This window comes from Chenopodium quinoa, unplaced genomic scaffold, assembly GCF_001683475.1.
Source record: "Chenopodium quinoa cultivar QQ74 unplaced genomic scaffold, ASM168347v1, whole genome shotgun sequence".
NCBI lineage: Eukaryota > Viridiplantae > Streptophyta > Magnoliopsida > Caryophyllales > Amaranthaceae > Chenopodium > Chenopodium quinoa.
The window spans coordinates 3,097,034-3,224,403 of record NW_018743199.1 but is presented as its reverse complement, the minus strand read 5'-3'; the positions used below and the strand labels follow the sequence as shown (position 1 = coordinate 3,224,403).

At 34.6% G+C, this 127,370-nt stretch overlaps 15 protein-coding genes across 20 annotated transcripts; 10 read left to right on the top strand and 5 right to left on the bottom strand.

The window, feature by feature from the left end:
• Positions 1-12,134: 12,134 nt before the first annotated feature.
• On the bottom strand, positions 12,135-17,179 carry LOC110733536. The gene is made up of 5 exons (XM_021913599.1): positions 16,612-17,179; positions 14,374-15,069; positions 13,718-13,841; positions 13,199-13,271; positions 12,135-12,683 (listed from the first exon to the last, which is right to left on the bottom strand). The coding sequence occupies exons 1-5, from the start codon at positions 16,913-16,915 to the stop codon at positions 12,546-12,548; spliced, it is 1,335 nt and encodes a 444-aa protein (XP_021769291.1). The 5' UTR covers positions 16,916-17,179; the 3' UTR covers positions 12,135-12,545.
• Positions 17,180-25,117: 7,938 nt separating this feature from the next.
• LOC110733534 (BTB/POZ domain-containing protein At3g56230) lies at positions 25,118-28,430 on the top strand. Its single transcript, XM_021913598.1, has 3 exons — positions 25,118-25,415; positions 26,832-27,008; positions 27,742-28,430. The coding sequence occupies exons 1-3, from the start codon at positions 25,212-25,214 to the stop codon at positions 28,201-28,203; spliced, it is 843 nt and encodes a 280-aa protein (XP_021769290.1). The 5' UTR covers positions 25,118-25,211; the 3' UTR covers positions 28,204-28,430.
• Positions 28,431-31,690: 3,260 nt separating this feature from the next.
• LOC110733533 lies at positions 31,691-33,857 on the bottom strand. The gene is made up of 4 exons (XM_021913597.1): positions 33,204-33,857; positions 32,935-33,063; positions 32,484-32,654; positions 31,691-31,966 (listed from the first exon to the last, which is right to left on the bottom strand). Exons 1-4 carry the CDS (start codon positions 33,282-33,284, stop codon positions 31,859-31,861), a joined length of 489 nt encoding a protein of 162 aa, XP_021769289.1. The 5' UTR covers positions 33,285-33,857; the 3' UTR covers positions 31,691-31,858.
• Positions 33,858-49,071: 15,214 nt separating this feature from the next.
• On the top strand, positions 49,072-53,383 carry LOC110733532 (ribosome biogenesis protein NOP53-like). Its single transcript, XM_021913596.1, has 12 exons — positions 49,072-49,517; positions 50,090-50,262; positions 50,346-50,394; positions 50,491-50,516; positions 51,152-51,232; positions 51,321-51,431; positions 51,534-51,622; positions 52,008-52,127; positions 52,230-52,352; positions 52,601-52,667; positions 52,780-52,859; positions 52,957-53,383. The coding sequence occupies exons 1-12, from the start codon at positions 49,358-49,360 to the stop codon at positions 52,961-52,963; spliced, it is 1,086 nt and encodes a 361-aa protein (XP_021769288.1). The 5' UTR covers positions 49,072-49,357; the 3' UTR covers positions 52,964-53,383.
• A 411-nt stretch (positions 53,384-53,794) lies between these two features.
• On the top strand, positions 53,795-54,996 carry LOC110733266 (protein LURP-one-related 14-like). The gene is made up of 3 exons (XM_021913282.1): positions 53,795-54,091; positions 54,242-54,371; positions 54,713-54,996. The coding sequence occupies exons 1-2, from the start codon at positions 53,834-53,836 to the stop codon at positions 54,356-54,358; spliced, it is 375 nt and encodes a 124-aa protein (XP_021768974.1). The 5' UTR covers positions 53,795-53,833; the 3' UTR covers positions 54,359-54,371; positions 54,713-54,996.
• Positions 54,997-57,452: 2,456 nt separating this feature from the next.
• Positions 57,453-61,506, top strand: LOC110733531. Its single transcript, XM_021913595.1, has 6 exons — positions 57,453-57,867; positions 57,973-58,039; positions 58,145-58,261; positions 58,421-58,519; positions 59,264-59,389; positions 61,025-61,506. Exons 1-6 carry the CDS (start codon positions 57,838-57,840, stop codon positions 61,150-61,152), a joined length of 567 nt encoding a protein of 188 aa, XP_021769287.1. The 5' UTR covers positions 57,453-57,837; the 3' UTR covers positions 61,153-61,506.
• A 968-nt stretch (positions 61,507-62,474) lies between these two features.
• Positions 62,475-64,100, bottom strand: LOC110733530 (40S ribosomal protein S21-like). Its single transcript, XM_021913594.1, has 4 exons — positions 63,999-64,100; positions 63,096-63,186; positions 62,862-62,994; positions 62,475-62,769 (listed from the first exon to the last, which is right to left on the bottom strand). Exons 2-4 carry the CDS (start codon positions 63,143-63,145, stop codon positions 62,707-62,709), a joined length of 246 nt encoding a protein of 81 aa, XP_021769286.1. The 5' UTR covers positions 63,146-63,186; positions 63,999-64,100; the 3' UTR covers positions 62,475-62,706.
• A 1,002-nt stretch (positions 64,101-65,102) lies between these two features.
• LOC110733529 (amino acid transporter AVT6C-like) lies at positions 65,103-68,892 on the bottom strand. Its single transcript, XM_021913593.1, has 5 exons — positions 68,216-68,892; positions 67,039-67,191; positions 66,666-66,869; positions 65,692-66,148; positions 65,103-65,607 (listed from the first exon to the last, which is right to left on the bottom strand). Exons 1-5 carry the CDS (start codon positions 68,601-68,603, stop codon positions 65,487-65,489), a joined length of 1,323 nt encoding a protein of 440 aa, XP_021769285.1. The 5' UTR covers positions 68,604-68,892; the 3' UTR covers positions 65,103-65,486.
• A 1,753-nt stretch (positions 68,893-70,645) lies between these two features.
• Positions 70,646-74,946, bottom strand: LOC110733528 (amino acid transporter AVT6C-like). Its single transcript, XM_021913592.1, has 5 exons — positions 74,179-74,946; positions 72,842-72,994; positions 72,510-72,713; positions 71,631-72,099; positions 70,646-71,543 (listed from the first exon to the last, which is right to left on the bottom strand). The coding sequence occupies exons 1-5, from the start codon at positions 74,567-74,569 to the stop codon at positions 71,417-71,419; spliced, it is 1,344 nt and encodes a 447-aa protein (XP_021769284.1). The 5' UTR covers positions 74,570-74,946; the 3' UTR covers positions 70,646-71,416.
• Positions 74,947-78,427: 3,481 nt separating this feature from the next.
• On the top strand, positions 78,428-85,381 carry LOC110733527 (alpha-soluble NSF attachment protein 2-like). Its single transcript, XM_021913590.1, has 9 exons — positions 78,428-78,792; positions 79,357-79,406; positions 79,492-79,564; positions 80,729-80,808; positions 81,141-81,292; positions 82,592-82,751; positions 82,841-82,888; positions 83,732-83,812; positions 84,685-85,381. The coding sequence occupies exons 1-9, from the start codon at positions 78,648-78,650 to the stop codon at positions 84,763-84,765; spliced, it is 870 nt and encodes a 289-aa protein (XP_021769282.1). The 5' UTR covers positions 78,428-78,647; the 3' UTR covers positions 84,766-85,381.
• Positions 85,382-86,133: 752 nt separating this feature from the next.
• On the top strand, positions 86,134-97,434 carry LOC110733524. Of its 4 annotated transcripts, none has more exons than XM_021913587.1 (8): positions 86,134-87,434; positions 90,121-90,253; positions 90,538-90,980; positions 91,929-92,114; positions 93,008-93,115; positions 93,667-93,870; positions 93,957-95,797; positions 96,593-97,434. In XM_021913587.1, the coding sequence occupies exons 2-8, from the start codon at positions 90,178-90,180 to the stop codon at positions 97,110-97,112; spliced, it is 3,378 nt and encodes a 1,125-aa protein (XP_021769279.1). In that variant the 5' UTR covers positions 86,134-87,434; positions 90,121-90,177; the 3' UTR covers positions 97,113-97,434. The 4 variants fall into 4 exon arrangements, with proteins under 4 accessions (XP_021769279.1, XP_021769277.1, XP_021769280.1 ...); XM_021913585.1 differs by having other exon boundaries at positions 86,139-87,434; positions 96,560-97,434; XM_021913588.1 differs by having other exon boundaries at positions 86,140-87,434; positions 93,718-93,870; positions 96,560-97,434.
• On the top strand, positions 87,444-89,027 carry LOC110733526. The gene has a single exon (XM_021913589.1). It carries the CDS (start codon positions 87,881-87,883, stop codon positions 88,829-88,831), a length of 951 nt encoding a protein of 316 aa, XP_021769281.1. The 5' UTR covers positions 87,444-87,880; the 3' UTR covers positions 88,832-89,027.
• Positions 97,435-97,749: 315 nt separating the features above from the next.
• LOC110733523 (aminomethyltransferase, mitochondrial) lies at positions 97,750-101,122 on the top strand. Of its 3 annotated transcripts, none has more exons than XM_021913582.1 (4): positions 97,750-97,905; positions 98,854-99,429; positions 100,011-100,129; positions 100,368-101,122. In XM_021913582.1, exons 2-4 carry the CDS (start codon positions 98,872-98,874, stop codon positions 100,912-100,914), a joined length of 1,224 nt encoding a protein of 407 aa, XP_021769274.1. In that variant the 5' UTR covers positions 97,750-97,905; positions 98,854-98,871; the 3' UTR covers positions 100,915-101,122. The 3 variants fall into 3 exon arrangements, with proteins under 3 accessions (XP_021769274.1, XP_021769275.1, XP_021769276.1); XM_021913583.1 differs by having other exon boundaries at positions 97,791-97,905; positions 98,857-99,429; XM_021913584.1 differs by having other exon boundaries at positions 97,807-97,905; positions 98,833-99,429.
• Positions 101,123-103,362: 2,240 nt separating this feature from the next.
• LOC110733710 lies at positions 103,363-104,292 on the top strand. Its single transcript, XM_021913796.1, has 2 exons — positions 103,363-103,987; positions 104,090-104,292. The coding sequence occupies exons 1-2, from the start codon at positions 103,363-103,365 to the stop codon at positions 104,290-104,292; spliced, it is 828 nt and encodes a 275-aa protein (XP_021769488.1).
• A 4,246-nt stretch (positions 104,293-108,538) lies between these two features.
• LOC110733522 lies at positions 108,539-111,013 on the top strand. The gene is made up of 2 exons (XM_021913581.1): positions 108,539-108,912; positions 109,163-111,013. The coding sequence occupies exon 2, from the start codon at positions 109,254-109,256 to the stop codon at positions 110,865-110,867; it is 1,614 nt and encodes a 537-aa protein (XP_021769273.1). The 5' UTR covers positions 108,539-108,912; positions 109,163-109,253; the 3' UTR covers positions 110,868-111,013.
• Positions 111,014-127,370: the final 16,357 nt, after the last annotated feature.

Below are 127,370 nucleotides of genomic sequence, written 5' to 3'. Positions count from 1 at the left end.
GCTGAACTGAAATTAAACAAATGTAAACAGTCCCTTAGCTTCCTCCTCTAGCGGTTGTTCCACAAACCACATGGTGTCTAATTCATAGCTTTATTACTAATAATGAATAAACGAGATTGATTACTCATGTATTTTTGGAAAAAGTCATTTTAAATTAAACATACGAAATAAAAGGTTAATAATTATAAAGGTGGAAAAGGGAAGAAAAACAGCTTTCCTCTTCAATTAAAGGCTTTAGAACTTTCTTCAACAAAGTTGTATGTCTCAATAAGAATAGTGTATAAATTATAAGTTGTAGATAAATACGAGTAACATGATTTTTTTATAAAGAAGCTGAGTGAGAAGTAAGCTAAGAAATACCCTCATCTCACATGCTGTCCTCTCTTTTTATTTTAAGTATCTTTATTTTTATTGCCTTGAAACCATCAATTTACCAATTCGCAACTTGCACCGATTTTGTGAACTCAAAACTACCAAAGACATTTATGAGATCATTCAATGGTCATATATGGTTCCAAACAGCATTATATGACCCTAAAATGTATCCGTTAGGGTCTCAACACTTTTCGCCACCAGGCCCCGTAACCTCAAAAATTCCTCAAAAAGGGTAGATAACCTTCAATTTTGGAATTTTTAAACTTTTCTTTCGCCCGGAAATAAAAATTGCCGAGATGTTTAACATGGTCCCTAATACCCTCCGAATGTCCAATTAGGTGGGTGGAACCATCCAATTTGCCTTAAAACGATCAATTTACCAATTCGCAACTTGCACCGATTTTGTAAATTCAAGCCTACCACGGACATTTATGACATCAATTAATGGTCATATATGATTCCAAACGGCGTTACATGACCCAATGATGTATCCCATAGGGTCTCAAAACTTTTCGCCATCGGGCCCGTAACGTCAAAAATTCAACAAAAAAGTGGATAATAGCCTTCAATTTTGGAATTTTTTGACTTTTTTCGCCCGAAAACAAAAATTGCTAAGATGTTTACCATGGTCCCTAATACCCACCGGGAGTCCAATTAGATGGGTGGAACCATCCAACTTGCCTTAAAACAGTCAATTTACCAATTCGCAACATGCACCGATTTTGTGAACTCAAGCCTACCAAGGACATTTATGACATCATTTAATGGTCATATATGATTCCAAACGACATTATATGACCCTAAGATAATTCCCTAGAGTCTCAACACTTTTCGCCACCGGGCCCCGTAACCTCAAAAATTCCTCAAAAAGCGTGGATAATAGCCTTCAATTTTGGAATTTTTTGACCTTTTTTAGCCCGGAAATAAAAATTGTCGAGATGTTTACCATGGTCCCTAATACCCTCCGGGAGTCCAATTAGATGGGTGGAACCATCCAATTTGCCTTAAAACGGTCAATTTACCAATTCGCAACTTGCACCGATTTTGTGAACTGAAGCCTACCACGGACATTTATGACATCATTTAATGGTCATATATGGTTCCAAACGGCATAATATGACCCTAAGATGTAACCCCTAGGGTCTCAACACTTTTCGCCACCGGCCCCAATAACCTCAAAAATTCCTCAAAAAGCGTGGATAATAGCCTTCAATTTTGGAACTTTTTGAGCTTTTATCGCCCGGAAATAAAAATTGCTGAAATGTTTACTATGGTCCCTAATATCCTCCGGGAGTCCAATTGAGTGGGTGGAACCATCCAATTTGCCTTAAAACGATCAATTTACCAATTCGCAACTCTCACCGATTTTGTGAACTCAAGCCTACAACGGACATTTAAGACATCATATAATGGTCATATATGGTTCCAAACGGCGTTATATGACTCTAAGATGTATCCCCTAGGGTCTTAACAATTTTCTCCACCGGGCTCCTTAACCTCAAAAATTCCCTTCAATTTTGGAATTTTTTGACTTTTTTTCGCCCGGAAATAAAAATTGTCGAGATGTTTACCATGGTCCCTAATACCCTTCGGGAGTAAAATTAGGTGGGTGGAACCATCCAATTTGCCTTAAAACGGTCAATTTAACAATTCGCTACTTGCACCGATTTTGTGAACGGAAGCCTACCACGGACATTTATGACATCAATTAATGGTCATATATGGTTCCAAACGACGTTACATGACCCAATGATATATCCCATAGGGTCTCAAAAGTTTTCGCCACCGAGCCCGTAACGTGAAAAATTCAACCAAAAACGTGGATAATAGCCTTCAATTTTGGAATTTTTTGACTTTTTTCGCCCGGAATAAAAAATTGATGAGATGTTTACCATGGTCCCTAATACCCTCTGGGAGTCCAATTAGGTGGGTGGAACCATCCAATTTTCCTTAAAACAGTCAATTTACCAATTCGCAACTTGCACCGATTTTGTGAACTCAAGCCTACCAAGGACATTTATAACATCATTTAAAAGTCATATATGGTTCCAAACAACATTATATGACCCTAAGATTATTCCCTAGAGTCTCAACGCTTTTCGCCACCAGGCCCCGTAACCTCAAAAATTCCTAAAAAAGCGTGGATAATAGCCTTTAATTTCGGAATTTTTTGACTTTTTTCGCCCAGAAATAAAAATTGCCGAGATGTTTACCATGGTCCCTAATACCCTCCAGAAGTCCAATTAGGTGGGTGGAACCATCCAATTTGCCTTAAAACGATCAATTTACCAATTCGCAACTCTCACCAATTTTGTGAACTCAAGCCTACACGGACATTTAAGACATCATATAATGGTCATATATGGTTTCAAACGACATTATATGACCCTAAGATGTGTCCCCTAGGGTCTTAACACTTTTCGCCACCGAGCCCCTTAACCTCAAAAATTCCTCAAAAAGCGTGGATAATAGTCTTCAATTTCAGAATTTTTTGACTTTTTTTCGCCCGAAAATAAAAATTGGCGAGATGTTTACCATGGTCCCTAATACCCTCCGGGAGTCCAACTAGGTGGGTGAAACCATCCAATTTGCCTTAAAACGATCAATTTACCAATTCGCAATCTCACCGATTTTGTGAACTCAAGCCTACCACAGACATTTAAGACATCATATAATGGTCATATATGATTCTAAAAGGAATTATATGACCCTATGATGTAACCTATAGGGTCTTAACACTTATCGCCACTGGGCCCCTTAACCTCAAAAATTCCTCAAAAAGCGTGGATTTTTTTATACCTTCAATTTCGGAATTTTTTGACTTTTTCGCCCAGAAATAAAAATTGCCGAGATGTTTACCATGGTCCTTAGTACCCTCCGGGAGTCCAATTAGGTGGGTGGAACAATCCAATTTGCCTTAAAACGGTCAATTTACCAATTCGCAACTTGAACCGATTTTGTGAACTGAAGCCTACACCGGAAACTTATGACATCATTTATTGGTCATATATGGTTCCAAACGAAATTATATGACCCTAAGATGTATACCCTAGTGTCTCAACACTTTTCGCCACCGGCCCCAATAACATCAAAAATTCCTCAAAAAGCGTGGATAATAGCCTTCAATTTTGGAACTTTTTGACCTTTTTTCGCCCAAAAATAAAAATTGGCGAAATTTTTACTATGGTCCCTAATATCCTCGGGTAGTCCAATTGAGTGGGTAGAACCATCCAATTTCCCTTAAAACGATCAATTTACCAATTCGCAACTCTCACCGATTTTGTGAACTCAAGCCTACCACGGACATTTATGACATCAATTAATGGTCATATATGGTTCCAAACAGTGTTACATGACCCAATGATGTATCCTATAAGGTATCAAAACTTTTCACCACCGAGCCCGTAACGTCAAAAATTCAACAAAAAACGTGGATAATAGTCTTCAATTTTGGAATTTTTAGACTTTTCTTTCGCCCGAAAATAAAAATTGTCAAGATGTTTACCATGGTCCCTAATACCCTCCGAGAGTCCAATTAGGTGGGTGGAACCATCCAATTTGCCTTAAAACGATCAATTTACCAATTCGCAACTCTCACCGATTTTGTGAACTCAAGCCTACCACGGACATTTAAGACATCATATAATGGTCATATATGGTTCGAAACGGCATTATATGACCCTATGATGTATCCCATAGGGTCTTAACACTTATCGCCACCGGGCCCCTTAACCTCAAAAATACCTCAAAAAGCGTGGATAACCTTTAATTTCGGAATTTTTTTATTTTTTTCGCCCAGAAATAAAAATTGCTGAGATGTTTACCATGGTCCTTAAAACCCTCCGGGAGTCCAATTAGGTGGGTGGAACCATCCAATTTTCCTTAAAACGGTAAATTTACCAATTCGCAACTTGAACCGATTTTGTGAAGTGAAGCGTACCACGGAAATTTATGACATCATTTATTGGTCATATATGGTTCCAACGACATTATATGACCCTAAGATGTATCCCCTAGGGTCTCAACACTTTTCGCTACCGGCCCCAATAACATCAAAAATTCCTCAAAACCGTTAATAATAGCCTTCAATTTTGGAACTTTTTGACCTTTTTTCGCCCGGAAATAAAAATTGGCGAAATTTTCACTATGGTCCCTAATATCCTCGGGGAGTCCAATTGTGTGGGTGGAACCATCCAATTTCCCTTAAAACGATCAATTTACCAATTCGAAACTTTCACCGATTTTGTGAACTCAAGCCTACCACGGACATTTAAGACATCATATAATGGTCATATATGGTTCCAAACGGCATTATATGACCCTAAGATGTATCTACTAGGGTCTTAACACTTTTCGCCACCAGGCCCCTTAACCTCAAAAATTCCTTAATTTTGGAACTTTTTGACCTTTTTTCGCCAGGAAATAAAAATTGCCGAGATGTTTACTATGGTCCCTAATATCCCCCGGGAATCCAATTGAGTGGGTGGAACCATCCAATTTGCCTTAAAACGATCAACTTAATTACCAATTTGCAACTCTCACCGATTTTGTGAACTCAAGCCTATCACGGACATTTAAAACATCATATAATGGTCGTATATGGTTCCAAACGGCATTATATGACCCTAAGATGTATTCCCTAGGGTCTTAACACTTTTCGCCACCGGGCCCCTTAACCTCAAAAATTCCTTAAAAAGCGTGGATAATAGCCTTCAATTTTGGAATTTTTTGACTTTTTTCGCCCGAAAATAAAAATTTCCGAGATGTTTACCATGGTCCCTAATACCCCCCGGGAGTCCAATTAGGTGGGTGGAACCATCCAATTTTCCTTAAAACGGTCAACTTACCAATTCGCAACTTGCACCGATTTTGTGAAATGAAGCCTACCACAAACATTTATGACACCATTTAATGGTCATATATGGTTTCAAATGGCATTATATGACCCTAAGATGTATCCCCTAGGGTCTCAACACTTTTCGCCACCGGCTCCTATAACCTCAAAAATTCCTCAAAAAGTGTGGATAATAGCCTTTAATTTTGGAACTTTTTGAACTTTTTTCGCTCGGAAATAAGTATTCTCGAAATGTTTACTATGCTCCCTAATATCCTCCGGGAGTCCAATTGAGAGGGTGGAACCATCCAATTTTCCTTAAAACGATCAATTTACCAATTCGCAACTCTTACCGATTTTGTGAACTCAAGCCTACCACGGACATTTAAGACATCATATAATGGTCATATATGGTTCCAAACGGAATTATATGACCTTAAGATGTATCCCCTAGGGTCATAACACTTTTCGACACTGGCCCCAATAACCTCAAAAATTCCTCAAAAAGCGTGGATAATTAGCTTTCAATTTTGGAAATTTTTTACATTTTATCGCCCAAAAATAAAAATTGCCGAGATGTTTACCATGGTCTCTAATATTCTCCGGGAGTCCAATTGAGTGGGTGGAACCATCCAATTTTCCTTAAAACGATCAATTTACCAATTCGCAACTTGCACCAATTTTGTGAACTCAAGCCTACCATGGACTGTTATGACATTATATATTGTTCATATATGGTTCCAAACGGAATTATATGATCCTAAGATGTATCGCCTAGGGTCTTAATACTTTTCGCCACCGGGCACCGTAACCTCAAAAATTTCTAAAAAAGCGTGGACAATAGCCTTCAATTTTGGAATTGTTTGACCTTTTTTTGCTCGGAAATAAAAATTGCCGAGTTGTTTACCATGGTCCCTAATATCCTTCGGGAGTACAATTGAGTGGATGGAACCATCCAATTTGCCTTAAAACGATCTATTTATTAATTCGCAACTGGCACCGATTTTGTGAACTCAAGCCTAACACGGACATTTATGACATCATTTAATGGTTATATATGGTTCCAAACGGCATTATATGATCCTAAGGTGTATCCCCTAGGGTCTCAACACTTTTAAACACCGGGCCCCGTAACCTCAAAAATTCCTTAAAAAGCGTGGATAATAGCTTTCAATTTTGGAAATTTTTGACATTTTTTCGCCTAAAAATAAAAATTACCGAGATGTTTATAATGGTCTCTAATACCCTCCGGGAGTCCAATATAATTGGGGGGGTGGAACCATCCAATTTGTCTTAAAACGATCAATTTACACGTTTTCGTACACTCTTCCTGTATTGGATATAAGCTTTCACAGGGCTTGTACGTAGTCGAATAATGGTCTTATATGGGTCGAAACAATATTATATGTCCCCGGGATGCATCCCGTAATTTTCCGTGAAATTCCCACGCCAGGTCCTGACACATCCTAAATTGTTCCGATTTCGTGTTTTATAGTCTTCATATTTGGCTTCCGTATATCATTTTTTCACCCGGCGAGATTATGCATCTAAGTACTTCCTTGGGTTCCCAAAGGCCCTTGGGAGTCATAAACAGTGTTCGGAACCATCTAATTCATCCTTAAACTTCATGTCTTAAGGGCCTTGGGAATCGTAAATAGTGCTCGGAACCCGGTATGCCTTGTCCTTGGGTGCACATATCTTATGCACATGCCACACCGCCCCTTGCCTTCTTGTACCATCCAACATCCCAACACTTAGGCTTTGTGACACCTCTTAATCCCGTACTTAGCCTTTTTTAGCATACGAGATGCATCGCTAACCTCGTTTTCTAAAATATAGGTGTTTTTAGGGAATAGGGTGGGGGGAGGGACGAATTGAAGTGACATAGGGCTTAATCTCAGTATCCACCGCGCGAGCTTAGCCTATGACACGTGTCGAAACCCCTACTGTAGGACGGCATCGGGCGGTGGGCGCATAATCATAATCCATCACACGGTAGTTTCGCGCCACTGGCTTTTCAACCAGGCGACGCATGCGCCACACGGCCCCTTGCCCACGCCCAAGGAAGAAACCCCACGCCCTAGGAGAACCCACGCCGAAGCTCAAACCCCACGCCCAAGGAAGAAACCCAAGCCCATCATGAAACCCCACGCCCTAAGAGAAACCCCACGCCCAAGGAAGAACCCCACGCCCATCATGAAACCCCACGCCCTAGGAGAAACCCCCCGCCTAATGTATCAACCCTACGCCCAAAACTCAAACCCCACGCCTACTGTATCAACCTCACGCCCAATGAAGAACCCCACGCCCTAGAAAGAAACCCCATGCACAATGAAGAAACTCCACGCCCAAGGTTTAACTAACCCCACGCCCAAGATGAAACCCCACGCCCTAGGAGAAACCCCACGCCGAAGCTCAAACCCCACGCCCTAGGAGAAACCCCACGCCTAAGATGAAACCCCACGCCCAAGGAAGAACCCTACACCCAAGGAGAAACCCTAAACGAACCAACCCCACGCCCTAGGACCAACCCCACGCCAACAAACCAACCCCATGCCCAACCAACCGATCCACGCCCAACTAATAAGCCCCACGCCTTAGGGAGGACCCCATGCCCGAGGGACACCACGCTTATATAGGGGCGGGGCCAACGACCAAGGAAACCCCACACTTATAGAGGGACCCCACGCCTAAGGAAACCCCACGCTCATAGAGGGACCCTACGCAATACTTCTTTTGGGGTGCTCAAAGTTTCCGAGGATAGTAATCTTCATGCCCTAGATGAACAGAACAATATCTTTTGGTCATCAAATATATCTAATGATCAGGCAAATAATTCAGTAGCTCAGCTTTTAGTTATTCTGCTTTCAAATGCTATTGGGGAGACAATCTAGCAGAGCTTGGAACATCTTTCACACAGCTTTTAGAAATTCTGCTTTCAAATGTTATTGGGGAGACTATCTAGCAGAGATATGAACATCCTTCACACTCATTGTTGCCATCAATGCACGTTGATGTGCATAGTAGCTCAGCTTTTAGATATTGGGAATCTTATTCTTCTTCCAAATGCTACTGGGGAGACAATCTGGCAGAGTTTGGAACTTCAGCTTAGGTACTCTTCCTCAAAATCTTCCTGAATTTTTCACTTTAGATGGTGATCCCATCTATAAGATCAAACTCAATTTTCCTCCAATGTGTCTGCAAATTCCTGACTGACTATAAAATGTAATAACCCGGGTTATTACCTTGTCTCTAACAAGGTGATTCCTTACTGGTGGGAAAATCCTAACTGGAATAGCCAGTTGTGACCCAATTGATAATTTTTTCCTTCCTCAACTCTTTAATATCTTCCATTGTGCGCCAAGCGTCGGATGACGAGGACGGACACAACTTGTGGTACAATGTTGCTCGTTGGGCCTCTCAGGGGAGTGGGGAGGGGGGTTTCGAGCAAGCCCGATGTCCCCGTAAAAGCGTTTGAGGGCTAACGTTGGACAACAGGACTTGCTGAACCATTTTAATTAAGTCATTTTGGTCGATGAATCCTTTCGGGTGTACGGGTACTCGTTGAATGACAGAGACTCGGATTGGGGTTCTAAAGGTTCACTTTATGTAACAAAGTCAGACTTTCACAATTTACGGGACCGATTTCATTAACACAAGCCTACCACGAACATCTATGACAACATATAATGATCATATATGGTTCCAAACGGCATTATATGACCCTCATATGGATTCCCCAAAATCTCAAGACTTTTCGACACCGGGTCACGAAACCCTCAAAATTCCTCAAAAAGTGTGGATCTTATATGGTTCCAAACGTCATTATATGACCCTGAGATGTATTCCTAAAATCTCAAGGCTTTTCGATACCGGGCCCTGAACTCCAAAATTTCTCAAAAAACGTGGATATTAACCTTTATTTTTGGAATTTTTAGACTTTCTTCGCCCAGAAATAATAATTGCCGAATTGTTTACCATGGTCCCTAATACCCATCGGGAGTCCAATTGAGTGGATGGAACCATCCAATTTTCCTTTAAACGACTTATTTACCGGTTTATAACTTGCATCGATTTTATTAAACAAGCCTACCATGAACATTTATGACAATATATAATGATCATATATGGTTTCAAACGTCATTATATGACCCCGAGATGTATTCCCTAAAATCTCAAGGCTTTTCGAAACTATCGATTTTATTAAACAAGCCTACCATGAACATTTATGACAATATATAATGATCATATATGGTTTCAAACGTCATTATATGACCCCGAGATGTATTCCCTAAAATCTCAAGGCTTTTCGACACTGTGCCCCGAAACCTCCAAAATTTCTCAAAAAGCGTGGATATAAGCCTACAATTTTGGAATTTTATGACTTTTTTTCGCCCGAAAATAAAAATGGTAGAGTCCAAACGAGTGGGTTAAACTATCCAATTTGCCTTTAAACGGCTAATTTACCGGTTTACAACTTGTACCGACTTCATTAAATCAAGCTTACCACGAACATTTATGACAACATATAATGATAATAAATGGATCCAAACGACAATATATGACCCCGAGAAGTATCACATAGAATTTCAAGACTTTTCGACACCGGGCCCTGAATCCTCCAATATATGACACCGCGGATATTAGTCTTCAATTTTGGTATTTTTTGACTTTTTTTCGCCCGAAAATAAATGCCGAAATGTTTACCATGGTCCCTAATACCCTGCGGCAGTCTAATTGTGCTGCTGGAATCATCCAATTTGCCTTTAAACGGTCAATTTATAGGTTTACAACTTGCACGGATTTCATCAACTCATGCATATTACGAACATTTATGACAACATATAATGATCATATATGGTTCCAAACGACATTATATTACCCCGAGATGTATCCCCTTAAATATTAAGACTTTTCTACACTGGGCTCCGAAACCTCCAAAATTTTTCAAAAAAACGTTAATTTTGGATTTTTTTTACTTTTTTTTAATTTGCCCTGAAATAAAAATTGCCAAAATGTTTACCACGGTCCCTAATACATTTCGGGAGTCCAATTGGGTGTGTGGAACCATCCAATTTGCTGTTAAACGACCAATTTACCGGTTTATAACTTGCATCGATTTCATTAACTCAAGCCTACCACGAACATTTATGACAACATATAATAATCATATATGGTTTCAAACGGCATTATATGACTCCGAGATGTATCCCATAGAATTTCAAGACTTTTCGACACCGGGCTCCGAAACCTCCAAAACTTCTCAAAAAGCGTGGATATTAGCCTTCAATTTTGGAATTTTTTGACTTTTTTTTGCCCAGAAATAAAAATTGCCGAAATGTTTACCATGGTCCTTAAAATCTTACGGGAGTCCAATTGGGTGTGTGTAACCATCCTATTTGCTGTTAAATGGTCAATTTACCGGTTTACAAGTTGCACCGATTTACTAGTTTACAATGACCAATTTAATTAACTTGCACCGAACCCGACTAGAACATAAATTGACCCAAACCCGTTTTAACCCGTCAAAACCCGAATTTAACCCGACTTGTTACTAACCTAACCTGAAATCAACCCGACCCGTTCCTAACCCAACCCGAATTTAACCCAACTTGTTACAAACCCAACCTGAAATCAACCCGACTTGTTATTGACCTGACCCAAATTCAACCCGGCTTTTTATTGGCCCGATCTGAATTTTACCAGACCTATTACCAACCCGACCCAAAAATTCAACTCGATTTGTTACTAACCGGACTCGAAATTAACACTTGTTATTGACCCGACCTAAATTCAACCCAAATTGTTCCTAGTCCGATTTTAAATCACCTTAAATGTAATTTAGACCACCTTATTATTGTTGATCAAAGCATTTTTTCTAGGGAGACCAAGTCGGTCCAGGCCAACAAAAGAAAGAAGCATCTTCCTCAAATTTAAGAGTTAAATATAGTATATATTTGTTATATGGTCAAAGTCTTCCTAAATTATAGAATATAGTTCCCTAGTATATTGTCATATATATTATAGTTAAAGGAAATAATTAACTTGATAAAAATGATAATTATCTATTTATAGTTAGTTGAACCCGAATATGACCTGATTTGGAAATGACCCGACCTGATTGTAACTTGTAAATTATTGACTTGAACATAACCCAACTTGAATTCGAGAATAACCCGACTTGGAAATGACCCAACCTGATTATAACCCGCAAATTATTGACTTGAACCGAACCCGACTTGAACCCGAGAATGATCCGACTTGAAAATGACCCGACCTGATTATAATCCGCAAATTATTAACTTGAATCGAACCCGACTCAAACCCGAGAATGACTCGGCCTGATTCTAACTCGCAAATTATTGAATTAAACCGAACCCGACTCGAAACCGAGAATTACCCTAACCCGTTTAAACCCGTGAAAATCCGAATTAAACCCGACATATTGTTCACCCGACCCAAATGTAACCCGGCCTGTTATTAACCCGATCCAAACCCGATAAGAAGTATGACCTGACGTGCCCCGACTCAAGCATAACCCGACCCGCATAGGTTATGGAATTATTCCGAAATGACCCGACCCAACAACCCACTCTTATCCGACCCGTTTAGCCGAATTGACAGCTCTACAACCCCTCCCCCTTTTTTTTTTTGAGAAAGCTTATCATTTCCTTGAACACATTAAAACACCTTAAGCAAAAGGTATTAATACATAATCCCTCCGTTGTTGATTGTGATTTGTAAACCCAAGGTCGCAACAAAATAAGTGAATTGTCAGGGGCCTAGTGCTTAGCCCAATACAGAAGGTCAACCTGGTTTAATAAAAATGGGACGAATGAATAAGCAGGCCTACGACTCAGCCCGCAAATAATTGTTACTTGAAGGCTTGGAGGGGAAAAAAATACTCTGTTTTGTACTCCGTAACTAAACAACTTATACTAATTATAATGCAGCAAAAGTAACGGTTGCGGCCAGCCACAACCATCACCCTAAACAATCATATACTCTACTACTATCGGGACATGATTCTACTATCAACAAAATTAGAGGGCTGGGAGTGCTGGAGCATCAGTTAATGAGCACCTTAACTCTCATATTTGCTACCCACTGATGTTATCAGTAGCAATTTACAGCCTGTATGCCTTGCATTTTACTTCTTCTAAGGTTGATGACTTGATGTATACATCGACATGCTTTGATATTAACACTAATGAGGTTACACTGATCTACACTCTAAGTCATGATTTTTTCATGCAATTTGTATTATATCAGCATTAGCAGCTATACAAGAACTGGAGTGCCTCCTTTAAGAAACCAAAATGATGCTTACATCCTTTTACTCTAGCTCGCTTTCTGAAGCAACCTCTTCTGGCAACTCATAAGCATCTATATCTGCATACATTGCTCTAAGCCTTTCTACCTCTTCTTTTGGCAAAACATGCACTGAATCATCATACTTTTGACGAGACCGCTTCTGAAAATACATAAAGGAAGAAGACTTTTCAGCCCAGGTATATAGTATATTACCAATAGTTCACACAGAAATGCAGTTACTGATGAAAACAGAATTGACTTCTGAGTAATTGGTTAAGAGATCCTCAAATCATTGCAACACATTTTCCAAGCATTTATGAAAAGCCAATGATCACCCTGTCACCCCCCCCCCCCCCCCACAAAAAAAAAAAAAAAAAAAACAAAAATAAATAAATAAATAAATACTGTCACCCAAATAGGAAAAGTCTGAGTCAAGATGTTAGCAACATTCAGCAAACAAGATTATCTAGGACAGTTTACAAGGGCAAACAAAATGTTCATTTTAAAAGTGTGAGGATCAGCTTTCAAGGACAGCTCACAACAGAAAGAGAAATTTTAAATACATGCTCAAGTCGGACAAAGAAAACAATATCATAATATGGGAGCAACAAAAGCATAATATCATACATAAGTGGACGAATGAAATTTTCAATTGCTGCTTGTCCAAGTACTAACCTTTTTATGCACTGGAAGAGGGTCTGTATGTGATCCAGAATTGCTATCACCTTGATCAGAATCAAGTTCCAACCTGCAGTTTACAGAGTAATAAGAGCAGCACAAAATATGAATGAGGGTAAAAATCGGCATGAAATATCCAAACTGTATTTTTTTTTTTTTTTAAAAAAAAAATTGTTCAGGGAATAGGGAGCTGTCATAGCAGTAATAAAGCATTGAAACTTGCACTCTGTACACTATGAATTCATGGCATTTTAGTGCCACCAATATAGTTGCCAAATATCATTCAGAAGTTGAAAAAAGCACCATATCATCCAAGACACCAACAGAACATACAACAAGAGGAGCCTCTCATCTAAGAAGTATCTGAGTTAATTGACATGATAGAAATTAATCACAAGATTTCCATTCTCAGAGACAGGTTGATATTGTATGATTTATAAACAGGAAACATGGGGTTTGGGATGGGTGGAGAGTGGGAAGATACAGAAGTATGAATGAAGGGAGAGTTTTGATTACCCTTTCTTCTTTATCCTCTGGGCAGGAGGGCAAGTTAAAGGCTCACTGATCTTTCCAGCTGCATGCTTTTTTCCTTGTCGGGCTTTTCTATGAGTATAGACCGTTAGAGGTCTCTCGCGAGTACCTTAGCAACAGTAAGGCAAACCCCATAGATTAATACATTTCCAAGAAACAATAATTACAATATAGCATAAGGTATAATATATACATCTAAATATAATATGTATAGAAATTAGATAAAATTTATTTTTGTAAAAAATAAATGTAATTAAAATGTACTACGTATGCGTATTTAGTCACTACAAATTTTTATTATTGGCAAATGTTTCTAAAAGCCAACTATAACAATAAGATTATATTTCCTCGAAGAAACATATCTCAATTACAAACTAACTTCTAAAACAGTGCTAAATAAAATTAGTGGCAAATGGAATGGATATTTATATAAAAGGACACAATGACAGACTTGAGGCAAATTCATTGTGCAAATATGAAACATGATGTTAATAAAATATGAAAATTAGAATGTCCAAGTCAATCTTTACGATGTTCAAATAAACGAAGTATTTCATAAGGTTTATAAGAGACTGCTGCACATAGCTAATGTACTCATGAGAATTAAAATAAGAAACAGTAATTGATGCAGGAATATTTACCAGAAGCAGCTTGTGATGCATGGGGCGCATGTGGAGTTGATGGTTCAGATGCCTCAGTGGTAGGAGTCTCTAAGACCATTTTGCCTTTATCCTTCCTTGTTATTACATGGAGTTTCTGACTATAAACTGCAGACATCTTGGAGAGAGAATCATCGGAGGTGAATGATGATGATGGTGAATGTAAATACTTCGATGTCCATGGGGAAGGTGATTCGATAACGGTAGCGTCAACAATTGCCTTTCCCTTATCATTTATTGTTTGTGTGTGTAGGTTTTCATTCTGAACAGATTGATTCTCAGGGCGAACATCTACAATTGCCTTTCCCTTATCTTTTATTGTTTGAGTGTGTAGGTTTTCATTCTGAACAGATTGATTATCAGGGCGAGAACAATGAGCAGGAGCTGATGATGATGATACCTGTAAGGAATTAGATGTCAAAGATGTGGGTAACTGGATGATAGAAGCATCTGCAACCATCTTTCCCTTATCCTTTCTTGGTGCATCATGTCTTTGACTCTGATCAAGTGCAAGAACATCTGCAACCATCTTTCCCTTATCCTTTCTTGGTGCATCATGTCTTTGACTCTGATCAACTGCAAGATCATCTGCAACCATCTTTCCTTTATCCTTTCTGGATGCATCATGTCTTTGACTCTGATCAGCTGAAAGCCTAGATTTCTTACCATCTACGCCACCTTACAAAATCAGATTAAAAAGTCTCAGTAAATGTTGCACTATCAGGTAAGAAAATCAAATATAAGGCAAGCTTAATAACTACACCTTTTGATGGATTGAAATTACACTGATGATATGAAAGTACTGAAACTCATGTAGCTGTACCCCATGCAATCAAAATAATCAATAAAGGTGGGAAGTAGCACAACATAAGGCATAACTGAACTACCTAAGTCAAATAGTCAATAACCAAATGATAACATTATTGGCCTGTTTGGTGGTCCAAGAGCCCAAGATAAATGGTAGATTTTTATACATAAATGTCTCTTTTCACTCAATAGTCAATACCATCTTTAAAGTGGCAATAAAAACACATGCTAAAAAGAAATAATTGGGTAAGGAAAAAAATCAGGGATATTGGAATGAGACTTTCTATTAAATAGGAGTACATAATATAGACCATTACTAGTAAAACCATTACTTATTGCCTGCCAAACAAGCCAGAAACTAAAGTGATGACATCTACGAATAGAACAATTTCCATGCAAGGAGCATGTTCAATGGAAGTAAAGCAATAAGATGCCACTGTTCAACAGATCAATTTAAATTTTGTTTAGTAACTGCATTCCATATAATTCCGTGTATCCAAACTGAACCCAGTGGATCCCTCAATATCAAGTGTTACAAGATACAATTTAACTCGCAGACGTTTATCCAAGCATCAGGTGCCTTTCAACAAACCCACAACTATTCTCTGCATCTCACAACAGCAAATTGAACCTCGGGTCTCATAGCACCACTATCATAGTGGCAATCAAATTCATCATAATGTGCATGTCCAGTCTCATCGAAGCAAGTAAGCAACACCTCAAGAAGCACAATAAAAACGATTCTATAGCATTCAGCCCATGAACGCATCTAACGGAAACAGTGATTTCTCAGGATGATGAAAGTAGCATATTCATTCACAAGTTTACAACATGAACCCCACGTTACTCATCTTCCCATATCTTTCATCTAAACCCTTATACATCAGGTTTCGAGTTCAATCAAGTGCAGCGGTTATGTTACTCTAATAGTCTAATTCCTCATTTCACCTCAACTATCCGTGTCAGATACTCGACACTTAGACATGTGTAAGGCACATAGAGACTTCATTTCAGATCAAAATCACTCAAAATTCACTTGACATGTCGGACACTTCTCGAGTAAGCTAATAGAGGAACACTTCACAGTTTCACTTCGTAAGATATGCTATCCAATTGCCCCAGAAAAATCAAACTATATAAACCCAAATCAGCAAAACAGCTCATCAAACCCAGAAACTAAGTTCAATCCTCAAAAATCAATCATAAAACCCAGAAACTAAGTTCAATCCTCAAAAATCAATCATAAAACCCAGAAAAGCAGCTTCATCTCATTAACACAAACAAATCTACATCTTAAAACGATTCAATCAAAGAAACAGCACACATAACAACTCAAAAACCTAAAAAACAATTCAAACTAGGGTTTCAATCAAAATCAAAATTAACCAAAATTAGAGAGAGATAATCACATACCAGCATCCGAAAGAGGAGTAGCAGCTGCAGGAGGCTCAGGAGACCGAGGAATCGAAGAAATATTCTGAGAATTATTAGACCCAGTACTAGTATTCGATTTCGGCGAACTACAAATAGAAGAACTAGTATTAACCTGCTTGTTACTGACAATATTAGCAGATGAATTAAAGGGTTTAGGAGGTTTAATTAGGGTTTGCGATTTGGGTATTTTCGAAGAAATTGAAGGATTTTTCCTTCGATTTTGAAGGGTATTTGTGCAATCAGAAAGGGGTTTTCTCTTCGATCTTCGTTGCTCAGCTTCCATTGTTGAATTGTATTAGCTTGCTGTTGTTTACTGTGATTTGGTAATGGATTATTACTGCAAAATTGTTGATAAATTTGAGGAGAGAGAAAGAGTGAATTGGGTAGAAGAAGAAGTTTGAAATGGCGGGAAAATCTTCCGTGTTCGACAATTTTCTGGAATGAGAAAGAGGGAGAAAAGAGTAAAGGTGATGATTGTGGATTGATGGTTAAAAAGCCCAAATGCGCCAAAATTGCTTATCAATGCACTATTATTTGGGAAAAAGGTTGTTCCACATGAGTTGAGTTTAGTGTTGGCATGGCCCAAATGTTGTATAAGTGGATTGATAATTTGATAATCGACCTGTGTATGGACATTATTTTCAAATTTTTGTATTCGACATTTAAAGTAATCGGTTCATTTCGTGTTTAAAATTGAGGAAATTTGAATGTGAAGCATATTTTAAGCGACTGTTGTATTGAAATTATCAATCAGACATGACATGACATGAAATATGTAAATTGTGTGTACTCTAAGCATGATTTAACCCGTGCTTATCTTTATTTTTAGTATAAGATATTTCATAAAGTTTCATTGACTCAAACTTTAATAACCAAATAGTTTGATAATTAAGTCTAAATATATGGTGTTTCAGAAAAAAGAAAATAGTGTTTTAGAGAATTAACAAAGCTAAAAACAAGAGTGCGGGTCCATTCTAGAATCGACTATGACCAACATTAGTTGATCCATATACGGAGTAATCAATCAGTGAAGCCAACATATGATTAATAAAATCAATTGGTGAAATTGGATGCTACAAGTTTGCATCAAATCAAAACAATTGCCCAAATTTATTCATACTCTTAAATTTAACATGGTACTAGAGTTAAAAGATTGTGATTTTTTAAAACAAGCTAGTACTATTAATTGCATAAGGATTTGCCTTGACATAATATCCAACCCCTAAAAGTATTAAGGCGTATAATTGATTACCTAGCCTTTTTAGTTATCTCTGAAATGTTAAAGGCATTCACATGTGACATGAAATGTTAAAACCCCATTGTTAATGTATGAGTTGTCACACACATCTAAAAAAGAGAAAATATCACCTGACAAGGTAGAAAAATGCAATTACAACAATCAATTTTAATATAGAAACCCTTTTGAGCCTATAAGTGGTCTGAAATATCCTCATCGGCTTTGGCCAACTTAAGCCCATTTTGTGTTCTCTTAAATTTAACAAGGGTAAGAACCCTATTTAAAATTACTCTATTCCTTAAATATATACGAGTATATAACTATTAATCCCGAACAAAAGAATACTCATAGGATCCTACAATATTAGTGTATTATTAAAGCAAAAACTGATCCCTATGTCAACAACTTTTTGAGAAGAATCAAGACTAAATTCATGCACATAACCACTAATTAGACACTAACTGCAAAAATCTGACTATCTTTATCCGAGCTTTTTATCAGTCTACAACATAAAACCACCGGCCTTGCCCACAGCACGTGACCCATACTCTTCACTTTTTTCCTAGTCCTTTGCCTTATTTTGGCCTTAAAATTAAAAAACCAGGCAACTTGAGCCTCTAGTTTTCCACAAAACTAGCTAGAATAAATGAAAATAATTCTTAGAAATTAAAATAAAAATGATACTCTTAAAACATAATCCAAATCTAGGGGCCACACTTTATCCAACATTTATTTTGCTTACTAAATCATCAAATCTATAAATACCCACATTTTCCTTTCTTTGTTCATCATCAATTCTAAACTCATTACATCTTTCAACATTTGCAAATTAAGACTCATACACAATTCTAAATATGGATGCCATGCAATCCTGGGTTTCTGAGCACAAACTCACTAGCATTGGTGAGTATTAAATCTTTACTTTTTGTAAATGTCATCTTTTGATTTAATTTACGTATCTATACTATCCCTTTGTCCGAAATTAATTGTCATGTTGATATGTATTTCGAGCTAGTAATATGGCACTAAAATCCGAGCAATGGTAGTATTAATTATTAAAGTACATATATAAGTACTGAGTAGTATCTAGCTAATTACATTTTCAATGTAACAATTATTTTAGCAATGATTTAATTATATGCTCTCTATGTATTGTCATGCAGGAGCATTATGGGCTTCAGCAGTTGGAGGATCAATTGCTTACAATTCGCGTTCGAAATCATCATCTCTCAAGCCAAGCCTCAAGCTAATTCATGCTAGGTATGCCTCATTTTTATAAATTTAGTGATTTTTTAAATAAATTGGACAATATGATTTCTAATGGGATGTGTACTTTAAATTATATTGTCTAGACAAGATTTAAATTAATACTACTAACAAAGTATATTTTTGATCAATTGTTTTCAGCAAAACATAAAAATATCATGACCTCAACAAACTGAGTTTACCAAAGATCTAATTTATAAACAACACCCGTATATAAAATCTTAATAAACAAGCTAAGTGAACCAACCAATAAAAACTTTTAAACAACGAGTTACAATTTTGTCATAGCGACACATTATTGGGCTAGTGTAGATAAACTCTCGTAAGGTATTGATAAATTGTTATGAAAAAGAATTCCTAATAACATAAACCTAATTGGTAATTTTGTTTTGTTATTAATTGACAGGATGCATGCACAAGCCTTAACATTGGCAGTGTTATCAGGGGCAGCAGTGTACCATTATTATGAGAAGCGCACTGCTCAGGCTAATACCCAAAAATCGGTTTAATTAATGGAGAATGACGATAATTTTTGATGATTTATTCATACAAATTTTATTTCATGGAAGGCTAATTTTTTATGGCAAACAGATCCATCAAAAGTACTTGCTATTAGTAATTAAATTAATTAAGTATGATTAAAAAGCAAGAGCTTAATTTTATGCTTGGTTATATTATGCTCTATTATGTACTAGCTATGAGTTTTTCCTACTTTATTTTCGTATGTACATTTACAAACAAATCAATAAATAAATTTTTGATGTTTTTATCATGTAGTATGTTTATTATATACATTCGAGCAAGTTGAGCATATATAGAGCAATTTATTGTTGCAATGTGGTTTTTAATTTAATACTGATAAACTAACTTTTATCAAGTGAGTTAAAATCAATTTATAGACATATAAATGAAGCTTATACACACATTTACACATAAAATGTGTTCACAAAGGCCCCTACATATTATTTCCTACAAGTACAAATTTTTTTGGGAGCTCGATAGAAAAATGAGTTAATTAAGTACGACGGAGTAAAGGATAAATGATAATTATTACTCTATATGATACAACAATGAAAATGACCAATTAGTGTTTCTAAATAATGGATCATTTATCTGAGAACAACAAACCCAATTAACATTTTTATATTGGACTTAGCCCAAAAGTTGTACTTGAAAGTCCAAGTCAAGTAGCACACATAATGACAACCCTGTAAACAATAATTGTGCTTGGACATGAAGATTACTATTTCATGGGTTTGATAAAAGTTAATGTAAGTTTTCCAATTGTTTTTACGCGAAAACAAAAATTGCCGAAAAGTTTCGTAAGGACTTTAATATCCTCTGGGAGTCCAATTGGGTGGGTGGAACATCCAATCTGCGTTAAAGCATCCAATTTACCTGTTTTCATACACGCCTCTTGTATGGGCTATAAACTTTCACGAGACCTTTATGTGGCCGACTAATGTCGTATATGGCTTGAAATAACATTAAATTACCCCGAGATGCATCATGTAGAATTACGTGAATTTCTGACATCAGATCCTGATGCCTCCTACATTTCTTCGATTTCGTGTATTATAGCCTTCAAAGTTGGCTTTCATACGTCATTTTTTCACCTAGCGATATTATGCATCTAGGTACTTCCATTGTTTCCCAGAGGGCCTTGGGACTCATGAATAATGTCCGAAACCATCTCACTCATCCTTAATCATCATATCTTAAGGCAAAGACGACATACCCTCAAATGACAAACTCTGTTTGTATGTCTTGTCCTTGAGTCCACATGTCTTGTGCACATGCCACAAGCCCCCGTGCATCATCCAACACTTAGGCTTTATGACTTGTCTCAATCACGTACTTAGCATTTTTAAGCATAGAAGATGCACCGATAACCTCATTTTCCAAAATTTAGGTGATTTTAGGGAATAAGGTAGGGGGAGGGACGAAACGAATTGACATAGGGTTGAATATCAGTGGATCATGGCAGCAATATCACTCTTCCACTTACAATACCCCATCGTGTATTTAAATCGTTTGCAAAGGATTCAACCCATCGCTCGATAAGAATTGTACTTCAAGGTGGCATCCCGAAAAATACGAGAATAAAGGTGGTAATTGGAAAATAGGGAAAAGTTGCTAAAACAGACCTATAAGATGGTGGAAATGTTGGGAATAGTGGGGGGATGGGTTTTTGACACTTTGGTACATTCCATATTACCCTTATTGCGCGTTTTTTGAGGGATGGACCGGGAATAGTGGTAATTGACCTTAGAGGACAGTTTGTGTTAATTGATGATGGGATGAGGTAATTGATTGTGTTTGCATAAGATAAGATGTGATACTTACATTACAAGTATAAATGGTAGTATGATTATCCATAGTCTATCAATCAATACATCACATCACATCAATTAACACACATGAAAATAGATTATCCATAGTTATATTGTCAAGTCACATCACATCACTAGTATGGTCATATGTCATCGTTATATGTATATGACATTTTTGTACATTTATGACATCATTTTGTTAAGTCACATCATATTATGACGTCACATTACTATGAATATCACATCATATCGTTAAATTCATATTATATCATTATAGTCAAATCACATTACTTCATTATACTTTTATGACATCATTATTATCAAGCCACATCACATCATTATACTTATGACATCATTATATTTCATGAACTTCAAAATGAAAACAAAACTCATTCTTGTTACTTTATAGACATCTTTATAGGTGTCTTATGGTTTCAAACCACCTTATATGAGTCTAGGAGTCACCTTATGCATTTAGTTCACTTTTTGAAAAAAGTCAAAAATAGACCCAAAATCGGATATTATAGACTTCAATTTTGGACCATTTTCACTTTTTTGGACCCGGAATTAATATGCCGAGATGTTTCCCATGGACCTTAATACACCCTGGAATTCCGTTAGGGTGGGTAAAACCATCCAAATATGCCTTTAATCTGTCAATTTACCCGTTTACAACTTGCACCGATTTCACAAACTCAACCCTGCCACGGACATTTATGACAACAAATAATGATCATATATGTTTCCAAATGACATTATATGTCCTCGGGATGCATCCCCTAGGATATCGAGACTTTCCGACACCGGGTCAAAAAACCTCCAATATTGCCCAAAAAGAGTGAATTATAGCCTTTAATTTTGCAAATTTTTTACTTTTTTTTACCCGGAAACAAAAATTGCCGAGAAGCTTCCTATAGACCCTAATACTCTTCGGGAGACCAATTGGGCGAGTGTAACCATCCAATTTGTCTTAAAACATCCAATTTACGCATTTTCATACACGCCTCTTTTGTGGGCTCTAAGCTTTCACGAGGCCTTTATATAGCTAATTATAATGATCGTATATGGATCGAAATAACATTATAGGACCCCCGGGATGCATCTTGTAGAATTCCATGAATTTCTGACACCGGGTCCCGACACCTCCTAAATTTCTTCGATTTTGTGTATTATAGCCTTCGAATTTGGCTTCCATACATCATTTCTTCACCCGTCGAGATTGTGCATCTAGATCCTTTCATGGGTTCCAAAAGGGACTTATGACTCATGAATAGTGCCCGAAACCATCTCATTTATCCTTAATCATCATGTCTTAAGGAAAAGACGACACACCCTCAAATGACAAAACTATTTGTTTGTATGTCTTGTCCTTGGGTCCCCATGTCTTGTGCACATGCCATAAGCTCTCTTGCACCGTCCAACCCAATTCCTACCGAGCGGTGGGTTGAATCCTTGTGGTAATTGGAAAAATAGTGAAAGTTGCTAAAACATTCGCTTGCAAAGGATTTAAATATACTACCTTTGTTTTTGAAAATTTGACTTATTTACTATTTATAATTATATGGTCAAAACAAAATAAATTTGATATATAATTTGATATATGTTATTAATTAGTTATTATACAATAGAATTAAACTACGGCTTGGGCGATGCTGAATTGTTTTTAGGACACTACTATTCATGTGGACATAATTTTCACTAATACGGCTATGCATAAGTGAAGCTGTGAAGATATTCATGGTCAAAGAAGCTTATTGGAGACCGTGCAAATGTAAAGTGAATTGAACTTTTAGGAATAGAGAGACTGAAAGAGTACAATGTTTCACCTAGATTGTAGGAAATGCTAACTTGGCATTTTTGTAATATTGTGGAAGTTATAAGTTGTAACTACTAACTAGTACCATATTTGTCAAATAGTAGTATTATACGTATTTATTTTACACAAATTTTAATATATGGCTGACCACACCGTGTGGCTAGGGTTACTTAGCTTATTCATGGGTTATTACTTAGTCGCTCAAGGGTTATTTATTTAGGGGTTGCTCAATCGGTCGGTAAAGTCTTACTTGGTCAGGGGCTACTCGATCGATTGAGGATTAATCTCACACTGAAAACGTGTTACCTGAACGAGTAACCCCATAATAAGTAACCCTTACTTGTGGAAGTTGTAAGTTGTAACTACTAACTAGTACCATATTTGTCAAATAGTAGTATTATACGTATTTATTTTACACAAATTTTAATATATGGCTGACCACGCCGTGTGGCTAGGGTTACTTAGCTTATTCATGGGTTATTACTTAGTCGCTCAAGGGTTATTTATTTAGGGGTTGCTCAATCGGTCGGTAAGGTCTTACTTGGTCAGGGGCTACTCGATCGGTTGAGATTTCTGAAAACGTGTTACCTGAACGAGTAACCTCATAATAAGTAACCCTTGACCGGCTGTGTAACCCCTAAATAAGTAACCCGGCAAAAACGCGCAAACCGAATGAGTAACCTCAAAATAAATAACTCTTGATCGACTGAGTAACCTCTGAATGGATAAACCCAACCACATGATGTGATCAGCCGCACAAAAAAAAAACACCGTTTATTTTATTATTATGAAAATCAAGTTGAAAAAGAAAAAATGATGATGTCGATAGTGGAAAAGGAAGGAAAAAAAAAAGGAGAAGGTGTGAGTTTGAATTAGATGATTAGACCGTTAGACGTGCAAAGCTTAACTCATATCTGCTGTTAGTAAGGTTGGAAAGTCCCTTTCTTTTTCCAAACCTTCTTCATGATTCGTCTCTAAGCTATTAATTATTCTAGGCACCTTCTAATACTTGCCTACCAACTCTTAACTTACTTTGCTATTTGACCATTTTACCCTTATATTATGCCATAACTTTTGTAAATCACCTTGATTTTTTTTTTTTTTTAAAATGTATAGATAAACTTTTATTGACTATTATCATATCCATTAATATTTGTTATGACTCAATGAGGCTGGCTGAATTTCACCAAACCAATAATTAGAGAAATGAAATACATATATTTTCATTCTCATCTCCAAAAGACCTTGTATATATATTCCAATTTCGTATTATTTGATGCATGAATATATGTCTATTATTAATCACATAATTATTGGTGTTGATCTAAAAAATAGAAAGGATAAGGTTGCGGTTATGGTTTAATATTTAGACATTAACAAGTGTCTTTTAAATATCAATAATATTAGAAATAATTTTGACTTTTTGCCGATTACACTGTTGTATCAAAAATACGGAGTGCATCATATACTAGTTTCACTAAGTTAAGTTATTTTTATATATCATCTAATTAACCTTTAAATAATCCTTATCAATTTTCTAAGGAATTAGTTGAAAATGATCTAATTGTTTATCAACCTATTCATTGATCTACTTAATCAACAACCCTTAATTTAAACAGATAGTGTAAGGCCAATTTTGTCATTGTTCATACATGCATCTATAATTACATACCCTATAAAGAAAGCAATCATTAATCTCTCATATTATAATCAAGTAACAAATTAAATTATACTTCAACAAACTTTTAATTTAAAAAATGAAGGGTACGTAACTTAAAGTAGCTTGTACATATACTTGTCGTGAAGTTGACTTAGAGAATTACTCATCAACTTATACATAACTTTATTATAAATCTATATAAACATTCTTCTTTCTTCTTCCTCTTCTTTTCCAGGTTTTATTCTCAAATTCATCTCATAATAAGAAATGGATTGTTCAATTTGCACAACAATGCCTTTCATTCTAAGGCCACCGAGGAATACGATTTGTGCAGCTTGCTATGAAGGTGCAAGGAACTTAATCTCCTTGGTTAACAAATTCGACGGCGATATCAGTAGCAATCATAATCATAAATGTGGTGAGAAATCAGGAGGAACCAATGTGATTTCATCTTCTAATCTATCTTGTAAGGTAATTAGTATCGTCCCATGTTATTATTGTTTAAATGATCATGTTAACTATTATGCATGCTTTTATTTTAATTATGTTTTGAAGCCTCTTAAAAATATTTAAATTTATGATATTAATATATTTGAGTTGCTTCTTATTGGATTTAAGGTGTGCTTTAGTTGTGAATTGTGATAGGAAGAATACTTATATTATACTTCGTATAAAACTAAATAAAGGACCATCATATCACAATTTTTGTAAGGCTAATAATTAAGGATGTAGAATTTTTCATATGTAAAGTGTTGATGTTGATGACGTGATAATTAATTAATAATTAGGTAGGGGATTTTTGAAATGAAATAATATAAATAAGTACGTGGTTGATGATCGATAGGCCAGAAAACATTGTGTTAGCCATTATAGCTAGATCCCTTGGGCCGAAAATTTATTTTAGCAATAAATTCAACTTGAACAATCCTTATTAGTTATTACCGAGTATTTTTTTTAACGTATAGCTTCGAGGCAAGTCATGCAGCTAATTGATTTGTTAATTGTTTAGAAAAACAAAAGATAATTATGCAGAGGTGCTTTTCATTACTATTTTTCTAGGAAGGAGGAAATTTCACTAGCCATGCAGTTGAGTTCATTGGAAGATATTAAGTGTTATATTGACCTTCAAAAAATAATTTCATAGATAATAATAATATAATCGTTAGACCATTATTTAATAATCTAGTCATAAAATGATGGAATTTGCTAAATTAAGATTCCCCATCCTTAACCCAATAATTGCGTATAAAGCGGGTGATGTTGTAAATGTTCATCGATGGCAATATGGTAGGTCGAATTTCCTATTTATTTGTCTTTAATAAGTACAACTTTAGGTAATATATAACGCTCTACTATACAATATTTTTGGCCTTGATGCTAAGTTTCTAACTACTGTACTTAATTATACTCCATAACTATCACCATCTAATATAAGTAATAACGGTTACACGACTTAATAAAGTTGTTCATCTTTCAAATTCAACACGAGTATATCTGTATATGGTGTCTTGTGCACTAAATTGTCTTTACTACATTGCTTTATTTGTACAAGGAAATATTGTGTTACTATACATTAATCAATCTTTTTTTGGGAAGCTTTGATTATGACGATAAGATATCGATGTATATATATGAATTGACTTGGATTTATTTTAGGTGGCTCATATCTTGGTCGATCTATTCTGTTTATGTATTTTGAGAAAATATATTACTGGTAGCATTTTTGTGAAATTAGGTAACGCGTTATTAGTGAATCATATTGATCATTGTGAAATGGATAATAATTGAACATCACTTTCTAGTTAGAATCCTAATTATTATTGTTGTTGGGAGTATTTAGTTCAATTATTAAATACAAGTATTTATGCTATTTTAAATTGGCTTCAGGGTTTTGCCAATGTACTGAAATGGGTGAAGGAAATGAAAGACATGGAAGAGGAATTAAATGATAAAATAAGCTTTTTGGGTGAGTTTGAAGCTGCCTTCAAAGATGAAATTCATACTGATATCCTTGTAAAGCCTGGCAACAATGGACCTCCTATTCCTGCTCACAGAGCATTATTGGTATGTCACTTTATTTAATACGTACTCTTCAATATTGATTAATTACATTTCAATTAGTTTTGCCTAATTAAATTGTTCTTTATTTTTTCATATAGTGTCTTTAATCCACTTAATCATACAAGTTATTTAATCCTTAAAAATTAACAACCTTGGATGTAATTATTAACTACCCAATTAGTTTAGACAATGTTGAAACAATTAGGCCAGGGCTAATTAAAGATGGCTCTTAGTTGTGTCGGGTCGTGCCTCGTGCTAGGTCCACGTGCTTTGAGCTTAGTTAGGCTCGGTCCATGAGTTTTGTGTCGGACCGGGCCAAATTTTTCATAAGGTTGGGCCGTAAACGGCCCAGGTCCACGTGCCATCGTGACGGGCTTGCGTGCCTAAGCAAAATTGCATCAATTTTAGGATGTTTTGTCGTGACGAGCCCGATCGTGCCGCGGCTTATCGTGATGCTCTCAAATAAAAGCGGCCTAGGCTTGCCACAACCCACACGCACAGTCACACAGTACCGTGTCGTGCTTTTTTCATGTCCGTGTCATGCCGTGCATTTTACATGCTAGGTCATGCTGGGCTGGCCCGGCCCAGTACCATCTTTTGTCAGGGTGCAATAATTATTGCATGCTAGTGTAAGCTAGTGTAAGTATTGTGTGTCCCACGTTAAAAAAAAAAAGGGGGCGAACTTATTCTTAAAGGCCAAAGTGTGATAACAAATGTTTATGGTACATTATGACAGGCAGCAAAATCAGAGATCTTCAAAAACATGTTAGACTCAGATGATTGTAAAGAAGCACCAAATGAAGCCATAACTCTACCAGAACTCAACCACGACGAGCTAGAATCCCTCCTTAAGTTCCTCTACTCCGGGAGCTTGCCCATCGAAAAGGTCGAAAAGCACGTGTACTCGCTATCAGTAGCAGCTGATAAGTACGAAATACACTTCCTACAGAAATTTTGTGATCGACAAATGCTGAATTCTCTTAGTTCATCCAATGCCCTAGACATTCTAGAGATTTCAGATGTTTGTTCCAATTTAACGTTAAAAGATACTGCCTTGAATTTTATTGTGAGAAACATGGAGGATATAGTCTTTTCCTCTAAGTTTGAGTCTTTTGCTTTGAAGAATCCACATTTGAGTGTACAAATTACTAGGGCTTCTTTGATGGATATTAAAAATAGGAGAAATAATGCAATGTAAATTAGAATGGAGAAAAATTATTATTATTATTATTATTTAAAAGAAATGCAAAGAAAATTCTCAAATTTTTCCTCTCCAAAATTATATGGAGATTGGAGAGGATGCATGGTAGTAATATCAAACTTGTATATTTATCATTTCGAGATAAACTGTCATTGTGTAGTGGTATTATTGTAATAATTTATTAAGCTTCTAATAATTTTATTGAAACCAAATTGGTAACGGTGTTTTTTTGTGTGGTCGAAGTTACTTTATTCAAAGGTTATTTATTGGAACCAAATTAGTATTACTTCGTAATTAGGGAGCTGAGAGATATAATATAGAGTAGTTCATTTGTGTAATAGGGACATTTTACATGGTTTACTTGTTAACTTGCATCAACTAATATGCTTTAGACAACTGTCTAAAGGTGATTACTAAGGTTTAATTAAGCGAGCTAATATGATACTTATCTGGAATACTTATATCATTTTATAAATCTTATTGTACATCATCATGTTATGGTACAAGTACAATATAAGATTATTTAAGCCTAACTATCCTTTCAACAATCAAGATTAAAGTTGCCTTCCTAAAGCGTTTGTAAGGCAATCATCACTACCAATGAGTCAAATTAAATACTTCGTATATATATGTTTAATCACGTTATTAATATATAGTGTGAGAGTAAGGGATAAATCAAGTGGTTAAAACTTCCATTCTAATTTCAAGAGATTCATGGATCTATTCTCACCCTTGTTATTGTTGTGGCTCTCTAAACACCCAAAAATATTATATTTCAACGAATGAAACAGTCATAAAATCACCTAAGTAAATGCTTAAACTTATATAGTTCTTAAAATATAATATTTATATATTACACTTAAATCAACTAGCTTGCACTTTGCTAGTCATGAAACAGAAATAATAAAAAATAGGGAAGAAAGGCGGCGAAGTGAAATCTATCGATGTGGTACATTGAAAGTGGCATACAACTGGTGAAGTAAAAACAATAAAAGTATTAAAAACAATGTTAATTTATATAGTTGTAGTAAATCAAAACCTCACGAGCTTTGATCCCTGTTCTTTTCTGTTTATGACAAGATTCGGACAAGATTAATCCATTTGCCCCCTTGCTACCATACTGAATGTTTAGCCTCTCACTACTTGTAACTATTCATAGAGGATCGATTAGTATTAAGAGTCTGTTCTGATTTACTAAATTGAGTTGAATTGAACTGAACTGATTGAAGCTGAACTGAAGTGAACTGAATTGTTTATGAGAGAAGGAAATTAAAAATTGAACTGAACTGAATTAAGCTGAAGAGAACATGCCCTAAATTTAGCAGAGAAGCTTACCTAATGATGTACAGATGATATAAACGGGAATTAATCTAATTTTTGAGTACCATCTCAAAACTTTAACCATATAATCAATAAGTTTAAATATCAAGAAGACCATAGCTAAATATTTCACTCTAACACAATACCTACGTGACCTTCTTCCAACAAACATAATCTGTAGAACGTATGTATTAATTTTGGACAAAGAGAGTAGATTATTATTAAATTTTATCATAAATAGTCATTTGTGTTGTCGTAGAATTATTTTTTTAATGATATTCATGGAGATAGTTAAAAATGCTATCCTAAATAGACAAAAAGTTTTGGTCCAATTATACAAAAGAAATCGAGTACGTACAAAATAAGAACGGTTCTACACTTGTACCTTGAGAAATTCAGTAAAAATCTGTGTGTATAATTTGATAGTTCTATTGTACATTTTCATATGTAAGGAATTTTTGTTTACACGAATCCTTAAATTAATAATGTTGTTACTGGAAAGGTGAAGTCATTCTCATAATATAATCAAGTGAAACACACCTATGCTTGTTACTGATATATATATAGTTTTGTAAAATCTTTTTGATGCTTAGTTGCTTAAATTCAAAGAAAAGCAATAATACTAAATATTGTATTGGTATTATGAAGTGACAAATAAATATCATTATAAAGCAACAAATAATCAAAACAAAGTTTGTTCAAATTACAATTGACAAGCACTAAATTCTCATTTGTATGAAATTTTATTCGTTTAATTCTTTGATTAAGTTGATTGGTTAGTCAATAATTTTTCCGCGGCTCGAATTGCATGTATTATCCATGAAAAATATGGCATTTTATAATTTGTCGTCTTAGCTATAAGAATCTCCCTTTAAACACCATAAAATAAAGTGCCAATTTTTGAGGAATTAGTACTACATTTTGATCCTAATGCTCCAAGTTATTGATCGTGCTTGTGCATCACGAATTAATCATTTATATAATATAATTAAGGGAACATCTATATTCATGCCCTTCACATGTACACATAAATTTGTTCTTATTATTAGTCCTTTTCTATAAAGACAATGAATAAGAAATAAGACATCATGCAAAATCACTTTTCTAGTGAATTACAGAGCTAAATGAAGAACAATAATCTCAACTACTAGCAGTATGGTTGTTAATTGTTATCGTGAATTATTCAAATTTTGTATACTGATAGTATAACTTTCCTTTTCTACCTATAGAACCTTTAATACTTAAGTAGCAAAATTAAAGTCTTAAAATTTGTCTAATTGTTATGTATGTTTTGATAAAGTAGAAAAGACTGAGTTGATTTTTGAGTAATTTAGGTTACAAGGTATTCCGTATTTCATAGCCTTATTGTAAATACGGTATCGGTCTTTGTGTTGGATCATGAAAGGGAAAATTAGCAATGTACCATATATAATCCTAAGACTTTTTGGAGAACTAAAACACAATCAATAACTAGTGGATACAAATTCTTCCATAAAAGTTGAAAGTTTTTGATGATCATTCCACTTCTATTAATTTACAATGTATTTTATACGCATAACTCAATGAAGTAATAGGGACCTAGGGTACATATTTTTCAAGTTAAATGTCACAATCACAACCCATGGACCAGGAATGTACCCTTTCCAATCATGGAAACACAATGAACTGAGATTGAGTTATTAAAGGCTTTCAATAATAGGTTAGTTTGACAGTTCCTTTTGCCCCCCTTTCCCCTATCCATAAATTGCAATCCCACATCTTACATTGTGATAAAAGGATGAGATATCAAAGGATTTATACAATATTAATCTTAATTAATGACTAAGAGCAGACTAGACAAATTATCACGAATTCACGACCCATGCTAGAAACTTGATGACTCGAACCAAAATTGATAAGACCTAAAATTAAATATGGCTAACATTGATATATTTTCTAAAATAAACTAATTGGCATTACACTTATAAGTGTCCTGATCAAATTGACCCCGGCTCAAGCGCCAAAAGCACCATACTTAATTAATCCTAGTAAGGATCAATTAATCGAGACTCGACTTGAAGCTTTGTCAATTTTAGGTCGTAAATCATAACCCTGCACCATAAATAGCAATTAAAGGAGCCAAATGAGAGGATCATTATTCAAATTAAAGCTAAATTGTGCAGGATTGGAAAAGCTCACGTGAAATCTTCGATTTTTGATTGTGAGCATAATAGATTAATAGCTTCCGTACAAAATATTTAACCTACAAACTCGGTGCATGGTGGCATAAAAAGGGAGGGTAAAAAATAAAAACATAAGCTTGCAATTGATCAATAAGCTAACTGATGATGATTTACTCATCTTGCTGATCATCAGTACTTGTATTCCAATGCCTAATAGCCTTCAATACCGCCCGCCTTACCACCTGAGCATCAACAATTTTTCCTCCATTCGCGTCACCCTACAAAATAAATATAAACTGATCAATTTAGAGACATTTCTTTTATGCTTACTCAAGATTTTAAAATCGGTTCCAAAAAAAGAGGGAAAATTTAAAATCCTATAAATAAATTAAATATAAATCTTTTTGCAATTTTCTGCAAGATAAAATCCCAGCATCGGTGCATGATACATGTGAATAAAACAAAGAATATTCACATGTCATAACTTTATATCTCAGGACGAAAAGCTCATTTTGGCCTATGGTACTCACAACCAAAAAAACAAAGATCAAGTATGAATATGAATCCAATGATCGGAGGATTTAGCTAGCTGTCTTCTTGGAGTTTCCTTTGTTTTCGCTCTATAATTTTAAGTATCCAAACATCATACTTTTTAGAGGTATGAAAGGCTATACACACTTCGGGATGAAATGTCGAACATGGTTCACGAGTAACGAAATATGTTGCTGTATTGGTTATATGATCTACTACATGTTCAAGTAAGCAAAGAAAAGAGGGATCAAAAGCATGTCTTACTTCCACACTGACTGCTTCCAATTGAAAATTTTCTGTACAGGAAGCCCTAGCTTCAACTACAGTAAGATTCAGTTCTTCAAAAGCTTGGAGCACAGAAACCAGCAATCCTGAGCAATTCTTTTCTGAGTACACATTTATAAGGAATCCTTTCTCTAGGGTTTCAACTGTGACCTGCACAAATTATGCAGAACAATATACAATTAAATGACTGTAAATAAACATAATTCGCGGTGCAATGCCACAAAGAAAAATAGGTGATGAGTTTATACTCGATCAATCACTATTGAGAGGACAACTATAGTTGGTAGGACAACATCGATTGATCCTCAAATATTGGCAATAACAGTGAATATTACCTAGGGAAATTAACCTTCCAAGAAAAAGGGGAATGAACTTAAAGAGACGATAAGTATTATCAGAAGCTAAGGTTTTCATGAATCAAAATAGATACCGTGGGTTGTGAATCTTGGATAGTTGAACTTTGAGCATTATTTACGATATCTTGATTTAGCCGGTCCACCTTCTGTTTGAGGTCTTCTATATATTTTGATGCATCAACAACGATAGCAGTATCACTTTCCTGGCAGAAACATATGAACATAGAAAGAAATCATCAAATAAAATAAAAAAAAAACTTATATATGTAATATATTGTAGTTATATAGTGAATTAAACTAGCTAGTTAAGGATGATTATATATGAGCAGACAGAAAGAATTACTGCATGAGAGTTAGTGATGGAGCGAAGTAGTTGCAGCTTCTCATGCAGTGCTGCAGCTCTTTTGTGCTCCCTGGAAACCATTGACTCTCTCAGACTCTAGTTTTTTTTTTTTTCTTTCTTTCTCTTACGCTTTCGGAACTCCCTATCACACACTCTGCAAGCTGTTCTCTGAAGCTTATTTTTAAAGAAGAGGGAGGGAGGGAGAGGGAGGGGGATGTGCTCTCATATCAATATGATCATCCCTTGTTTGCTTCCCAAATGACTGCCCCAGTTTCATCACATCAAATTTTTTTAAATGCATACGTGCTACTGTGATTTGACATAAATGCCCCTCACTAATGTAAAAACAAAGTCATGACAATAAAATTTAAAAAATACCGAGATAATTTTCATGACTTAATACAAAATAATGTTCTTTGTGGATGCCAACTAGCTTAGCTAGGTTATACGTATTAGTTTTGGGGTAGAGCTAGAGGTCTAAATCCTAAGATAGGATCGGATACAACATCATTGCATGCATGACTTTCTCTACACTAAAAATAAAAAAATAAAAAAAAAAAAAATTAATTGTCAACCCAAAATTAATCATTTAATTCATTTTCATGAGAAATCCATCCCTTTAACATCTTGTACTTCCTCAATTCTTTTCTTTTTTTTTTACAGCATATATCAATGCATAACTTTGACAACTAACATTATTAATTTAAATTATGCACTGGAATATACATAATACAATAATTTTTACTTTGTTTTAACAAAAATGGTCAAAATTACTGTGTAAATAAATACAAAAGTCAAAATGTTACAATTGTAAAAGAGCACCTAGAGCGGGAGAAATATATACTCCATATAAAAGGAAGAGACTAAAAAAGAAGGATATTGAAATACGCAATACAAGTGCTTAGTTTTGAAGTTATTTAATCTAAAATAATCTCTCTTTTTTTAAACAAATGTAAAAAGAGCAATATTTGCAAATATCAGAACAAGATTTCAGCAAATTAACCACCATGATCAGAGCAATTGCCAACTTGCACATGTCTTGTTTTATAAAATTTAATCATAATTAATCTTCTAAGAATCAGGATCTTAGCTAAATCCGTAAATCATAATCCAAAGGTTATTCAAATAATGTAACTCGACCACATCATTTTCAATTGCCATTGTCACCGGCCACCGTCATACCAGCGTTTTTTTAACGTTAATGTAACAACAAAAACCACTTGAAATTCTAAAGGTTAAGGGAAACATATGCTCCTTAAATTCCACCCAAAATGAAAAAAATTTACTTGTATAAGTAGCAAGTGAATTATAACCAAGCTATTTTTAGCAAATTTGCCTCATGCAAATTAATTAAATACTTCTCAATATCCATGACACAATTATATACATAGTGCTATATTAGATCAAATATACTCATGCTAATCCACGGAAAATTAAAACATAAATTCCTATTTTACTTGTTATACAACTAAACAAAATTTCATGAATGATCAAATATTAGCTACATTTCTTGTAAAATAAGTAATGCAAAGTATAAATTATGAAGAATGAAGATATGTTTGATTCCAAATAAGCAAAAAAAAAGTCATGTGTGGTCAAACATTTTTACTTCATGAGATTTATAGAATGAACATTTCCTTAACTCTCATCACCAATTCACCCTACTTATAATAAATAAGTATTATTGATAATATGAACCCCATAAATTAGCCCTAACTGTTAAGATTTTGTTTCATTCTCCTTAAAATTCTATTAATGGCACTGTCCACTTGGACCATATCTCGTAAAATCAATAAGGTCGCTATCCTTTGGCTTTTGACTAAAGTAAACCAAGTTAAAAATGATACTGTAAAACATTTTTGCAGTGCTTTCTATTATTTGATATATAGTAATCTACATAATAACTTAATCCCATCATATTAAAGGTCAACTAAAAACAACCTCTACGATCTACATAATCACGGGAGTAAAGTTATGTATATCAGTATATCCGACTCTCATCCTTACCCTACCTTGGTTATGCATCAGGCCAAATAAGATCACACTCATTTATCTATATAAAAACGGATGAGGCACAAGGACAAATCACATACGTGATAAGTTTTTGGTAAAAAACTAAAAAAGTAATAAACACGGTAACTAATAAAGGACATAAAAACAGGATAAATTAGAGAAAGTAAGAAGAAAAGAAATATTTATAGACATAGAAGACTAATAATAATAAAAATAAGCATGGAGACAGAAAAATAAAAAGAAAAGATAAAGAAGGAATCAAAGACTCGTGATGAGAATAAGAGGGGGAGTGTTTGGCACTGAAGAGCCATAGAAAGCAGCGAAGGAAACGTCAAAATGGGATGTTTAGTTTTGGTGATGTTTTTATGAATGCCTCCAAACATTCCTCACGGGGGTCTTAATTTTGGTTGATTGAGTTGAGTAAGTGAGTGATAGTGTGAGTGTATTTGTGTGTAGTTTACTAGTTTGTACTACCACCCCCACCCTTGAACCCTTTCTACCTCTTTCTCTCTCTAGATCTCTCTCTTTCTCTCTCTAGACATCATCTCTTTGTCTTCTCTCCACACGTGCCTTTCTAACCCACCACTGCCACAACTTCTGATCTAATCATATTTTCTGCTTCTCTTATTAATGTTAAGCATAATAAATATTGTTATTTACCTAATTTTGTTGCAGACTAGATAACATAATTTATCTCATCATCATCGTCGATTGATAGCAATAATAATACAATACTCATGACCTATCATGGTTTCGATGAGGTTCAGATGTATGTAACTTTATTTTTCTTACTGTACTAGTCAAAGACTTCATTAAATGATAAAACATGTATGTACTCCGTAGTAAATTGTTTGTCATCATGTTTTGTTAAATAAAAGTTTCAACATATACTCATACTTTCTTCCTATATTTCAAAGTACTGTAATTTGTAATGAGCCACAACATTCATACATGTATATAAGTTCAGAATTGGACAAAGTAATAATTAACAAGTTATCACACTTTCTCTTATCAACCAAGCTATCTAAAAGTACAATCATATGAATGTATAGTACACAAAAGAAATTAAATAAACCATTTATTATCAATAATGCTACAAGGCAAAAGGAAGAAATACAGTGAATAAACAAATTACTCCTAAATAAATACTCATCCACAAATAAATTTTATAAAATAAAGGAGACCAAACGCAAAAGAAAAGCAGTGTAAGATGATTGAAAGCTCACCAATCCAAGCATATGTTCTATGTACCCCACAAATAGACTCCAATCCCTCTCAACTAGTATTGAGTCCATTTTCTTTCCTCTCATAGGCATAGCAGCCATCCTTCTAAATGTGCTTTGGAATGAAATAGATATCACTAGAAATTTTATTTTTCCAAAATAATCATACATTATCCAGAAACCTCATCATAATCATTATCAAAACCATATATCCAATGTGTTACTTACTGCAAACAACAATCAACAAAGCCGCCCTAATATGATTATCAAGTAGCGACGAGCTGTTTAGTGACCGGTTACTAAGGTCAGAGGTGGTCGCTACTCGCTAGTACTATCTTCCATCATGGATCATACAGTTTACAACAGGTGTATAAGAAATAAATGGTGTGCATATCAAAACATAGTTCCTACAGTTGAACTGAGTATTAGACTTGAAATATATAACCTCATTTATCCTTCTTTCTTCCCAGAATATAATTGTCTCCATTCCAAATCACATGGACAAATTACGTACCCACCTATTCACATGTGTGCCATAAATCATCACAACACAACAATATACTCCATACTCATATACTGCTCCAGCCTTTGTCCCTTGCCTTCCATAAAAATGCTGCCTCTGATCTCATAGGTGACTTAGATTTTTAGTATCAGTTTCGGTTGTTAGATCCGTGGAATCTCTTTCTCAACTATGTCAACAATAGCTTCAATAGCTAAATTTATCACAAGAAAGGATAACTACCTGTACTTTAAACATATATCCATACAGTTACTGCGCCCTTAAGTTCTTGTTACAGTGCAGTTATTAACAGCCCTAAATAATGCACTTTAATATACTCTAGTTTTACACATAATCAAAACTCTTACACAAGCTTTGAAAACCTACAAGTATTAAGGAAAAATAATAATATGTTACCCCCATGAACACTCAAACTACAATAAAACTAATAAGAGAACAAGCCTGATCAGACTCGAAACACCCTTGACTACGGTAGGTCTAGTAACCAGTCAACAAATCTAGCCAAAAGTAGAAACAACTAACGTTACAGAAAAATGTGGAGTACATTATGATAATATGATCGACCTCTTTATGTTAATTTTCTATCTGCATTTAAGATCATACATGCTCCGTGTTATTTAAAACACTGCTGGACTTTTCATTAGCCAGTAACAACCACAAGGCCATAAGAAGCAAACCTCAATATATGTCACAAGTTCATGTAAATGTGTTGGATTTTGAAGAACTAAATTGAGATACTCCTAGCTAGTGTTGGGGCACTATGTAGTGAGGATGACTGATGTAAAAACTACATTACTCTAGGTACTTAAGGTCTGTAGCTAATCTAGTTAGTATTTTTGACAACGCAGGTAAACTCTACTCCAATACATTCAATAACATATAACATGTAAATGTTTATCCTTGTAATTGCTTGTAAAAATCAACCAATGATTTACTCATATCACGGACCTAAAGACATTCTTGCAAATTATATTGTTGGAAAAACCAGAGTACAATTGCAAATTGCTCAAACAGTATGATTAGAAATTTGACAAAACTCATATTTCAATATATGTAAAATGAGCGTGACTTGATGCTTATCATAACGAGGGTAAGAATACAAACCGGAGGTTTGTCTCATACATCTGGAAACATATAAATATTCCTTCATGATACCAATAAACTGTGATAGTTTTGTATTTATTTCCCTTCAATTCCAACTATTTTGTTTTATTTTATATAAAAACTTCAACTCTAATTATTGAGGAGTTTTTATTTCTGCTGGCATATATGACTAGTGCTAATAAGGGGGGTAAATGTTTTGCTTAAAATAGAAAAGTAATGGGGTGGAAAGTAAATAGGGAAAGATATAATAAACTGCAAACATCTTATATTACTATTAAATTTACAGTTAAAAACTTAAAACACACAAAAAGAAAAGTAGTTTCTTGAGTTGAGTTTAACTTTGCTCAACTCGATTTCTTCGACTCATTAAACTCCCCAACTAAGTTGGAGTTCAAGCCAAACTTTGACTGAAACAAGTTTGCACAGCTTGCAAGAAAAGGCAAGGATTAGTCAGTTTGTCACTCTTTATCTGATATACTCTCTCCGTTCTCTTATATACTACTTCGTACTTAGTTACTATAGATAAGCAATTAAAGAAAATATTGTAAATGTAAGTGAGATACAATAGGATAAAATAACTGTGAATGAAAAAAAAAAAAAAAAAAGTACGAAAAGGTGTCATTATTGTGACTTGTGAGGTGAAGTAATAAGATGGTAAAAGGGACATTGAATAGAGCAAAGTTGGTAGAACAAATATAACATATGGAGTATGTGATTAGAACAAAGATAAACGGGATGGAGTATCCATTGCCTTAAGTCTAGTAACCCTAGATGAGCCACCTCCAAAGGGTCCATATCCAAATAAAATAAAATAAAATAAATCCAAGTACACTAGAATTGATGCCCCCACCTTCTCAAACACTCCAGTTCGAGATCTCAAATAATTTGGAAAATGTGTGGCATACTACTCCGTTACACCACAACTCATGTACAGAGCAAGGGTAAGTACATGTGCCGGTATATGATATACCAGTACATGAATATTGATGAATGTCAATTAACTTAATTAATAGGTCATAGATAAATTACCACTAGCTAACCTGATATCAACTATCTCTAATTTGTGGCAACCCAAAAAAAATTATGAATGTGGTCAAGGACAGGGTGTTGATGATCTGCTTATGCTCACTCCCCCCAAAAAGCTATAAGCCTACGTTGTAGAAAATTAACTCTATTAAAGATATAAATGGCAAGTCCAATTATAAAGGAGGCAGCTGCAATAAAGTTGGAGAATTGAGAAGATTCTTCATCAGATTTTATTACCATTGTTCACGTGTTGTACAATGAAAAACGCATATAAGTATATAGACTAGAGGCTAAAAAGTAAACAATTTATTATTTAAGTCCAAAATTGTAGAGATTAGCTTAATAAAATAAGAAATAATACAGTAACAAATAAATAAATTAAACAACTCAGCATGAGGAAACATCAACTAAGGAAAATATTGCTGACAGCAGTATGAATTTCATGAGCTTATATTATTCAGATTACATATCAAATCAGCAGAAGATATAAACCCAAAAACAAAGAACACATTTGGGACCAATTTATACAGTAAAGATATTATTCAATTCAGTAACATATCTCGTGACCATACCAAAATAAACTAATTTGTTTGATAATTGAAAGCATATTATATGTTTCCTTTATATTGCCAAATACAAGTATGAATTATGAATTTACATTGTGATTTAGGATTCCTGTGACTAGCATAGTCACGTGAGTTATTTCTTTGGGAACGTACGCTCACATGCAATTGTATAAATGAAAAAAAAAACAAATGAATTTAAACTGTAAAGTTGAGGGACAAACACTAGTGCCCTAAGTGCCCTTAATTTGCATGAAGCAAAAAGAAAAAAAAAATGAAGTTTTGATCTGTCAAGAATCCACTTAACATAAATGAGAAAGACAAGTCTATAATGACAGGTATGAACAGATGTACTAAGTTACTACTTCTTAATTATCTAGGTTTGTAAACAAAACACCAAATGGCTAATGGTGTATTCTCTTCATGTGAATTCCTCTTATACGTACTTATTTAAAATTATAAAAACTTAATGTAGTTAAAAATTGTTCTTAATTGAGTAACTTTTATTGGCCCATAAACATATTTTATCCGAAATAAGTGGAAATAAGACAAGAATTCATCCTAATTGTAAATTCTAACATTTTATCCGAAATAAGTATCACTCCTAATTTTTTTTCTTGGTACCGAAACTCCAAAAGCATAAAGGGAAGTGATGCATTCTAAATTCGATAAATTCGACTAAAGTTTTACTCGTAATAAACACCCACCAAAACTTACTCAATGTGAAACACATCAACACATTATGGTTCTCTACTCCACTAACAATCAAGTACAATTCAAACATTACTAACCTTCAACTCTGTAACTTCATGGAGGATAAAAAAAAAATGAAGTTATATGTCCTTAACTATATAGTGAAGCTTTAAAAATATGGGCAAGAAAAATGAGTTCTTAATTAAATATAAAACATCAATAATTATGACCGGTGATTCCGTGTGTCATATTTCCTCCGTCTTTTTTATGCTTAACATAATCTAATCTGCCACATAAGCCTAGGCAACCCAATAATCCTGCTTTCTCTCCCACAATATGGGTGAAAAATAAAGGGAAAAAAATGTGAGGATTGCTGGTATTTGATGTGCCTAAGAAGAGATCAATGGGTGAGGTTTTGGCCAGGGTAAAAAAAAAAGGAATAAATGACCAAAAAAAGACAAAGGAAATAGGAATTAACTACTGTAGTAAAAAAAAAATTGATGGTGGGAGTAACTTATTAGACTAACAAAAAAGCTATCTTGTTAGAAGTATATATTGCATGCTAGCATGCAAAGCAGACCATACGTCTAAAAGGCTACATACCAACGACAGCTAGGGTGCTGTATTCTTTTGAACTATACACATTGTTCTTCCAATAGTGATGTCAAGTTTTATATGTTGCCTTTACATAAATTCTTGCTTTTCCGATCCTTATTGATCATTCCTTGTGGGCAGCGGGTCCATTCTATAAACTAGAATTACAAATTACAATAGAATTTCATCTCCAATTCATGCCAAAGATGAGCAAACCAATTTCCCAATAATAGCAATAGACTAATGGTAAAATTAAAATAGATTATGGCCTGGCATTGTTTGACTGTTTTTGTTATACAGCATCCTACTTAAGATTGAAACGGGGACAAGAAGAGGCTATTTGGGGCTTCCTTCTTAGAGTGCTCACAAACTTAGTTACACAGTAAGTGCTACATACATCAATGTTGTATTGACAGTAAAAACTAAAGAGTACATGTCCTCCGATCCCTCAGGAAAAAAATCAGTAACGGCGATCAACCAAAAAAAAAAAAACTGTGTTTTCTGCGTAAAAGGGCTTTTGAATAGGTGCGAAAACTATTCCGTAAAATCTAGGTCAGATCACAAGGTTTTGTAATACTTTCCAAACATGAATGGATCAATCTAAGACACAACAAAGCTATCAGAATATTAATGTTGAGGTCTATACAAGATTTGCCTCTGTCCCTTTACTTCACATGCAAAATAAAACCAACAAAGCCTACAGGTGGGAACAATTAGGCCACACAAAATTTCAGGAGGGTCTCAATGTCATGACTAGCTCCTACTACGACATTTCATTTTGGTGTCTTTCCAACTATTGCATCCCTTTGCCAACTTTTGGCTAGTATATAGAGTGCACGGATCGTTACAAATTGGCTAATTGCCTTGTCATCCTTCTAACGTGTAATACCCCAAAGGACTAAGAGATGCATTTTAAGTTAACAAAAAAGTCCTAGAAGAAAACGACTTCCCTTCAATTTTAAGAGAAGGGCTCAAGTCTCCAACGTGTAAGTTAAGTGACAGCTATCCTACAGCCTCTTGCCATTGGTAGCAAGAATGTACAAAATTTCATCCTTTCTGGAATTCAGATTAGTGGTCATGGACTGCGACACTTTGCAACACTTCTTTTGTATTGGCACGCCTTAAAAACACTACAAAAGTAAACTAAGACAAGACCCCAAAATTAGGCATATTCAGCCATCAGACGTTTCAATTCCTTACATAGCTTATCTGTGAAGATGTAACTTTAGATGCCTTTGGTTTCATCTTACTCTAACCTGACTCCCCATCCTCTGTTTCTTTCTGAAAAAATAAATTCATATCTTTGAAGAAACAACTCCTTACACATACACAAATTCCTTCCATCAAGATCTAAGATAATCAGTCACAATATGCTATTTAATTTTGGGATGTTTGAAAAAAGTTGTCCCCTTTTCCTAAATAAGTATAGTACTTCTCAAGATTGCTCTTACTTAAGCTCAACCACCAGGTGATCAGTGAACTCAGTTCATATCCTACAAGACATTGGGACAACGTGACAACAATTCATAAACGAAGAGGGTATCTTTTGTTTATGCCTAGAGGTAAAATTGACATTCAACCTCCAATAGAACTCCAAGCTTTAGCAACTTTTATCTTAAAATCTTCTGCATAAGCCAATTTTCAGACTTCTTCAAGTAAATCGGATGTTCACAAAGACATAACTCTACCTGATACCAAAATGAGATCCTAAAATTATGACGTCTCATAGCTCAGCTCATCACATTGCTCTAACGAGTATACTCATACATCCAATGAAACTCGAGAATATCTCAGTTATGTCTTTGATGTTGGCCAACATACAAGTGATATCATGAAGTTGATCGTGAAGTAATTAGTGAAATAGATCAGAACACACTACTAAGACTCTTTCCAGTGAGTGAGCAGCTTGCACCCTTCATTAACTAGATTACACATATTTTAAACATCTCAAAAGTCATTTGGTCAGTCCAAAAAAAGGTCCAGACTGTAACTAGAAGCTCGTTAATCTTGCACTATTATCTACCTTTACTAAACTCGTTTGAGCAGTCTGAATTATCACCACAGATCCAGATATATCTTCAAGTATTGTATATCTTTCAAAATGTCAGTTCTAAAAATTCTCAATTAACTTGCAAATGAAATAAACATCGACTTCAGAACACATCAGTTAAGCTGTCAACCTCCAAAAATATAACCATTCATGAAAAAGTGACTCCAAAATATTCTCCATTTCAATCAGATGTCTCTTACAAGGATATGTGATAAAGGGGATGGCAAAAGTGTCAATATCCAAAGTCGTTCAATCACTAATAGAAATACTCATCAGCCAAAAAGTCATCATGTCATAGAAATCATTTAGTGGTTCAAAATCCCCAACTGATGAAATTACTTAGGCCCTGTTCCGAAGAGCACTACAGAGCACAAGTGAATACGCTAACGTAAGCAAGCCTCTTATAAACACTAGCAATAAATTCACTCCTTTCAAATCTGGTTGAGGCCTATAAAATAATTCCTAAGGATCTAACTGAAGAGCTTTACAGGTGCTTATGATGTTAGCCGGGTATGCAGACATTTCTCCATTTCTATGAAGCTCTTACTTCACATCAAAATTGAATATTATTTGCTTCAAATAATGGAGATAACTTCATTCCAATGCTAGAAAATATATAGACCAATCATGTAACAACTAAGGACTCTAATTTCAAGCATAAAACATCAGGTGAATCTATTGCCAAAGTGTATGTTCATTAAAATCTTGTGTATTTGCATCGTACTCGTATTATTCTCCTCGAGTAAAAATGTATACTATACTATTGCAGGGCCCAAATAGAATTCACAAAAACCTGGAATAACTTACTAAGATGTTCAAATAGAGACAATGCAATGCATTACCCTAGTCAAAGTATTCATTACATACATGACCAATTAAGTTGGAGATGACAACAATTTGCTAGCCAATGAAAACTTTCAATTGAATTAGGTCACAACTTTAGCAACAGTAAACAATAAAACATCACTATCATTTAGAAGCCTCAATTACTTATATAGAAACAAAGAACATGCAAATACTTTTGTCAATTTTTCCACGACATATTGGCATATTATCCCAATCTTTTTCATCACATTGTATCTAGAAGATTAGGAGATGTATTGACACTTTACAACCAAATACCCACAATAACGTGAATTACAAGGTTGCAATTTTAATAGTGAATAAACGGACTTAAAAACACATTACACATTTGGATACCTCAACTCGGAAATCCAGATACTAGAGCTTACTAAACTCCAAATAATCTAACTTTAAAACACCACAAATCCCAATTAATAGAATCTTTCCAAATAAATGTTACGTGAGCTACGTGCCTACGTCCTAAGACCTCTACGAGAGGATTCAAGCATTTTGTTGTTACCATTCCTTGTTATTAAGTAACCCTATCATAGAGTTCGTTGGAAATCCACTTGCACCCCAAATTTACGAAAAAAGACCTTCTACTTGGTTATAAAACCCCAACAACACTCCTATATACGAAGTACAAGTATGGCAAATTATAATATGAACCATGGTGCATCTAGTTCTATGTGAACCACCAATAAAAATATATTGTCTCTTCTCTTTCCTCCTCTACTTTCCTAATTTCTGATTTCTTTCTCTTTTATTTTCTCTCTCCTTTATTTTTCTCTCTCCTCTATTTTTCTCTCTATTTTATTTTCTTCTCTCTTGAATTCATTCATCATCCTTTTAATTAAAATCCTTCATCATCATAGTTGATTATCATAAATTGAATTCCTTTGTTATTATAGATTAAATTCAAATTTTGTTTTCTTCAACCTTCGATTTGAAGCCTTTGTTAATGGATGAAGTTTTTACAATGAAGTAGTGAAGCTAAAAATGGCGCTGTCGTCGAGGAGAAGGTGGTTAAGATGACGGAGATGATTATTTTCCGGTGAGATTTCATTATCTAAATCACCATGGCTAGGTTTGAGTATTGGGATATGTAGCTTTCATATTCTTTTGATTTTTTTTTAGTGATTATTGTGTATTTTGTTATGAACAGTTCTGTATTTGATTATATTTTAGTATTTTGAACCATTTAAGTTAAAAATATGAACGTATGATACATTTCCTATAAATACATATTTTTACCGACAGGTATTTTTGAACATCTTTATAATAATTTTGAACATGAGATACATTACTTATGAACTTTTTTTTTATTTTTTTTATAGATCTATATATTTTTAATTATATTAAAATTTTGACATTCTCTACTTTATAATTTATATATCTGAACATTTGGCATTTTGAGTAGTGTCTTCAAGTGCAGAAGTTTTTGAAAGGTGTTCAATGGTTTGTGGTTGAGGTTCAGAAGTTTTTGTAGGGGGTTCAGAAGTTTTTGTAGGGGGTTCATAGGTTTTTGTAGGGTGTTCAGTGGTTTGCGGTTGGGGTTCAGAAGTTTTTGTAAGGGGTTCAGAGGTATTTAAAGGGTGTTCAGTGGTTTGTGGTTGGGGTTCAAAAGTTTTTGAAGGGTGTTCACTGGTTTATGGTTAGGGTTCAGAAGTTTTGTCGGGGGTTCAGTGGTTTGTGGTTAGGGTTTAGAAGTTTTTGTACGGGTTTCGTTTAAAACTCTCGGTAAGCGAGTAGTAGACTAGTCGTATGAGATTTTTGTAGGGTGTTCAGTAGTTTTTGGTTGGGGTTCAGAAGATTTTGTAGGGGGTTCAAAGGTTTTCAGAGGTTTTTATAGGGTGTTCAGTGGTTTGTAGTTGGGTTCAAAGGTTTTTGTTGGGGGTTCATAGGTTTTTGTAGGGTGTTCAGCGGTTTGTGGTTTGTGGTTGATGTTCAGAAGTTTTTGTAGGGGGTTTAGAGGTTTTCGTAAGGTGTTCAGTGGTTTGTGGTTGGGGTTCAGAAGTTTTTAACAATTGGTTTCTGCTTATATACATCATCTAATTTCTTCTTTTTTTGGTGTTCTGACGTTGAACATTTGACTAATTGTACTGTTCAAAAAATTTAGGGTTCAATTTAATACTCAATTCTTAAAATTAAGAATTTAAGATCGATTTGCGAATTTAAACAATAAATTACTTATACATCTTTAGTAGGAGTAGATAATTTCGATTTTCTACAAAAAAAAAAAAAAAAAATCAAAAAGACAATTATATAGTAGAACATAGTTTCAATTTTATAATTTGTTGAATTATATTAGCAAATTTAACACAAATGTAGGAAAATCAAAGAAGTTTAAGTGATATTCATTTTTTTTACGGAGTTTTCTTGTGTGTTTTTGTCTTTTTCATATTAAATTGCAGTTTTTAGAGAGAGAAAAATGGTGATAGGAGAGAGAAAATACAAAAAAATTAATTCAAAAAGATTTTTTATATATGAGAGGAGATAGAAATTTTTTTAAATGAAATAAAAAATAGATATGACAGTTGGAGAGAAGAGGAACTTTTATTTAATAATAATAAAAAAAAAAAACTAAACTCCAAGGGCTTATATTGTCTGGGCTTCCTCTTTTGGGCACAGATTGGGCCAGACCATGGTGCACATAATATTAATTGGTACAAGTATTAATTAAATATACATAAACCCGTAATAATCCCTAAACACTCCAATATAAAACTGTTAAACCGAGCACGAAGTTCCGTACATTATAATTATCATATATCACACGACAAAATGTTTGTGGACACAGGCAAAGTCTAAAACACAGAATTGTAACACAAGTCGACCCAAGGCATTCAACATCATATCAACTTAAATTAAAACATCATTTTCTCATCAATTTCACTCTTCTAAGCAAAAACAATTAAAATTAAAAATCCATACCTTATTCAAAAATTCGCTGCCATCATTTGATCAAGCAAATGTGATAAACATGGCCGACAATCGTTGAGCTGAGAAAATCATTACAAAAAAAAAATATTAAAGCAAATTATAAACGCATCTCTTAACATTAAAACTGCAAAACAAAACAAATTAATGAAGCTAATCTATCTAATTAATCAAAATGAGTTAATTCTCAATTTAATCATACGCTATTTTTTGACCAATTTTTCATGTAATGTAACTAAATTATGAACACTAAATTTTCCAGAAGAAATTCGATGTTTAAAATTCAATTAAAAAGTGATGAAACAGGATTAATTTCAAATTCGTTACCTCATTGATCACGATTGCGAAATTTCACCGAACATTTGGTCTGCATTACACGTCTTCATCACATCCACAACACAAAATCGAATTTTTCTTCTCAGCAAATCCGTGAGAATTGAAAGAATTCGAAAAGAAATTGTTGCAGCGAATTACTGCGTATTCGTTTTTGGTGCAGTAGTGGTGCAAGTTTTCCCTACCGAATACTCGGTGTATTTGGCGTACTACCAAAATAAGGTTGGTCCAAAGGGGGACCTTCCATCGGGGCTATTAGGGGCCCGGCCCCTGGTATGTTGAAATAAATTAGCTAAATAACCTTATTTTACATATAATTTAAAATATTAATATATAGTGATTATTTTGTTATGAGAGATAAAAGATTCAAATTCCGACCCCTCTAATAGTTTTGACCAAGATCCGTCACTGGGTTGGTCTAGTCCTAAGCTTGAGGGTCAGGGACCTCAGGATTCGGGCCTAGAGCCATAGAGGACTAGAGGTGTTGATTCCGGGGATTGGGTCGGGTTCAATCACCCATGTTTGAGTTGTGTTAAATCATTTGTAAAATTGTAAGTCAAAATGTAAATCAAATTACTTTCAAGTTAAGTTGAGACCAGTTGATTTTTTTTCCCCTTTTAGTGTTCTCATTTGTTTCATTTTTTGGATTAATCCGCATTCGATTTCTTACCTATATTTTGTAGCACTTTTTTAGGTTTTAAGTTGGGATAAATCATGACGTTCAAGAGACAATCTTAAGGGTGGTTTCCTTATTTATTACTCCCTCTATAGAATTTGTTATGTTCACCCGGGTGTACCGTACACCCGGGGTCATTTGGTCATTCAATAAACAAATTAAATTAGCAAATGACCCCGGGTGTACATAATAGTCTCTCCTCCTTCTATACCTATATTTTTGCCCCCATTTAATTTTTAACGGTTTCCAAAATGCATTTTAAAATTTATATAATTTCATTTATATATGTAAAAACTTGATATTATTGTTAAAATATATAATATCACGCATCTAACAAAATCCCATAAAACTATGAAAAATGGGAACATTGATAGTACTCTCTATGTTTCTAAATTGTATAACATGCTTAGTTATGAAATTTGATAGAAGTATTAAGCATAGGGAGTAATCAGTAATTTTTGCCAAACCAAATTATTATTGAACTGAAAATATATATACTAATTCTCTATATATATTTTTAAAAATTATCGATTTTTACGTGTATTAAATTGGATTTCTCATTGAATTGAACTTATTTTTATTGAGGTTGTGTTTGTGTTTGGTAACTACTTTATTTGAGCAAAATTAGTGTATTAACTATTAAATAAGCTAATTCAAGGTGTTTGTGGAAAACTTATTTAAAGAGCTTCTTCTACTAAATAAGCTATTTTTCAATAATTCCTTTAAGGAGTTTTTCAGTTAGCTTATTCAATTCTTATGACAAAATGACACTTATATCCCCATTTAATTAAAAATACTATGGCCCTGTTTGGGAGAAAGCTGAAGCTGATTGAGTTAGCTGATTTTGACTATCTGATTTTATTAACTGATTTGACTAACTTATTGTATTAACTGATTATATAAAAGTGTTTGGTAAATAGCTGATAGTTTAAAGGTGATTGAGAATAAACTAATTGTGAGGTAGGTAGTTTAGATAGGATTTTAAATTAAATGAGGTTATAAATGTCATTTCACAATAATTAATGAATATGCTAATTGAAAAAGCTCCTAAAATGAGCTTTTTCAAAAAGAGCTTATTTAGTGGAATAAGCTCTTTCAATAAGCTTACTACCAAGCGTCCAAGCACTTGTATTAGCTTGTTTGACTAGTCAATCAGCTAAAGTTAGTCAAATAAGCTAATATACCCCCAATAAGCTTACTACCAAACAGGGCCTATATGAATTATCTACCCACAATTAGCTTATTGGTCATTTCACATAATCAATCAGCTACTAAACACTTTTCTACAGTGAACTAATAAAATAAGTTAGTCAAATCATTTGCTCCGTAATACAATCAGCTAATACAATCAGATTCAACTTTCAGTTTTTTCCCAAACACGACCTAAGTTTTTTTTAACGCAACCCCAATAAAAAAAAAGTAATCACATAAATATCCTACACCGTAAACGCTAAAAAGGAAGCAAGGAAACCTGAACCAAAAAACCACTCTTCAACTTCATCTGTCCGCCTCCATTACTCGCAGAAACACCCAAACACACAGAACATCAGCAGCGAGGAGAGAGAAAAAACCAACAATGGGGAAGAAGAGAGCGAAGAAGGTGAAGAAAGCATGGCGCAATATCAGCTCTGAAGAATTCGAGGATTTCACCGAGAAAACTACTCGTGACGCTAATTCCGGCGGTTCTCTTGCTTCTGCTCCCAGTGATTCTCTCTTTGTTCTTGATAAATCCACTGGTATATCTCTTTCTCTATCTTCCGTCTAATTATGTTCTTGATTTTAATTTAATTTCATTGTTTTTTGCATTCAATTTGAGTTAAGGGTTTAATTTTGCATATGGGTTTATGTGTTAAATGAGAATTTTTTCAAATTAAAGCTATTATACTTCGATATATGAACATTTAGTTGATTTGAAGGATTCAATTTGATGATTGTTGTGAATTTGATTTTGATTATGGGTATTTTTGTTTAATTCCATTATTGTTTAATATATTTAAAATTAAAGCTTGTATACTTTGTTATGTGAGAATTTGAGGGATTAGTAAGAGTCTAGTAGGCTCTGGATTATCGGGTGAGGTACCCGAGTGTGACCTAGACCTGTATGTTTTGTCACAAATTTTGTTGTAGTAGAATCAAAATATTACCTTAAGCAAATTTTTGTACTAGTGACTGTAGAAGCAAAAAATCATAGACGATGTATGAATTAGGAATTTTTGTGAGGTACCCTAGGTTAAGGAATTTATTTTGGGTGTGGGTACAGTTTTTACATGAATTAATTGAAGAAAGTTGGGGTTTTTGAATGATTTAGATGTACCGGTGAAGCGTAAAATTGAGAAGAAGAGGGAGAAAGTACTGCGTTTCGAGAGTATACTGCAGAGGAATCAATTTGTTAAACCTGTGGAGTCATCTATTCTCAAGGATTCCAAGAAGAAAAGGAAAACAGTTGATTTGGCTAAGTCTCAGGATTCTTCCAAAGATAAAGTGTGTATTTTTAACATCAGCAACTAGCTATGTTGAGTGTTAAGACAATGTATCAAGTGTAACATGTGCTTTTGTTTTTTCAGGATAAAAAAGGCCCTGAATCTGGCAAATTTGATATATGGGATGCTCAAAGTAATATTTACTATCTTCGTTATCTTGAGTTTCCAGATGATCCTGTTGCTAACTTTATCATGTGATTTACAAGTTGTCTTTCTTGCATTTTTGCAGGTACATTAAATATCAAGGGCAAGAAGGTATGTTGATGACTAGCTATTCATTTTCTTTTGTTTGAAATTTTGAGAGTATATTTGTATCTACATTGGTGGTGTTTAATTTTTTTTCTTTTTGTTTTATCATTTGCATTAGGTACAGAAAGCAATTCATACTCGATATTCTACTAGTAGAAAGAACATATTCATCATCCAATCATCTTTTTTTAATCAATCATCATTAGTAAAATATTTGATATCTTAGAAACACATGTCATTGGCTGCAAATTAGGTGTACAAAACTTGGTATTTGGATACTTTAATGTTTCTGCTTCTTTTTTATTTGATTGTCATTTTGAATAGAATTGTGCTAATCTAATCATCTAATGATTCACTCCTTCGCTTATTGTGCTTCCTATTCTTAAGTATGTAGACATTTGATTATTTATTTCCCATTAAAAGGTGCTTACATTGTTACACATGTTATGTGAAGTATTTGGCTTGTCAAATTTGGATACCTTTTCTGTTGATCTTTGGGTCAAGGTCTCTTATGAGATCCCTTGATTTTTAGATATATATTTGATGCACAGAGTCTATTACTTGATTCTTTTTATATCTGGCTGCGTATGATCTAGCTCCCTTGTCTGACTGGTGAACATTATGAATTGTTTGATTTACAGAAAGGTAAACCTTCACAAATTCCAGCAGTTGAAGTTGAGCCTCAAGGATGCTCTTTTAATCCAGAGGATGAGAGTCACAAGGTTATTAGTTATTACCCAATATCTCTAATTGTCTTTCGATTTTAATTACATCAAACATTTACTTAATTTTAATCGATGAGCATTTCAGGACTCCTTGGCACAAGCTGTTGCAGAAGAGATGAAGAAAATTTATAAAAAGGAGCTGGAGCCTGAGCCAATTCCTTTAACTGTTCCTGGAGAACCAGTCACTGAAGATGATGTAAGTTTCTTATTCATTTTAGCCGGCCTGGTTTGAGCCTTGTGCCATTTGTAATTGTCTTGTGAAGCAACAGAAGATCCTGACAATAGTAACATTTATCAGAAATATTTTCTGGAAGTCGACAATGAAGATGATGAGGAAATGGACGAGGAAAATCAAACTGAAGATGGGAATATCGAAGATGAAAAAAGGTAAATTTTGCATTTGTTTTATAAGTAGAAGACTTGTACTCTTATATATGTGTGCCATAACTAAGAAATTATGTTGGACTCAGAGTTGCTGCTTCTGAAATATTTGGCAATATCTTTTGTGCTTGGCCCCCTTCCCTCTTTGTAACAAGTCAAAGTTGTTGCTTAATCTGTACAGCCTTTTATTCAAAGTTTGAGTTTTGTTTGGCTAGAAGATCCATCTGTTGATTTTCCATGCTCGTATCTTTTTGGTTGCAATTTTTTATCTTCTTTATTTTCTGTAAATGCTATCTTCTCTATGTAGACAATTTTGTTCTGGTGTATTTGACCTTGGTTAGATGTAAGGTTGACCTGGGAGCTCATGTAGCTTAGAAAAATAATGCTGCAGGAAACCTAAAGAAAAACGGATTACAACTGTTGAGAAAAACAAAAGAATTAGACGGAAGGAACAGGAAAAGGCCTCAGCAGAAGCCAAGAAGATTGAAGAGCTTTCAAAGGAAATTGACAGGTATGTTTTACTCATCTGGGGCAATGAAGTAGTCCTTCTATAAAAAAAAAAAAAAATAGAATAAAAACGGTGGTCATTTCTTTATTTGTTTCCTTCTTGCAGCATACCGGATTTACTTAAGGAAATAGCTGAAGAGGACGAAGAAAAGCAAAAGAGACATCTCCGTCGTATGGTAGCAAAAGAAGAAAGGCTAAAATCAGGCCCTCCACGCTTGGGAAAACGAAAGTATGTGGTACCTGATGGTCTGATTTCATGTTGAATTATTGTTAAATGTGCGCTCCTCCCCCCCCCCCCCTTTCGTCTGTACACGGAAAGTCGAAATCTATTATTAAATGTGATTTATCTTCCATAATAAACGAAAGCACCCCCTGGACCCGACCTTATCCTGGACTGAATGACACCACCAGAATGCTCCTGAGCCAAACTACTGGTTTTCCACCTCTACTTCTAATGCCAATGAATGTTGCTTTCAGGTTTGAGCCTGCCCCGACTCAGGTTCTCCTGACTGAAGAAATTACTGGATCCCTCCGCAAGCTGAAGGTTTGTTGCTTATAAAATCAACTTCCCTTCTGTGATGGATATATGTCTGGTCACTTGTTTGATAATTTCAGTATATTCCCTAATTCTTGATTTGTGTTTCTGTTTTGCTAAGGCTTGTTATACTTTAGCAAGGGATAGGTTTAAGAGTCTAGAGAAGAGAGGAATACTTGTCCCATCAATGAAGAGGAACAGGTTAGCTTGAGTTCAGAGTAGTAGATGTGCTGGTGTTTTCTACAGCAGTCACAAATTCCAAATTCTCACCTTTTTTTCATTTCACTTTTTTTTTCAGGAAATAGTGGTTTTCAAAGCTGCTGATTTCTCAAGAGGGCAAGGCTTGTATAAGATCATTTGCTGACAAGATTAAATTAAAAGTAGCCTGAGCTGTTGACAAAATCCTACACAAATTTTGATCGGTCTATTTTGTAGTTAATGGGATTTCCCCATTTTTTTCCAGTTTTTTGCTTTTAGTTCTTTGTTGAGAGGTTTTGCTAGCCAAATCTGTAGGTAGTAAGGAAGATATAGTCCTCCCCAAAACAAATGGGGAGTGTACACTGTAATTCCAATTCATGGATCATGATATTTATTACTATATGTTATAGAAGGCCTAGTTATGTGAGTATTAGTTTTGCCTGTAAACTTGAATTTTCTCCTTTTCCTGTGTATTCTGTATTTCGAATTTGACAAGCACACAAGATGAAGGCAATAATAAACAACAACGAAATGTGTAATTTTAAAGTACTCTGTACTCTGCGATAAACTAGAAAAAGATCGTATATGATGTACCACTAAACAGGCAACATGTAGGATGTACAACTAAGTAGGTGGCTGCAGGTGTAACCACTGCATCACCACTCATCCAAGAGAGCACAAGGATACCTGTGTTGTGAGCTCAGACCGCCCTCGGATGTTGATCATAATGGCACAAGTGGCCAGCATCACAAATGTAATTGTTCAACAATAGTATGCATTCCTATATTTGCAACAATGGACAAAGGCAAATAACATGCTGATCGTTTATTGTCCTACAAACTCTCTTTTCCTCTCCTCTAATTATGCAATTCTACTTCAATTGTGTTCTGCTTTTATTAAATAACTTGGTTTTTCCATTTTACAAAAACTGAAAAAAGGATTGAATGCAGTTAAATTTTTGACAAATTTCTAAAGCAATGGCGGATGATCCCCAAGTAGAAGACGATAAACCGGAATCAAAAGTAGCAATCATCGATGAAAACTACTGCACCCAAAAATCCCAAGAATTTATAGTTCTAAAGAAAATGACTAAATTTCAAACCAATGCTGTTTTCCAAGTTTTTGATGTTGATCAAAATCTTCTCCTACAAGCTGATGGTCTCAATTGGTTGCTTCATAGGACATTCCTAATGAAAGACTCTCATGATTCTCCTATTGTCACACTTCGTGAAGCGGTAATCATACAATATACCCTATTATAGCACACATACACGATCAAGGACTAGACGTGTGAACGTTTATGTTTATCAATGCACAACTTTTATACCTATCTTTGCCTCTTTTGCAATAGTCTATAACTTTGGTGTTGATGTTATGTTATGTAGCGTATTACGGATAAACGTCGATGGGATGTATATGAAGGAGAAAGCACAGATGCACCGGATCACATGTTCAAAGTGCAAAGAACGAGCGCATTTCAAGTTAATGTACCAAGGCAGTAGAATTATCGCCCGAGTAAGTCGCCCGGATTACTAATTTCTTAAGTTCGATCTTTATACTTGATAGTTGTATAAGATAATTGAACCGTCTTTATTACGTGATGTAAAAAGAAATGGAGAGCATAATCATTGTATGAACGGTTAGAATGCATAATAAGAATAGGTTGGGGATTTAAGAATTAGTATAAGTTTTTATGCTAAATCTATTGAACTACGGTTGAAATTTGAAAATAATAGAGAGAATTCCGATAAATGGGTAGATTACTTTCTAGGTATTAAGATTCTTTTGAAACAAAGGCAAGACGCGGTAATTACTTATGATTAAGGGTAGTAATTTGTGCAAACATTATTTTACAGGTTGAACATAGAAATACATGGAAGAACTTTCTTCATGGAAAAGACGTGTTGAAGGTTGAAGTTATTGAAGGTATAGATTACGCATTTGTTATGTCTGTACTTATAATCATGGGTAACGCCATTTAATAGTACTTACTCCCTATTGCTGTACACTTGTACATATCATGCTCCAAATTAGAAAACTTAATTATACTTTACTTCTCCATTCTGAAAGTTGATTTTTTACATTTTAATTTTGTGGGAGCAAAACTAATTTGTAAAAAAATTGTGGGGATCTTTTTTAATTTTCTAGTGTAAATTCATTTTGTCAACACTTCATTGGTTCTTGTACTACTCTTCTGTAAAGAAATTTATTTAAAAAGAAATGAGGCTAATTTTATTTTTATTTTAGATTTTTGTTCCATTAAAATATTTGATGCAATATTATTTACGAATTATTTATTTAGAGTAATGAAATATAAAATCTTTAGGGCAGTGAATAAAATTTTTAAAAGTTTAATAATTTCATTTTTAACTTCTTTTCTTATACTTCCTCTGTTTTTTTTTATTATTGCACCATAAGGGTTTGGTACAAATATTTTGGTAGTGGAAAAAAGTGAGAGAGAGAAAGGTAAAAATACAAAATTGCCCATGTGACATATTGATAAACTAAAAAGTAAGTGTGAAAAAGTAAGGGTATGTTGGGTATTTGTAGTGTGAACACAAATAATTTTTTTCCTAAAGAGGAAATGGTGCAATATTTGTGAAACTTCCTAAAAAGGCAAGTGGTGCAATTATAAAATAACGGAGGAAGTATACCATGTTAATTATAAGATTTAATATTTTCATTTTTAACTTCTTTTCTTATATGCCATGTTAATTATAAGATTGAAATTATATTAACATTCAATAAAGTGAAAGGAAGTCTATGAAAAGTTTTCGTCACTTGGATGTTGATATGCTAATTATAAGATTGTGGTTGATATAATGATATCCTTGGGGCTTGGACAGAAAAGAAGAAAACTTACTTGAAATGGCTAGATTTCTCAAAGAACACATGCAAAGAGGAGTTAAGCTAAAATACGGTCCTTCAACTTTAGTATTTGTAGCATTTTGGTCCCTCATCTTTCAAACGAAGCAAATTGGTCCCTCAACCACCCATAACTTACTTTTCCGGTGGAAAAAAGATGAGTCACCAAAGTTTAAGGACCAAAGTGCCCATGTGGCAAAAAAAAATAATAATATTTTTTTAAAAGGGAATCTTTTAATTTACATTATTTTTTTTCCATCAACATTAATATTTTGGTTATGATTTGCATTAATCAAACTATAGAATTTCCAAAAAAAAAAATTTAAAAAAACTATAGGATTTTCCACCTTTTCTCACCCCACATCACCAACACAAACACATAACCCCATTTCCACCCGTCTGCAGCTTCACCACCGTCATTAATCAACCACGCAACCCAAACCTCCGGTTCGGCTGAACTATATTGTGCATGAGCTTGTACAAAATTAATTAAATCAGGAGGCCAAGATTAAAAGATGGTGATTGATGATGATCGTTAATGAGGTGCAAAGTAGGGGATTGTTTCTCCATTAGAGCAACCAAACCGAAAGAGAAGAAGAGAGGGCCGACCCTTTTTTTTTCTTTTCCTATTTCTTTAATTCGAATTATTTAATTTTTTTTGAAAGAAAGTCAAAGTATTTAATTTTTTAAGTCATATTTAATTTTCTTCTTTAATTCTCTAAGTCATATTTTTTAAAAAAAATAGTCATTTAATTTTTTTAAAAAAGCAAAAAAATTGGGTATGTTTTCTTTCATTTTAATCAAAGTTTGTACATAATAAATAATAAATATTAATTAGTAGCTGACAAAAAAAAATGATTTGTAATCCCTAAACAAATGCTAACTAGGATAAGTCCCTTAACTTTTGCTTAGTTGGCAGTACACATCCCCAAACTTTGCTGACTCAAAAGTTCCTCCACCAGAAATGGTGAGACAAGGGTGGTAGAGGGACCAATTTGCCTCATTTGAAAGATGAGGGACCAAATATACAACTAATGCCATAGTTCAGGGATTGTATTTTAGCTTATCTCCATGCAAAGAGTTTGTTAAACTATGCACTTCATACAAGATATCAATCAATATAAGAGATTTGCTAACTTGAATTTAAATAAATTGTCAATTTAAAACAACACAAAATTTCCCTCACCAAATTACCCAATTTCAACTAAAAACAACTAAAATCGAGTAAATTTAATTTACAAAACTAATTAAATATAGATGGTAAAATGAAATATAAACTCAAAATTTATTGACTAGGCAAAACCAAAGGTTAACCGATCAGTTGGTCAGCCTGACATTGAGGTCATACGGTCATGCCAACGAATAGGTCAAACATGAAACGGTTAAAATGCGACATGATTGTATTGTATCATGGTTGAACAAACCTATGAGTACTAAAATTGGCATGACTACGAAAATCTCGTGTTGTATCATACTCTCACACCACTCGACTCACAAGTCACGAGCCAATATGGGTTTGATTGGGGCAGAACCGCAGAACAAACTCGCATCGGATCATGTCGTGCTTCGACCCATTACCAACCAAATATTGTCGTGCATCGAAAATTGTTTTAATCAAATTCCCATGTTTGGTTGAATAAATGACATAAAAATCTAAAGGAAAGGAAGGGAAGTGGGAGGAAAGTCTCTTAACAAAATTTTGGCTTTCCTTTCCTCCCAAAATCGGAGGAATTTGACTGAAAAGAGAAAAATTAAAGTAATTTCCTTTCTCTTCCCTTCATTTCCTATTCATCAACCAAATATTAGAAAATAAAATCACCTTCCTTTCCCTTCTTTTCCTTTCTTTTCCCTTTCCATCCTTTCTCTTCTTTTCCTTTACTAATATTGAACCAAACAAAGCCTAAGGCGAATGACCCAAAAACTCCAAAAGAACCTTCCCATTTTTTCTCCTCAAAATCGAAGTCGATATCTATAAAGACCCGACCTTAATTTTGTGCCCAAACTTGAGTGTTGGAAGATCACTTAATTTGAGAAATACCCAGAAACATTCTGAAATTAAGTATCTTTGTTAAACACCCATTAACAAGATCAAATAATCCTCCATTGTTCAATCCCAATGCGTGGTTTAGCGGCTCAGATTTATACTGTGAGTTTTTATTTCATAAATTTAATTTCTGGGATTATTTCAATATTCAACCTATTTGCTCATTAATTAAGCTTGTATTAATCATCAGTTTTATTCTGTTTTAAGTATTTTTGCAGAATTAGACCAGGAAATGTACAATCTAATGGCAACTCTACATTTCTCAGAACAAAAGGTTGAACTTGTTGCCTTTTTTTTTTTCTGTGATTATTACTAATTGAATTGAATTGGATTTAGGTTATTTAGTTAATTAATTGATTAAGGTTGCTTGTGATTTTAGGATTTTCAGAAGAATTAACTCTTGAAGAAGATGCTGAAAGAAAAATTGGATGGGTGCTTAAGCTTATATTTGCTGGCACTGCTACTGCTGTTGGTTACCATCTTTTCCCTTACATGGGTAATTTTTGGTTTTTACCTTCTATCTATCATTTTATATCTGGGATTTTTGTGTATAAGAAGAAAGAACTGAACTTTTGCATAATGTAGCGGGTTAATTTGTTGTTGTTGTTATATTTATTACTGATTTCTTGTGTTTTTGTTCAATTGTCTTGTGCAGGAGATAATTTGATACAACAATCTGTGTCACTTTTGCAAGTAAAAGATCCCTTATTTAAGAGAATGGGTGCATCTAGGATTGCTCGTTTCGCTGTTGACGGTATTATTCATTGTCCTTAAATTGTGTTGCTTTTGTTTTCTTGTGAATTAGATTTTTTGGTGTAGTTTTTGACTTGTTATGTTGGAGCTATGAGGTAGGGGAGCATTTGCTCAACAAGTGTATTAGACTATTAGGGCGTTCTTATTTATTGTGGAAATGAGGACATTAGACATTCATCATGTGTTTCATCTTTAAATATGCATATTAAGCCCATATTCAGTTTCCCTTTTTTTTTTTTAGAAAAGGATCATCTTGCAAAGGCAAATGTGCATACTCCTGAGCTACATAATGTGTCCACCTTCATGATTATGTTATATCACTTATATGCATCTTGCATCTCACTTGCCAGCCATCACTTGGAACTTTTATTTGTAACCAAGCAAGTACTTTGGATCAATTTGCATGAAACACTTCAATTTTTAAGAATATGCAGGGTTGCAAGATTTTGTTAATGTGGATGCAAAAACCTGTTAATTCATGCTGTATGTGGGTGATTATTATTGGTGATCAACAATGCTAGTGTGCTACCGCTTATAATACCCCTTTGCCATTGACAAAATGATGGGCTCTATAACTGCATTATGGAAGCCAATGCAACAAGATGTAGTTTTTATTAATTTTCTCTCTATTTTTATTGATGTTTCTGTGCATTTCCTTTGAGCTTTCCTCCCTGAAGTGCATTTCAAAGAGTGTAAAAAGGATGAGTCTTTTTGTATTTTATCATGTGGCCAACATGTGTTGTAGATGAAAGGAGGCTGAAGATTCTAGAGATGGGTGGAGCTGAAGAGCTTGTGAAAATGCTGGACACTGCTAAAGATGACCGAACTAGAAAAGAAGCACTTAAAGCACTTTCCGCTCTTTCAGCTTCAGGTACGATTCAATTATTTGTTGTTGCAATTTTTTTTACTTAATGCTCTCAAAAGATGGTTTCTGTTGGGTCTTTAACCCTGCTGGACATTACAGAATATTGATATTACTGAGTTCAGAAAGGAATCCCCTTCTGTGATTTTATCTATTTTTTGGGGGTAAATTTGGGCTTGATTAAAAGATGTCACATTTTATATGATAATAGTAGGTAATTTACCATGTCACCATTCTTATATGTTATTTCACACTCGATATGAGCAGATATCTTCAATGAAGGATGAATTATTAAGCGTTCTGTGGTTCTGAGGACTTAAAATTTACATTATTCTGATAAACAAGATAATAGGGTTTCTACATATTGCACTTCAGAAGATAGATTGACAAGCCTCTACTTACACCTTACTAATAAGAATGATATTGTCCACGAAATCTGAAGCTTCTTCAGAAGTATCAGGTTGATCATATAGTTAAATTTAAGTACTGAAATAAGGTTCTGATGTGCAATGAGAGATTACTGCTGCAGACTAGGTCATAGGCTGAGAGAATCGATGAGAAATAATACAATAGTCATTCCGAGCCACCAAACTTGCAAATACAGTTATTAGTTCACGAATTTCAAGGTGGCTTCAGGGACAACAAACAACTGACCTCACCTTGCATTTATTTTTAAAGAAAGATAACCTCTGTAATGTATAGGATTTGAATGGTGAAAAAAGGTACGGATATCTGTGAATATCTTCCTTTCTCCATCACATTGAGAAGAACTCCTTTCGCTAGCACAATATAGAATTTTCTTCCAACGTTTTTAAATGGATAATTTATGTATAATTCAAGCATCCTTGTGACTTTTTGCCTTTTGTTTTCTTATATTTCTATGTCACTTGTTAGGACTATATGGTACAAGTTCTCTCTGTACAGCCTTTTTCAGGTAGGAATTGTAGACTTGGGGAGACTGAGCATGATCTTGTTTTATTGGAAATTCCTTAGTGAAATCATCTTTGTTTTGCAAAGGAAACTTCCAAGGGTAATTTTTTATTTTATTTTATTTTATTTTATTTTTTATTTATGATTTACATGACATGAACATGTATACAAAAAAAATGATCATGAGGGTCTAGTGGGTAACTGGGTATAAGATTAGGAGTGTAGATTTGTTATTCATGGGATGGAAGCCAAAGCTACATCAGCTTTCAAGAAGGCAGTTTAAATTGGGAGTTTTTGGTGTGAATGTGACTTGTGACCTCATCCACTTGTGGGAAGTGGTGGTATATGCTTAATGTACCTCTCTTCTACAGAATTCAGTTTTCCCGTATCTTAAAACCAAGAGATTGGACTCCTCTACTTATTCCAGTGATATATGGTTGGGATAGAAATACAATGCTTTATTGAGTTTCTCACATTGATCCAAGTGCTCTGGTTAAGTTCCCTGGTTGAAGGAAGTAGATAATTCAGTCAGTAAATATTTTAGAGTCAAATTCTAGGAGGTGATGAAGATTAATGCCTAGTCGTTTTGTGCTATAATAGTAGTGATTGACATGGGAATTTTGTTTATTATCCTGAAAATGTTACAGATCTCCTTTAGTTTTGGACTTAAAATTGATATTTCACTCCATGTATTAACAACATTGGTTTCTGCAGATGAAGCTGCTGCTGCGTTACACCAAGCTGGAGCAATTTCAGTGATCAGGTCGGTTCCAGACCCTGCTAAGGATCAAGACATCACCACTTACAAGTCAAGTTTACTGAAAAAGTTTGAAGATTTGTGATACAACTGAAAATTTTGGCTTTTAACTAATATTTTCATCTTGAGGGTATACATTTACAGATGCAGCATGATTAATTACGACTCTTTTGAAGACTAGAATCAGATGTGCTGCCCTTTCAGCAACAGGTGCAGGTGCAGCATGTTTTATGTTCTTTTTAATGTATTTGTGCAAGGAGGTTTGCTGAGTTTAGTGCCCTGTAAAACTGTGTCAATTCCTGATAATTTCAATATGTGATTCATACTTCATGGAGTGTGACCCATTTTTAGAGTTATGATCTTGATTGGCACTGGTCTATTTAATTAATGTAATTGTTGATCAAATAATTGTCTCACTTTACTTGTTCATTTCTTAATATATTACCCTTTTTCTTTTACTACCCTAACCTTTTTTTTACTACCCTAACCTGAACAAACTCAACGAAACCCAAATTCTTCTTACAGAAAACGTTTTTTTTCCAAATTGTCAGATACTCCAACGTGAGTACCTTTTCGCTTTTATTTGCACTTGAATCCTTTTCCAAGCATCCTGCCTCCATTTCTCTTAAATCGTGCATAGGCTTGCACTTGATTCCTATGACCATTGTGATTGAATCCAAAGCATTCCGTAGGACCCATGTGATTGAGTCCACGGATGATTTACAAAAATATAGCTTTTAAAAAACTTATTTTCAGTTTTGCGTTGGAATAAAACTTATTTACGAAAACATAATCCATAAGTAGCGGTTTTACTTTGAAAAATAAAGACAAAAATAAACTTATCCGAGCCTACGTGGACAGTAGTTCTTTCATTGCCTTTTCCAAGAAACAATATTAGATACTCCCTCAACAATGGTTCAGTGCTTGAACTTGAATCCCTAGCCTTTGTGCTGGAACCTTCTCCAAAGGATAGGACCTCAATACACTATTCCTGACCTCCAACCGCTCAACTCACTACCCTCAACGATGAACAACAATGTATAGTCCTCTCTCTCCAATAACTTCAGAAATCTCAATCAAAATTATCACTGCCTTTACAGTACTAAGATACTCAAATCAGACCTTGAATGTAAATGTAGATGGGTTTCAATTTAAGGGTCTGTTCTCATTGACTGAACTGTGCTGAAATGAATATTTTATAAGAGAACGAGAACAAACCCTAAGGTTTGTTACACCAGAGTTTACACTCTGTAGATAACTGAAATCAAAATACTTCAATTCAACACAAGGGAAGTAGTTTGATCCAACTACAAATGGTTTCAATTGGATGCCAGCAATACTGCTCAGAAATAGCAAACCAGAACATGGAAAAGAAACCAAAATACTTCAAAAAGATTTTGCACAAAATAGAGGGAAGACAGCAAATTAATCATATTAGCTGATGATATACCATCAAATCCATATTATAACCAAAGAACTAACATTCAATTCAACTAAAAACAAACTCTAAACTCCAAAGAGTAAAAATACAAAATTGAGTTCTTAAATCTTTTTTTGATTCATAACATCAGCAATCGAACTTCCACATCCTTCCTGGTTAATACTACCCAGGAACACTAACTGAGATAATTTGAACTCCTTACTGGCCACTTTGAGCCTTCTTCTTCTGCCAAAGGCGATCAAGGGCACTGTCGGCATCACCCTGCAAAAAAAGATAAATCCCAAGTAAGCTACCCAGTTCAGACGGCTATTTGCAAGAAAGAATTAAAGAGAGAACAGGTAAACATTCCAGACCTGAGCACGGACGAAACCAGAAAGAGCAAAGGTGGTGGCACTGCCAGTGTAAATACCCCTGTCATCTAAGTGACCAACATTGATTTGGACTGAAGCATGGTCCTTGGAATAGATCAACCTGTTAGTGGCCGAACTGAAATAACACGAGACCCAGAAAAGATGTCAATTATCCAGTTAACCTTAGACAATACAAATGACAATCTAATCCCATTGTCAAAAAACTTATAAGCATACCATTTCCTGGGAATGTAAAGATCGATAATCTCTCCCTCGTCGTTTTGCATCTTTGCTTAGTTTGTAGGTGATAACACAACAATGCAAATACCTAATTTAAACAATAAAGAAGACTTATCAAAACACGCTCCAAGAAGCAATTCTCGGCAAATGCAACAACTAAAATCACGCTATACGTTCAATCAATTAGGGACGACAACCGATGACCGATCAACCTAAACATATACCATGCTCCATGGATATAGCATGAACCAACATTAAAGCTCAAATTACTTGAAACAAAAAATGCAGCTTTATTATTATATACTTCGTAATCAATAAGTTGCAAGCTTATACTAATAGATTATTAAAATCAAATCAATTCAAATCGTCCAAACAGAAACCACATAACATATATTCATCAAGGGTTTCAACTAACAGCTTGATTATCAAGCCATTATATTAATTTTAGAATGGAAGTAACATTAAATTCTGGTTGAAACACCAAATAAAATTCATTAATTGGAATATATTACAACTAGTTCAAACACTCAATCCATTAATCCCAATAAAATTGATCAACACCCGCAAATTATAACAAAAACCCCACATCCCACATCGTATTCTTCATTTCTAATTCAAAGCAACAAATTCAAACAATTTCATAGTTTATTACCTAGAAGAATATCGAAAAAATAAGGGCTTTTCTACAATTTTCAAGGAATCTCAAAAAATAAAAATAAATTTAAATCAACACGAACAACAACAACAACAACAACAACAACAACCAAAAAAGGCATGAATGTAGAATCAAACATGAAATTGAGAAGTACAATTGAAAAGCAAAGATCAAACCAATTCAGAAATTTAAAAGAAAAAAGACTGTACAATGAAGGAAGCATAGGAGAGAGAAGAGAGAGAAACCTGAAAAGGAAGCAGAGGAGAGAGACGGCGCAGAGTAAATGATAGGTGAAGAAGACGAAGAAGGGGAAGTGTGAAGGGATTATAAGACCTTGGGAAAAACCCTAACTTCTTATTAATGGGCCAATTTATGGGCCTTCAATTAAACCTACGACTTTTTTGTTATGGGCTTTATTGGGCTATTCATCACTGCATTGCAATGTTATTGATCCTGAAAGTCAACCATCCTAGACGCTGAGAAATGTACTCGAACTGTTTAAAATTACTACCTTCGTCCCCGAAAGATTACTCATTTGGCCTAATTTTAGTCCCAATCAGAATAACCCATTTGCATTAAAACACCCACTAATTTGCAGCAATATTTGTGCAAAATTAGCTTTCCCATCTAAAATTTTGATTTTTCATGTAATTTTATTACTTTCTCTCTCTATTTTTTTACAAACCTCATGTAAATTTATCTTTTCAATGTACTTTTACTTATTTTTATTTAACTTTCTTAATACCCGCATAATCAACCCAAATGAGTCATTCTTTCGGGGACGGAGGGAGTAATAAATTATCACATGTAATAAAAATCATACTCGATTAGAAGTCACCCACACCCTACATGAGCGCAAATGTTACTCAGAAATTATAAAATGTTACCTAAAACTTGGTGGTATATACTAAGCGTATCGAAAAGTCTTTGATTGACAATGGATTAAAAAGTTTTCTTAATGCGGACTGATTGAACCGGAAAACTTCTCACTTGCGCGCATGATTAGTTCTGAACAACGTGATTTACTCCTATGCATTTGTCATAGGAGAGTCAATATTCTATAATGGCGGTAGATTAAAGGTTACGCAAATTTTAAATTATGATTTACACATGTTTTCATTTGCAGTAAATAATTTCCGGCTATACGAATATTATTATACTCTTGCCATTTGGATGAAATTCGTAGCTCTCGTTTGCAATTTACATATTTTTATATTGATAGAGTTGGAGACCTTGGAGGTATTATGGTTTTTTGGTAGGTCTATTCAATAAAATGAAAATTAGAAATATGGGTAGCTTCTTTGATTTAAGAATAAACATTATTCGTCAAAAAAGAATAAATATTACATTTTCTCAATCATAAATAGTTATTCTTTCTAAATAAAAAGTACTCAAAATTAAGATTTCACTCCATGAATGTAAGTTGAAATCCATATATGTATAAAAATTTACATTAGATTGCAAAAACCTCTGACCCTATTTCTATCTGCAGATGACCAACTCTCCAACACAGTTACATACACATACCACCAGTCCATGATACAAAGACATCATTCCAAGTTGGAACAAGGCCATGTATTTACTCATTTACTTCACATCTACACATGAATAGCTCATGGTGCTAAAATCAACCGCATTCCCACTCAATTTACAGACACTATAATCATATAATATACCAAAAATACTCGCGATGAATATAATCGAGCCAGAAAATCATGATTAAGAGGGTAATTCTAAGACTTGCTTCCGTTGAAAATATTTGTTGCAATAGAAATCGTGCTGGTAACTACTGCCAAAGTCAACATTATCAAGGCAACAACTTTATCTCTTGTTGAAGATATACCGCGGACATCTCTGCCATGAGAAAACGGATTTCATTAGCAATGACAATTTGTATCCATATATAACTAAAAAGAAGTAAAAGCCAGAGTAGTATACCTTAGAGTGATGGCAGCAGGGAAAATGAATGCTATTGAGATGATGGTAGTTGAACCAACATACTGAAAGAATATCCATATATCCGGGATGGCAATAGCAGCCAAGTATGATAAGCCTAATAGTACTAGAGTGAGAGACACGAATCTGAAGTTGTCATTAGCCAAAACTAGCTTCTTAGGGAACAGGAGTTCATCTATGTTGCCCCTCAGAGAGAAGTTCAGCAGAGGATATACTAGCACAAGGTGAAAAGCATAGCTCAACCGTACCACATCATTCAAGAAAGGACTTGCAGAAGACCTGTCAAAGTTTACAAGTATGTCGGAAGCAATTGACTCCCCAAACAGAAGGTACCCGAAGAAGCCAACAGAGAAGTAGATGACAACACAAAGTATGAGAGAAATTCTTGTTGCTGTTGTCATCTTAGACGGCTTGCCAAGTTCTGAACTAATTGGATGAACTACAAAGGAAAACAATTACATATTTCAGATGCACTCTTTATATCAAAATATGATTTCATTTACCTTTAACTCATAGTAATTAGTATCAAGAAAATTTAATAAAAAATGTTCTGAAAGTGAGCACTGAGCAGCTTGTGCTGAACTGAGAAATTTTCCCAGCAACACAGTTTTGCATATTTTTTTCAGTTTTGAGGTAAAAAATGAAAAAAAAAAAAAAAAAAAAAAAAAAAAAAAAAAAAAAAATTGTAACAGGAAAATTAAAGGTCTATACATAGTTTTAGTGCAAAGATTAGAGAAACACCTTCCCTTCTTTTCTTTTCTCAAGGCAGTTAAGAAAGCTTTAGTTTATATATTTCCATGTAAAAAGGTTCCTTTGGACTAGAGAACAAAATTATGTAAAAGGTGGTAAATAAACTACTCATAGTTCGGATTAGATTGCACATACCACTACTACTATATTATGTCCGAATTCACTTAATAGTTAATACTATTATAGTGGAAATTTATATTACTCACCATTGAAGTGAAATGTGAATGCTGTAACAATTACTGGGACAGCAGTGAAGAGGTTGAAGAATGAGGAATGACCATCCAATTCAGGAAACAATCTAGGCTTTTGAACATTTCCTTGAAAGAGCGCAGAGATGGCCATCACGAAGCTGATGAAAACAAACACCACAGCTAGGAGAACAGCCACTGCAGAGGAAAACCTCAAGGATTCTGCTTGCAAAGAAAAAATGGAAATTCAGCTCACACTTAGACCAAATTTGATATGATCACGCCTGAGTAACGTTTAACTAGGACTTTATCAGTTGTTTTTCAGGAAAGCATCTATTGCAGCATAAAGTAAATTATATAAGTAGTACGAATAAACTGAGTTTGAGCTTACCAACACGCCGGAAAAGTGCTAAAGGGAGAAGAATGAATGTGACAATGAAGAAAAGGGCATAAGGCCGAGCATTCCACCAATGAGAGCCAAACCATTCTTGTAAAACACCCAAATGAATGGAATCTCCATTCTCACTTCCAGAGAAAACATCGCCTGCAGAATTAAAAAGCACTAGGATATTAAGCACAGTTGTAAGTGTTCATCATGGAAAACATCATCATATATATGTAAGCCAAGAATATATGAATATTGAATATCTAACACAAAAAAAGAAATAAGCTTATGACACATTGTTACAACTTACAACTTAAGAGTAATCACCTAATCAGATTGTTCTGTACACCTCATAGACAGTCCAGATTTGTCCCTAATAGAGTAAAATTCTAATTCAACCAGCTTGAATTTGATCTTTTGATGTTAATTTAAGCTAGAAGTTAACTGACTATGCCAATTCTAGCATAAAGAGAGAGGCAGAGAGAGTCCAATAAAACAATCAATCGAATACAGAAACAGTCTCTCAAAAGCACATAAATTTGCAAGAATTGGCATAAATTGCACAACATAAAAGGGATGTATGGATGTGGCACTTTATCTGCCTAAGTTGTTTGATCAAAGTTCAGCTATTTCAAGAAGACAGTACAGTAAATGATCAGATTCAGGTTCATTTCGGGTCAGATTCTAGTTGGTCAAACCTAATGATGATTATTAGAACCGTAAACACTAGCATCATATATTCATATCTACTCAACATATTTGTTATCGAACACGTACAAAACATTTTAAGGTCGGCCTAGGGATTGTGAGCTCGATCAACTATCTACACTTACACGAGTATATCACTTGCATCGGCTCTATGCCTCTATCAAGTATCCACACGACTATGTAGACTAACACGAGTATATTACTTTATCACTCGATTCACTTCATTAGTACTCACACATCACGACTATGTACTAATCCACACATCACGACTATGTACATAGTTACATACTAGAACTTTTTTCAATTATAGTGAGACTTTTGCTAGACTTTTCATCTAATTTAAAATCTCTATCACCAAAATAAATAATTAAAACACTAAATCCAAAACGATTAAAAAACAAATCAAACTACATGTATCAATGCAAAACATCAACAAAAATGCTAAATATATTTAAATAAATTAAAAAAAAGTCACCTAAAATAATAAGATAAACGATCAAGCAGCCCCAATTTGAAATGATGACACAAAGCTTAACAAGCAAAGATCCAACCCAACCAAAAGACTCCCTCATAACACCACCGTACGTCGCCGGTTCGCCGGGAAAATTCACCGAACCACCGGAGTAAGTAAACCGAAGCAAAAAGTTGACAGACAAATCCGACAACAATGCGACGGTAACAATCAGAAAAAACGCCGGAATAACTCCGAGAACCTTCAATGTCGCCGGAATTGACATAATTCCGGCACCGATAATGCTCGTCGACACATTAAACACGGCGCCAGAAATCGACGCTTCAGTGTCGGTTCGTTTTTCGGCGACGCATTTCGTCGGAAGTAGTGGAGCTCCGGCGTCGGAAATCATTTTACCGGCGAAGTGGTGGAATTACGAAATTGCCCCGCGCGTTTTTTAGGTGGTTGGTTTTGTTGTGGTGTGAGAATTGTTGAGGGTTTTAAAAGAGATGAAAATAGAAAGGGTGAGAGTGGTATTTATGGTAATTTTGGTGAAGGGGCATGTACCTGGACGTCACATGGGGGACAAAATCAGATATTGATGTGAGTAGAAAGGATGTACTTGGACGTGGTAATGGCCCATGTGAAACACGACGATTTCTTTACAATTATTGAAGAGATGGATGTTGGAATTAGTCTTAAATGAGAGTAGTGAATAGTAGAGTAAATGAAATTCGATTTCAGGTCTTGGGTATCAAATTTGAGATTTTGATCTTGTTCGGTAAAGTAAAATAGTAAATAGTTTTTAGCTGTTGAATATGCCATTGTTAATGGAAAGTAGTTGTGGCTTGTTTTTTTCGTTTGAAAAGAATGCTGGAATACGTTATTAATGAAAAGTTTAACTAAACTTCAACCCTCACGATTTTTTGATTTAATATTTACAGTCTTACTTGGTATGATTCAAACCCCTAGGATATGAGATAATTAAAAACCCTACTACGGAGGTTTTAATAAATTTACTGAATACATGTATTATTGCTCTAACAATAAATGTATTGATTGCATATATTATTGCCCTAAAGATAAATTGTGAGCTTGTGACATTCATATCTTCTGGATAGGAACCCTACTATGCTACCCTATCTGAGAATTCTCACTAAATCAAGGTTGATGCATTCTGATAAGTTTTGGCTATGTGTTATAGTGGTACATACCTTATTTATAGATTTTATTACTTGTATTACTTATTTTGATTAGAATCTGATCAAATTAAATAAGATTATGAGACCAAATTGTATCATATTTCATACTTAATTGAATTTTGTAGATTAAAATGATTAATGATTTAAACAATACACCAAAAAGAAAATAGTCCAAAGAAAGAAAAATAAACTTTTGCATTTTATAAGTAGACGAGAATTAATCACGAATTTGTAATGCAGGCACCATCCCTAAAAACTTCAACCAACATACATTTTTTTTTTGAAGGAATACTCGTTAATTCATTACGAGGCAAAGTGCAAGTACTACATTTTTTTTTTTTGAATAGTACTACATAAAATATATGAACTAGTGAGTAGCCCGGGCGTTGCCCCATTGGTACTTTTGTAATCATGCAATTTTTTTTTTTTTGGTTCCCCTTTTTTTAAGGATTTGAAATCTGAAATTCACATTATTGAACTTTTTTTTTTCAATGATTAATTAACGTGGTTTATACTTATATGCATTTCTTTTTTCCATCTCTATAGCATTTTTGATAATGAGCTAAGATGGTTAAATACTCAACTTTGTTATAAGTGGCTGGGTGTTCAAATCCCTTTATCCTTATATTTTTATTAACGCTTTTTAATATAATACAGAATAAAGCTTCCATTTGATTATTAAAATCAACCTATTCATTTTCACTCTAATACTCTATCTGATTTTATTTTATTTTTTTAAAAAAAAAATTAACAGAATAAACACAAAAACTTTACTAATAGAAAATAGAAAAAACGTGAAAAAGGGGTTTTGTAAAAAAAACAAAACAATTTTAAATCAAGTTAAATGGCCCTTTATGTTGACTACTTAAACCTATCGTAAGGTCCCAACACAAAGATAATGCATCGATGTTTTTTTTTTTTTTTTTTTTGTGAATCTGGACCCAGCTACATCATGCGAAACTTAGCCCGATTTTTCTGGGCCAACTCGCTGGGTCCATACCTGATTACTTGCTTTAGAACAATCTACAAACATAATCGAGTATTAGCAATTTAGCAGTAAGGTCATGTGGGACACTTGACACAGACAAGCAGACAACATTGCCCTTGCCAACCAAGCACATATTGACATATTGTAGCCTAGTAAACGGGCCGTTAACTCGCTAAGTACAATAATCTTTATCGTTTTTTGTTTACAATTTTCTGAATTAACATCTAAGTAAGAGGTATGACTAAATTTCTTTTTTTTTTTTTCTTTTTTTTTTTACGGAGTATAACTTATATTGATTTTACCCTTTCTAACTCTAAAAGCTGAAAACAAGAAATTTACAACGATGTGGTGTAGAGCCTAAGTTTTACGAGTATTTCTAACATGACTACATGAATTAATACCATGCAAGATCAGTAACAAACAGAATGACTGCATAAACTAAAATCACTGGTTCAGGAGCCAAAGAGATTGAGCTACTGATACAATACAATTTACAATTGAGCATTTTGTAAAGAAAGTAACAACATAGATCTTACAAACTACAGGTCTAAAGGATCCCTTGCACTTTGGACCGAGGATCCGATGCTGCAATCGCTACCACTTTGACATGTTCATTCACAGGTTTGACAAATTCCATTCAGCCACAATATAAAAAAACAAGCGCCTTCCCTTCACCTTAAAGTTTCACTGACAAGTATGAGAACTCCAACAATCAATTCAGTATGCTAAGAAGCTTCAACCAAAGAGACTCAGACCAGCTCTCTCTTGTTGGTACTTGGTACAGATAAATGTGGTTCAGAAAAGAATATTTACATTTTACAGGAAGAATATACATTGGTTAAATCAACCACCACAAGAAAATGTGTCAATTCAGGAAAATCCAGGCGCGGAAGATTAATGAAGCCTGACGAATAAGAGAGACGGATAAACTGACCAGTGTGATCACCAGATCAGCAAACTTCAGCTAGAACTGAAGTGCACAAATCACGATCAACTATAAAACCTGCTAAAATGTGGGTGACTGCGAGAAAACAGTTAGGCTGTACTCCCCGAAGGAGTGGACAAATTGGTCCACATAGCAATTGTGCTGGTAAATAGCGCAGCAAGTACAAGCAAGACTGCGACCACCTTGTCCCATGATGTAGAGATCCCATGAATATCCCTGCCAATAATTACCGTCAAATCCTTTGCCAACTAACATATTAACAAGCATCTGAACAGCACCAAATTAAAATTTGCTAAAAAGTACCTTAGAATGATAGAGGATGGAAATATGAGTATGAGGAAAACAACAGTTGTTGAACCCAGTATCTGGAAGCAGTACCATATGCTTGGTATGGCGATTGCAACTAGATAAGCAAGGACAAGTGTTATAGACGTGAGGCATATGAATCTTGGTGTGTCTTTGGCTAAGTCAGGCTTGTCCGGAAAGAAGAGCTCGTCTAAATTGGCTCTCAGACAGAAATTTATCAAAGGAAACACCAGCATGAGATGAACTGCATAGCTTAATCGAACAATGGCATTGATTAATAAACCGATCATAGTACCATGACCAATCTGATCGAAGTTCACCAGCATGTCTGCATCAATAGAATCCCCAAATAATAGATAGCCGAAGAACCCGATACAGAAATAAAAGAGAGCGCATATGACAAGTGATATCCTGATAGCCAATCTCATGTCTGAAGGTTCTCCAAGCTCTGCCCTTATAGGATGAACTGCAAAATATAGTAAATTCAAATGAATATCAATGCTGACTTGCTGAGAACAGCTACATGCACAGATGCACTGGTACAGATTTATGCTTTTTTAAAAATAAAAATCAAAAATAGTAAATTGTTGTGTGAAGAAAACATGGACACGGCCTCAAGTTGATTATTATCATTTCACATGTCTATCAGTTTCTTTAAATTACTCCAAATTTCAATGTACACCTACAATTTAACCAGCAGCATACAACTCTATTCTGCCTAACTTATTCCAGTACCATATCGAACAATAAGATATCAAGAATTCAAAACTAGAAAAGGAAAGAAAGAAAAGGAGGAAAACCCAATAGGTACAATATTAGCAACCCGAGAAGCAATAAGAAACTAACAGCTGATAGCATAGTGTTCAGCACCCTTACCATTGAGTTGATATCCAAAAGCAGTCATAAAAACTGGGATGGTGGTAAAAAGACTGAGGATTGAGCCTTGACGGGAAAAATCAGGCACTAGTTTCAGGTTTTGTGTTTTTCCTTCCAACATTGCTTCTATTGCCAATATTGAGGATATGACAACAAACACTAAGGCAAGGAGAATTGCCAATAATGAAGTGTACCTAAGTGAATCTGAACAGAAAAATAAGGACAAGGTAAGAAGTTGAAATAAAACAGCAGAATTCCAAACAATAATGACACAAGCAATATCCATTAGCCACAGGGAATATTAATTTTACAGGACTGTCTGAAGTACTGACCTACACGACGAAACAACACCAGAGGAAGGATAACAAGAAGCACCACAAAGAGAATTGCAAAGGCACGCGAAGTCCACCAATAAAACCCAAACCATTCCTGTAGTAGTCCAGTGTGGATGGTGCTCCCGGAATGGGTTCCAGAAAGCACGTCCCCTGAAAGGAAATAAAAGGTAGTTAGTCCCATGTAAAACCGTAAAGTTACAGGATTCTGATCAATCGGATAGATTCTACCGTTTCAGGTTATGATAGCTAATGAGGCTAAGCACAAAAATATCATTGGTTAAAGACCTAGAGGCTAGAGCAGATTTTTGTTATACAGTTGCATGAAAATTTACAAAAACATATCATTAGCAATTTCGCATGAATAATTATAACTTTCATTTTCAACTCTATTAAGTGTTTCAGAAGTTGAAAACTCTTAAAGACTAGTTTGAGGTGTCTCCTTGCCACATGTTTCTAAGGTCCATGACAATAAATAGATTAGGAGTTTAGGACTCTAAGACCACCAATGTTAAGTAACAATCATACAGAGACAGGCATGTACCTTTCTTAGAATAATTAGTGGACAAATTGCAGTTTAGTGCCCATTAACCATCAATAATTAGACCAGTTGCAGGAAACCAACTACAAATTATACTTTCACCCTCAAAGTTTAGATCAGATTATGAAGCTGTTATTATGCCAATTTATTTTTCAGACAGGCACTACATGACCACACATACATGCAGGGCTAATATTGAAGCATTATTACAAGAATTATACTCCATATATATATACAAACAAGACAGCCAATCAACAAATTACATTGTATCATTTTATTGGTCCACAACGAGTCCATATTAGCAGTATATCAATATCATATTGTACGCGTTTCAAGTGTCAAACATTGCTAATTTATGAAGCAAAAGTTGATGGTTACCAATACGAGCGCATACAACATACTCTCAGAAGATACCCTCAAATTCTTACATCTATGGTCACACTCGGGGTAAAATAAAGAGTCCGGTAACATGGGGTCGTAACATATAGGCCACCCAACACCCTTAGATTCTTCCAGTTATGGTCCCATTCAAGTATATGAGGTAAAATAAAGAACCCGGTAACACGAGGTCAGGGTTATAAGCTTATAACGTATAGGACTATAGGAGACCCTCAAATACTTGGTCTGATTTCCCAATAGCCATCTTAAATTCTTAATAGTTATCCAAAAGCTCATCAATATGAATCCACATATTCAAAGTTTCAAACAATCACCAAATACACAAATAATATGAAAATTAAATATCCATTTTATATTAAAAAAATAAAATAGAGATTAAGAACAAAAACCAACTTACCAATAATAATGAGATAGATGATAAGACACCCAAAACTAGTAATCATAACACAAATTTGCAAAGCAAGTGAACCAACTCTACCAAAAGACTCCCCCATCAATCCAGCATAAGTAGTTGACTTTCCAGAATGAGTATACCTTAACATATATTCTCCAGTAATATCTCCCATAATTGCAACAATTACAAGAACAATCAAAGCTGGAAAAACACCCAGAACCTTAAAAGTTGCAGGAATTGACATAATTCCAGCCCCAATCATAGTAGTTGATATATTGAATACTGCACTTGTTAAACTTGCCCCTTTTCCTCCTGAATCTTCTTCATCATCCAATTTCTCCAGTAAAGGGATTTCAATTCTTGATTCTGTTTCTCTTTCTTCTTTTCCCTTCATTTTCTGGGTTTTTTTTTGGTGGGGTTTGAAGATTTGAAGCTAAGTTTTGTGATGTTGCCCTTTTTCAAGCTAGATTTTGTGCCTGCGTATATGATTGAGAAAGAGTGAGAAAAATAAGAATATAAATAGAGAGAGTTGGCTTGAGAAAGTTGGCTTTCTTTTTAGATCTTGTAAAAATGGATAAAACCCAGTCTAGCACACGGCTATCCTTATAGAATTTGATATTTTTGGTCATTGAAAGCGGTATGTGCAGTGGTACTATAGGTCCTAATGAGTGTATTGTATACAATATTACAATGTGATTCAATCTTATATTATCTGTATAGTTGTGGATTCGTTATAGGAGTTGTGGATTTGTTATATGACTTTACATGCGGAGTACACAATTTATGTACGTAATAATTTGACTTTTATATTATTTATTGGTGTATCTGAACTAAATTTATTTTAACTTATTGACCAACTCAATTCTAGTACTCCGTATAAAATAAGTGGAATAATGTGATAGATTAAGGTTTTAAAAGACAAGATATTTGGTGAGTATTGACTATGACCCTATTTTGTTTGGGATAATGTCAAATTAAACGAAAGTTCATTGAACTTTAAATACTACTATTACTTTGTAAATAGTTTATTTTCATTGTATTTAAATAGTTAAATATATATACTCCTCGGGAACTTGATTGTAAATACAAATGTAACCCATTCTATGGTTTGTGATTCTTTTCGAGTATTCAAAACTACACTCTATATGGGGTTATCACCTCTTCTAATCTTAATCTTCAAATTCTCGTGATTTTTCACTTTCCTTATTTTCTTTGTGCAATAAATACAACTTTAAATATAAATTAACAGTTAAAAATGACAATAAAATCGAAAGTACTAGTAATGAAAATGACAAATAGCGTATTGAACCTTCTTGCTAAACCATAAATACAATTACTTGAAACATGAGAAGATACCTGATAAAAGTAAGAGTTTTGCGCCTAGATGACGACAATGATTAATGATAATAGCAATGAACTTTCGTGTGGTTAAGAAACGTAACACGACATGTAATTAACATAATATATAATGCAAAAACTTAGGCAAAGTGTGTTATTATTGGAAGGAAACATAAATATAGAGAATTGACATTATTGTTTGACTTAATTCTCATCTGTGTTTCGGCCCCATTTTGGGGCAATTGTGGATCAATAGAGGGTAAACCTAATCAAATGAACTGGCTCTTGATGGGCATGATTTGGGTCACTTATTTCCTCTTGTTTTTGTTTTATTCCATGCTTGATTTAGACCTCTTCTACTTCCACTTGTCCTCTTATTAATTATTATGCCTTATCAGACATGTCAGCTTGATCGTCGGTGTATAAATGTGATTTTAATAAGCTAAGATTGATTTAGTGGGAAATATTGTACTTTCCAACTTATTGAAAGTGAGGATCCTTTATCTTTTCCCCTCACATTTAAAGTATTTGACTCGCAAATATTGGACCAAAACAACAGTGTGTCTTGAGGGTCTGGTCATGGTTCTTCTTCTTACATTAAAAAAATAATTAATAAATAAGATATACATACGTATAATTTTTTTTTTTTTAATAAAACCGGTATACATCTTTGCAGGACACATATACATTATTTAATTGAAGAGAATATGTTTATTTAATAAAATAAAAAAAATCATATCATTGGTACGGAGTATGGAGTATTGTTTAACATGACATTAAATTTTTATTAACTAAATCAGAAAAATCCATTGAAATAAAAAAGATACGTGCTAGTATTGTGCAAATTAAAACTTATTTATTTAAAATACTTCGTATAAAGGATGATCACTACAAGAGCCGAATGCTAATTAATACGAGTAATTATAATCATCGAGTACAAAGTACTATGATAATATTGAGATGTGACTATGTGAGGTTGAATAGGTATTAGATTTGTTATTATAACATACGGAGCATATTATTTGAACGTATTACTTTATAGTTTAATTTAATTCAGTTTAGTTCAAAAGAACCGGTCAAATCCAATTGTTATTGCTTGACATTGGAGCCAATAACTTGTCATTTGCTGTCTCTGCTCGAACACCACATGACCCAAGGCCCCAAACAAACAACGTATCGTTTGGATTGGGTAACTTAATTCTGTATCGTATTATTGGGCCCAACTTAACTCAGCGCCATTTCCTCCTACCTACACTAAGTCCTGTCCACTTCGAAGTACTTACAAGTAGTACTCCCTCCGTGTTTTTTTTTTTTTTTTTTTTTTTTTTATAAGAGAGAAAAATGATAAAATAATTTGAGTGGGGTTTAAAGTAAGAGAGAAAAATAATAAAATATAACTTTATCAAATATAGAAGTGATGCATATAAAAAAAACACCCATAAAAGAAAAGTAATGCATATAAAAAAAACGGAGGGAGTACTCATTAAAGACTAAAGAGGGTAAAATAAACGACTTAGATCTCATTTTTTAAAGTTGTTCTCCTCTGCTCTGCTGAAATTCACAAAACAACAGGGTCTTAAAGGAGTTAAGGTTACAACTAATCTTTTACCTATAACATACTTTTGTAGGAAGAATCCACAATTATAATTACCTCTTTTTGCTCAATAAAATTCATTAACTTCTCTTATCGCTAGAAATAAATAGGTGATTAATAAAATGTGTTCAGAAAATATGGAAATTGCATTAGCTTGTACATTAACATGAGAATTGTAATGTACACATATTTAGGGATTATATTCTTGCAAGAAAATATTGGAATGAAGTAGGTGGGTCTATTGGAAATCGTGAATTTCGTTATTAAAAAAAAAAAAAACCTTTACTCTAGTTTATTGGATTAAGAAGAAAAAAAAAAATTGAAAATTGCCGATTTGAGCAAGAGTGAGAAGCTAAATGACTAGTTTTATTCAAGTATTTTTTATGACTAAACTTTTCGCTAGTTTTCTCTTCTTTTTTATTTTTTTCCCTCTCTCTAGATACCATAGATTGAATCATTGACGGCATATTGGCAAAATGGAGATTTTTTTTTTTTTTTTTTTGACAAATGGCAAAATGGAGAATTGAGAAAGTAATACTTCCTCCGTTCTGTTAATATTGCAACAATGAGCTTTATGCACTATTCACCACTCTTGATTGACCATACAATATGATTTATACGTTATGCAAAATATAGTCATGTGAGATTTTATTGGATTCGTCTTATAAAATAATTTCACAATATCAAATTTTTATAATTTTTACTCTTACACAATTATAGATATCTAGCATATAAAATATGCATTGGAATGCGTAATTTCCTCCTTGTTGCAATATTAATAGAACAGAGGAAGTATTTGTCACGTGAGTATGAGTGTTTAAAAATGTCCTCTTGATCTCATCTCACCATATGGATGTGTGAATTTATCTTGTTTGCTATAATGGAGTACTTTTGGCAATCAATATATGTCTAAATGATGAACAATAATGGAATAAACAGAATTGTGCAACATTTTGATTTAAAACTTAACTTATAAGGACAATAACGCTTGAAATCTTAAATAATTTTCTTCTTGTTCTCACTATATTGTATTTAATACTTACACAATCACTTGTTTTACAATAATCACGAAATACTTCAACAATCAAATGAATCAAGTCCAACTATCTTCAGTTTCATCCCATCCAAGTCGTTAGTACAAGATTAAATTATACGAATCAACTAAAAAAAAACTCAATCTTTCTACATGACATTTACCATTTTAAGTGCCGTAATAAAAATTAGATCAGATGCAACAAGAATTCCCAATCAAAGCGACCATTTCAACATATCATCATCTACTCTTCAATGCCACATCATTATAAGCACAACAAAAATATTCTTGTTGATTATACTTTTTAACAAAAATAAAATTCCATGCCCATAATTGCACCATACCTTTCGGGCTTTCGGCATTTCACAAAAAAAAAATCAGACATTTCACATTTGAAGTATTGAACACATCCTCATCCCACGCGCTGCCTGAAAAACAGAAAATCACCCACCGAAGAGAGAGAAACACAAAAACCAGGAGAGAGAAAAACTTGCAGAGAAAGCGAAAATGGGTGATCACATAGCACGAGGAGATGATTTCGAGAAGAAAGCCGAGAAAAAGCTTACTAGTTGGGGATTATTCAGCAACAAACACGAAGATGCTGCTGAATTGTTCGAAAAAGCCGCCAATTCTTACAAACTTGCCAAAGCATGTATGATTTCCTTCTTTTTCTGTTGTTTTATCAATCATTTTAGTTTATTATACAATCATTTGATTTCGATTGATCGATCGATGATTAATCTATCGAATTTTGATTTGTTTTGTTCGATTGTTGGATAGTTAGGGTTTATGGTTTGTTTGAGTGTGTTGAATCTGATTTTTTGTGATTGATTGTTGTTATCGGTGTTGTTTTAGTATTAGCATTGATTGAACAATAAAATTAATTTGGAAAAATTGATGTTCGTTTGTTTAAATCAGATGAATATGCGCATTTTTGTTGTTCGGCATTGAATTCTTGTTTTCTGGTATTCGTAGGGAAATAGATCTGATTTGTGATAAGGATCGATAAGTTTCCAATTGATTGAGGTTGAGACTAAGTACATTTTGAATTTTTGATGTGGTTGATTGAGACTGATCTTCAGAATTGTTGTTTTTGATCATTTGTGTTTTTGGTAGAGTGCACTAATTATCAATATCTGAAATAGGAAAGATGTGATTGATGATTGTATAGCGTGCTTAATAACGTGTTCTCGATGACGTTATTTATGATTTTCAGGGGATAAGGCTGGTGCTGCTTATCTTAAGTTGGCAAACTGTTATTTGAAGGTGAATATTGTTGCATAAGAGGAAATTTTTAATTTAAATTTACATGTATGTGGTTGTGATAATTGTTTTAATTTCGTGTATGCAGGTGGATAGCAAACATGAAGCTGCCAATGCTTATGCTGAGGCAGGTCATGCTTATAAGAAGACTTCATCCAAGGGTAATAATGAATTGTGAATTTGTGATGGTTGTCGAACAGTGCATGTTTATTGTTTTTCCATTTTCATATCTCCTTAGTGAAATAATTACTTCTTTTTTCAGTTACGTTTCCAACTACGTTATCAACATATAGAATCATACACTCACTCACTCACTCACACTAACAATTATCATTAAAGTGCCATTGGTTTTAGCTAGAAAATACCGACCTCAATATCAGGTTTAGTAATTGTATACACATTTGAGCACTTTAATTAAGCTTCAAGATGTATCATAATTGATCTCTGGAAAATATTTTCGTCTTTGCTCATCTTGCTAGTTTATGTAATTGGTAGTTTGGTACTATTTCATCAACTTTTAGGAAACTTTTTCCTTTTGGAGTTACATTTGTCTTCTATTGTCAAGCTATAGGTTTCTTTGTTGTCATTTTTATCATCGAAGATGAGTATGGAGAGGTATATAGACGCACGGGTGGAAATTTTAGCTAACCATTTAGTATAATATTTTGATGTATTGGAATTATATCTGATAGCTAATAAAATAATGATTGGAAGAGAAACTTGGTCGAATACTATGCTCAATGTTGTCGAAATCACTTGTGGTTGTCTGCATACCTTTTCTTTAAAGGGTTTTTTATACTACCTCCGTTTCATATTATTTGCAACGATTTGACCTCAAGTAGAGAGGAAAAATGTCTAATCGTTGCAAATAATATGAAACGGAGGTAGTAGAAAAAGTTGTATTTCTTCAAAGGCCTTATCTTTGTTGTAGGATAAGCTCTGGTGATGTTAGGAAATATCCTATTTGACCCAAGGCACTGGCAAAAATTGGTAAAATGTTTTAGGTTAATAGCTGTAATTGTTTCTGTAAATTAAAACTGCCTTGAATTGTCTGGAAGGAATGGCATTTGCAGTATTTGGTCATATGTGCTGGGAAACGTGGGACTGATTATCTGAGGTCTACATTTTGCCAAAACACATCCAGCTGAATTCCACATTGTTGTGTATTTTTTAATTTTTCTTATTGTCAAAATGATGCATATAGCAAATTATGTTTCTGGTAGAATTGCTAATTTTCCACTAGTTTTTGATATGTGGGCCTTTTGCGTTAAGTACCTACTTTTTGGCTGAGACGAGTGTTGTGTTTTGAATTTTATTCCTTGCAGAGGCTGTATCTTGCTTGGAGCAGGCTGTGAATAGCTTTCTTGAAATGGGAAGACTCAGCATGGCTGCAAGATACTGTAAGGTACGATTCATGTCTGTAAACTATATGGTTGTAAGTCAGTTTTTTCTCTATGTGGTTTATACTTGTATGTGAGTTAATCTCTTTCTGATACCTTGGTGGTGCTTCCTTTCAATATTCTCTTTAGCAAGTATCTACGTTATCATTAATCGGGTCACTTTTGAAGTTTAGATGACAGCCAGAAACTATTCCGCTTGTTATTTACTGAATTTTGAATCTGTACAGTATGAGTGACAAATAGCATAGGTTTTAGTGTTTTTTTTAAAAAAAATAAAAATGATTATTGACAGTTACAATAACACCATTGTCACTCAGGATTTATCTCTTGTGCACAGGAAATCGCAGAAATACATGAGACTGATGAGAATTTGGAGCAGGCTATAGCTTGGCATGAAAAAGCTGCTGATCTTTTTCAAAGTGAAGAGGTGACGACCTCTGCAAACCAGTGCAGACAAAAAGTTGCACAATATTCTGCACAGTTGGAACAGTATGCTTCTTCCCCTTCCATCTTGCATTTTTAACAATCAAGCATTTCCTGTTCTGCTCGCCATCTGGTCTAACTTTTCACTATATATGATGCTGTATGCATTGTCCAATAACCGAGGGATTGTCATGACACATGACATTAGTTATTTCTGATGGTGGATCCTTTTTATTTATTTATCGGTAGGAACATACATATGCTTTACTAAAAATGTTGTGTCAAAGCATTAATTGCTGGCTCTTCTGTCTGATCCACCTTGTATATTCATGCTTGAAGTTACTAAGTAGTGATATTACAACTTGATTGTTTATCCAACTCGAACCATGGAAAAATATAATTTGGTCTGTTTGTGGAACTTTAGAGCATTGGACAATAGGTACTTAAGTGTGATTTTTTGTGCGATAATTCTTATATGTTTGTCTGCATAGAAATGAATCAGAAACTTACTACAGTGATGTCCCGTGAGATTTAAATTTAATGGTTAAATCTGGAAAATTGTTTGTGGGCTATTCCCGCTGCAATTTAGCTTCTTATTTTGCTGAGTTGTGATGCAAACTGGTTCTTGTGTCTTGTACATTTTGGCTTAATTGGAGTAATTTTAACTTTTAAATTTTATCTAATGGGAGTATGTAATTTTGTGGTGATGCAATATCATATTATTAGGGTTCTTGAAATTATGGTTGAATGGAATTGCAGAATATTTTATTTTATTTTTAATTTCCTTTGCTGTGAGTTTCTGCTGGTCATGGGAGGATTTCTTGGAGACTATTGGTGTATTTACTGGAGCACAATCCTTTTTCTTACCTCTCTAAGCTGCATAAATCATTTGATTGCCAAAAACCAGAAGACATGCTGGGAGCCTTGGGTAAACAAAATTCTATTTGGCAAATATCAAAAGACATGTGGAACTATTGGTGTATTTACTGGCTGCACAATCCTTTTTCTTTTTCCTTTTTTGATGCCTCTGCCATTCTTCCTGGATCACGAACTAGTGGCTCTGCATGTGGTTTCTACATTTAGGAAAGCTCCTTAATAAAAAAAACTACTGGCAATTTGGACTTTGGAACTTAAATATGCTCTGGGGTTTTAACATAGTTTGTTTGACAGTATTTGATATGTATTTTCTGCGCTGTCCACCCTATCCCTACCACAGAAGTTTCTCTGCATTGTTTTTTTTGCCTGTCAGATGGACTTCTGAGCGTCCATTACCATTTTCATGCACTGTTTGCTTTCCTTTAGTGTGAAAGTAGGTACAGATTAATTAGTGACTTAGTGTATTCATGAACTAAATGGTTCATTTAGGTATCCGAAGGCGATTGAGATCTATGAAGACATAGGACGCCAATCTCTGAATAATTCATTGCTAAAATATGGAGTCAAAGGCCACCTTCTCAATGCTGGGCTTTGCCACCTTTGTAAGGGCGATGTTGTTTCAATAACCAATGCATTGGAAAAATATCAGGTTTTTTTTTCCTTCCCTATTTTATTAGAAACTTTGAAGTTCTGATTTCGTATTACAAAATTCTCATAACATCGTTCTTGAATTTTCAGGATCTGGATCCTACCTTTTCTGGTACTCGTGAATACAAATTGCTTTCGGTATGTCTCTTGTTTTCTATGCTCTGTTATCTAATGTTTTTCCGTTAAATTTTTTATTGACCCAAAAGAATGTATTTAAGGGAATAATTATTGCTTTTAAGTGTCTACTACATAATGTAATACCATTCAGGGAGATTTTTAAATTGGCGCAGTATCGACCTAAACTTGAATAAATTGCCATAAACGATTAAATTGCTAAACCAAATAACTGCCTCCTCTTTAGTTTTCTCATTTCCATCTCTTAATGCATCTTCAATTGTTGGCCAAATGATTTATATGTAGGACGTCTTCTAGATTCTTTTGCAATTTGAAGATACTTATACTCTCTTTATTAGGATTATTTTTTGTCACTTGTACTATTTCAAAATTTACCTGAAAAGTTTTCATAGTAGTAATGGTCTATGATTGTCTTTCCATAAATATCTTACTAAGATGAGTAATGGGAATAGTGGGCATTGAATAACTGCTATATTGGGTGTTTATTTAAAATTGTGTCGTGTCCAATACTCCTATGTATGTTGGGCTGGAAGGCCCTGTCTTCTTCAAATTATTGAACTTATTTTGATTTATTCCAGACAAGATACGTTGACACAAGTTAAGATTTTTAAAGAACATATAAATTCAGAAGAAGAGATAATTTCAGACCAAACAAGATTTTCAAATTCATATACAGGTTTCAGACAAAATGATTTCCACATCAGATTAGTTTACTAGTTTGAATAACAAGGAGCATTAGTATAATATGAAAAAAGTTCTGGATTGCATGAGCAGACTGACTAGATTACATTGTTATCTATGCTTTTGGACTCTGAAAGAGGTTTCTGGTTTGTTTTGTGTTTGCAGGGTTTGGCTTCTGCAATCGATGAGCAAGATGTTGCAAAATTTACGGATCTTGTTAAAGAGTTCGATAGCATGACCCCACTGGTATAAGTTTTGTTAAATAGATCAGTTCACTTACTGTTAATGTTCTTTTGAATGAAATGAAGATATGCATGGATCTTTTCCTGAAATTTAAACTGTCTGTTTATATATTGCCATGCAAATGTCATCCTACGATTTTTCACATACATGCATTTGTGTCCAGCTTTAGGGCAAGTAAACTCAAGTCAGAGACCTCAGAGTTTATGTTCTACTGGGTGGATATAATGACTTGGGGAGAGTCTGTTATACAATAGAGTGTAGGCTAGTTTCTACACTTTTCCTCATTGCTTCATTGGAGTTCTCTCTCCAAATAAGCAAAACAAATAGCCTTGGATGTACCTAGAGCTAGTATACCTTTGTCTTTGACAGAATATTTAAATGACTCTTGGCCTCTTGGGTTTATTGTCATCCGCTACTAGTTCTATTTTGTACGTGCAACATTGTTTTTAGTTTCCTACCTAAAATCCAAAATCCATTATACTAGTCATTCATTAGATTTAGAAGGATGTACTGCTGCAATTGCAGATATTGAAAATTTTGCTTAATAGGCTAATTAGTTTATAGTGTAATAGCAGTTTGGGGACAATCTATGCCCCTCAAAAAGTGTATACTGCTGTGCCAGCAATTCGTGAAGATTGTAACTGCTTTACTCCACCCCCCCCTCCCCCCTACCCCCTTGTTTTTCTTTGGTGAGATTGCTGCTCCCTTTGTTGTAGTCAATCTGTTGCTGGATAAGGCACATTAGTCTGATGTCAGCATATAGTTTATTAGTCTAGTGTCCGTTCTCAAGCTGTGAGTTAGATTTCTGTAATGTATTTGGGGCAATTTTTACCATGTGCATTGTTAAGATTGTTTTTTTGAACTTTGATGCATAGGACGCATGGAAGACTACCCTTCTTCTAAGAGTAAAGGAAAAACTGAAGGCCCAAGATAATGATGACGATGATCTTACATAAGAAATTTGATATGCTGTCAACTTTCGATTTGTTCCATTTGGATAAAAGTGCTGCCTTGATGTACAAATGTTCTTCAGTGACAGTTTAAGCATGGACTATGGCTTATGAGGATGTTTTCATGTTGGAGATGTGTTGATTTTGTATTTCTGATTGTATTTTTAGTCTGAGAGATAGAAGCAGGTTATCCTCGTTTTCCTGTGATGTTTTGCTTCTCATTATTGGTTATTAATGTGAAGGTGATTTTTTATAAGATGTCCAATATCAATGGCATAATGGTTTTGCTGTTGTCAATTCTAAACATTTGGCTGATGAAATATGAATAGTAGTGTGGGAGTTGTTATACCAAGATCATCGTGTGTGGAACCAGAATCGTGTCACAAACAAAGTATCAGATGTGCTAATTCACGGGTGTTGGGCCTGGCTGTGTACCGCCATCGGATTTTATTACGCTAGGAGGTTCACTAGATGAATGGTCCTTGGTTGCAGGCTTTTTATGATTGTCTTAGATGATCTGTAGTTCTTTCTCCGTTATGGTAGTTCTTTAAATTTCCTGTTTAGGATGTCACACAATATTTGTCAAGTTTTCAATAGCAAACAACAAAATCATTTCATGTTCCATTAAAGCCAATTTTTAACATTTTCAGGTAATCTAAATGGTGAGAAGCATCACAATTAATGATTCCAATTTTCATTGATAAAATTTGACATCTAATATGGGATGGAAGAAGTACTTACGAATCCAAGTTTTGCCCGAGGCAATTTATTGCTGAAATGACTTTAGTAACCAATCTCATCATGCCTTCAGCGGCTCAGCTTGGCAGCCTTGGCTTCACATTATGTTTATGTTTATGCTAATAAATGGAAATATTTCTGAATGAAACATAACATTAGTTCAATTACGAGTATAATTTATATTTCGCACATGACACACCCTCCTAGTCTCTAGTAGTTCAATTTTTTAGCATTCTAGTAAAACGTTGTTGGTACAAAGACCACTAACTACTCCATACTAAATTGTGTTCGATTGTCATTTTATAACAAAACTGCTAGTAATTGACTTCACTACACCTAAAATTTTGTAGTGAAATTCAATTTCCCTCGCAATTTGAATGAAAGAGTTTGTTTTTGCTTAAAAGGGGAGTATTTAGGGCCTTTTTTCATAGACTGAACTGAGCTGAAGTGAATTGAAATAAAATGAAATAAATACGGAGTATTTTATAAGAGAAGGATATTAGAAGCTGAACTGAACTGAAAATAAAAGTACGAGAACAGACCCTTATTATTGGAAAAATTGCCCGGAATAATCCCATCTTTGGTCCGTCCGCCAAAAATAATCCCACCTTTGCATTATTTTTAAATAATCCGACCTTTATATTCTCTTCGCTCCCAATGGTCCCAACCGGTCAACTAACCTGTTATAACAAGTTGCACTGACACGTGTTGGCGACAATTGGTCTAAAAATTAACAAAAGTTTTTTTTTTAAAAAAAGTTAGAAAAAATTAATTAATTATTTCAAAAATCCCCACCAGCTTCTCTCAAAAAAAAAAATCCTCACCAGCAAAACCTACCCTCCCCGTCGCTGTTCCTGCCGACGAGCTGCAGGATTCCATTGTTCCACAGCATCGACGACCGCCAACAAGCTCTCCTGCAGCGCCGAGCCGCCGACCACCCAGAAGCTCTCTCGCCGACGCCCTCCTTCCCTTCCCCCTCCCACGAACCTCCCTCCCCACCGCCACGAAACCCAGTAAAAACTATCCCCCAACCTTTAAAATCCTTTCTCTGTCCCGATCCCAGCCCCCTTCCCCTTCCCCAATCCCTTTTCCGGCTACCTCCCCTTCCCCACGCTCTGAATTCGACCCTTATCCCCTTCCAACTTCTCGATTTTGGCCCTTCTCCTCTTCGCACATCTTGATTTCGTTAGTGGTTGTGGTGGGTAAAAGGGTAGGGGAGGGTTGGAGAGCAGCTCCGAGTAGGGGAATGGCGCGGCGCGGCGAGTCTGGCTGCTCTGGGCCTCGTCTGGCTGGTGGCAGGGCGGCGAGTTGGCTGAGGTTGCGGTGGGGCTAGGGTTAATTGTAGGTTTTTTTTTTTTTTTTTTGTAAAATTATTAAAATAAATAATTAATGTTAATTATTAATAATCCATTCTTAAAACAAAATTAAATAGAAAATTATTTTTTTGATCAATCACGTGATGACACGTGTAAATTAAACTTAATTAAAAAGTCTCTAGGACCATTAGGAGCGAAGTGGATATAAAAGTCGGATTATTTAAAAATAATCTGGGATTATTTTGGACGGACGGGCCAAAGTGGGATTATTCCGGGTAATTTTTCCCTTATTATTTACTGCTTCTCCTATTTTTCCTAACATTTTAAGAGGGAGAAAACTCGCATCACGACGAAAGAGAAGCACTACGACGACGGCGGAAAACGCTACTCGGCGGAGAAGCGAAGAAGCTCCCGGAAAAAATCGCCGGCCATGGCGAGGGCATGTAACTTAACAGTATCTAACATACTTGACGTTCGCATCGAACAACACATTGATTCTTCTTTAATCTATTCTCTTCATTAGCTCAACCACCATTTTTACTCCCAATTTTCATTTTCTCTCTCACAAATTCATGTTTGGTGAAACCCTAAAACTTCATTCTACAGCTTTTCTGCTTAGAGGTTAGCAACTAAATCAAGTTTATTTATTTCGTTAATTATTTTTGGTTTATTTTTTTGTTTTTGTGATTTCTGTTGTTAATTTTACCCACATGCTTATTCTAATTATTGAATTATGATTAATTTTGTGAAAACATTAAGCTTGAACCCTAGTTCTGAATTGGAGTGATTGATGATTTACAAAGGGTTTTTGCCTTTTTGGGGGAGTGGCAATAGTGGGAAATAGATCAGGGAATTATGGGTATTGTTGTCTTAATTTGTAAACTATAATATTAATTTGTGGGGCAAAAAAACCCAAAATTGCAAAGCTAGGAATTCTACGTGTACAATTGTGGGCTTTGAAAATTTTTAGGAGGAATTAGGATTTTTGGAATTGAATTCATAGTACCAGTGAAGGGTCTTACCACTAAGGCAATCATTGAACAATTGCTTAGTGAAGTGAAGCATATATGGCAGTAGCTTCACCCTTGCAATGGTCTTGGCCACATAAACCTCAGAATCCACAATTGTATTCGAAACCCCGGTTGCTTTCTAATGTTCCTCGGTGTGTCCCTGTTGTAACTCCGGTCACTTCTTTGGAAGCGCCTCGCCCTGCTGTAATACTCCCTGGTCTGGGGAATAATTCAGGGGATTACCAGAGGCTGCAGGTCAGCTTAGAGGAATATGGGGTTAAAAGTGTGGTTGTTAGAGTTTCGAGGTTGGATTGGTTTAGGAATGCGGCGGGTTTAGCAGACCCTAGTTACTGGAAGGGTACACTTCGTCCTCGTCCTGTTTTAGACTGGTACCTTTATAGGGTAGATGAGGCTGTAAATGAAGCCAAGGAGATTGCTCAGGGTAGGCCGCTCTCTTTGATTGGACATTCGGCGGGAGGATGGCTTGCTCGTGTTTATATGGAGGAATTTGGGAAGTCTGATATCTCCTTGCTTTTGACACTTGGAACTCCACATTTGCCGCCTCCAAAAGGAGTGTCTGGTGTTATTGATCAAACGAGGGGGCTATTGTATTATGTTAAAGATCATTGTGCTAAAGCTGTGTATACTCCTGAACTAAAGTATGTATGCATTGCTGGAAGGTATATCCAAGGAGCTCCAGTATTTGGAAATTCTTATGAAATCGAGGATGCATCCCAAGCAGCTGCAGTCGTGAATGTATCTGAGTCAGCTTCGGATACTGTGACATTTCGAGCTCGCTTTGTTGGTCAGGGTTACAAGCAAGTGTGTGGGCAGGCAGTTGTATGGGGTGATGGAGTTGTTCCAGAGGTATCTGCTCATTTAGAAGGTGCTCTTAATATAAGCTTGGATGGAGTATATCACTCCCCTGTTGGTTCAGATGATATCTCAAGACCCTGGTATGGCTCGCCTGAAGTCATTAAGAAATGGATAAACCATCTCCTAGATTGACCAGATGTGAGTGCTTTAACAAAGAGATGAATGTAAAATGAGCTTAACTAGTTAGCGCTCTTGCAATAATGTTGCTGTCTGGCCTGTCTCATAGCAGCAAGGATTCATAGATTCATTCATCAATTAGCTTTTATTCGTATCCACTATGTATTGAATGTAGAAGAAATCAACTAAATGGAGGCTCACCTTTTTTTTTTCTTTTCTTTTCTCTTTTGGATGATTTGTTCACAAGAACTGACAGAAAAATTTCATAACACTATGGATTGTCTAAGTCTTGTATAGGCCCTGTTTTGCGCACCGTGTTTTCATTTTCAGGAAGAGTAAGTTGAGAAAAAATAACGGCTACCCAAATTCAACCTAAAACTAGAATAAATTCTAATATGTCGTATAGTAAAACATAGGTGAAAAGCACGCAGCTATAATGCTTGCAAAGGTTTATAAACTTATAATATTGTAACTAAGTTTTTTCTTTCTTTCTTTATTTATTTTTTTAAAAACTTTTGTTTGATTTTCTCTCCAGCTCCCAACCCTCCTTTCTCCAGTATACTCTCTTAAGTGAATTTTTTTTCTCTCCTACATTCCATCTGATTCCCAAATCCTACTCCTAATTCTCTCTCGAATTGTTTAACTCCCCATATCTATCAACACACCACATATGGGATGGCCCGCTATTGAATCTGTTTTTTACAAGAATCATTTTTATAAATAATTGATGGCAGGTCCTAGCCTGGCTTGTTATGTTAGTGGGTGGACACATAAAAAATAAATGCAGGCAAACTCTAGAATCCCTCATTGAGTAATGAAATTTGAGTGAGCTTTTTATTAGGCTTGTCCTGGGCAAAAATTCTGCTGTAAACTCTGATGTTCTTTGCCTGGTATATCTGCCAATTCTTAATGTAATTTCTGTATCAAGTATGAAGTTTGTTATTATTATGTGTTACTGCAGATTTTTTTTTTGGGCATGCTTGTTCAAATCTTTGTTCTTGTCACTGTGTTTGAGAGCCTGTGAGAGCCCCTTTCTTTGATTAATTAAATTGCTTTACTTGGTATACTCACATGTAGTGGGACTGGGCCAGCTGTAAATATATATATATATATATTTTTTCTCCTTCCTAAGAACTTTAGTGTTTCTTTGTTTTCTTCCAGTTCCAGATTATGTTAATTTGACAACCTCCACAACTGGGAACTTTGAATAATAGAATCAGCCTCAAATTGCTACCCGACAGTCCCTGTAATGAATTTCAGAGCATACAGGATTATAATTATTTGCTTATCTTGTATTTTTGCAGAATTTTGAATCTTTGGTAGAGGCAGCTTCAAAATTTCGGTCAACATTAAGGGATTGAATGGAGAAAATTTCTGCTACACTTGCTATGGGCTGGAGCATTGAACTTGAAAAAGGCCTTCGGTCCAGAAAACCAGGTAAATAATCATTATATAGGTTTAGATATTTATGTGGATATTGCATATAAAGGCATGCCTGTTTGTGGATAAAATGTATCTTGGCGGCTGGCGCATTGTATGCTTGTAGCCTTGTATGTGGATCTGACAGAAGTCTTGGCATGTCTAACGAGTAATATCACAATAGCTTCTGAGAATGAAAATTGTTGGTTGAATGTAAATTCTGATTTTCTCATTTAGAGGCCATAATGGGTATGATTTGTTGTAGAGAAAATTCATCTGTTGGCTTATACTCATCTTTTCAGGTAATCCTATTGAATCAATAAACCTGATTGGTCCTCGGCTAAAGCAGTGGAGTACAGAGCCACAACCCACTTTAGCTATGTATAACCTGTTCAGCTTAGTTCCTGGGGAAGATAGACTTTTTGCAGATGCGATTCTCCTCAGGCTTGCAGACACGTTTGTATCCGGGGACAGAGACATGAAGAATTCTGTCGTTAGAGTGTTCTTGTCAATTTTGAGGCACTGCAAGAGGAAATATGGACAAGCACTTGGATTCTTTTCAAACATGGACGAGGATAACAAAATGGAATATTTGAGACGAGTTAAAGTGGTTCTTACTGATGAGAGTGTTGAGTCCAGAGCATTAGCTTTAATTTTGCTTGGGTGTTGTGCTGAGCTTGCTAAAGATGTTGCTGAAATGCGACATGCAATACTATCTGCTTTGTATTCTTGTCATGTTTTGGAGGTGAGGACCTGGTCTGGTTAGCAATTTAGCATCTTCTATGCTGTCTGTTGTTTATTTGGATTTAACCTTGTTTTCTGGTTACTACTTAATATTATTGTCTTTGCATCTGGTTATAATTTAACTTGCAAGTAAGAACTTGTGTAATCTGATATATTGACAATATGAAACCTGCTATAACAACCCAAATTTTATTAAGTTTTTCTTTTCAATCCTGACCTGGCCCCTTCAGGTTGGTGAGATTAATTTGGCAAACATCTATTTTTCACCATTTGAGAGTACTCTTTTATATATGGGCTAATGTTTGTACTAGTCTTGTCACTCCTGTGCTATTAAGAATAGAACATTATTAAATGCCAGGATCAACCCCCTTTCCCCCCCCCCCCCCCCCTATCATGTGTTGCTCTGCACATCCCCTTTTTCCTCCTGTCATGTGTTGCTCTGCACATTAATAGTTTGATGCACTGTACAAACTTCTGGATTGTGAAAGTCATGTTTTGTTGCATTTCTTGGTGAAACTTCTGACTGTTGTTGCCTCTAGTAATTGCACTTTTGCCATCAAATTCGGTAGATTTCCGCCACCACCCTTTAGGATCTTGCCACTGGAGGGTCTATGGTGACACTTAATTTTGATAAGCAAGCTGAGAAGCAAGAGTTAATGAAATGTCTGAAATAATTGAAGAAATACAACAATACAAAGCCTTAGACCCAAAATGATTTGGGGTCGGCTTACATAATTGAAGAAATATTTTGTTTGCCTGATGAAACCAATATAAAATACCCTGATCAATTTTAGGACACCTCCATGGCCAACTTGTCGCCATACTCTTCTCTCTTGCAGAATGCCCATGTGTTGGCGACTGTGCAATTTTCATAGCCCAAAATACGTACTTTTCAATATTGTAGACAATTAGTCCCAGCTGATATATTATTGTGCTTATTTCTTTACAGGTCAAGGCGTCACTGTTTGCAGCTAAATACTTGTCAGAAATATCAGATGACTTTGGATTTGTTTTCTTGGAGAATCTGCTCAAACTCATAAATTCACCAAAAACCTTGCCAGCTCTAAAAATTGCCGGAGCACGAACTTTTCGTAAAATGGGATGCTCAGTTTTACTTGCGATGAAATCATACAAGGTCTTTTTACTTATATTCACTTTTTTTTATTGCTTTTTAATTAATGTGCCTTTTCTCTCTTTAATGCCTACATTTACCCAATATACAAGGTCTTTTTATTTATATGTTTTTTTTTGCTTCCCACCAATCATTCCATGCTGTCATAAATATTCTTATACACGTACGTGAAAGGATCTGCTATTGGACAACATACTGAAAACAGTTTATGCTAATTGTAGTGAAAGATGCTATGCATTCTTGCCCTGTTTTGACTCTAGACTTGTTGACGATTAGGTTGTGACATTGGGACCTCTTCAGACCATGCCTACAATGAGAATTATGCTAGGTTGTTGTCCTTGTTGAAAAGAATGTTACCATTGAAATGTGCTGATAATGTCTCAAACTCACATGGAATAGTTGCTCTTTAAGAGGGAACAAGTGAAGAAGGCATTCTCTATGTATGCATAAACTGTAACTGCTTGGCCAACTCAACAAATGGACTCTTAAGTACATTGTACAGAGTATATAATAAGCTGTGCTGTAACTCGCCATATTGTACTGTACCACATCACAACATTGATACAATGCCTTTGGTAGGGTCTTTCAGTTAAAAAGGATTCAAAACTGTTTTAGTAGATATTGGTCAACCATTATATGTGCCCTAACTTTTATTTTCTCACAACTTCAACTGAAAGTAGTGTAGTTTTTTCAATGACTTTGTTAATTGTTTCCTTTTTAGAATCTCAGACAACGCTTTATTAATAAGTTTGCAACTTGCAGTTTTGTCTGTCAAAACATTTGATATAGTTATTTGTATCATTATTGCAGCTACATATTGATGGGGCTTCTGATTCTCTAGAAATTCTAGAGCAATGTGGCTGTATGATCAAGCTGTTTACTGTTGATTAATGCAGGCTGGTGCTGAACTTATAAGAAAAACTTTAGAAGAGGATATTTTGGCCACTATGTTGATCTCTCTCACGAAACTTTCTTTGAAAACATCCGTTCTAATCACTGATCAGGTAAACAGTCAACGTTCTGATGGCAATCTTATTATATGTACCATCTTATAGTTACTTTGTCATTGAATTCTTGACAACTTATGATCCTTGAATTTTTTGAGTTATAGGCATCACTTGATGAAGGCAGCTAACTTCTTTAGGTTTGGTAGACCTTCTATTGATGTTTTATGCCATCGTAAAGATTACAATATCATATTATTGATCCTTCTCTTGTTTGTGGTCGTGAAGAGCCTGCTAGGTTGGCTACATGAATTAAAGAGCTGTATATCTGTGCTTCATTTTGTACCACATTTCCGAATAATCTCTGTTATTACTTTTATAAGCTATATGAGAAAAAAAATCTTCTTTCTTGTAGTCATAGTTGTAACTAAACATGGGCAATGCACCAGTTCATGCTTTATCTTGGCTGTGTAATCACTAGTTCCTGAAGCTTGTTTTTACTCCATTGCCTAACTTATCAGTCCTCCCCTTTGATATGCTTGTGACATGTAACTGCTATATTGAGGTTTAATCACATTTTCTTGACCCTCTCCCCCCTGGCTTCTGTTCAGGTAGGCTTGCTTAGTTCAATTCTTGTTCAGAAAACAAGTTTACGTTTGCAGGGTATAGTGCTTAGATGCATGCGTTATATTGGAGAGCAAGCAGCATGCTTTCTACCTGTTAGTGCTTTTCCATTTCAGAATTTGTTCAGAATGCTTGATGAACCAAATCTGCCTTCTGCTTTGCATTGTGAAGTGTTGCATATTTTCCTCAAGGTAATTTTGTTGACTCAATTTGATTGAGTGATCTATGTACGTGCTTAGATATCTTCATTATCTTGATTCTATTGCATTACTTGCAGATGCTTTCATATGGGATGCTTGATATGCTTTTAATTGATGTTGATGAGTTCAAAAAGCTATTGAAGTATGTTGAGGATGCTACTCGATCCCCAATACCTTCTGTAAGATTCTTAGCTTTTCAAATCTTAGTAAGTATATCTGATAAGCTGAAGGGAAGAGATGAGCTAATGTTGGAGTTTAATCCTATTACTTATCCCTCTGGAGTTGTCTCAGTTATCAGTGATCAGATAACTGTATTGGTGCGGCTGGTGTTAGATGGGACCTCTAACTGTCAAGTAGAGCAAGAACTAGGAAGCATGCTCAAATTGCTACTTTTATTGGTTGAGAATCATTCAGAATTAGGTGATTTCATAGTGGATAAACTACACTTTATTATCAAGAATATGGCAGAATTGCAAAACATACCTTTGTCTGCAATACAGAATCCTGAGGTACACAAAGTTGTTAATACAAGAGCAAAACAAAGTTGCTCTATGCATGTGTTGATGTTTTACGTCTACAGATTTTTGGTGGCTTTCCTGGAAACTCTGGAGGATTCGTGTGCTATGACAAATGAAATATCTTGCAAATTGAAACTAATGGTGTCCTTTATTTGTGACAACAATTTATTTGATTGTTCTACCCACACATTCTTTGCCCTTCTTCTGCATGCCCTTGTCAACTGGAACCATTTCATGCCTGAGGATAAGTCAGGCAATTCTGTTCAAAGACTGAATGGGTCTCCCAGTAAATTGGTTGAAAGTGATGCAATTATCTATGTATGTGCAACAAACATGCTCACAGGAGGATATAATTGGTGTGCTTACAAAGCTGGAAGATATGCATCTTGTAAGGGAGGATGGGATGTGGCAAGTTTTATATTTCAACATCTGGAAGCAAAGGTTCAGTCTGAACTTTGCAGCCAGTGGTTAAAATTCTTAGTTAAGTTTTCCCGTTCTGAGAAGAATGTCAAGGTGCTGCTTCAGAAAGGATCTTGCTGTTTGCCTCTGGACCATGTCTTGGTGCCATTGACTGTGGATGGGTACATTGAAAAACTTATAAATGCGTTTGATGATACTTGTTCATCTGTCAAGATTTTGGAAGCCATTTCTTTACAAACGCAAACCCTTTGTTTCCAAAGGTGGTTCATGGCATTGAGACAGAAGGTTCTACTTGTAATGGTGGATATGATGAAACTCTTAAATGATTATCTATTTCCCAAGGCAGGCCTCGAGAGTAGTAGGCACGGGGAAAGTGATTTTACTGATGGCCAACCTATTGTTCAAAAGATGAAAGACATGATGTCTTCTTTGGTTCGAGTATCTGCAAAACTAGCTAGTATGGCAAAGGAATATGATATGATTTCCTCGTCTTTTGTTGACTTAGACTCCAGAAGCTTCAAACAAATTTCAGCCCTTGCATTTGGTTGTTCAGCGTTGGCCTTCTGCACAGAGTTCATCAATTTGATTCCTAATTCACCTGATTTTGTTGATCTGACAAAAGAATCAGGTTATTGCCAGAGTGTCATCATAAAAGACTTAGCTGTGCGATTGTGGCATACGGACTTGGAGATGTGTAAAAATCTCATGTCACTCTTAAAAGAATGTCAGATGCCTGAGAGATTTTTGCATTTTCTGTCTGGACATGGGATACCAAAAGTTAATCATGTCTCAGAAGATCTTCTTACATTGTGCAGATCTAGTGTTAGGCGATTAATGAAATTGCAAAATGAGTGCATGAGTGCAGAAGACGAGGATACAATGTGGCAAGCTTATAAGGATCGTATGCAACTCCTGTTGAATATAGTTGAAGCATGGATGCATATACCTTTCCGGGTTCCCAAGTATTTTTTCAGACTAAGGTATGATGGTGCTGCATTTTGATTTGATATATAATTTATATCTTGTTACATCTATATTGATTGATGGCTGATAATTGATGTTATAATGGTAATCTGTGATTATTGTTTTAGACCTGTTGAATGTTTCTTTCACTGTGATCCTTCACTTAAGACTTAAGAGTATTTAAATGCCTTTTCCAATTATAATGACACTGATGAATTGAATTACTAGAGCTGTTGTGAAGCATTACTTAGGTTCACACTATCATGAAATGCAGGATTAGACCTATGGGATAGGATTATGAAGCATCACATTATATTTACTGTAATATTCGAACTTATAGGGCATTAGGATTGTGTTGGACTGTTGATTTATTCAATTGTTCACAAAGAGGCATAATTGATTTATTGTGTTTCAATAGCAATGGTGGAAGATAATGAAGGGCAAGGAAGGAGAGGGAAAAGTGGGCTTATGGGTTAAATATTTGGTTTATTAAAATCTGACCTCAAATTGGCAATCTCCATTTCCCTCGCTTTTTCAACCCATACTAAAATTTTAGGAAAAAAGTTTCATCACTCTCCCTCGATTCCTTACATTCCCTTTTTTTTTTTTTTTTCCAATTTTCGCTTCCAAACGCATTGTTAGCTGACATGCGTGTTCTGGACTAATGCATTATATACCAATTGTTGCTGTGAAATCATTTTTTTTTTTTTTCATTTTTTTAAAAAGTTTATCCCTAGACAAATCTATCTTTTCAAAAATTAAATTGACTTATATTTCAGGCCTACTGTGGGTTCTTTGCTTATTTCTACAAGTGCTGGTAGTAGAAAAGAAAATGAGATTTGTGTCTCTCGGGGATCCCAACTAGCTCTCAATCTATGTATTCAGCTTAAGAATGTGACATCAGATGTCTGCTCAAGATTCTCCAAGGTCCATTGCATCCTTTCATGTAAAACATCATCTTTGGGGACAAGATGTAATAGACAGCCCAGTGGAAAAGGGTGGACAAGCTATCAAGAATCGGAAACAGGTGCTTTGATAGAACTGAATAAGAAATTGCAGTGCGATATCTTGAAGCAGACCAGAGAATTCTTGAATTGTGGGGATGATCAAAGTGACAGTGAGACAGTGGAGACGTGTGTATGTTTCGAAACAAATGGCTCAGCACAAGGGTTCTCGACTTGCCTGCTGGATGTTTCTGCCTTTTCTGTTGGTTCCTACAGAATTAATTGGCTTAGTGGGGGTGTTGACCATCAAGGAGCTTATTGGAGCTTCCTGCCACTAAGTCCCTGTCCTCAGTTCAGTGTGACAGAATCATCTTCTGAAAGGTGGTGATGTATTTATTTTTACCGGGCATGTAGAGGCTAGTTTAGTTTAGATGGTGTATAATTTTGTTGCGAATGGAAACGCCATCATATCATCTCCGATGATGTTGTACAGTTTTGGCATTTAGGTTTAAATTCACTTGAACATCAGACTTTCATCTTAAGAAGATTCAATTGTCAGATGTGACCTGTGCTCTTCATATTTTCTAGGGAGTTGTTCAGCTTTGATGTGAAAGAAACCTAGCGTCGCTACTCACTATTTTTCTTATCTATTATCCCTAATTTATTGTATTCATCTTTAGAATCAAGAAATTATACAAGTGTAAAAAAAATATGCGTCTTTTATTTTCGTCACAACTTGTAACAATTTAAATCCTAAATTTTCTTACTATTATGGACGCGTTATACAAGTACGAGTAAATAAAATCTTGGGAGACTAATATAATGCTCAACCAAACAACACACACATGAAACAAAGATCACAACTAATTTAAAATAAAAGGTGTGTATTAGATTGAAAGATAGGGTCAACCTACTTTGATGATGAAAATGGAGGGGACAATTTTACAATAAAGCGACGTTAACTTCATCCACCAAACCTCCTGTTAGCGACGTTTGAGGTTAAAGTTAACTTTATATGTGAAATGACGATTTTACCCCTGGATATGTTTTTGTCATTCATAGATTAGATCCATCTATTTCGCGGTTGCTGCACTCCCTCTCACTCCACTCACTCTCTCTCTTTCCTTCTCCTCCATTGAAGCCTACTCTCAATCCTCCATTAAAGCACCTTTTCTTCTGAGGTAAGGTGTTTTTTTTAATCATCTTCACAATTTAGTATTAATCGTTGATTCAATTTATGCTTCTTCTAAGATTGATTGATTATTGAACTATTGTTTAGAATTAGTTGATGAATTAAACGTGATTATTGGAGCTTAATTTGATTTTGAATCGTTTACAATTAGTTTATGAATTAAACGTGATTGTTGGAGCTTAATTTGATAATTGAATCAAATGGTAGTATGTTAGGTTTATATAACTGTTTAATGTCAAGTCAAAACCATGAAAATGGACCTTTTCTCACTGATTTGAATCATTTGGGTTGTGGGAAATGAAGCAGGATTTAATATATGTTGTTTCAGTTGCTACATTGGATTAATTTTTTTTATGATTTAATATATGTTGTTTCAGTTGCTATATTGTAATTTTCATGAATGTAATAATGTTAAGAGGCCAATTAGTTTAATTAGTTATAGTATAGGGGGCACCCAAGACCTCGGAATCTCGGATCGAATCCCGTTTACATAAATGCCCTTTGAGGCTCCCTATACACCTCTTATTGCTAGGGGAGTGCTTTGGTATTTTAGGTTTAATTTGTGTTTCCCATTTTTTAGTTATTGACAATTGGTGCAGAATTCAGATACTGTTTTAGCAGAATTTCTTCTAATTGAAGGATCATGTAATAGTATGCATCATCTAGTTGCTTGGAATACTTTTGTAGTGCCTTCAGATGAGTTGATAACTGACCATGATAAATAAATCATAGTGTTCTTTCTTACCCCAATATGTTTTGGATTGTATGGACTTTTAAGTTACATGTCTCGGATGGTCTTTACATTCTGTGTACCTAAATGTTCCTAGTCATTTGTTATCGTAATTGGCTTTGTGTGCCCCTTTAAACAAACTCAGAACTTGAGTCTAACTAAATGATCTTCCCTAATCTTGAAAAGCTATTGTCATTGTGTGTTCAGAAGATTTGATATAAAGATATGAGAGGAGGGCTATGGCAGTTTGGGCAAACAGTTACTAAACGTCTTGCTCAGGCTCATAAGAAAGCTGTTACTCGTCGATGTTTTTCCAGTGAAGGAGATCTCAAGAAGACAGCTCTTTATGACTTCCATGTTGCAAATGGTGGGAAAATGGTGCCTTTTGCTGGTTGGAGCATGCCGATTCAATACAAGGACTCAATAATGGATTCTACTATTAATTGTAGAGAGAATGGCAGTCTCTTTGATGTCGCTCATATGTGTGGGTTGAGCCTTAAGGGAAAGGATTGCATTCCTTTCCTTGAAAAACTTGTTGTTGGTGATATTGCTGGGCTTTCTCCTGGCACTGGAACCTTGTCGGTTTTCACAAATGAGAAGGGTGGAACAATTGATGATTCCGTCATCACCAAGGTGAAAGATGACCATATATATTTGGTTGTGAATGCGGGTTGCAGAGATAAGGATCTGGCACATATTGAGGAGCATATGAAAGCATTCAAGTCTAAAGGTGGCGATGTCTCATGGCATATTCACGACGAGAGATCTCTTCTTGCTCTGCAGGTATTTATTTCTTCATTGTACAATTAATTACCCTTGGCAAATATTTATGCTCTAACTTCATGTTGCCCCTACCTACCAATACGAATGCATGATATATTATTGAGTTGGCGTAATACATGGAGATTGATTAATATTGTTTTATTCTTCTCTTGAATTTTTTGTCATCCATGTGCACATTGTGTTCAACTGATTCTGTTAAATAATCATTAGTTTGAGTTAATTTATGTTTCAGTAGGGGGTGGGGTGGGGTATTGGTCAACCTGCATTGCTATTCAGAAACCTCTTCATCTTTTGGAGAGGAAGTCTAACCTTTGAATTACACCCTTTTGTGCAAACAAATTTTTGGCATTTCAATCCTTTTGACATCTCTTCCTTTAGGAGGGTGAAGCTTTTGTTCAACTTTTGCATATTTGACAGTTCAATTATTTTTACTGTCTTCCATAATTTATTGATCAACTAATCTTGAATTTCTTTTTATCTCAGCACTTATGGTTTGTATTCTAAGATGTAAAAATTTCATTATTGTTTTTCCTTTCCCTGTACAGCCAATAAATGATACTTATATTAATGTGTTTTATCAGGGCCCACTTGCTGCCCCTGTTCTTCAACAATTGACCAAGTATGATCTAAGTAAGTTTTACTTCGGACAATTTTGTATGACGGATGTCAGTGGATTCCCCTGCTATCTCACTAGGACAGGGTATGATCCTCCCTCCTTCAATATGGCTACTGGATTTGTTAAGTAGAAGCTTGAGGCGACATATGCACAATGCCATATCTTATACTTTGAAAATTTACATACCTTGCATGATGTAACTTTTTAAATTTTGTTTTACCACTTCATGCTCAAGTGAACGTGCAATATACCTTATGAATTGGGGATTCAATTACTTTTCCTTGATTTTTCATTGACTTTAAAGTGACGTTTTCTTTTTCAGATATACTGGTGAAGATGGGTTTGAAATTTCAGTTCCTGATGAGAACGCTGTAGAGCTTGCAAAGCTAATTTTAGAGAAATCTGAAGGGAAGGTAAGACTTACAGGGCTGGGTGCTCGAGACAGTTTAAGGCTAGAGGCTGGATTGTGTCTATATGGCAACGACCTTGAGCAGCACATTACACCTGTTGAGGCTGGGCTAACATGGGCTATTGGAAAGAGGAGGAGGGCAGAAGGCAATTTTCTTGGTGCAGAAGTAATTCTCAAACAAATTGCTGACGGTCCATCAATAAGGCGTGTAGGATTTATATCTTCAGGACCACCAGCTAGAGGTCACAGTGAAATTCAGAATGAAAAAGGAGAAAACATTGGTGAAATTACTAGCGGAGGATTTAGCCCCTGCCTTAAGAAAAACATAGCCATGGGTTATGTGAAGTCTGGGAACCACAAGGCTGGCACCAAGGCTAGCATCTTGGTCAGGGGAAAGCCCTATGAAGGAGTCGTCACTAAAATGCCGTTTGTGCCCACAAAATACTACAAGCCAACATAAGAGTGTATCTATGTGCATGGTCATTTAATGTGATTTCATCCTTTAACATGTTCAACATAATTCAGCCTTGGAATGGTTTTCCTGTTCCTGAAATTTCTTGCCAAACTGTAAAATTTGAATGCTACATTTGTAGTCGTAGTTTGAAATTCGAGTTACTTCAAAGACGTGGCGCCTGTCATACATATTAGTAAAAAAAGTTACATATATATCCTTATGTGCCCAATAATGTTTCTATATGCACAGCTTACAAGAACAACGCCACCAATAGGCAGTAAACTGTTTGTGATATTGCTTCCTTTGGGAAAGGCAGTCTTCGTTGTTTGCAGTATTGCTTCCTTTGCAAAAGCAGTATTACAGATTAATGGTTTGCTTTTAAGATCTAGAGAGAATAGGGGGATGGGATCTGTGCTTATCAAACCTCGCACCTCAAGGAGACAAGACGACCTCTGGGCTACTGCACCAAGAGGTCTTTCTCGAATCGAGTGCTATCTATATACTTAGTATTAATGCTACTCCACCATATATGCTAGGTTTTTTTTTTTTCATTGTATAACAGTTCTCTCCAAACCTTTAATCCCCAAATTCTGCATAAATAAAAAATTATAAGTACCTATTTCACTAAATTTTCCACTCTTTTGAGGAACCAAAATATATAAGTATACTTTCGTCGCATAGAATATATCACGTGCATTAGCTCGGATATATTTTAGTTTGGAATTACTAGACATAGTTATAGTAAAGACTAAAAGAGTAAAAAATATGTAAATAAAAATTAATTTTATTTGGGAAAAAAAAACAAATGTTTAATGTTTTTCCTGTTGAGAAACATGATTGAATTGAACTTCACATGTGGTAATTAAAGTCAATGAAGACTTTACTAAGTACAATAATTTGTATAAAGTACAATAATATATATTATTGTATTCAATTATTTTGGCTATATAAATGAAAGTTCACGTATTGTGAACTTAAGTTGAAAAACAAGAAAAGAGTTTTCCTACCATTCTACTACTTACTTCCTATCTTCATCCCTTCACTGATAAATATCTTATCATCAGTAAAGTATTTTTAACACGTTATCAGCACCAGTTTTCAGTCAGGTATATTTATACCTACTTCTAAAAATTTATAACAAATAATACTATCTACTTCTAAATATTTCGAGGAGTATGCTCTATAGTTGCCCATATTTGGGATTCTCTATACCAGAAACTCAAACATTTACTGTATTATATATATCTCAAAAACAACGGTGAAAGTTCTCTTTTGTTTATTCATGTTGATATTTCTTTGTTTGATCCATGTTGATATTACATACTCATTTTACGTAAATTTTTATCTTAGTTATTATAATTGCTAAGTAGTAGCTTTGCATGCATATTATTATTAACTAGATTAACAAAAAGATGCAGCCTTTTTATACTTATTATTTTTCTTACTTTTACATACTTTTTTGTGTTTCTTTCCGTTTTCGAACCCATGATCTTTTATAGATATTAGGGCTCTCGGACCACTATGGCTTGCATTCCCAGTGTGATAACCTTTTACAATTATAAATATATATATTTAGACCATAATTTTTGTCAGTATATTAGATTGTTATATGATATTTTTACAGTTGTACAGAACAGTAACGGATAAACCTACCTCTATAAAAGACGGATTTTTCCCCCAATTTCACCACAAATCCTTTATCTCTTCCCACTTTTTATCCAAAAATCACCTAAAAAAAATAAAAATTCACCCCCTTCTTCTCCGATATGTTCCCCGACGACGGCAACCAAAACACCCAAAACACCCACAACTTCACTTTTGAGGAAGATTTAATGAAGATAAAACAATATTTCCTTCTAATTACGGCGCTTGTAATTTTATTAGTAGCAATATTAATTTTTGTCATTATGTATAAGTAAAACTCACTTATTTTGTCGTTTTAGTATATTAAAAGCTTGTTTTTGTTTTATTATGTATGTTTGTTGTTATTAATCATCATTGTATAATATTACCGTTATCATTATAATTATTGTTACTACTGTCATTGTTGTCGTTTTGCTGTTTTTTTTTTGCAACTAACATGATTAATTTTTGTCTAATCATATAATTACTCACAATAATAAACTAAGGGGGAGAAAAGACTATATTACTTATGGTTTATTATTATTAAATTTAATTATCACGTGTCTTATTAACTTAAATATAAATATGGAAGAACTAAACATGTGAGTTGTACATATAATTTGTTATTATAATCTAATTATCACGAAATTTGTTGTAGCTAAAATGGGAGACCTTATGAAAAGACAGTTCAGCATCTTAGATTTATCTGGAAAGAAATTTCTGGAATGGAAAGTGGACGCAATGATGAATTTGAAAGCTTAAGGCTTGGAGCACACTGTTAAAGAAAATAAAAGTCCCCCTGGTCAAACAACTGATACTACCACTTCTGCAATGACGGTTGAAAAACCCATTACCGAACAAGAAAAGGCAAAAGCCTTAGTGTTACTAAGGCATCATTTACATGAAGGCCTTAAAACTGAGTACATGATGGTTGAAGATCCCAAAGAATTATGGGACTGCCTTAATGAAAGATTTGGACACCACAAAAGGGTGCTCCTTCCTAAGGCATTATTTGACTGGACAAATTTACGGTTCCAGGATTTCAAATCTGTAATAGATTACAATTCAACCATACATGAGATAATATCTATATTGAGATACTGTGATCATCCAGTCACCGATGAACAAATGATTGAAAAAACACTCACTACCTTTCATGCAAGCAACATATTGTTGCAAGAACAATATCGTGAAAGAGGTTTTAAGAAGTTTAATGAATTAATGAGTGTATTGCTTGTTGCGGAACAAAATAGCGATCTTTTGTTGAAAAATCATAATCTCAGACCAACTGGGTCTTTGGCCACTCATCATGAGGCAAATGCAACAAATTCCTATCCACCCGAGTCAAATGCTACAAGAAGAGGTGGACGTGGAAATTACAATGGCCGTGGAAGAGGCCGTGGAAATTATCGCGGACGCGGCCGTGGTCGTGGTAGAAATAATTTTCAAAGAAACAGTAATTTCAAAAATTTTGAAAAACAGAAGGGACAGTTATCTGGAAGCCACAAACAAACTCCTTCGAAAGGAAAAGACACATGTTACAGATGTGGCATGACAGGACATTGGGGACGTACTTGTCGAACGGCCAAACATTTGGTAGACCTTTACCAGGCTTCTGTAAAAGGCAAAGAGAAAAATGCAGAAGCAAATTATGTTAATGAGGAAAATGCTCCTTGTCCCAGCCTTGATGTGTCTGATTATTTCATGGATAATGCTGAAATTGGAAATGATTTCATTCTTGGAGAAAACAACAATACTTAGGTTTCTCATCTACTAATGTAACATATGCTATGTTTTGATGTATTTTCTTAGTTCCCTGTATTTTAATGTACTTTTAATCTCTATCATCAATAAAAGTTTGTATGATATTATTCTAAACTAATCTCAAATTTATTTTATGAAGATATGGATCTACCTGAAGTTAGTTCCGAATATCAATGCCTTTTGGACAGTGGAACAACGCACACTATCTTAAAAGATAGAAATTATTTTTCACAACTAAAGTTGTTTCAAGCAAATGTAAACACCATTTCCGGGTCAGCTAAATTAATTGAAGGATCTGGAAAGGCTTGTATAATGCTTCCAAATGGAACAAAATTAATAATCAATAATGCTTTATATTCGAGTAAATCTCGAAGAAATCTCATAAGCTTTAAAGATGTACGCCAAAATGGCTATCATCTAGAAACAATGACAATAGATCAAAAAGAGTATATATGCCTCACGGCAGAAAAACATGGCAAGAAACATATATATGAGAAATTGCCAACATACTCTTCGGGGTTATATCGTATAAACATACGACCCGTGGAAATCAATATGGTATCTAACCAGAAGTTAGATGACAAACATTTGACTATTTTATGGCATGATCGTTTGGGATATCCAGCAACTGGGATGATGCAAAGAATAATAGCATATTCAGTTGGACATTCAATAAGAAATGTCAAAATTCCCCGATCAGATGAATTAACATACTCTGCATGCTCACTTGGAAAATTAATAATAAGGCCATCTATGAACAAAATTGCTACTGAATCTCCAAAATTCTTGGAAAGAATTCAAGGAGACATATGTGGGCCAATTAATCCAGCATGTGGACCATTTCGATATTTCATGGTTTTAATTGATGCCTCTACACGATGGTCACATGTTAGTCTACTTTCAAGTAGAAATGTTGCCTTTGCAAAATTACTTGCCCAAATCATCAAATTAAGAGCACAATTCCCAGATCATACAATAAAGAAAATAAGACTTGACAATGCTGGGGAATTTACATCCCAAACATTTAATGATTATTGTATGTCAATTGGAATTGATGTTGAACATCCAGTAGCTCATGTCCATACACAAAATGGTCTAGCTGAATCACTAATTAAGAGATTACAATTGATTGCAAGACCATTATTAATGAGGTCAAGATTGCCATCATCTGCTTGGGGACATGCTATAATACATGCAGCAGCGCTAATTAGATTGAGACCTACAGCTTATCATAAATTCTCACCACTACAACTTGTTTGTGGTCGAGAACCAAGTATCTCACATCTAAAAATCTTTGGTTGTGCTGTATATGTTCCCATTGCTCCACCCCAACGAACAAAAATGGGTCCACAAAGAAGGCTGAGAATTTATGTCGGGTTTGAATCCCCCTCTATAATTAAATATCTTGAACCATTGACTGGTGACTTATTTACGGCTAGATTTGCGGACTGTCACTTTAATGAAACAGTATTCCCAGCCTTAGGGGGAGAGAAAGTGGACCCACGTAAGAAAGAAATTGAACTCATTTGGAATGCAACACAACTGTTGATGTTAGACCCACGAACAAATATGTGTGAACAAGAAGTTAAGAAAATTGTTCATTTACAAAGTGTTGCAAATCAATTGCCTGATGCATTTGTAGACACAAAGAAGGTGACAAAATCACATATACCAGCAGAAAATGCCCCTGCACGTATTGAAATCCCAACTGGTAATAAGGCCATAGAAAATGAATCTCAGGCACGCAGAAAGCGTGGAAGACCACTTGGTTCAAAAGATTCTAAGCCAAGAAAATTGAAAAGATTGGATGGAATAGAAAATGAGACTAATGATGTTCCCCCGTCAGAAGGTCAAGAAAAACCAAATGTGGATGAAAGTAAAGAAAATGATGATAATCCAAAAGGGGACGAACAAGAAGACAACCCTACGGGGAATGAACAAGATGTTCAAAACATCGATAACAATGAAATTTCAATGAATTACGTCTCTACAAAGACTCAGTGGAATAGGAAAGATGTTATCGTTAATGAAACATTTGCAAATTCCATCGCAATCGACATCGTGTCTGATGAAAATGATGTTGAACCAAGAACTGTAGAAGAATGTCGACGTAGGAGTGATTGGCCAAAGTGGAAGGAGGCAATGCTGGCTGAGTTAAAGTCACTTGAAAAAACGAGAAGTTTTTGGGAAAATAACCCTTACACCAGCAGGTGTAAAACCCGTTGGATACAAATGGGTATTTGTGAGAAAACGTAATGAGAAAAATGAAATAGTTAGATACAAAGCAAGACTTGTAGCCCAAGGATTTTCTCAAATTCCAGGGATTGATTATGAAGAAACATATTCTCCAGTGGTTGATGCAACTACATTAAGATTTCTGGTAAGTTTGACAGTCACAAAAGAACTGCAAATGCGATTAATGGATGTAGTGACTGCGTATTTGTATGGGTCACTCGATACGGACATTTACATGAAAGTCCCCGAAGGACTAAAACTACCAGAAAACCACAAGCCTAGACAACTGCTTTCCATAAAACTAAAAAGGTCACTTTATGGATTGAAACAATCTGGAAGGATTTGGTACAACCGTCTGAGTGAATACCTTATGAGAGAAGGATTCAAAAACAACCAAGTTAGTCCCTGTGTTTTCATAAAGCGATCACAATCAGGATTCGCTATCATTGCAGTTTATGTTGATGATTTAAATATCATCGGAACCCCAAATGAACTCGAGAAAACTGCAAAATACTTGATGAAAGAATTTGAGATGAAAGACCTTGGGAAAACTAAATTTTGCCTTGGACTACAAATTGAGCACTTGAGTCATGGCATTTTTGTCCATCAATCAAACTATACAGAAAGAGTTTTGAAACGTTTCTTCATGGACAAAGCAACCCTAATCAACTTCCCAATGGTTGTTCGTTCTTTGAATATGAAAAATGATCCATTTAGACCCCGAGAAGAAAATGAAGAGATTTTGGGTCCAGAAGTACCATACTTAAGTGCAATTGGAGCCTTAATGTACTTAGCTAACAATACTAGACCCGACATAGCTTTCTCTGTGAATTTGTTAGCCAGGCACATCAATGCACCAACATATAGGCATTGGAAGGGAGTTCGACACTTACTCCGGTATCTACGAGGGACACAAGACCTTGGTTTATATTACCAACCAAAACAAGATGCTGCTCTCATTGGGTATGCAGACGCTGGATACTTATCAGATCCTCAAAATGCCAAGTCACAAAATGGATATGTGTTCACTTATGGCGGCACTGCAATATCATGGAAATCAACAAAGCAAACATTGACCGCGACATCATCAAATCATGCAGAGTTGATAGCCCACTATGAAGCAGGACGGGAATGTGTGTGGCTGAGGTCGATGACCAGTAATATCCAAAAGGAGTGTGGAATGAACACAATAACAGAAGACCCAACCATCATCTTTGAAGACAATACAGCATGTATCGCTCAAATAACTGAAGGATATATTAAGGGAGATAAAACGAAACATATTGCCCCAAAACTGTTCTTCACACATGATCTGCAAAAGGACAAGGAAATAAATATCCAACAAATTCAGTCTTGTGAAAATCTTGCCGACCTTTTCACCAAATCACTTCCTTCGAAGAAATTTGAACAGTTAGTTCACAAAATCGGAATGCGACATCTTCGTGAACTATGCTGAGATCAGGGGGAGTATTATATGTACAACACTCTTTTTCCCTTCGATCAGGTTTTTATCCCACCGGGTATTTCCTGACAAGGTTTTTAACGAGGCAGTATACCAAAGCATATAATACTATATCGTTGTACTCTTTTTCCCTAGCTATGGTATTTACCCCATAAGGGTTTTACCTAGCAAGGTTTTTAATGAGGCAACTTGTACCCCATTCCATGTGAACGTTCAAAGGGGGAGTGTTGAGAAACATGATTGAATTGAACTTCACATGTGGTAATTAAAGTCAATGAAGACTTTACTAAGTACAATAATTTGTATAAAGTACAATAATGTATATTATTGTATTCAATTATTTTGGCTATATAAATGAAAGTTCACGTATTGTGAACTTAAGTTGAAAAACAAGAAAAGAGTTTTCCTACCATTCTACTACTTACTTCCTATCTTCATCCCTTTACTGAAAATTATCTTACCATCAGTAAAGTATTTTTAACATTTCCATCATTCATTTACTTTGTTTTATTGAAGGATGACATTCTTTCCTTGAATGAGGTGGTATCTCAGTCAAGTGGACCAATCTCGGTTGTTTTAATTTTCATGTGAAAGAAATATGATACTCCAATATCCAACAGCTAGGATGTGAGGTTATGCTCAAATTCTTTGCCTTCATATTTTCTTTCCTTTTTTAATTCTCTCACATAAATATCTGTTTTTTTTTTTCTTTATTTAAATTAATTTCAAAAAAAATCTGCTTGTCACCCAATAATTTAGACTATAAAAAAAAAAAAAAAAAAAAAGGTCGAAATCATACTTTTACAGGTAAAAAAAATTTGTTGAGCAACCAAATTCGAATTTCAATTTCATGTCTCAATCATGCTACTCTGAATTGGTTGTTTTCTGGGAATTCTTGGCGCTCATCAGATTTTTCTAAGGTTCAATTTCTTCTTATTTTTATATTCATAAATCTGCTGCAATATAGCAAAAAGAAAAAACAATTTTGGTGCTTTTATTTCTGCTCTTTTTTCTTTGATAAATTGAGGTTATTTATCGATTTAGATCTTGTTGATTGCATCAATTTGGGTATTTTTTGCTTCTGGGTTTGAATTGAGCATTTACTTGGTTTATGCCCAGATGAATTTTTGATGAAATAATTGATTTTTAGTTGAAGTACTTTAATTTTAGGGCTGAAAAAATTGTTATCTGGAAATAGCTATGATAATTTAGTGTTGCAAAGCTTAATTTGAGGTAAAGGGGCTTATATTTTGGTCTGAAAATGGCTAAAAGTGAGGTGTTAATTGAGAAGGAGGAAATAGAAGAAGCTAGGGTTCCTAAATCAAAGACACCTAGCCCTCTTCAATGTTCAACACCTTCTAAAGAGAAGGAAATTGATGGGATTCCTAAAAATAAGAGATATGCCCTTTTGAGTAGACCATCAAGCAAATTCTGGGAGATTGCTCAATGGAAAGATGAGGCATCTCGAGCTGTATCGAGTCCCAGTAACAATGGTTTTCGAGGACGAATAAGCGAGTTGGCTCACAAAATTGATTGGGAGTCTTTAAAGAAGACTTGTAGAGAATGGTTTAAGAACCCTATGAACTTGGCTTTGTTTGTATGGATAGTTTGTGTTGCTGTTTCTGGGGCAATTTTGTTTCTTGTCATGACTGGAATGCTGAATGGTGCTCTGCCGAAGAAGTCTCAGAGGAACGCGTGGTTTGAAGTCAATAATCAAATCCTTAATGCCCTTTTTACACTCATGTGTTTGTATCAACACCCTCAAAGATTCTATCACTTGGCATTATTGTTGAGATGGAATCCGCAAGATATATCTAAGCTGAGAAATATTTACTGTAAGAATGGTACTTACAAGCCCCATGAATGGGCACATATGCTGGTTGTTATTCTGTTGCTTCATTTGAATTGTTTTGCTCAGTATGGCCTTTGTGGTCTTAACGTGGGATACAAACGATCTGAGCGGCCTGTACTTGGAGTTGCAGTTTGTATCTCAGTTGCCATAGCTGCACCAGCTATAGCAGGTGTTTACATGATTCTTAGCCCCTTAGGAAAGGAGTATGGATATGATCAAACTGTTGATGAGGAAGCCCAGGTTCCTATGACTGCAGCAAATGGAAGTTTGAGTGGCTTAAGGTCAAGTTCACTAGAGAAGAGGTGGTCCTTTGTGGTGAGAGAAGACGGGAAGATTGTTGAGAATCAACCAACATGGAGAGGAGGGATTTTTGATCTGTGGGATGATATATCTGTAGCCTATCTCTCACTATTTTGCTCCTTCTGTGTTTTTGGATGGAACATGGAGAGGTTGGGATTTGGTAACATGTATGTTCATATTGCAACTTTCATCTTGTTTTGCTCTGCTCCTTTTTGGATTTTCAATTTGGCTGGCCTCAATGTTGATAATGATACAGTCAGGCAGGCTTTAGGACTTACTGGGTTTGTACTTTGTGGCCTCGGTTTACTCTATGGTGGGTATTGGAGGATCCGGATGAGGAAGAGGTTTAATCTGTCTGGCTATACATCTTGTTGTGGGAAACCTGCTGTTTCTGATTGCTTTCTGTGGTTATGCTGTTGTTGGTGCTCACTTGCTCAGGAAGTGCGAACCGCAAATTTCTACGATATTGCTGAAGACAAGCTGTGCAGGAAACAAGATGATGGAGATGGCGAGCTGGGGAGCTCTCATCTACCATGCAAAGATGGTGGTATGACAAACAACAGCAATTCAGACCCAAGCTCTCCTGTGATTCCATCTGTTGACACTGTAATCACAACAGCTAACCCCACTTCAGAAAGGGCAGAGGATGCGTCGCTGAAGGAAGGTATGTTGAAACCCATGACACCACCATTTCCCCTAATGATTGATAGAGAAGGCAATTAGCCTGATCATTTTTCGCAATTGTAAAGAGATGCAATGTAATATGGTTGAGGTATGAGTTTTGTTATGTAATTAACATGCATTTTTAGTATAAACTTGAGATGGAATCACATTTTTGTGTTAAAGACCTCAAAAATGTTTTGTGTGAATTCTGTGTTTATCCCATTTCTTGAGTCTCCACTTGTTACCATAAATTTGAAGTCATGCTGCATAAATTAACAAACAATTTGAGATTGAGATTACATAATGCAGCAAACTCCCATTATGTTGGGAGTGCTGGAATGGTTTATGTGCATCTTACTTTTGGGGTGCATTATATCTGTATTTTCTAGTTTCTACTGAGTGTTACTAGTATCTGATGCCAAGGGCTTTAGGGCTGGAAATCACAGTGGTTGGTGCCTTGGTGGTCATTTTTTAAACTGCGGTATAAACTTCATTATGATGCTATTACGGTCTAACAATTGAAGTCCATAGCTCATTGCTTATGTGATTGTTTAGTATTTTTGGATAAACTGCGAGGTTGTTGAAACTATAGACAACAAAAACAGCAAATTTAGGCGGCAAGGTTCATCGTAGAATCATGAACATAATTTCTCAGACTAACATCTCTGCACCACTGCTGTGATGCGTCTGTAAATTAATTTTCCTTGCAGTTGCAACCATAAGCTGAGGGGAAATGGTTATAGTTCTCACACTTGCGAGTGCCAAAATCACTTTCCCTGAGCTGAAGCAAGTTTAACTATGGTGCCACTCAAACTTGCCTGTCGCCTTCATGCCTCATCGACACTTCCGATACATTTTTGCTTTACTCTCAAATGAGACGGGTGTCACAATAAGTTCTTGTGTGAATTGGGTAATTTACTGTATTTTCTTCTGATATATATAATCTAAAACGTTGCGAAATAAGTTTGTGTGAAATTGTCTCACCTTAAGACTTGACCCAACAAAATTTCCCGAGTTTTTTCTTTTTCATTTTCTTTCTAGTTTTTTATTAACTTGAGTCACCTCCAACTAAATGCTAACAAGATCCAGCTACTTAGACATCGCTTATTACGCCTATAAGCAATCTTATGCACTCATGAATCAAGAACTAGTAAAAAAGGTTGTTACTTGTTAGTGTTAAATGTTAACCAAACGATCCTAATGAGTCATTATAAAAAGTTTTAGATAAGTAATACGAATATCTTATTAATCCTATTACATGATACGACCATTTTGTTCAAAGTGTGGGTCTAGTCAATTATTTACAGTTGACACGTCCAGCTTGACCACCATTAGAGCTACTGTTTTTTTTAATTAGAAAATCAGGGTGTTTTATTTTTTTTTTAATGTTTTAAGTCTGGACTGAATACTGAAAAATAAAAATTTAAAACCCGAAAACCGGCCCAATTATGCTTGGATAGGAAGTAGACCAAATCGACAAAAGCCTACCATGTTAAGGAGAAAACTAATCATTATAAAAAAAAAATTATATGTGGCTAGTCATACACTTATACGTGTGGTCAGCCATCATAGGGGTTATTTCATTAGTGTAATAGGGATTAATTGGTCAGTGTTAAAAGGGTTACTTCGTCAGTGCTATACGGTTACTCGGTCAGTGTTATAGAAGCTACTCGGTCATAGATTACTTGGGCAGTGTTATAGGAGTTACTTTGTTTTTTAATAACTGACCAAACGGTATGATCAACCACACACAAGACAAGCTATAACTGTAAAGGGTTTTGGAATGGAGTGCAAGAGCGGTGATTGATAATTAACACTCCTGTTTATGGATTGCATTACATTTCATTAACTTTTTACCATACTCTGTATGTTAGCAATGTCTCTGTCTCTTCCCTCGAATCCCACTCAAAATATTTTACTATTCACTCTCTTTTATGGTTTAAAAAAAAAAAAAAAAAAAAAAAAAAAAAAAAAAAAAAAAACCTACTCACTCTCACTGTCTTGCATACTATCTCTTTCATGATTTCCAATCAATCATCAACTTCACCACTTGTATGATACGGAGTTATAGCTATAATAAATTTATTAAAACTCCGTATAAATGTAAGTGATGTATGTAAGTGGCAATATTACTAATTCTCTAAGATCGGATCTCTTAAGATTGAGTTAACTCAAAGTTTATTTAATCTAATCCAATTCATTTTTCATGAACACACTTAATAAGAGGTATTAAAAACTGACTCATTTGGAGAAATAAAATTCAGATTTCAACTTGTATGAACACAATAAGTTAGTATGACTCAAATTTAAAATAGATTTGACTCAATTTAATTTGACTTGCATATCCGAATTGACATCTAAAACTACGGAGTAGTATTATACTACCTCCGTTACAGGTTATGTGCAACGATTTAACATAAAGCAGAGAAGGAAAATGTCTAATCGTTAACGGAGCATATTTTAAATATACTTTGTATATATCCACCTCTTCAATGTTTTCTTTCAAGATTGAATAAAAGATGTGAGAGAGTGGCTCTCAATTTAAGATCAATGGATCATCTATGTCCATAGCGTGCATGACATTTCCAATACCAATTAACGTGGTAAAGCTAAATAGGCAGCACCTCACACAAATGCAGCTAATGTTGTACTAGATTGAATTAGTCAATTCACAAACAGCTCACACTGTCACACGCCTCAATAATGAAAAATTGACAAAAATACGTATTACGTAAGTATGTTAGTAGGGGTGTCAATTCGGTTAAACATTTCGGGTTTGGGTTGGGTTTATCAGTTTCAGGTTATAACGGATCGGTTTATAACGGATTGAAATAATAAGCGGGTCGGTTTTGAAAATTATCGGATTAGTTCGGTTTAGTTTTTTTAATTGCAGTTTCTATTCGGATCGGGTCCTTATCGGGTCGGGTCATAATCAATTTGGGTTGAACTGGGTCGGTTTGAAAACAGGTTTAGCCCGTTTAATGTGGGTTTCGGTTAAAAATAGTTCGGGTCTTAATCAAAACGGGTCGTAATTAATTCGGGTCAAAATCAGTTTGGGTTTAACAGGGTCGGTTTGAAAATGGGTTTCGGTTCAAAACAGATCGGGTGAAATCGGGTCCAATCATTATCGTTTCAGGTTATAATCGGTTTAGATTGAACTTGGTTGGTTTGAAAACGAGTTTACCCAATTTGAAGCGGGTTTCTAATCAAATCATATCGCGTTAAAATTGAGTCGGATGATTATCGAGTCGAATTAATAAGATAACAGGTAGGAACGAGTCATGTTATAATCAAGTCAAGTCATAAATAAGTTGGGTTTATTGAGTAGTGGGTTGAAACATATTAGATCATAAACATATTGGGTAACAGGGTGTAAATGACTCAGCCATAACGTGTTACGGGTTTTAAACGGTTTGATCACAACGAGTTACGGGTCGTAAACGGTTCGGTCACAACGGGTTACAGATTATAACCGGTTCGATCACAACGGGTTACGGGGTGGAACGATTTAGGTTTATCGGATTTTTATCGGGTTTTAACGGTTTTCGGTTTAAAACGGGTCGGGTTACTATCGGGTTTGAACGTAATTGGTTTGGGTTGCTTTCAGTTTCGGGTTATAACGGTTTGGCTTGATAACGGGTCGGGTTAGTAACGGTTCGCACAAATTCGGTTCAGTTCAGTTTCAGGTTGGAAAAAATTGTGTCAGGTCAGTTTTCAATTTCCAAAAAACGGATTTTAAACAGTTCAGTTCCTTTTCGGATCGGTTTGAAACAGTCGGGTTTAACGGTTCGGGTCAGAAACTGACAGCTCTATATGTTAGATATTCTCTCTATCTTGTTCATTATTGCTACTATTTATATTTCTCCCACCAAAAACCACATATACAAACACATTCTAAATGACAACCTGTTCCGCGTACCAAGGATTTCGGAGCCTGTAACTTGCCTTTTTCCAAAATCTTGCCTTTTGGGTTAATACAAACTTTAAAAAAAATCAGGTGTACAATAATTATTGTACATTCACTATAAAGATAGACTAGATTGATCAAAAGTTACCCCTAAAATAAATAAAAGTTACCCTAATATGCATAAAAGTAATCCAATACAAATAAAAATTATTAGTAAAGAATCACATTTTAAATGACTAAAAATCAATTATTTGTGATTAAATGTAATTAAATTACCATTATATAACTTTTCTTATTGTCTATTTATATAAAAATTGTATTATGTTAAAAGTTACCCCAAAAAAAGCAAAAAGTTATCCTAAAATTAGGTAAAAGTTACCCTTATACTGCTCGATGTACAATAAAATTAGTGTAAAACGGGTGTATACAAAAGTTTTTGTTGTGTTAAAACAAAAATACATTGTATTATGTGGAGTGTCAACTAGGATATACTCGTGCCGCCATGTTAAAATACGAGATATATCTATTGAATTTAATATTGTATACGGAGTATTTGGTTAATATGTCAATTTTAGGCCCGATCTCATATTTAGGCTGTATACACCCCAATGTACAAATCAAGGAAAATTGATTTCTGACACTTTCTTCGCAAAGTTAAGACAATTTTTAAGTATTTATTGGCCGAAAAGATTAGTAGAGTGGATAATATATGAAAGAGATGTACGAAGAATTTTAGTATTGAGTTTTTAAGAGTTGTGGTTAAAGTTATACTACTCAGAAACAACTCTTCTATAATTGTGTATGGTAACGTAATTTTTTATCCTACATAAGGCATGCACTACATATTTGCATCCCCAGATATACCCTAAACTCTTTCCCTCCCTTTGTAATTTATGGCAAATGGATAATGTCAACCCCAACCCCCACCCCCACCCCCACCATATGTCCATAATAAACTTCATCTTTTTATGAATTTTATCCATTTAGCCAGTACAGTGTTATGAACCTGATTTTCCCCCTAAACTTATCTTATTCGAATATACTTTTCTTAAATAAGTGAAAATAACACTAATAGAAGGAGTTGAGGCCTAATCAATTATAAGTCCCTCATTATATACTCATGGGCGGAGCCACGGGGGCCGTGACCCAACTAGTGAAATATATAATATATAGTATGGCGTCCCTAGAATAACTAATAAATAGCTAATATTTATCCTATATATCATAATGTTAGTGATAGCTCAGTTGGTTTGTTAGAGTTTTTCATGGTAATAACTTGGTGAGAGAGAGGTCTCATGTTCTATAGACTATAGGTACTTATTTTGAACTTTAAGCACTTAATCACACGATCTCTAGCTTAATGGTCCTCTTTATTTTCGTCTTATTATTATCATTCTCAAACTGATTGATTAGTTGATGTTATGTGTTGTCTGCATCATTCAACAAACAAATTACAAATTACAAATGCCCCACCATTTAAAGGTTGGTTGTTTGCTCGGGTAACTTTAAGCCGTCAATATCTTAAATTATTTGTCATTGCACCATTAAAAACAAACGAAAAAAATAAAATAATAGTATACATTAATTAATCCAACCAAAAATTGTATTAATTATGTGACAATTGACAAGCATTATGCGTTATCAATTATTTAGAGGACTAAATTTGTGATGGAAACTAATTGCGGCAACTGGCGGCCATAAGATCGATGGATCATGGATGATTGTTTTGTTCTCACTTTAATTGATTGATTGTACGCTAGATTCAATGTTTTAGATTTAGTAAAAATCTTCAGTTAATACTTGGCAGTTAACCTACTCATATTTGCCCTGCATATGCCTTAATGAAGTGTGGTGTATTGGTCTGTGGCTTGTTTAATACTCTATTATGCACTTGAATGTACGGTAATAGAGTATAATCGAGTAATACATTGGCCGGCCTGTTTTTGTATGTGTCTAGTCACACCGCGTGATCACTGATAAATAAAACAAACAAACAAAGTCACCCCTATAACACTGACCAAATAACCCCTGTAATACTGACTAAGACACTAAGTAATCCCTATAACACTAACCAATAATTCAATAAACTCCTATTACACTAACAAAGTAACCTTTATGATGGTTAGTTATATGTGGTCAGCCACATATAATAATTTACGTACATCGACAAATGTATACAGCCAAAATGGGAAGAAGTTTTAGAAACCGAGGAGTATGCATTTCATCACATCTAGGCCACACAAATGTTGGAATTGGATTTGGAACATAGCTTAATGATATCAACAATCTAAATACCATTAATTAGTGGTTAATCTAGGCTCCAAAAGTCCAAAATCTTAGTGGTTAATCTAATCATCTTCTTTCCTCGTCTTTTACAGTAATGACGATCCATAAAATCAACATAAAAAAAAGTAGCATTAGATAAACTATAGCAAAGTCGTTACCACCTTTTTATTTAACCTCATATTTTATAAACCATATCTTCCATTACTTAGTTAATTAATTATGTTAAGCAATGTTATTAGGGCCAATTTTTAAGACAATTGTCATCTTATGCCCAAGAACCAAAGGTTTGTGACAATTTGGGGCCAATTGTAGCTCTAAGCTAAGTTACTCATTATAGCTTTGACACTTTAAGTTGTTATTAGATATTTCAATTTTAAATTTATAATATTATGGGAGATTTTTATCATACTTTAAGTTACTACTCCTTCCATTGTGAAATAAAACTTTCAATCCTTTAATATCGCATATTTATTAGAAGAAGATTTTTTTTAAAAGTGAAATTTGTTATTCTGTATGTTGAATTGAAAGCGAGTATATAAAACCAGATGTCTAGATCATAAAATGATTTTTTTTTTAAAATGAAATTTGGCCTTTTTGAGGTGTATAAAATATTGATAGGGTGGAATGGAAATTTTCATTAATATGAGTAACTTTTGTAAGTGTTACACGAGGCTTTTAGTTGTGAAAAAATGATGCGATATACTCTATATGTTAATGATTCAAATAAAGCTATGATATATGAAAAATACAAGTAAACTTTTTTGAATCAATCCAAACGCAAGACAAAGTATTGACTAGCGTGTGTAAAGTTAATTTTTTAATAAACGTTCAAGGCACCTCCTTATATTATCCTTAATGATAAAATCATTTTTCTTATTTCACATTTTATTATCTTGCATTCATCTATGTCAATATATATGAACCAATATGTGTTAATATTCCATTTTACTACCTCAACATCAATTTCTAACCTCAAATAAAAGATCATATTTGTAATCGTAAATTCGAAATTGCATATATTTTAAAACATAAAGTATACCTTAACAAGCCCTAAATTAAAGTAACATTAATCCTCACATTTGCTCCTATGAATCTATGATTGATTTTTTTTTTTTTTTTTTACACCTTTAATACTTCGTAGTATTAGTTTATATGCTCAAAAATTTTCAACTAACAACGCCCAATGAGAATGACTGAATCAGCATGGAGCATTCTAACTAGAGGCAGGTGCAATTTTATGCTTACAAACAAATTTTGGCTTACGTAATGAATCATTATTATATACTGCATATTTTTTACTATTTTTTTTTTTTTTGAGGGATATTATGAATAATATTATATTCTTAAGTGTATATTACCTCTAAATGATTTGGCTATTTGCGGAAAAATGGGACAAACTAACTGCTTAAAAGGGTCAATGTTCCATGCCTGATTATAAGACAAATTAGAGTATACTCTCAGCTAATTTGGATTAGTAGCTTTTGTCAATTTCTTTGAACTAACATTGCTTCACTCAAACTGGTTACAATTGTATTGAATTGAAAGAGTTAAAAATTATGCTTTGTAAATGGAAATACTTGTATGATACATGGAGTATAATGGATCTACATATAAGAAAACTTTGCACGTATGTGATGCATGCAGAAATTTTCGAAAATTAATTTGTTTTTAAATAATTAATAAGTTAATTAGTAATGCAAGGTAGAATAATGGATCCAAATTTTAAATGTATAAACAAAGCAATTTAATGTTCGCACTTGATAAATGAGTAAAATTTTCAATATACATTTACAAATAAGGACAAAAGCTTGGCTCATGGCCTGTTCTCTTACGTTGAAATTCAGTTCAGTTCAGCTCAGTTCAGTTTAGTTCAGTTCAGCTTAGTTTAGTTCAGTTTAGTTCAGTTCAATTCAGCTCCTAATTTCCTTCTCTTATAAAATATTTATTTCAGTCCAGTTCAGTACAGTTCAGTTCAGTTCAGCTGAGTTCAGTCAATGAGAACAGACCCTGAGTTGCTTGGTAAGGTCGTTCTTACATAGCTTAAATCCTAAAGGTTTGGGCACGTATAATAATAGTACTTGATAATGCGGATATCTTTATTTGACCTTTCCTCGATTTTCAAGTATTTGCCCCGTAAATATTAGTCCAAAAATTTGTGAGGGTTGATGTACGTATGATCAGGATTCTTCTATAACCCTTTCCAGTTACCACCTCCATTATTTCCTCTAAAGTTAATTAGAGGACTAAAGCCTTGTTTGGCAAGTGGCTGTTGGCGGTTGGCTGTTGGCTGGTTCACTTGGCTTGTTTGACCAGCTGGTATGTTTGGCTGTTTATAATGGCTTTTGAAATTGGCGGTTAAAGCTGGCTGTTTATAAAAGTGTTTGGTAAATTAATTGTTGGTAGTTGGCTGTTTATTAGATAATTTGTGGGCCAACAAGCCAAAAGCCAACAAAAAAGCTACTCAAAGCAGCTTTTTCATTTTGGCTTAAAAGCCAGCTTTTTCACTGGCTAAAAAGCCAATTACCAAACACATTTTTTGGCTGTTTGACCTCATAAAAAAGCCAAAAGCCAAAAGCTAACCAAAAAGCCACCAAAAAGCCATTTACCAAACATGGCCTAAATTAAACAATGAGTAGTTGTTAAATAATTATCATGATGGTTGATGAGTGGTACAAACTTGATTTAACTTCTTTATTCGGTTTTAATATCTTTAGGCTGTCATAATTTAATCCTTGCCTTGATTACTGATGGTTGAGAATTAAACTTTCCAATAATGGAAAATATAGGATGAATGATTCATCAACACATATGCCAAAGAGATTGTTATATACACCCAGGTGTACGGTGCACCTATGATGGTTTTTTTTTTCTCATTTTAATGATTGTTTTTCATTTAATTAATCATCAAATGAAGAGCAAAAACTAACCTTATGTTAGTTGGGTGTATTGTACACCCGAGTGTATACAACAAATTTTACATATGTTAGGCCGGTTTGTTATTGAGATTGAAACCCTCGATCATAGACTCATGGACTTTGTGTTAATCTAAATTTTCATTACATCTCATATACGTTAATGATTATTTGATATTAATATGACCCTTACTTGGACGCGTTGTTTTGGGCTGAAATAGCTAGTAAAAATAGTTATTTTTAAACGAGGTTGATTAGTAATAATAACATGAATAAACATAGCTTGTCAAAAAAACATTTGAAAAAAAAATAGAAGGAAAAACTCATCATATATAAATGCAACAAGTTCATGTTATATTATCAGTATGTATGTAACTATTACTCAATCTTTTTCGATCATGGACTGTCAACCCTAAATATTAACAAAACAACTCTCTAAACTTAAATCATGCATTCTATAATAATATGCCAAGTAGCCATGAACAAAAAATCTAGGAAGAATAGTGCTACTTTTAGAAGGAACTTAAGATATCATGTCCATATATAGCCACCTTCTAGTTTATTATTTTCATGTTAAACATGGCGCTTGAACATTTGTAAAGCCGTTTTAGATTTTTAAGCATCTCTAATTTGTGCACTTGTTGATCCTCAATGGTTTATACCACTAGTTGTAATTAATTAGTTATAGTTTTAATTATGGAAATATAATTGTAATCCAAAAAGGGTAAGGATGATGTTAGTATCCTCCAATCTTTTGTGGTTGATGTGTTTAGATTGCCACTAAAATGTGTTTATTAAAAGGGTACAACCTAGGAATTGAAAAGTGACAAAGAGTTTGGTTGGAGTAAGTTTGCTGATACTTGGAATGCTTGTCGCGTGAATGGAGCCACCATCAAGATATTAACCTTTAAAACCAATTATTTTATAAGGAATTATTATGTTTTTGCAACTAAGGGAATGTCTTGACAATTCAGTTGAAACTTGCAAATTTCTACAAGGGAATTTTAATTAGTAACCTTAGCCTTTTATATTTAGATCTAGTCTACAATCTAATTAATCACTATTGACACTACAAAAATTTGGCCTTTTAGCAACAGGTGAAATCCGTTGCTAATTGCTAAAAATCCGTTGTTGGACATAGCGAGCTACGGATATATTGACGGAATCACTCCGTTGATAAAAACCTTGTCGCTAAATGAATTTAGAGACGGAAAAAAAAATCTGTCGCTGGACTTAGCAACGGCAAAAAAAAAAAAAAAATCCGTCGCTGGATTTAGCAACGGAAAAAATAAATCCGTCGCTAGACTTAGCAACGGAAAAATAAATCCGTTGCTAGATTCAACAACGGAAAAAAAACATTTTGAATCTAAAAAAGAGCTGCTATTTGGGTCGAGCTCACTCGAGTCAACGCGACTCCGCTTTCCATGTAACGCTCCTTGAATCTCCAACTCAATGTCAAATAGTGAAACTCTTACCAACTATACCAAATATTATTTGTTTACTTTTATGCACATAATTGATAATAAATGAAAGAAATATTAGAGACGGAATTTAAAATCCGTCTCTAGTTTAGTAACGGAATTTAAAATCCGTTTCTAATTTAGGGACGGATTTAAACATTTGTTTCTAGTTTAGAGACGGATTGAAAATCTGTTTCTAGTTTAGAGACGGATTGAAAATCTGTTTCTAGTTTAGAGATGAATTTAACTTACATAATTCGTCTCTAATGTAATATTTTACATAATTAGTTTTAAAAATTATCTACAGACGGAATCAAAAATCCGTCGCTCATTTTAGCAACGGAAAAAAAAAAATCCGTCTCTAACTTAGCAACGGAAAAAAAAAATCCGTTGCTAACTTAGCAACGGAAAAATAATCCGTCTCTAAATTTAGCAATGGAAAATAAATCCGTTGCTAGATTCAGCAACGGAAAAAAATCCGTTGCTAATTTAGTAACGGAAAAAAAATCCGTTTCTAATTTAGAGACGGATTTTCAATTCCGTTGCTAATTTAGCGACGGAATTTTTAATTCCGTCTCTAATTTATAAACGGATTTTTAAATTCCGTCTCTAAATTAATTTAGAGACGGATTTTTTTATTCCGTCTCTAATTTAAAAATGGATAAAATTCCGTCGCTAGAATTCCGTTTCTATATGGACATTTTTTTGTAGTGCGATAGTCCCATGGATTATATATCATCTCTTTAATATAGTATTTAGATGATAAACAGCCATATAATCTTGTGTGGATCGGAATATACTTATTATTCTATGAGTTGTGTCGTGTACGTGATTATATAATCTCACACAACTATATTATTGACTAATCTTTGTATCATAATTGTTTGACTTTCTAAGATTTCTAACACCTTCATATAATAACAGTGAATGAAGATTGAAGAGGCTAGGTTTTTTTATGTTCCCTTTTCTTGTCATTTTAATATACCCTTCATATATCTTCACATACTAGCTTTATAAACTTATTAGACCCTATAGACAAAGTATTTACCAACAATCCCAAAAAAAAAAAGAAAAAAAAGAAAGAAAGAAAAAGGGTGTATGTATGTAATTTTTGAAATATATGTATTTTGAAATTCAATTCACATTAATTACATTATGTGTTTAACTGTCTCATTATCTGAGAACATAACACGTCTTCGGAATTTATTAATCTTAAGGAATTACTCTCTAAAAGTTATGGCGTGTTTAACAATAATTTTTAGGCGTATTTTGATTACCCAATTCAAACAAATAGTGTTTAGCAAAGTTGTGGTGGATATGGTATGTAAGTTTTTAGCTAGTATCAATTACTTAACACCTTCACCTAGCAACTTATTTGTGACCACTACCTCATATAATATAACTACCCGTATACAATTACATCTACCCCCATAACTAACAAATAACAACTACGTACTCATATCATTCACCATAGTCCACACCTAATTTTACCACCGAACATGTCCTTAGGTAAATTAATACGAGTAACTTTTAGACTTAATATATTATCTCTAACATAAACACAAATAAATCCTGAAATAAGATATAGAGGGCCTACACCAATAGCTATAGCCCAAAATAGCTTCTTATAGCCTTATATCGCTAGCCTTACTAAGTCATTTACATGAGGCAAATTCGAATCAATGTATATTCTAAGTAAAATTAAATGCTTCACAATAGTAATGGTTGAATAGTACACCAAAAGAATTAAATTTACATCTACCTCCACCTACAAAAACAACTCCAATACACTGTTTTACCAAACATCATTCTCCCATATTTAGCACATTATTAATCTATTCGAGTTTAAACGTGATGAAACCACTAAAAACTCGCAAATTAATTGTATGAAATCAACAAAATTCCCGCGGAAAGAAAGAGTAACAATTAAAATAATCCATTTTAACATCGAACCCCACGCGTCAATCTCACTGTTAACCAATACTTTTATTCCACGTCATCCCATCCCTCATTTTCTCTCTCCTCCCCCTATAAATACCCATCATCTCCCCCTCATTTCCTCTCAAATCATTTCCATCTCTCCTAATCCCATCTTTACAAAAAAAAAAAAAATCAAATCAAATTCCTAATAATCCCATAATTTAAAAATAAAATAAAAAATATTTGTATTATCCTTTAAAGTTGTTTTTAAAAAATCGAATTGAAAAACTGGTAAAGGTAGTTGTTGACAAAGTTTAATCAAATATCGCAAGAGCTGGCTATCATTAACCAAACAGCGCTGGAGTCCGCTGCAAAACCAGCAAGCAGCAGCAACAACGAAGAAACAACCAACAAAAAAGTGGTTGTTTCACTTTATGAAGCCTTAGCCTCACGTGACGCTCACGAGGTTCAGAAACTTCTAGCATCTGATCTCGAGTGGTGGTTCCATGGTCCGCCATCCCACCAGTTTCTCATGCACCTTCTCACCGGTACTACATCTGCTGACGCACGAGATTTATCCAATACTTTCCATTTTACCCCTCAGTCAATCGTAGCCTTTGGTTCTCTTGTTATCGCCGAGGGCTGCGATCACAACCGTTCGATTTCTTGGGTTCATGCTTGGACGGTTAATGATGGGGTAATTACTCAGGTAAGAGAGTATTTTAACACCTCTGTTACTGTTACACGTGTCGGAAATCGTGCGCCTAAGGGTAGTCTTGATCTTTCTGCTCTACCGTCCGATCAGAATCAGATTACTGCTGGTCATCATCATCATTGTCAGCCTCTTTGGGAGAGTAGTCTTTCGGGTCGGGCCGGGAAGTCGGTTCCGGGTTTGGTTCTTGCTTTGTAACCGGGCTTGGTCGGGTCAGGTATGGGCTGAACGAGGAATGTATGGTTTCTGGGTGTTTTAAATTAAAAAAAAAATCAGGTTTCTTAAGAAGTGAAATTACTTTATTACCCTTTTATGTGTGGTTTTCTAGAAATGTCGTCGACTTCGTGTTATTGCTATGTAATGGGTTACTATTCCTACTACTGTGTAATAAAAATAAAACTGTGTCGTTTTAATAATTTTATTTTGTCGTTTTATGCTTATTCGACATTATAACATAATTTAAAAATGAAGATAAGGAAGGTTAAGTATGTAAAAGTAACGAATAAAGGAATGAAGTTGAGAGTGAAATGATCTGAATGACTTAAAAAGATCCTCAAAATTCCTAATCCAATTAGTTAAGCTTATGTCAGCTAAATGTTAATTGACGGGATCTTTGACAAAACAGCCGTTGAAATGTTTATTTTTTATATTTGGATTTTATTGGTTCCTCTTAACTAATGTCATAACACTTACATCACCACTTGTGCATATTTTTACTAACGTTCATCATTGAAAATTTACAAGTAAGATGTAAACAAATTTCGCTTTATGTCTCTTCATATTAATAATACAATCTTAGTGAAAAGGAGAAAATAATTATTTGAAAATTTACAAGTAAGATGTAAACAAATTTCGCTTATACTCTTCGTATTAATAATACAATCTTAGTGAAAAGGAGAAAATAATTATTTAATTGAATCGAATAATATGGAAACTATAACATTTTCTTGAAAAGGTACGAAGTAGAATTTATATGGTTGGTATAAATGCACACATGAAACAATTTCAATTTTGTTGTGAGCTTATGACTAGTCAAACAAATTTACTCATTTTCTGGAAAGTGGATGCTCATAAAGTCATAGCAATTGCAACTTCACGAGGTTGGAGCCTTGGAGGTGTAGTTTTAAAGACATTGCGCATGTAAAAGACCAAAATGAGTTTTTTTGGTCACATGACTTCCCATACATATTGTTTTGTTCAATTTACTAAGCGTCTAAGCTGAATAAAACTGAAATGAATTATTCAAGTGAGAAAAAAAATTAGGAACTTTGAAATGATTGGGGCTGAACTGAAATAATTGGAGCTGATCTGAACTGAAATTAAACTGAAGAGAATAGACTCTACCTATAGTCAATTAGTCATATAATATTCATTTGTTTCGAAATAAATAACTCTCCCTTTGCACACCTAATTTAATACTTTAATATTACCTCCGTTTCTTTTTATTTGACACGTATTCCTTTTTTGGAAGTTTTTTTTTTTAGTTGACATGTTTCTTTCTGGAGTAAGTTTTTTTTACAGCTACCCCACCTGCTTTTTCATTTTCTCTCACTCTTTCCCCTCTCCTTAATATATGTGCCTAAATCAAACGTGTCAACAAAATAGAAACGGAGGTAATACATGATAAGTTCAACCATTTACTCTACTCTACAACTATGTATGTAGTAAAAACCAAAAAAAAAATGTTTCCTATGACAATTCAAGAACCGCCACTATTGACTTCCGATTCCCAACAATAGCTTAATTTGGATTGTACTGGTTTAGTAGTGGGTCAGTATATTGCTAGCTAGCTTGACCAAATTACTAATTAGCTAAAGAGCATCAAGTAACGACATCATGCTCGAGCTTACTACGTTACTACTCGTAGAAGTACAGCAATATTATAGCGACTTAAAGTTAACAAGGCAGTTCCAAAAAAATCCACGTTTTAAGATGTTTTGGGTTATATCACTATATGCTCAACTTGCTCCTCTATAGAGTACTCCATCCGTCCCTTAATTAGATTCCTATTTCTCTTATTTTGTGGAGAATAAATATTGAAAATAGGAATTTAATAAAGGGATGAAAAGGGGCCAAGTAAATACAACTTGCTCATTATATATTCGCATGCATCTTTTGTTTTCTTTTATGCATGGTTGAAAATTGAAATGTTTTGATTTTGAACATTATTTACGTATTTTTAGGTTGTTTTGACTTTTATTTATAAAGTAAAATTAAAATGTAATGTTAGATTTATTGATCTTAATATTTACTTAATTTTAACTACAGTATTAAATGTTTATAATTCTTACCTATAGATGATTGTCGATACTAAAAAAAAAAATTGTGTTAACTTAAATGGAATGGAAAGAAGTACCTGATACTCCATTTGTTATTACTCCGTAAAAAATATCATGTAGGACTAGGAGTACATAGAAAGAACTTTTACAGACGATAATTAAAGAACTACTACATGCACTTTCTTACAAAAAAGTAGGACTATAATGCATTTATTATTTGGATTACCCTTAAAACAAAATTAAGGGTTTGTTCTCATTGACTGAACTCAACTGAATATTTTATAAGAGAAGGAAATTAGGAGCTGAACTGAACTGAACTGAATTTCAACGTAAGAGAACATGTTATGTGGATTAATCCCTATCTATTCATAAATAATTCATAATTACGGATGCACTCCGACTCTTCAATTTAGTTGAGCGTTGAGCAAAGGAATCCACTTCCTTCATGCTCCTGATAAGAGTAGGATTGTACAATCTATATCAACCAATTTAGTAAGGGTAATAATGACATGGTGATAAAGAATACTGAGTCACAAATTTTCTTTTCCAAGCATATAATAAAAGATGAGGATATTTTACCAAAATAGCTAGTTTGACAAAACAAATTTAAGTTCTTTCTATGTATTATTATGAATGTTTTTTTGGGAATGTGGACATGATTTCCCATTTAATCTTTTTATTATTTTATTTAAAGAGAATAGAAGTAATAGACTAATGGGTACTTTTCAAAGAAAAAGTACTGTAATAGAGATAATTAGATAAGGGTAGGGGTGGGACTTTTCAAACCGAACCGTGAAATCGCCCGTTACCGAACCGAACCATCACGGACCGATCCGTTTATAAACCGATAAATGTAAACCGAAAACCGAACTGAACCGTTCAATATCAAACCGAAACCGAATTGAACCGCTCAATGTCAACCCGTTACGGACCGTAAACCGATAACAAACCAAACTGCGCAAATCCGAACCGAAACGAAACCGAACCGAATGGTTTATAAACCCGTTAATGACCCGAACCGTTTATAAACCGAAACCGTTTAAACCGAAAAAAAACCGTTTAAACCGAACCATTTGTAACCCGCTAA

What these genes read in the sequence shown, in the direction of transcription:
- LOC110733536 (XM_021913599.1), bottom strand. Translation starts at nt 16,915, where the DNA reads ATGGAAGCTGAGCAACGAAGATCGAAGAGAAAACCCCTTTCTGATTGC. An exon ending in TGCATCACAAGCTGCTTCTG is followed by an intron (nt 13,842 to 14,373) that starts GTAAATATTCCT and finishes ACTGTTGCTAAG; the next exon opens with GTACTCGCGAGAGACCTCTA. An exon ending in CAGAGGATAAAGAAGAAAGG is followed by an intron (nt 13,272 to 13,717) that starts GTAATCAAAACT and finishes TGTAAACTGCAG; the next exon opens with GTTGGAACTTGATTCTGATC.
- LOC110733534 (XM_021913598.1), top strand. Translation starts at nt 25,212, where the DNA reads ATGGATTGTTCAATTTGCACAACAATGCCTTTCATTCTAAGGCCACCG. An exon ending in CTTCTAATCTATCTTGTAAG is followed by an intron (nt 25,416 to 26,831) that starts GTAATTAGTATC and finishes AATTGGCTTCAG; the next exon opens with GGTTTTGCCAATGTACTGAA. An exon ending in CTGCTCACAGAGCATTATTG is followed by an intron (nt 27,009 to 27,741) that starts GTATGTCACTTT and finishes ACATTATGACAG; the next exon opens with GCAGCAAAATCAGAGATCTT.
- LOC110733533 (XM_021913597.1), bottom strand. Translation starts at nt 33,284, where the DNA reads ATGGTTTCCAGGGAGCACAAAAGAGCTGCAGCACTGCATGAGAAGCTG. An exon ending in TCCAAGATTCACAACCCACG is followed by an intron (nt 32,655 to 32,934) that starts GTATCTATTTTG and finishes TAATTTGTGCAG; the next exon opens with GTCACAGTTGAAACCCTAGA. An exon ending in TGGAAGCAGTCAGTGTGGAA is followed by an intron (nt 31,967 to 32,483) that starts GTAAGACATGCT and finishes TTTATTTTGTAG; the next exon opens with GGTGACGCGAATGGAGGAAA.
- LOC110733532 (XM_021913596.1), top strand. Translation starts at nt 49,358, where the DNA reads ATGGGGAAGAAGAGAGCGAAGAAGGTGAAGAAAGCATGGCGCAATATC. An exon ending in AGGATTCTTCCAAAGATAAA is followed by an intron (nt 50,263 to 50,345) that starts GTGTGTATTTTT and finishes TTGTTTTTTCAG; the next exon opens with GATAAAAAAGGCCCTGAATC. An exon ending in CAGAGGATGAGAGTCACAAG is followed by an intron (nt 51,233 to 51,320) that starts GTTATTAGTTAT and finishes TGAGCATTTCAG; the next exon opens with GACTCCTTGGCACAAGCTGT.
- LOC110733266 (XM_021913282.1), top strand. Translation starts at nt 53,834, where the DNA reads ATGGCGGATGATCCCCAAGTAGAAGACGATAAACCGGAATCAAAAGTA. An exon ending in TTGTCACACTTCGTGAAGCG is followed by an intron (nt 54,092 to 54,241) that starts GTAATCATACAA and finishes TATGTTATGTAG; the next exon opens with CGTATTACGGATAAACGTCG.
- LOC110733531 (XM_021913595.1), top strand. Translation starts at nt 57,838, where the DNA reads ATGCGTGGTTTAGCGGCTCAGATTTATACT. An exon ending in TAGCGGCTCAGATTTATACT is followed by an intron (nt 57,868 to 57,972) that starts GTGAGTTTTTAT and finishes TTCTGTTTTAAG; the next exon opens with TATTTTTGCAGAATTAGACC. An exon ending in TTCCGCTCTTTCAGCTTCAG is followed by an intron (nt 59,390 to 61,024) that starts GTACGATTCAAT and finishes TGGTTTCTGCAG; the next exon opens with ATGAAGCTGCTGCTGCGTTA.
- LOC110733530 (XM_021913594.1), bottom strand. Translation starts at nt 63,145, where the DNA reads ATGCAAAACGACGAGGGAGAGATTATCGATCTTTACATTCCCAGGAAA. An exon ending in CTTTACATTCCCAGGAAATG is followed by an intron (nt 62,995 to 63,095) that starts GTATGCTTATAA and finishes GTGTTATTTCAG; the next exon opens with TTCGGCCACTAACAGGTTGA. An exon ending in CTGGTTTCGTCCGTGCTCAG is followed by an intron (nt 62,770 to 62,861) that starts GTCTGGAATGTT and finishes CTTTTTTTGCAG; the next exon opens with GGTGATGCCGACAGTGCCCT.
- LOC110733529 (XM_021913593.1), bottom strand. Translation starts at nt 68,603, where the DNA reads ATGATTTCCGACGCCGGAGCTCCACTACTTCCGACGAAATGCGTCGCC. An exon ending in CGTTTATCTTATTATTTTAG is followed by an intron (nt 67,192 to 68,215) that starts GTGACTTTTTTT and finishes TTAATTCTGCAG; the next exon opens with GCGATGTTTTCTCTGGAAGT. An exon ending in ATTCACATTTCACTTCAATG is followed by an intron (nt 66,149 to 66,665) that starts GTGAGTAATATA and finishes TTTCCTTTGTAG; the next exon opens with TTCATCCAATTAGTTCAGAA.
- LOC110733528 (XM_021913592.1), bottom strand. Translation starts at nt 74,569, where the DNA reads ATGAAGGGAAAAGAAGAAAGAGAAACAGAATCAAGAATTGAAATCCCT. An exon ending in TTTTGGATATCAACTCAATG is followed by an intron (nt 72,100 to 72,509) that starts GTAAGGGTGCTG and finishes TATATTTTGCAG; the next exon opens with TTCATCCTATAAGGGCAGAG. An exon ending in CCATCCTCTATCATTCTAAG is followed by an intron (nt 71,544 to 71,630) that starts GTACTTTTTAGC and finishes AATTATTGGCAG; the next exon opens with GGATATTCATGGGATCTCTA.
- LOC110733527 (XM_021913590.1), top strand. Translation starts at nt 78,648, where the DNA reads ATGGGTGATCACATAGCACGAGGAGATGATTTCGAGAAGAAAGCCGAG. An exon ending in TTACAAACTTGCCAAAGCAT is followed by an intron (nt 78,793 to 79,356) that starts GTATGATTTCCT and finishes TATGATTTTCAG; the next exon opens with GGGATAAGGCTGGTGCTGCT. An exon ending in TGGCTGCAAGATACTGTAAG is followed by an intron (nt 80,809 to 81,140) that starts GTACGATTCATG and finishes TCTTGTGCACAG; the next exon opens with GAAATCGCAGAAATACATGA.
- LOC110733526 (XM_021913589.1), top strand. Translation starts at nt 87,881, where the DNA reads ATGGCAGTAGCTTCACCCTTGCAATGGTCTTGGCCACATAAACCTCAG.
- LOC110733524 (XM_021913585.1), top strand. Translation starts at nt 90,178, where the DNA reads ATGGAGAAAATTTCTGCTACACTTGCTATGGGCTGGAGCATTGAACTT. An exon ending in ATTCTTGTCATGTTTTGGAG is followed by an intron (nt 90,981 to 91,928) that starts GTGAGGACCTGG and finishes ATTTCTTTACAG; the next exon opens with GTCAAGGCGTCACTGTTTGC. An exon ending in AAGTATTTTTTCAGACTAAG is followed by an intron (nt 95,798 to 96,559) that starts GTATGATGGTGC and finishes CTTATATTTCAG; the next exon opens with GCCTACTGTGGGTTCTTTGC.
- LOC110733523 (XM_021913582.1), top strand. Translation starts at nt 98,872, where the DNA reads ATGAGAGGAGGGCTATGGCAGTTTGGGCAAACAGTTACTAAACGTCTT. An exon ending in GATCTCTTCTTGCTCTGCAG is followed by an intron (nt 99,430 to 100,010) that starts GTATTTATTTCT and finishes GTGTTTTATCAG; the next exon opens with GGCCCACTTGCTGCCCCTGT. An exon ending in TGCTATCTCACTAGGACAGG is followed by an intron (nt 100,130 to 100,367) that starts GTATGATCCTCC and finishes TTTCTTTTTCAG; the next exon opens with ATATACTGGTGAAGATGGGT.
- LOC110733710 (XM_021913796.1), top strand. Translation starts at nt 103,363, where the DNA reads ATGACGGTTGAAAAACCCATTACCGAACAAGAAAAGGCAAAAGCCTTA. An exon ending in AAATAATTTTCAAAGAAACA is followed by an intron (nt 103,988 to 104,089) that starts GTAATTTCAAAA and finishes GTGGCATGACAG; the next exon opens with GACATTGGGGACGTACTTGT.
- LOC110733522 (XM_021913581.1), top strand. Translation starts at nt 109,254, where the DNA reads ATGGCTAAAAGTGAGGTGTTAATTGAGAAGGAGGAAATAGAAGAAGCT.